This window comes from Bombina bombina, chromosome 5 (genome assembly GCF_027579735.1).
Source record: "Bombina bombina isolate aBomBom1 chromosome 5, aBomBom1.pri, whole genome shotgun sequence".
Lineage (NCBI taxonomy): Eukaryota > Metazoa > Chordata > Amphibia > Anura > Bombinatoridae > Bombina > Bombina bombina.
Window position 1 is genome coordinate 769,990,937 of NC_069503.1, and position 144,179 is coordinate 770,135,115.

The window sequence follows — 144,179 nt, forward strand, 5'->3', positions numbered from 1 at the left end:
ACCGATAGGGGGCCTCTGCATTAGTTTTTGTGGCTCTTAGGAAAATGCAGAACTAAGATTGTGTTCCATAGTTTTTGTGGCACTAGGAAATTTGTGCTTTGGGGAATTTTGCTGAGTGTGCAAACACTGTGCCATAGCAACTAAATATTTCTCTACAGGGGAGAAAAGTAGGTAGAGGGTACAGAGCAACCTTATTTAATTTGGTCCTGTGGCATTGGATATTTTTAGGAAATATATTATTAGCTGTGCATATAATAGCCATTGCTGATTACACATCAGAATTCAGCTCAGACCCCTCTCCCCACTCACAAGCTACAAAGAGTCTGTGTTCAATACCTTTGCTCAGATAAAAATCTATGACTTAAATAATTGCCCTAATAAAGGCCCAAATAGATAATGACCCATTGCAAGGACAACAGTCGCTCAGTCTAGAGCTAACCTTTTGAATCCCAAAGCTTTATGGAGAAGGTAAACATTACACTTAAATGTTGATTGTTCCTTGAATCTTCTCAATCAGCATATATCTTAGACAGGTTGGCAGCTTAGAACTTAATAGCAAAATGTGTACATAGAAAGTCATATAAATGGTTTGTCTGTAACTTTCATATAATTTAAAATACTCAGATTATATTAAAAACATATATATATATATATGAACCTAGATGATTGTCTATGCCTAAGAAGGGTAACATGGTAAGTTGAAAGCCTGAGAGTTAAGATTTTAAAATATCTTAACCTATGTATTTTTGGAAGCATAAGATTCTTGAAGATTTAAAGTTTAAACAAATTATCTATATAGTTCTTAGATAAATTAATGTGTACCACATACTGTCTAAATAATATATATAATGATCTAATAGATACATCACATGTTACATACTGTGTTGGATATAATGAATTAAAAATAAATAACTGCATCGGTATTTATAAATGTTTAACTTATTTCAAAATAACAACATCTGTTTCTTTATTTTTCAGACATGTAATAAACCAATAAGATGTCATATGAATATTGGTCATAAACATAAGTCCAGACACTGAATAATAAAATGATATCCACAAGTATACAATATTTATAATAACTGGAAAAGATGACAATATGCATCTTCTAAAATATTATAGGTGGAATACTTATTTTGGACTTATAATTACGTGCTCGGTCAGACTAATTGGGCCATGTAGGGAACATATAGTTTATTAAAACTAGGAGATTATAAGTGTATACAAATAGGCATTTGATAAAAATATATAAGAATATCTGTATTTTCTATAGCAGTATTGATAATGAATCTGTTTTTCTATGTCTGCTGCCCCCAAATAGAATAAAACTGGTATTGCAGCCAAGGTGTTTGGTTATTCAGATAGGCGTTTCCAAATAACCATTTAGAGACAAGCTTCGATTAAGAGTGTATCCAAATCTATTGAATGATTAAGAAATGGTGAGGAGTTTGATCTCAGACAAAAGCTCCTTGCACAAAGAGTATAGGCCTTGTTGCTGGAAATTTTCTTGGTGACTGTTGCAATCCTGCTTGCTGCCATTTTTGCTTACAGAGAGACAAGGGTATGTGAACACAGTTTTCTGAAAGACAAATCCATTGGGACACTCTTTGTGGATAAGAGATTATCAGGATTAATTATCTTCCAATCGTGCATAATTCCTCTAAAAATTATGACAATAGATATATTTGGATATTAAACGCTCACCTGGAGCTGGTAAAGTATACGCAATTTTTAAGTATACTTAACATTTAAATCAAAGGTATTCTATAACTTTAGTTAAATTGTAGCTGGGATTTAAAAGGGTATTTTGTACTTTAAATGTATGTCCCATTGACCTGTGTAGCTTAGAAATAATTATATTGGTGCTAAATAATTTTATTGCTAGGAAAAGGTTTTATATTTTTTTATATTTATAAGCCAATCTTATTTATTGTGAGTAAGGTTATTTTTTAGAGATATATTTTATGATCTCTTTTGTATAGAAAATTGCAACAGAATAAGCATGTATAATTGATTCATAATCTAGTTTTAATATAAATATAATTCAAGGTGTCTATAAAGATAACTAATCTGAACAAAGGATTAAATATTAATTATTAATATTCATAATTATAGGAAATACAACATTTATTGGTTGGCAACTGCTAAGATAAGTATACCAACATATTATTGGAGGCACAGCTGAACGATTATTATCTTTTTCACATTGATATAACATATTTTGTAGTAAATTAAAAAATTATTATCTAGAAAAAAAGAGAAAAAAATTGTAATATTTTAAAATTACAAAAAAAAATTCCTGTTGGTCCAAATTGTATTAGTGTTTTAAGTTAACCAAATAATAAGCCAAAATAATAATGTCTGTTACAAGAAGGGAATCAATTGAATCTATACATAGTATTGAAATATGTTCCCCAAAATCACCCATTAGTCAGGCAGAAACACTTAAAACAAAAGCCACACTCACCTTAAAAATAGATTAAGTATTAAGGGAGAATTAGATGCTTACATTAAGATGCTTAAGACTGAGGCCAAAAATATTGCAAATAATATATGGTGTTACGAATGTGAAATATTTCAAGGGCTGTTAAAATGTGGCCTACCTAAGAAACCAAAAAAGCGAGATGAAATAATTTTCAAAACTTGGGATCTGCTACTCTATGTGTACGATGAAATGTCCAATAAGATTGAAGGACAGAACTCACAATTGGAGCAACTGAAGGGTGAAAATTATTCCTTAAGACTAGGTGAAGAGGAGGTGGAGCAAGTCCAGGATAAAATTAATGCACTTGCCCAGAACATGGCTACCTTAAAGTATAACCAAAATTTAGTAGCCCAAATAGAACATTTGAATAAACAACTCACAGAGAGCCAGAAAGAGTTAAGTGAAGTAAAAAAGCAGTATAGAAATAATAAAAAACCCTCCATTAGTAGTGAACATAATGAAAATAATAATGCAGGTATTTTAAAAACCCTAAAATAATTTATGAGAAATGAATTGCAGAACATTAAGAAGAATTTATACAAAGGTGTCAGGGTGCCAGGAATCAGACTGAGATGAGAAGTGCAAAAATAATCACACCTTTATTAATAGCAAAAAAAATAATAAAAAGTCCACAAGTCAAATAACAAGCCAGTAGTCAAAACCAGAACTGGTAGTCAGACGAGCCGAGTCAGGAGCCAAAGCGAATAGTCAGACGAGTCGACTCAGGAGCCAAAGTGAGTAGTCAGACGAGCTGGAATCAGGAACAAGGAGAATAACAGAGTCAGGAACAAGCCAGGGATCAGGAACCAGGAGGGACGTCAGACAGCCAAGTAATACACAGGAACAGGAACTCTAACAAACAGGTCTGAGACAATGCAAGGGCAAAGCATACTGAACAGAATCACAATTATGAGACTGCAACCTGTCTCACATGGATGAAGTACACCAATCTGGCCATAAATGGCATGCAGGAAATGAGCAGCATCGCACACTATGCACCAGAGTCAGCAAGAGAGGTGAGTAAAATGGCTGCCAGCAGCACATGGCAAACAAAGCAGGGAAAAACCCTGACAGTACCCTCCCCTCAATGACCACTCCCCCACGGGAAGACAAAAGGCTTATTGGGGAAACAGGCATGGAAGGCACGGAGGAGGGCGGGAGCATGAACATAAGAGGAGGGAGCCCATGAACGCTTCTCCGGACCGTAACCCCTCCAGTGAACCAAATACTGTACATGGCCCCTGGACATACGAGAGTCAATAATGCTGCTGACCTCATATTCTTCATGGTTGTCAACAAAGGAGGCAACACAGTGGTAAACCAATTACAAACTGATGGTTTCAAGAGGGAGACATGAAAAACATTGGAGATGCGCATTGCAGGAGGAACATCAAGAGCGTAGGCCACAGGATTGACCCGTTGGATGAATATTCGAAAAGGACCAACATAACGGGGAGCCAGTTTATTGGAAGGCACACAAAGGTTCAAGTTGTGGGAGGACAGCCAAACCCTGTCATCAACCTGGTAGGAAGGCGTGGGCAGATGCCTACGATCAGCCTGGAACTTTTGGCGCTGCATAGAATGATGAAGGCAATCCTGAATCTGCACCCATGTGGAACGGAATTGGCGGAGATGCTCATCCAAAGCTGGAATACCCTGAAACATGAATGAATCGGGCAACAAGGATGGTTGAAACCCATAATTCGCCATGAACGGGGATAACTTGGAGGAAGCATTAATAGCACTATTACGAGCAAACTCTGCCCAAGGTAACAGTTCAGACCAATTATTGTGGTGATCTAAGACATAGCAATGGAGGAACTGTTCCAGAGCTTGATTAGACCGTTCCGCTGCCCCATTGGATTGAGGGTGATATGCCGAGGAGAAGGAAAGCTTGTTACCCATTTGAGCACAAAAGGAACGCCAAAATCTGGAGACAAACTGGCTACCCCGGTCCGACACTATCTCCTTGGGTAACCCATGTAAACAGAAGACCTCCCGGGAAAAAATTAAAGCAAGCTCCTGAGCGGTAGGCAGCTTCTTCAAGGGAATGCAATGTGACATTTTAGAAAAACGGTCAACCACCATAAGGATAACAGTATTGCCATTGGAAACAGGGAGCTCAACAATGAAGTCCATGGAAAGATGTGTCCAAGGATGCTCATCATTAGCAGTAGGTTGAAGAAGACCCACAGGAAGACGTTGAGGGGTCTTATTCTGTGCACAAACTGAGCAGGAGGCAACATATGCAGCAACATCAGAATGAAGACCTGGCCACCAGAATTGTCGAGAGACAGACCAATTCATTTGGTTCTTGCCTGGGTGACCTGCGGCTTTAGGATAGTGGTAAGTTTGCAAAAGTTTAGTTTGAAGATTCTCAGGAACAAAACTCTAGGTTTCTCAGGAGGTGCATTGGTTTGTGCAGCCAGGATCTCCTCCCCCAAGGGAGAAGTCAAATTAGTACGTATGGAAGCCAAAATATGGTCAGGAGGTATAACTGGAGTAGGTACAGACTCCTCCTTGGACAGAGGTGAAAATTGTTGAGAGAGGGCATCAGCCCTAACATTCTTACTACCAGGCAGGTAAGAGACCACATAATTAAACCGAGACAAAAATTGCACCCATCTGGCCTGTCTGGGCGACAAACGTTTTGCTTCAGATAGGTAAGTTAAATTCTTGTGATCAGTAAGAATGAGCACTGGTATGCTAGCACACTCGAGAAGATGTCTCCATTCCTTGAGTGCCAAAATTATGGCCAGTAATACCCTGTCGCCAATTTCATAATTGCACTCTGCTGGAGACAATTTCTTAGAGAAGAATACAAAGAACCGTCAGGCGTAGGACATTGAGGCAAGAGGGCACCTACTCCATTCTCAGACGCCTTGAACTCAAGAATGAAAGGCAGGGCAGGGTTAGGATGAGCCAGAACTGGAGCAGCAGCATAGGCAGTCTTAAGATTATCAAAGGCCTTAATGGAAGTAGGTGACCAGTGGAGTGGATCATTCTCTTTACGGGTCATGTCTGTTATAGGTTTGACGAAGGAAGAAAACTTTTTTAATATTTATTTTTTATTGAGGTTAAGATCACATTACAGCATGATTGTAATACATCAAAAAAGAGTAAGGAATGCATAAATACAGGAAAAAAGAAAAAAAAATATTCACAATATACAGCTCATGAAAAACATGTTAGTAAAAAAGAATAGTTTCAACCTCATTTTATTTTCTTTTTTTTCCCCTTTCTATTCTTTTCCCCTTTCCTCCTTTCCCCTAGCTTCAGGGTATTTATAATGAAAAGAAATAAAACCTAGCGACATAGTGCATGATCTTTTTTTTCACAACCTATTAATGTAAATTAAACTTTTAATTGCAGGGGACCTAAATAACCAACCAGTACTAAAAACAATTAACATCAAAACATACATTAACCGTTATCAATGAAAAAAAAAGAGAGAGAGAGAGAAAAAAAAAAAAAAAAAAAGGCGGGGGCCGAGAGATGAGCAAGGAAACTACCATAGTCCCAACAGTACCAGTTCTGAATTCCTAAATGGGTATATCATATATTCTCTTTCATTAAGTGGAAATATTTTAATGAAAGTTGTCCATTTTTTAAAGAAATTTTCAATATCCTTCTCTTCTTCTATGTTGGTGTCTCTTTGCTCTATCATATACTGCTTTTTTAAACAATTTTTAAGCTCATTTATACTGGGACTTGCCCTTCCTTTCCATTTTTTAAAAATTAAATATCTTGCCGCCAGAATAACCATATTAACTATTTTATTATGCTTCCGAAAATCTTTCGGTGCTTCCCATAGAAAGATTACGGAGCTTATGTCTAGCTTCAGAGGAGAGATTTTTAAAACTTGATTAATCCAGTATTCTATTTTAGCCCAGAAGTTTTTAATCCTAGGGCAGTCCCAGATCATATGAATGAGATCTGCCGAGGGTAATGAACATTTTGGACATGTACAGAAATTAGTATTTCCGCATCTTGTCCCTTTTTTTGGTGTATAGTAAGTCCTATACAGTAACTTAATGTGGGATTCTCTCCATGTGGCTGATAGAGTATTTTGTGATACTTTTGAAATAGAAGTCTGGATTTTATTTTGATTTATGGAATATTGAGATATCATAGAATCCCATGCATCTGCTAAGTTTCCTAGATTCATTTCCCCTTTGCTGGATATTAATAGTTGATAGCATGGTGAGATTGACATAAACCCATTTTTCGCCAATACAAGCCAATTCTTCAACTTCCCCCAGGACCAGTTCCAACCGGATTCATTTATCATCTTGGTTATAAAGTGTCGGATTTGTAAATATGCAAAGAATTCTTTATTGCTGAGGCTGAATTCTCTTTTTAAACTCTCAAATGTTTTTATACAACGGCCATTCCAGTCTATTACCTGAGAGATATTATTCAGGCCTAATATATGCCATTTTTGGAAGGGTGCTGATTGTAGTCCTGCCTGAAACTTGGGATTCCCTTTGATTGGCATATAGTTAGATACCTTTCCTTTGATGGATAATAACCTACATATCTTCCTCCACGCCTGTAATGGATATGTTACCGTTTTGAATATTTTGATTTCCTGGGGGACTACCTTAGGATCACAATGTATTAAGGCTGTGGGGAGGTACGGTAGACTTACATTTCTTTCGAGTTCGTTATTTGTTACATAATCTTTGTTTAGAATCCAATCTACAACAATTCGGGCCAGTGAGGCCAGGTTGTAGAATTGTATATCCGGCAGTGCAAGTCCACCGTACTTCCTAGGGAGTGAAAGTTTCATTAACGAAATTCTGGGTTTTTTGTTCTGCCATATAAAAATTCTCATCCTACTATTAATTTTTTCGATATCTTTCCTTTTAAGAATTATTGGAGTATTCTGCAAAATAAATAATAACTTTGGGAGCAAAATCATTTTAAATGCAGCGATTCGACCTGAGATCGAAAGTGGGAGATTTTGCCATAATTTCAAACTCACCTCAATCTCTCTCAGTACTGGTTTTATATTAAGATCATAACATTTATCTAAGTCAGAGGTGATCATTATCCCCAAATATCTAAATGATTCTGAGACTCTGAAAGGAATTTCTATCAAGGAGTCTGGATGTCTTCTGATCCATAGTAACTCAGATTTTAACACATTGATCCTGTAACCCGAGAAGGATCCGAATTGTTCTATAATTGAAAGAAGTATAGGTATATTGTTTCGCGTGTTAGAGATGTACAACAAAATATCATCCGCATATAGGGTGATTTTGAGCTCTGCTCTACCTATTTTAATTTCTTCCATTTGTGTTCTTATTGCTATTGCCAGAGGTTCGATTGAAATGTTGAAGAGAAGAGGAGAGAGGGGGCATCCCTGGAGCATTCCTCTTTCCAGTAATATCTCAGAGGAGAGTATATTATTGACAATTAGCCTCGTACATGACTTTTTATATAAGTTCTCCACAAATTTAGGAAAATGCCCACTGAAGCCAAACCTGTGGAGAGACGAGAGCAGGTGATCTTGATGGATTGAATCAAATGCTTTTTCTGCATCAATTGAGACAATTGCTAGATCTAGGGGATCCCCCTCTCTCCTCTGCCCCAACCACTCAGTAGACTTAAAATAGTCTATGGTGACTAGCACTTCCCTGATCTTTGCTGTTAAATTTCGTTTTTGCAAAAATCCTGCTTGATCTTTATGTATTATTTCAGGGAGTACCAGTTGCAGCCTCTTGGCTAAAATAGATGTCAGGATCTTATAATCGGAATTTAATAATGCTATGGGTCTATAAGATTCCTTTTTCGTCGGATCCTTCCCGGGTTTAAGAACCAAAGTTGTATGGGATGCACAAAATTGAGACAAGACTACCTTTTCATCAATGAACATATGGTTAAAAAGTTTGCTTAACGGTGAAGCAATGGATGGTGCAAGGATTTTTTAAAATTCATTTGGTAATGCATCCGGACCAGGTGCCTTGTTTGATGGGAGATCCTGAATACCCTTTAAGATTTCTTCCCGAGAAATTGGGGAGTTAATCATTAACATTTTTTTCACCGTCGAGTACAGGGTTTATAATCTTGCTCCAAAAGTCATCTGATTTAACTTTATCTGACGCCCTCAAGGAGTAGATCTCTTTAAAGTAATCTGAAAAAAGGTTAGAGATATCTTCTACATTTGTATATGTTTTTTCCTTGTGCAGGAGCTTATCTATTAAGGGGGATCTTTTTTCTCTTTTCATCAGATTGGCCAATAACTTTCCAGCCTTATTGACGTAGCGGTATAGTCTTGCCTGGAGTTTAAGCTCCTTTTGGGTCTCTTTAAATGTTATGAATGAATCTCTTGTATTTTTTGCTGCAATATATCTGATCCAATTTCTCGAAGAGTTATCAAGCAAGTAACGATTATATGAGTTAGTTACCGCTTTTATCACTTCAGTTTCTCTAATTCTTATTGTTTTATTTCGGTGGGCAATATATGAAATCATTTCCCCCCTGAGAACTGCCTTTGCAGCCTCCCAAAAAGTATCTGGACGGTCAACGTAAGTCTTATTGAATTCAGCATATTCTTCATATTTGCTTTTTAACCAATTTTTAAATTTTAAATCATTCGTTAGCCATGTGGGGAAGAAGAAGCGAGAAGATCCTAGTTTAATATCATTACACTGAATTTCTATTGTTATAGGGCTATGGTCTGATATGCAAATAGGAAGTATTTTGGCTGTTACTTTCATTTTACATAATCTTTCATCAATAAGAAATAGGTCTATTCTAGATAGAGTTTTGTGCACTCGGGATAAGCAGGTAAAGTCTCTTAGATCTGGATTCTGTAGTCTCCATATATCTCTAACTAACAAGTTTTGGGAGATTTTCTTAAACATTTTGGTTTCCAAGCTATCTCGCTTATTCCTCCCCACTGTAGGCTTCTGTCTGAGTCTATCCAAAGGTTGGTGTGGGACCATATTGTAATCCCCGCCTATAATTAAATATCCTATTGATTCGGAAATTATTTTTGATTGCAAAGTGTCCCAGAATATTGGATCAAACACATTAGGAGCATATAAATTGCAAAGGGTATACAGAATTCCTTCAATTTTTAATTTTAGAATTATGTATCTCCCTTCCGGATCTGAGACACTGTGCAGAGTTTCATATTTTATTCTTTTCCCTAGCAAAATTGCCACACCTCTCTTCCTTTTTGTGCCTGTGGAGGCATACACTTCCTTTACCCATGAGAACTTCAGTTTTAACACTTCCTGCAAGTTTAAGTGAGTTTCTTGTAGCATAGCTATATCAGTACCAATTTTTTGAAGGTGAGTCAACACTGATTTTCGTTTGATGGGGGAGGTGAGACCTCCAATATTCCAAGAGGTTATTTTATATTTATCTAACCTGCCCATTTCTCAGCCCCCCAGAAACCAAGCCATAAATGATAAAAAAAAAAAAAAAAACACAAAAGGAAAGAGGAAAATTCCTAAAGCTAAGTACCCCCCCAATGCAGGCATTCCCCCTGGGGCCCTGCATAACCCCCTAGTGAAGTTTACACCTTGCCTCATGTATTTAAGTATGATCGGTAAGCTCAAAGAGTATACAATTTTCTTTCATCTATTATCCTTCCTACCTAGTTCTTCTACGAATTTCTCTGCTTTTTCTGCAGATTCAAAAAAATGAACTTCATCGTTAACAGTGACCTTTAATCTAGCTGGATAAATTATAGTGGCACGGTAACCTGCTTTAATAAGTTTCGTGCAAGAGGGGGACAATTCCTTTCTTTTCCCCCGGAAGAAAACTTTTTAATAAACTTTCTATAGTAATTAGCAAACCCCAAAAAAAGTTGAATAGACCGAAGACCAACTGGGCGAGGCCACTGCAGCACTGCAGACAACTTGTTAGGATCCATGGAGAACCCTGCAACGGAGATAACATAACCTAGGAAGGTTACTTGAGTCTGATGGAACTCACATTTCTCGAGTTTACAAAACAGGCCGTTCTCAAGTAGTCTCTGAAGAACCCGTGTAACATCCGAACGATGAGCCTCAAGCATAGGTGAGTGTATGAGGATGTCGTCTAAATACACCACAACACACTGTTGCAACATATCTCGTAGGACATCATTAATAAATTTCTAGAAAACAGCAGGAGCATTACATAGGCCAAAGGGCATTATAAGATACTCATAATGCCCGCTCCTAGTGTTAAAGGCTGTTTTCCATTTGTGGCCCTCCTTGATCCTAACGATATTGTACGTTTCTCTCAAATCAAGTTTAGAAAAGATCGTAGCTCCCTTGAGGCGGTCAAAGAGTTCCGTAATGAGCGTAATAGGGTAAGCATTCTTAATGGTAAGACGATTAAAACCCCTATAATCGATGCATGATCTTAACTTGCCACCTTTTTTGCATCGGCAACATACTCCTCCATAGCGCAATTCTCTGCAACAGACAGAGGGTAAACCTGGCACCGAGGAGGAATGGCTCCGGGTTGCAGGTCTATGGCACAGTCGTAAGACTGGTGAGGAGTCAATGTACCGTCACGCACCTTGTCAAAAATGTCTAGGAACGCTCGGTACTCATCTTGCAATACCGAAGAAGTGCACAAGACTTTAACTGGTTTCCGAAGACAAGTGAAATACATTGCGGAGACCATGATAAAATTTTGGACCCGCGCCAGTCAAGACTGGGATTGTGCTTTTGGAGCCAGGGATAACCCAGAACAACTGAAAAATGCGGAGAATTTATCACCTGGAACTGGAGGGTTTCAAAATGGAGAGCCCCAGCAGTCATGGATAATGGAGCGGTCTCGTTAGTAACGAGTGTGGGCTGAAGGGGCCTGTCATCAATGGCCTCAATAGCAAGCGGAACAGACCGAGGCAAAATAGGAATGGAGTGCTTTGATGCAAAAGCACTGTCAATGAAATAGCTTGCAGCACCAGAGTCAACAAGAGCCTGGGTGACTATGGAGGAGTCCTCCCAGGAAAGGACAACCATGACAAAAAGTTTCTCCTTTAGTGGTTCCCGGGGATTAGGATAAACCACCGAAGGTCTGCCCCCGACAGGACCTTAGGTGTGAGCGTTTTTCTGGCCATGTAGGACAAGACTGCAAAAGGTGGCCCTGTAACCCACAATAGACGCAGAGCCCATCCCTCCTCCTAAAGGCCCTCTCCACCATGGAGAGACGCGTGAATCCCAACTGCATCGACTCAGCAGTACCTTTTGACTCGGGACCAGGAGGCATGGGAGGAGAGGGAGGAATGGGTAGGAACGAACACTTAGGAGACATCGGAACAGGAGGCTTCCGCAACCACTCCTTGAAAGAGGGCCTCTCTCTAAGTCTGATGTCAATTAGGATAAAAAAAGACACCAAAGCCTCGAGATCCTCTGGTAAATCTCTTCAGCTACTTCGTCTTTAATCACATCAGAGAGCCCATGAAAGAAGGCGGCAACAAGGGCTTCATTGTTCCAACCTACTTCTGCGGAAAGCGTACGGAACTCAATGGCATACTGAGCGACAGATCTCTTACCTTGCTGAATGGACATGAGTCGTTTAGCAGCAGAGGAGGAGAGAGCCAGAACATCAAATACCCTTCGAAAGGAGGACACAATTAAATTCAGGGTAATTTGAAATCACAGGTTTATTAGCCTCCCACAAGGGATTAGCCCAGGCAAGAGCTGTGTCAGAGAGTAACAAGATGAGAAATCCCACCTTAGCTCTGTCAGAGGGAAACGCTTGAGGTAACACCTCAAAGTAAATGTCCACCTAGTTCAAAAACCCTCTGCACTGAATAGGATCACCTCCATATCATTGAGGTAGAGGTGCAGAACCGGACATGCTCCTGGTAGGACTAGGTGCAGCAGCGGAAACAGGAGCAGTTATAACTTGTGGAATACTTTGGTCCAAATGTGCAGTGTGAGTCAGCAGGGTTTGCAGGGCTAGTGCAAATTGATCCAAGCGGTGATCCTGTTCATTCATCCTGGAAATGATGGTAGGTAAGGGTGGATTATTAGCACCATCAAGATTCATGGCCCTTGCGTAATGTCAGGGTACCAGGAATCAGACTGAGACAAGAAGTGCAAAAATAATAACACCTTTATTAATAGCAAAAAATAATAAAAAGTCAACAAGTCAAATAACAAGCCAGGAGTCAAAACCAGAGCTGGTATTCAGACGAGCCGAGTCAGGAGCCAAAGCAAATAGTCAGATAAGCTGAGTCAGGAGCCAAAGCGAGTAGTCAGACGAGCCGGAATCAGCTACAAGGAGAACAGCAGAGTCAGGAACAAGCCAGGGATCAGGAACCAGGAGGGACGTCAGACAGCCAGGTAATACACAGGAACAGGAACTCTCACAAACAGGTCTGAGACAATGCAAGGGCAAAGCATACTGAACAGAGGCCCTTTAAATAATAAGTGATGACATCACAATACTGAGGCTGCAACTGTCTCACATGGATGATGTACACCAGTCTGGCCATAAAGGGCATGCAGGAAATGAGCAGCATCACACACTATGCACCAGAGTCAGAAAGAGAGGTGAGTAAAATGGCTGCCAGCAGCACATGGCAAACAAAGCAAGGAAAAAACCCTGACAAAAGGACTCCGATTGAGTCAGAGGTAAAGTTCCCAAATAGACAGTCACCTCATATTTTAAATTCAGGGAACTGCTATACTTCAGAGGGGGAGGGCAGCTCTAGTAGTAAATCAGAGGGCGGAGTCAGCTATCCAGATAGCCCACATAATACTAATGTACGTAAGAGGTCTCCCCATAGTAAAAGTAGGGTAGATAGGGGGTGCTCCAGCCCCAAAAATAAAGTCCCTAGGAAGGCCCAAGATACATCTAATAAGGTATATTACACCCCTAAAATAATTACTTTCTTAAGTGGTGCAATACCTACATTTTCCAAAAAGGGGACCACTTCCATAATTGACAACTTAGAGGCCTATGAAAATGCTTTATCCATAATGAATGTTATTAGTGAGCAGTCAAAAATTTAATTTCTGCCCTGGGTATTTGAAGGTAAACATCACAAATTCTTTAATTCACTAAAGGATATGAATATTCTTTCCTGGAGTGAATCAAATGACAGTTCAAAAAGGAGTTTAATCTTTATTGCACGAAAACAGCTGCGAAAAAAACCCGTATATGGTTTGAAATGTAGCACCAATCAAAGCCCTATAGAATTCCTTTCTGCACTAAAAAGTGCGTACAGTATGGCCGAAGACTACCCAATATTTGAAAGCTCAGAATTTGTGAATTTATTTTATGAAGCACTGCCCGTGTACATCAAAATTAATTTGGCTAGAGATTTTTATGAGAACTGCTCACTGGATTAGCTGATCAAAGAGAGTACAAAGTTATATTCAGCAGTCCGGTGAACAGGGGGTTAAAAGGGAACCAATGCCCAGTCCTAAAATTGTGGCAGAAACTAGAGTGTCACCAAGCCCCCTCAATTTAGAGTCCAAAAAGAAAACTTATGTGGAAGTGGCCCGAGAAAACAGGCCTTCCCCACAAAGTTTTAACACTGCCCCTTCCCCACCAAGGACTGAGGTGCAGAGAGAATATACTCAAAATGGGAGGCATACCCAGACAAATAGTTATCCCCAAAGAGATGAACACCCACAAGGTAATCGGTATCCCCATAAAAATAAATACCAAAAGTGGTGAAAATACTCTCAGTTTAACCAGACACCCCAAATAAATAGTGCTCCCCAAGATATTAACGCTGAACAAGTTGAACCCCAAAGACAATCACATCAGAATAGAAACAATAGCTATGATTCTGAGGGATCCCAAGGATAGAGGAATCTGTACCCTGGGATATCAAAAAATCGGTCCATGTGTAAAAATAGCTTGTATAATCAAGTGGGCCAACTCAGTACGCAGTTAAATCAATTATCTATCTATTCAGTTTTTATAAAGCGCGGCTAATCACCCGTGTGGGTCTCGAGGCGCTGATTGGCACCTATAAGGTGCAAGTAGAAATGGAGTTCAGTCGAAGAGCCAGGCTTTGAGGTCCTTTCTGAACTTAGTTAGGTTGGTGACCTATCTGAGGTGAAGAGGGAGGGTGTTCCAGGTTTTGGCTGCTTGGTAAGAGAAGGACCTGCCTCCAGCAGTGGTCTTTCTTATGCGGGGGATGAGCGTGAGGGCTTGGTTGGCTGATAGCAGTTGCCTGGTGGGGGTGTAGAAGGTGACACAGTGGTTTAGGTATTCGGGGGCCGATGTTGTGGATGGACTTGAAAGCATGAGTGAGAAGCTTGAAGGTGATTCTTTTGTTGATAGGGAGCCAGTGTAGGTCTTGTAGGTGTTTTGTGATAGGTCATTGGCGACAGATGTTGAGGATAAGTCTGGCGGCGGCGTTCTGGACTTGTTGGAGTCTCTTTTGGAGCTTGATGGTGGATCCGGCGTAGAGTGCATTGCCATAGTCTAGTCTGCTGATGACGAGTGCGTGGGTTACAGTTTTTCTGGTGTCTGGTGGGATCCATCTGAAGATTTTTTGCAGTAGGTGGAGTGTGTGGAAACCTGCCGAGGAGACGGCGTTGACTTGTCGGTTCATGGATAGTGATGAGTCTAGGATGAAGCCTAGGTTTTGTGCATGGTCGGTGGGGGTTGGAGGGGGTCCGAGGGCTGTGGGCCACCAGGAGTTGTTCCAGGCTGAGTTTTCGGGTCCAAGGAGGAGTATTTCTGTTTTTTCTGCGTTCAGTTTGAGGCAGTTGTTATTCATCCAGGAGGCGATTCCTGTGAGCCCTTCGTGGACTGGACGTTTGTCGTCTGCATAGGAGATGATGTTGAGGTTGTGGTATTGGGCGATGGCTGCGAGGGGCACCATGTAGATGTTGAAGAGTGTGGGGCTTAGTGAGGAGCCTTGTGGAACCCCGCAGTTGATTCCTGTGGGCTTGGAGGCGAAAGGAGGGAGTAAGACTTTCTGGGTTCTACCGGTGAGGAAGGAGGTGATCCATTCCATGGCCTTATCTCGGATGCCGGCTTCATGGAGTCTTGAGCAGAGGGTGTGGTGGGAGACAGTGTCAAATGCAGCTGAGAGATCTAGGAGGATGAGGGTGGCAGTTTCTCCTCAGTCAAGCAGGGCGCGGATGTCGTCCGTGGCGGCGAGGAGGACGGTCTCGTTGCTGTGGTTGCTCCTGAAACCGGATTGGGAGGGGTCTAGTGTGTGGTTCGCCTCTATGTGCTCAATGAGTTGTGCGTTGATGGCTTTTTCGATGACTTTTGCTGGAAAGGGGAGCAGGGAGCTGTAGTTTTTAGGGTCCTTAGGGTCTGCTGTGGGTTTTTTCAGGAGGGGCCTCAGATTCGCATGCTTCCATTCTTCCGGGAAGGTGCCGGTCTCGAGGGAGCAGTTTATGGTGCGGCAGAGTACTGGGGTGATGATGTTGCCTGCTTTGTTGAATATGTGGTGGGGGCATGGGTCTGAGTGTGCTCCGGAGTGGATGGATTTCATGGTTCTGAGGATGTCTTCGGTGGTGAGAGGGTTCCAGAGGGTCCGAGGGGGATTGGAGGTGCATTTTGGTGGCTTGTCGATAGGGCTGGGTTGCCTGGAGATGTTGTGATGGGTCTGAGGGGTGAAGCTGTTGTAAATGTTGGTAATCTTGCAGTGGAAGTGTTTGGCGAGGTTGTCGCATAGGTCCTGGGAGGGCGGAATGTTGTTGTTGCTGTTGGGAATTGAGAATTCCTTGATGACTGTGAAAAGCTCCTTGCTGTTGTGGGCATTGGTGTTGATTCTGTCAAGGATAGCTGTCTTTTTTGTGGTTCTGATGAGGCAGTGGTGGGAGGTGATCGCTTATTTGTAGGCTGCTTTGTCTGTAGTGGATTTGCTGGATCTCCAGGTCCTTTCCAGTCGTCTGCAGTGGCGTTTTTGAGTCCTGGAGGGCCAGTGTGAACCAGCTGAACCTGTTGGTGGCTTGGCGGGGCTAGGGAGTTGGCGCAGTGTGTAATCCAGTGATGGAGGTTGAGGGCGGAGGCATTGGGATCGGTGGAGGGTGTTGGAGGGGACTTGTTTAGGGCGGCATGTGGTTGGGTTCGGTGATGTTGTTCCAGTTTCTGCGGGAGTGGGGGTGCTGTTGTAAACGTGTGGTGGGTATGTTGAAGGAGAAGTGGATGCAGTGTTGGTTGGTCCATTGGATTTCAGTGGTGAGTTTGATCAAGATGTGGTTGCCTGAGGAGAAAATTGGGTCAAGGGTGTTTCCGGCTACGTGGGTGGGGGAGTTTATGAGTTGCTTGAAACCGATGGTTTCAAGGTTTTCTAGTAGGTTGGAGGTGTTGTGGTCCTCGATGTTGTTGAGGTGGAAGTTGAGGTCACCCAGGAGGATGTAGTCTGTAGAGGCGATGGCGTGGGGTGTGATGAGGTCGTTAATGGAATCCCAGAAGGGCGGAGTGGGGTCCTGGCGGTCTGTAGATGAGGGTGCTGCAGAGGATGGTGTTGGGGTTGACCTGGATCTTGAAGTGTAGGTGTTCCAGGTCTGGTGAGTGATGGTCATAGCTGGTTGTGATGTGAAGGTGGTGTTTGTATATGATGGCGATGCCTCCACCTGGTCGGTTAGTGCGGTCCTTGTGGACGATCTTGTATCCATCGGGGATAGTGATGGCGATGTCCGGCGTGGATGAGGGGTTTAGCCAGGTTTCGTGAAGAACGCGACGTCTGGGGAGGTGGAGTCCAGTAGGTTCCAGATTTCTATGGCGTGCTTGTGGATGGAGCGGGTGTTAAGGAGGATGCAGTTGAGGTGGTTGCGGTTGTAGTTGGGTGTGTTGGTGATTGAGTTGCGGTTGTAGTTGGGTTTGTTGTTGGTTGGGGTGGTGGTCTGTAGGGAGGAGAAGTGGCAGTTGGGGCAGGTGAAGGGTCCGTTGGTGTTGGTGGGAGATGCAAGGTGACAGGCTGGTGATCTCTTGGTGTTGAGACCAAGCAGTCTGCTGTTGCAGTAGTAGAGGCGGGTGCGGGTGGCAGGGTTGTTAGCGCTGGGCGCGGATCGGGTACGGATGGGTCCAGAAGGGACTAGGGGATATATAGCACAGCGAGTGGCATTAAATGGTGCTGGGAGGGGGGTGGGTCAGAGCGGGAGGTAGGAGGAAGGCAGACAGTGTGGCGGTAGTAAGAGAGGAGAGGTATGCAGGAGAGAGATGCAGTCCTAGAAGGGACTAGGGGATCTGTAGCGCAGCAAGTGGCATTAAATGGAGCTGGGAGGGGGTGGGTCAGAGCGGGAGGTGGGAGGAAGGCAGAGAGGCAGAGTGTGGTGGTAGTAAGAGAGGAGAGGGATGCAGGAGAGAGATGCAGTTCCCTATTTACTAATATGAGTCAAGCTTAGACAGCTCAACACCCTAATAATCCTTTTTTAGGAGTACAGCCAGTGGCTAGCAGTGGACCACAGGCACATTCATAAATACTCAGGTATTACCTGAGAGAGAGGGGAGACATATACCAGAAGAAATGATCAGTCAATAATGGTACCAATCATGTTCTATCCCTACAGCCCAGAAACGAATGGCCTAGCTGTGATGACAGGCAGCCTCAACCTGGAAGCTCTAACAAATCTCTTCTTTTGCAGTTGTCCCCTAACCTTATTCCCATAGATTTAGTACACAGGAACCCTGTCAGCCCTATTATAGACAAAGTGACTGGTAAGAATGAAAATTCTTCTGCATCAGATAACGTGGCGGCTTCAGGTAACTCGTGGCGAAGCCCACAGATGTGTAATCATGCTAATTGCATGTGTGAAATGGTAGAAACTGCAGGAAGATATTGTGTATGTGCTGAGCTCCAGGATTCAGTTACTAACCCTATAATGGGATTAATTGATACTGGATCTCAGGCAACTATTTTATCCCACAGGTACTACACACAGCTAAATAAGCTAGCACCCCACAAACCTAAATTAAAGGAATTTGATGGTTCACTAATAGGTGTTGGGGGTGACTCTCTCAAAGTCTATGGTACTGCATGGTTACAGCTAAAGCTGGGGAACAAGGTAATAAGACACCCTGTCATTATAGTGGATCTGCCAACTGATTGTTTAATCATTGGTATCGACCTTCTTAAGCGATTGAGTACCGTAATCGATTGTATAAATAATATTATTTGGTCGCAAGTTAAAAGACCTATTAATTATGAGCGATCCAGCATACCTCACACCAGACATAACTGTCTCGTGGTGGAAGCGAAGTCAGATGCTGTGGAGATTCATTTCAGAAATAGCTCTGCACCTGAGATAACGGTCCTACAAATAAATGATCAGACTCTATTAAGTGGCTCTAATGGTAATACTTTTAAAAATTTTGCCTTGAAAAAATAGCCAATATTTCCGTGGATGGCGATGTATGAACCATATCTCTACACAAGGGGGACCCTAAGTCCCCTAAAGGGGGAGATCGCTCTCAATTCCTCGCAGAAGTTAAAGATGATCTATTTATCCCTATGCAAGTGCATGACCTTGGAAAAAACAAGTATACCAAATTGAACTTAAAACAGGGTGCTAGCTATATAAGCGAAGGCTTACTGGCGCAGATAGCTGAACCTAAGGTGATTAAATATATTTCTCCCCAAGATCTCTGGGTCCATGACCTGGATAACAAGTCAGAAAGCTATAACATCACAGCTAAATGTTTATTATCTATCTCTATAGGTAATAAATCAGCGAAGCATCTGTTTTTAGTTTTAAATACTCCCCATAATCAAATGTATATTGGCAATGATCTTTTAAATAGATATGCCATACAAATAGATTTGATTAACCTTTGCCTCTGGAGTAGGTTAAAGAGGGACCCTGAAATATTTCAGGACAAAAACGCAGCCCTGAAATCAAACCAGCAGATGCCATATGCTGTGAATATGCAGGTGTCTAGTGATATCAAAACAAGATCCGCTCCCGGATCAGGGGCAGACCTTTCATGCTGACTTTGAGTCACTAACTGGCTTCTTAGATTGCTTCCCCTTGTTCCAAGACTAATTGGAATCCAGGAAGACTAGACTGTTCCTGTTTGGAAGAGGGAGGGGAAGGCTTACCTTTTAAAGTTTTGAAAGTAACGAAAATTACTCTGACGTCCTTTCTGTTTATTCCTCTTATTCTGAGGGAGGAAGTGTGCCTTTCCTCCCGTAATATCTGAAATTATTTCGGCCAAGCCTGGCCCAAACAAGGTCTTACAGAAAAGCAAAAAGTCCAGCACACTGTGAAAATATTGGGTGCAAGCTATAGCAGGGCACTGCACAACCCTGTATCAATATCCAAAAGTTCAAAGAATAGCAACACCCCAACAGGTAATATTTACCAAATCTTTATTGCAGCCAGGAGCACAAAAAACAGCAGTAACGTTTCGGACTACATGCTATACATACATAATTTCCTCTTTCACCTTATATACCCTAAAGGACACACCCATCTTACATCAATTAACTCTCAATATACCAATATAAAAAATATAACAATAATAATAAAATAATAGCTCCCTCATCTTGAGGCAATCCCAGAGTGTGTGACCCTCAAAAATTAATATGGATCATATATGACTCTTCGCAGAAGCGCAGTGTAAAAACCCCTCACAATCTATCAGTCTGATCATACAGTGTCAATATCGATACTTCTTTATAGCATCACCACATCAGCACTTTTAAATAACTGATCGTTGCTCACTATGAGTCTATCATTTAAGTGAGTAGGATACATCAATATATGATGCATATAGAAATATCTAGCAACTATAAGCATATTCTCAACTATACATTCAAAATGTTATTATTATAGATGTATATTCACAAAAGTCTATTACCATTCTATCTAGACCAAAACATATAATACTCAAGGCAAACAGCTATATATATTGTCTCATTGCAGGGTACCCTCTATCTTTATATATAGCAGCCCAATATAGTGACTCTAATAGTAATCTCCATATCCCAAAATCTACAAACAGACACCTAGATTACGAGTTTTGCATTAGAAGCTGTGCAGTGCTAACGAGCAGTTTATGCTCACCGCTCACTTACAGACAGCGCTGGTATTACGGGTTTTTACAAACCTGGCGTTAACCGCAAAAAAAGTAAAAAGTGATCGTAGAGCAAAATTTTGTTCCACATCTAACCTCAATACCAGTGCTGCATATGTTAGCGGTGAGCTGGCTAAACGTAAAACCTAACACCTACAAAAAAGCAGTGTAAAACTCCTAACGTAGCCCTATTGATTCCTATGGGGAAAATACATTTATGTCTACACCTAACACCCTAACATGAACCCCCTGTCTAAACACCCCTAATCTTACACTTATTAACCCCTAATCTGCCGCCGCTGACATCGCAGACACCTATATTATATTATTAACACCTAATCTGCCGCTACGGACACCACCGCCACCTACATTATACTTATGAACCCCTAATCTGCTGCCCCCAACATCGCCGACACCTACATTATATTTATTAACCCCTAATCTGCCACCCCCAATGTTGCCGCAACCTAACTACATTTATTAACCCCTAATCTGCTGTTCCAACGTCGCCACCGCTATAATAAAGTTATTGACCCCTAAACCTAAGTCTAACCCTAACCCTAACCCCCCCTAACTTAAATATAATTTAAATAAATCTAAATAAAATTACTGCAATTAACTAAATAATTCCTATTTAAAACTAAATACTTACCTATAAAATAAACCCTAAGCTAGCTACAATATAACTAATAGTTACATTGTAGCTAGCTTAGGGTTTATTTTATTTTTATTTTACAGGCAACTTTGCATTTATTTTAACTAGGTACAATAGTTATTAAATAGTTATTAACTATTTAATAACTACCTAGTTAAAATAAAGACAAATTTACCTGTAAAATAAAACCTAACCTAAGTTACAATTACACCTAACACTACACTACAATTAAATTAATTACCTAAATTAAATACAATTAATTACAATTAAATAAAATTATCTAAAGTACAAAAAAAACCCCACTAAATTACAGAAAATAATAAAGAAATTACAAGATTTTTAAACTAATTACACGTAATCTAATCCCCCTAAAAAAATAAAAAAAGCCCCCCCAAAATAAAAAAGCCCTACCCTACACTAAATTACAAATAGCCCTTAAAAAGGCCTTTTGCGGGGCATTGCCCCATAGTAATCAGCTCTTTTACCCGAAAAAAAAAACAATCCCCCCCCAACATTAAAACCTACCACCCACACAACCAACCCTACTCTAAAACCCACCCAATCCCCCCTTAAAAGAACCTAACACTAACCCCCTGAAGATCACTTTACCGGGAGACTTCTTCACCCAACTGGGCCGAAGTCCTCAACAAAGCTGGGAGAAGTCTTTATTCAAGTCAGGCGAAATGGTCCTCCAGACGGGCAGAAGTCTTCATCCAGACGGCATCTTCTATCTTCATCCATCCGGCGCGGAGCGGGTCCATCTTCAAGACATCCGACGCAGAGCATCCTCTTCTTCCGACGGCTAAACACAGAATGAAGGTTCCTTTAGATGACATCATCCAAGATGGCGTCCCTTCAATTCCGATAGGCTGATAGAATTCTATCAGCCAATCGGAATTAAGGTAGAAAAAATCCTATTGGCTGATGCAATCAGCCAATAGGATTGAAGTTCAATCCTATTGGCTGAATGCCAGCTCAATCCTATTGGCTGATTGGAACTGAATGTAATTATTAGTTATATTGTAGCTAGCTTAGGGTTTATTTTATAGGTAAGTATTTAGTTTTAAATAGGAATAATTTAGTTAATTGTAGTAATTTTATTTAGATTTATTTAAATTATATTTAAGTTAGGGTTAGACTTTAGGGGTTAATAACTTTATTATAGTGGCGGCGACGTTGGGGGCGGCAGATTAGGGGTTAATAAATGTAGGTAGGTGGCGGCGATGTTAGGGCCAGCAGATTAGGGGTTAATAATATTTAAATAGTGTTTGCGATGTGGGAGTGCGGCGGTTTAGGGGTTAATATATTATAGTGGCGGTGATGTCCGGTTCGGGAGATTAGGGGTTAAAAAAATGTATTTTAGTGTTTGCGATGTGGGAGGGCCTCGGATTAGGGGTTAATAGGTAGTTTATGGGTGTTAGTGTACTTTTTAGCACTTTAGTTAAGAGTTTTATGCTACGGTGTTGTAGTGTAAAACTCTTAACTACTGACTTTTAAATGCGGTACCAGGCTTGACAGGAGAGGGTGTACCGCTCACTTTTGGTCAGACATGTAATACCGGCGCTATGCAAGTCCCATTGAAAATATAGGATACACAATTGACGTAAGTGGATTTGCTGTATTTCTGAGTCTGGCCAAAAAAGTGAGCGGTACACCTGTACCTTCAAGACTCGTAATAGCAGCGGGCGTTAAAAAGCAGCGTTGGGACCGGTCAACTCTGCTTTTTAAGCCTAACGCAAGACTCGTAATCTAGCCGAGAGTGTTTCCTAAACTGTATAACCAACTAGGTGTATATCTATTGTATATATGTGTCCCCAATCTAAAATAAAATATATATTGCCAACCACTAGTTATTAAATGCTGCCATATCAATATTTTTGTTTAACCCAAAAGGGTTCAAAGTTTTCATTTTCCAAATCCAGTACGTCTCCCATTTTGGATTAACTTGTTCTAATGGAAAAATACTAAAGATATCTGTCTCTCCCATATGGCACTTATTCCCATGTCTGGGTATACTGTGATTTTTGACCCTATTCTTAAGGTTCCTCATATGTTCCCCCCATCTTTTTTTGAGGGGTCTAGAGGTCCTTCAAATATATCGGATCCCACATTTACATTCAGGTAAGTACACAATAAAAGAAGAATCACAGGTAAAATATGTTTCAATCTCAAACCTCTCTTTTGTAGCAAAAGAGGTCACTATTACTTTCCTAATGTGTAATCACAGAGACCACATTGGGATCTCTTGCATTTATAGAACCCAGGTTTACCCAGAATCTTATTAGTTGTACTCATATCTTTATTGCCTGATGAGCGTTTCTTCATCAGGATCTTACTAGGCGCCAATCTATTTTTAATTGTTGGCGCTCTTTTGAAGGTACAAATAGGCTTTTCATCTATACAATCTTTCAAAAGTGAGTCTCCCTGGAATATAAACCAATGTCTATTTTGTATTATTTTATTTTATTTATAATTATTATTGTATTGAGTAATAAATCTCAAACCATTTTTGTTTTTCTTCTTATCTAAAGGAACAACTTTCTGTTTATAATCCTCTTTAGTGGATAAACTCATTATGTCCTTCTCCATACCACTATGTCTCACTGTCTTACTTAGGAATTCACTCCTATCTTTATTACAGGCTCTTGTATAACTCTCTTCAGTTAGTTCAACTGGATATTGTTTCTCCATAAATCTTCCCTTCAAAGTTTCTCCGAATCCTACAAAACTGATTATACGGAATATTGGTCTTCCAGGGTTTATAGTGGTTACTATTATAGTTCAGATAACTATTCGTATCAACTGTTTTTAAATAATTTTTTTATTAATATTGCCACTAATGTCCCATTATAGAAGGAGATCTAGAAATTCAATCTGTTTCTCCCCTATTTTATATGTGAACTCAATTCCCATATTGTAATTTGTTAATAATTAGTGAGTTAGCAAATTCTGGTAGATAAATGTCTCTTTTTAAAAAAGAGTTAGCAGATTCTATACCTATTGTATGTGATATATTAGAATACAGTGATTATACATCATCCATATTAGTTCTCTATTAGATTTATTAATATTCAATATCTTAGAGATCAAATCTGCGGTGTCTTTAATATAAGATGGCAATATAAAGACTGATTTCTTAATGAATCTATCTACATACTCCGATAGATAACATGTCAGGTTTCCAATCCCTGAGATGATTGGCCTCCCACGGGGGTTCTATGATGGACTTGTGAATTTTAGGGAGGTGGTAATAGTATGCTAGATTGGGAGAAAGGGGTATCAGATAGTCCCTCTCTTTTTTGTTTAATATTCCTTCAAGCCAGCCATTGTCTATCAATTTAATTAGACTGGCAAGAAATTTATTAGTCAGATTGAAAGTCAATTTTTATAATATTCAGTGTCTAATAATATCCTTATAGCTTCTTTAAGATAATCATTAAAATCCTGCAAAACTATACCACCTCCCTTATCTGCCTGCCTAATCACCAGATCTCTGTTGTTTGCCAATCTAGATAATGCCTTATACTCATAGATGTTCAAATTGACTCTCCTGATATTCCCTGTTTTCAATTTTCCAAAGTCTTCTAAAACCAGGTTCTGAAATAACTGTATACTGTGGACCTTCGTGGGTGGATTAACGTTAGATTTGTTAACTAAGTTTGTATGTATATATCCATCAAACAGCTCCTCACACAAAGTGTCTGATTCATAGTAGATAATCTCTGATACAGGTCTATCAGTCATATTGTCAGTAACAATAGATCAGTATTCTGTAACTTTTAATCACAGAAATACATCTGAATCGACAGTTTGCATATGAACCTACTGAGGTATACAAATAATTCAAACATTTGATAATCATTTGAGGGACAAAAGGCCAAACCCCTATTTAAGACACAGATCTCTTTTTTTAGAATATAGCTTGAAAGATTGAAAATACTTTTTTTCATTCATTCAAGTTTCTTCTTTTTGACTGATTTAGCCCTCCCTCGGCTGCCACGTTTGTGTAAGATATTTTCTTCTTGTTGCCAATATTGTATGGTGGCATTGTGTCCCTGTTCTCTGTATATTCCCTTTCTAGTTGTTTCAAACATATCGGTACTTGTCTCTGCTGATAAAATTTTGGTTTTGGTTTCGGGTTGGTGTGAAAATCCTGTGGATGCTGTCCATCATAGTCCCCAAAATGTGTTCTACTCTCATGTGATCTATAAGCATGGTTGTGCTCAAAACCCTTGTGTATATCCTTATGATAGTGAGTCCCCTGATTTGAGGTCTCTCCTTGCCCATTATATACTCTATCTCTGTTATAGGTAGGATATTCTCTCTTATTCTTTGATCTAAAAGATTTACCATACTGATGATAGTCAGGTCTCTGATCAGGTTTAATACTGTAGGGAGAGGAATCCTGTAATCTAGGTGTATATCTATTATATATTCTGGGGGAGAATGGTTGCGGTTTATGGATCACATTTTTCTTCTTATCTTTAGGTTTCTTATAATTAACTTTGGTCCAGGGTTCTACTGAAGGTCCATCTAATTTGCCCTGATCATTCTCTAATTCTTCCTATATGAACTAAAATATATATATTATAACTAAAATATTGCTGTAAATTGGAGGCTGGTACTCCATAGCCGAGGTTGATTGGACATATTTGGACAAATCAGGAGTGGTAAATATCATAACACTGATTAAGCATGGGAAACCTTCACTCAGGCGCAGTGAAACCTTAAGGATTCCAAGGAGTGTATTTAAATCCGTGGAATTTTAACTATGTACTACACCTAATGAAACGGTCAGTACAGATCGTGAAACGTTTTTGTTTTATAGTTTTTACATAAAGTCTTTTAATAATACTAGACTATCCACAGAGTTCATTTATCTTATATCAATATAATATATAGATTGTATTTGTGACCACTATATGTGAGCACTTGATGGAATATATCTATAAAAGTATATTTCCCTACTCGAGACCAGTTTGTGGGAACAGGCCATAATAACAGAGTGGAAGTCGGTCCAAGCACTAAGGAGTCTGGAGAGTGCGGGGAATAGTTTGCTGGGTGACTATAATAGCTCAGAAGTCCTTTGTAGCACTTATCAAGTGCCTTATAACTTTGGAGTGTGGGCTGATATTGATAACACTGATTGTGCACTATGGTGGCGCCTTCTTTTATCTCCTTTTGATACTGCAGAATTTGGACACCAACAGATTTTTGATGAAGCAGCTGGCCACAACTTTATTCCCTTTGAGACCTGTGGGACATTATATAACGTGTCTGGGAAAGCCATCGTCTTGATTTGGGATAAGTGATTTTCTATATGTGATCATCACATGAACTTATTATTTACTTGTACTTTGTATACACTTGTAACCTGTATAATAATATTGTACACGTTGTAGCACTATATTTTATATCATTGAAAATACACTTTGGGATTACTATACAACAATTGTAGCTTTGTATACAACAATTGTTGCGTTGGATAATAATAATTGCACATATGTGGATTGACATTTAATACTATCGCCACCTTTAGGCGCATCCAATTGTTTTCGATAACTAGAAAACTCTCCAGGCCAGTGGGATGGATTATACTGCCCTTCTGGGTACTATAGTAATAACTGGAATGAGATGTCACACGTAATTGTAAGAGTCACTCAGAAAGGGGGTAAATAAGTGATAACTGAAGTCAAAGGCATTTACATTATATGGTGTCAAGGGATATTATCAGACCGTTTATTATCAGGAAATATGTATATCCTTTGAAAAGTATAATTCCAGCACATGAGTGTATTTAATACACTATGATATCATACAGCATAGTTAGAATGGTTGGGAAATACTGATTTAGTTGGGAATACTGTATTGCCTGAATTGTGGCTAATACAATATGTCGTTTACCTAGAAATTTGTGTTATAATAACAATAATATTGTGTTACCATCCTACTAGGCTCTTATATTAACTTTGTATTAGAATAAATTAATGCTCTGGTGCGCTTTAACTGCGGCAGCAATACAATGTGACTCAAAGTTGAACTTTGTATCTGAGATCAAAAAGTATACACCAAGGTAACTAGTGATCTCTGCAGTATAATTACTTTATCATATAATGGCATAATGCATATACGGTAAGATAACTAGTAAAGTGAAGTTATCAATATCATCTGAGTTACTATTGTGTTGCCTAGTTGCAAGGTACAGGTCTAGTTTATTTTACTAAATTGCGTGGAAAATCAACAGCGTTAAACTACGCTGATGTTATAGCAAAGATAACAAGCTACATTAAATTAAATTTAGTGCTTCAAATTAAAAGAAACACCTACTGAAAGTTAGAGATTCGTAGCTTCAAACCTTCTCAGTATAGTAATATTGGTGCCAAATTGGCATAAAGCTAAAATAAGCCACAGAGTGTAATAGCTTAGGTATAGTAACAAAACGATATTACAAACAATTATAGATTGTGTCTCAAATGAAAGTTATTTCGGTAACAAAACTTGTGTTGTACGTTGTGTTGAAATCACTGGCGCTCAATTGCGCTTAAAGGGACACTGAACCCACATTTTTTCTTTCATGATTCAGAGCATGAAATTTTAAGCAACTTTCTACTTTACTCCAATTATAAAATTTGCTTCATTCTCTTGGTATCTTTATTTGAAATGCAAGATTGTAAGTTTAGATGCCGGACAATATTTGCTGAACAACCTGGGTTGTTCTTGCTGATTGGTGGATAAATTCATCCACCAATAAAAAAGTGCTGTCCAGAGTTCTGAACTCAAAAAAAAGCTTAGATGCATTCTTTTTCAAATAAAGATAACAAGAGAACAAAGAAAATATGGTAACAGGAGTAAATTAGAAAGTTGCTTAAAATTGCCTGCTCTATCTGAATCATAAAAGAAAACATTTGGGTTCAGTGTCCCTTTAAGTTATAGTAAAATAATAATATACTTTCAAATCAAACTTGGTCCAACATGTGAAACAGACACCCTGCTAATGTCTGGGGTTTAAACTTCTAACATTCATAATAAAGTGGTATTTGTGCTACTGAGCATTGGGTTGAAGTATTTCAGAGGGGGAGATGTCTATGATATAATATAATATCAAAACTTTATTACCAAAAATTGATAACTATATCTCAGATGAAGTTAATTTAATTAGTTTTAAGTAACTATGGAATGGAATCCAACCTTATTTTTTTGGTATGATATTGTCAGTATATGGCCAGGTTATAATACAATTTATTTAATAATTATTCTTTAAAGCAAACCCCCAATAAAATGCATATACGAAACAATTAAAATCAATCTTTTATTCCTAAATTCTTTATATTAGTTAAAGTTATAAACACATTGAATTATATTTATAGAAACCAGATTATAAATCAAATGATCCACACTTATGCTGTTATAATATTCTATACAAAGATCATAAAAATATACCTTTACAAATTACCTTATTCACAATAATCTTCCAAATCAGAGTTGCATTAAAATATCACAATGAGATACCAAGGTATGGATTGTTAAATTCCAGAAAAATATAATAAAGCTACTAAGCCCACAAATGATTCTATATAACTCTAATTAAAACATCAGAAGTTATATATATTATTAATGCAAACAGCCAATTTATATGCCAATTTATCTGAGCTGGAATAAATTCTTATTTATCTACAATAAGGTAAATCCTAAAATATATCTATATAGCTGCAATCTGAGGTCTTAGAATACCTTTGTCTAAAATATTAAAAATATAGAACAGTCATACATCACCACATGAACCAAATTAAATGTTCCAGCGTTTTTAATTAGATTCAGGTCACCTCATATGAAGAAAGGTATTGCAATATGGATCAAGAAGTTAGTCACAGGTTTTGCTTATAGTGACTGCGTCCCCAAAAATGGCAGAAAAGTTTTCAGTCAAAAGTTAGCAGACAAAAATCCTTTTTTTTTTTTCTCCCCTTGCATGAGGTTATATAATGTGATATACCCCCCTTTTCTTATTCTAATCATTGGTGATACATTTGATAGGCCCTTAACGGAGCTGTCTTTCCATTGGCCCTCAGAGCTTGTCCCTCTCATTGGTTCATTTGGATTTGCATGTGTTCTAGCAGTCAATCCATTTGGCTGTCATACCATTTTTAATCCCCTAGGGGGCAGCAGACAACCACAATTGCAGTTTCACCATCAACACTTACAACTTAATTATCTAACCTTAAAAATGTTTATCAAATACATCTTTCTTCACAGAATCATAGCATTCAACATCCTGGTATTGTATTGCATATTAAAAAAATACAGCACATTTCACGTTTCTAATAATTTTTGAGTGCATAGATTCATGTTTATGTTCAATATTCATAGGACATCTTGTTGTCTGAAAAATAAAGAAACAGATGTTGACATGAGTCAAACATGTATACATACTTATGCAGTTATTCATTTAATTTTTTACAAATCTGCACATTTTCCAATTTGGATAAAAAGTAATCAGTATCCCTAATATAGGATTGGGAAGATATCACAAAGGGTCTCAAAATTTTATCGAGAAATATGGCAATTTTAGAGAAAATGGAACTGGTACTCGCCACAATTGTTCTCCCAGGAGGTCTCTTATCATCTTTGTGTACCTTCGGTAATGTATAAAAAATAGGTGTCATATAATTATCTACACAAAGGTACTCCAAAGTTTTTATATCAATGAGACCATTTCTCTCTGCTTTTTTAACCACATGTGATATTTCCTTCCTAATTTGAAATACAGGGTCTCTGTCTAATCGATCATATACTTCCCTATCCGCTAACTGTGTAAGAATCTCCTCAAGATGATATCCTTCCTGTTTTTTTAATGACTCAATAGCAGCATAATCAGATCTGGAGAGATTACTATTATACCTCTTACTGTCATGCCTGTTAGAATCACGTAGTACCTCAATATCATGAAGCACTAACTTAGAAAAAGTTTCAATACTATGATTCTGATTCCCTGGGATAAAAGTACTCTTATTCTTAAGCCCCAACATCTTAATATTTAACACATCTTGTATTGAATTTTCAGTATTCACATCGTTACCTGCAAAAAATACTTTTAATTTCAAAGTGCAAAACAAATGATAAAGATCTTGATATAACAAAAAATAGTCACATTCTTTGTCAGGAACAAAAGAGAGTCCTTTTTCAAGTATGGACTTTTCGACCAGGTCAAGCATCACAGGCGAGGTATTAACAATTAATGATGATAGTTCTTTACCTTCGACCTAGTTTGGCATATGGGACGTACCGTTGTTTTTCCTTTTCCATCTCCGGTGGTGCTTGATGCAGCCACGGCGTTGTCGCTGTCTGAGTCCCCCGTAGGCATATCCGATGACCCTGATGAGGAGGATCCGCTCTCTTTAGCATTACCCCTGCGTGCTCTCTGATGCCAGGAGCCCCTTCCTTCCGGTCTCTCGCTGCCGGATCACGTGTCCAACAATACACGTGACCCGTCTGGTAATCCTCCGCATCTCTAAGGAACTTACTATGTTTAAGCTGCTCCAGCTGCTTACGCAGCTCATCGACTGTATCCTTCGTGTCTGTTAACACCTTAGTTGCCTTATCAGCCGGTAACATATTATGTAGTTTTTTTCTCCATCTCTTTAAGATCCCTCTGTTGTTCCTCCATTTCTTTTTGAAGACACTCCACTGTCAGGGTAATGATGTCAAGGGAACATTTATTGAGTATGCACTCAAATTTTTCACAGTACTCTCTGTTAGCCAACATTAAAGTCGGGCGCGCTGTCATCCTCAAACCCCGGGGTATTCTCTTCACCCTATGATACTCAGCTAGGGTTGTGGAATGTAATTCATAAGCTAGATGTCTCTTAGATACATTTTCAAACTCTTTACCAGAGATTTTAGCCGGGGGGGGTTAAAAAGTCTCTGGAACCCCTCACCAAAGTCATAATTCTGGCTGCTTCCATTTCCATTTCTATGAGATATGGTGTGATGATTTACCATAGGCTGCTTTCTATATTTGTAAATGTGATTTTTAAGAGTTTAATACACTTTGTTCTTTTTAGTATCCTTAGTTGAAAAATCAAGGATGTAATTTGACAGAATCACCACTAGAGGGTGGTATGAGTATGAAATTGTATTTGTTAATTGGTAATTGTTTGCTAATTACACCTGTGTGTATATAAGGCAGAGATTTAGTGTTACTCTGTATCCACATGCCTAAGGGGTGAACCCCCGAAACGTTGTGGGCTTTTTGTGCCAATAAACATTGTGAAAATTCATGCTGCTGCCTCCTTTGGTGTTTTCTACTTTGTGGGATTGCAGAATCCTGGGCAGCATGCAGGTTGGTGTTTGAGTGCTGGACTTTTGGCATGCACATAATTTGAGTCAGTAATGATCACAAATTCATGAATATCGTGTTCAATAGCCATCTCAATGTTTTTTAGAACAGCAGTTAGTTCTGCAACTTGACTGGATCTTGGTCCAATGTTGAAACCTACAGAAATATCTGGGAATCCATTTGCCCAAGTTATACCAATGCCGGCGACTAATCTGCACTTATTATCAATGGTGGCATGGTAAGAGCAACCATCAACATATACCCAAGGTAATGTTTGACAATGGTCCTCATTATATATTTTATATGGGGAAAGCAATTGTTCCTCCAGGAAATCATCTTCTAATAAGAATTATTAGAAGATGATATCCTTCCTGTTTTTTAATGACTCAATAGCAGCATAATCAGATCTGGAGAGATTACTATTATACCTCTTACTGTCATGCCTGTTAGAATCACGTAGTACCTCAATATCATGAAGCACTAACTTAGAAAAAGTTTCAATACTATGATTCTGATTCCCTGGGATAAAAGTACTCTTATTCTTAAGCCCCAACATCTTAATATTTAACACATCTTGTATTGAATTTTCAGTATTCACATCGTTACCTGCAAAAAATACTTTTAATTTCAAAGTGCAAAACAAATGATAAAGATCTTGATATAACAAAAAATAGTCACATTCTTTGTCAGGAACAAAAGAGAGTCCTTTTTCAAGTATGGACTTTTCGACCAGGTCAAGCATCACAGGCGAGGTATTAACAATTAATGATGATAGTTCTTTACCTTCGACCTGGTTTGGCGTATGGGACGTACCGTTGTTTTTCCTTTTCCATCTCCGGTGGTGCTTGATGCAGCCACGGCGTTGTCGCTGTCTGAGTCCCCCGTAGGCATATCCGATGACCCGGATGAGGAGGATCCGCTCTCTTTAGCATTACCCCTGCGTGCTCTCTGATGCCAGGAGCCCCTTCCGGTCTCTCGCTGCCGGATCACGTGTCCAACAATACACGTGACCCGTCTGGTAATCCTCCGCATCTCTAAGGAACTTACTACGCTGCTCCAGCTGCTTACGCAGCTCATCGACTGTCTCCTTCGTGTCTGTTAACACCTTAGTTGCCTTATCAGCCGGTAACATATTATGTAGTTTTTTTCTCCATCTCTTTAAGATCCCTCTGTTGTTCCTCCATTTCTTTTTGAAGACACTCCACTGTCAGGGTAATGATGTCAAGGGAACATTTATTGAGTATGCACTCAAATTTTTCACAGTACTCTCTGTTAGCCAACATTAAAGTCGGGCGCGCTGTCATCCTCAAACCCTGGGGTATTCTCTTCACCCTATGATACTCAGCTATTGTTGTGGAATGTAATTCATAAGCTAGATGTCTCTTAGATACATTTTCAAACTCTTTACCAGAGATTTTAGCCGGGGGGGGGGGGTTTAAAAAGTCTCTGGAACCCCTCATCAAAGTCATAATTCTGGCTGCTTCCATTTCACTATAGCCAGACATTGGTATCTTTATCAGGAATATCTTCCTCCATGGTAGTAAGGTGCAAAGGACTGTGCAGAAAACACAAGCCAAAAACAGAAAAGTCCAGCACTCAAATACCAATCTGCACGCTGCCCAGGATACTGCAATCCCACAAAGTAGAAAACACCAAAGGAGGCAGCAGCATGAATTTTCACAATGTTTATTGGCACAAAAAGCCCACAACGTTTTGGGAATTCACCCCTTAGTCATGTGGATACAGAGTAACACTAAATCTCTGCCTTATATACACACAGGTGTAATTGGCAAACAATTATCAATTAACAAATACAATTTCATACTCATACCACCCTCTAGTGGTGATTCTGTCAAATTACATCCTTGATTTTTCAACTAAGGATACTAAAAAGAACAAAGTGTATTTAACTCTTAAAAAATCACATTTACAAATATAGAAAGCAGCCTATGGTAAATCATCACACCATATCTCATAGAAAAATAGACCAATCAAGGGCGACATTGGAACCTTAATTTTGTTGATGACCTTAATAGCTGCTCCAGACATATAGAGTTTAAATTGACATGGAGTGAAGAATGCATAGAGTTTCTTGACACCTCTATCTATAGGGAACAGAATTCTTTGAAGGCAGATATTTTTAGGAAACCTATTGATCATAACAATCTTTTGCGTTATGAGAGGGCTCATCCACCTGCGCTATTGAATTCTCTTCCCTATAGTCAATTCTTAAGAGTTAAGAAAATTGTATCTGATCCGGTCCTATCCAACCAGAGACTCACAGAAATGGGTGAATTGTTTAGTGAATGGGGTTATCCTGAGGATGTTATTGAATGTAATTTAAAAAAAGTTGAAGGGCGGTCCAGAAAGGACTTGATCTATAACAGAAAGGCAAAAAAGAATGAGGGGTTAGGAGGAAGAATAACTTTTACTACAGAATTTAATAGAAAAAGTAAAAAAGTGCTGAGTATTTTGAAGAAACCCTGGCAGATTCTGTATGAATGTAACCCTGAGGTTAAGGCCTTTAAAGATGTTTTCATGCCTGCATTCAGGCGTGCTCCATCCCTGAGGGATAAACTGATGAAAAATGATGTTGGCACAGATAAGGTTGGTGGCACTAGGTATATCACGGTTGCCAATAAGGGCTGTTACCCATGTTTGGGTTGCTTTAGCTGTGGAAACATGATTAAAGGTGATGCCTTCTTTCACCCACATACAGGTAGAACATTTGACATAAAGGGCTATTGCAAATGTAATAGTGAATATGTTATTTATATTATCAAATGCCCATGTGGGCTGCTTTATGTGGGTGAGACGACACGTAAGGCACGCGAGAGAGAGAATGAATGAACACAAATCTAGCATTAGGAGGGGGAATTTAGACGCCCCTGTGGCTCATCATTTTATTAAAGCTAAACATCAAATTTCACAGCTTAGGTTCCAAATTATTGAGCAGGTGCATAGACCGAGAAGGGGTAGCAATAGGGAGATTCTACTAAAGAGGAGGTCGGCTTTTTGTATTTTTAAATTGGGGACTTTACAACCCAAGGGTATGAATAGGGACCTTGATTGGTCTGTTTTTCTATGAGATATGGTGTGATGATTTACCATAGGCTGCTTTCTATATTTGTAAATGTGATTTTTAAGAGTTTAATACACTTTGTTCTTTTTAGTATCCTTAGTTGAAAAATCAAGGATGTAATTTGACAGAATCACCACTAGAGGGTGGTATGAGTATGAAATTGTATTTGTTAATTGATAATTGTTTGCTAATTACACCTGTGTGTATATAAGGCAGAGATTTAGTGTTACTCTGGATCACATTTTTCTTCTTATCTTTAGGTTTCTTATAATTAACTTTGGTCCAGGGTTCTACTGAAGGTCCATCTAATTTGCCCTGATCATTCTCTAATTCTTCCTATATGAACTAAAATATATATATTATAACTAAAATATTGCTGTAAATTGGAGGCTGGTACTCCATAGACGAGGTTGATTGGACATATTTGGACAAATCAGGAGTGGTAAATATCATAACACTGATTAAGCATGGGAAACCTTCACTCAGGCGCAGTGAAACCTTAAGGATTCCAAGGAGTGTATTTAAATCTGTGGAATTTTAACTATGTACTACACCTAATGAAACGGTCAGTACAGATCGTGAAACGTTTTTGTTTTATAGTTTTTACATAAAGTCTTTTAATAATACTAGACTATCCACAGAGTTCATTTATCTTATATCAATATAATATATAGATTGTATTTGTGACCACTATATGTGAGCACTTGATGGAATATATCTATAAAAGTATATTTCCCTACTCGAGACCAGTTTGTGGGAACAGGCCATAATAACAGAGTCGAAGTCGGTCCAAGCACTAAGGAGTCTGGAGAGTGCGGGGAATAGTTTGCTGGGTGACTATAATAGCTCAGAAGTCCTTTGTAGCACTTATCAAGTGCCTTATAACTTTGGAGTGTGGGCTGATATTGATAACACTGATTGTGCACTATGGTGGCGCCTTCTTTTATCTCCTTTTGATACTGCAGAATTTGGACACCAACAGATTTTTGATGAAGCAGCTGGCCACAACTTTATTCCCTTTGAGACCTGTGGGACATTATATAACGTGTCTGGGAAAGGCATCGTCTTGATTTGGGATAAGTGATTTTCTATATGTGATCATCACATGAACTTATTATTTACTTGTACTTTGTATACACTTGTAACCTGTATAATAATATTGTACACGTTGTAGCACTATATTTTATATCATTGAAAATACACTTTGGGATTACTATACAACAATTGTAGCTTTGTATACAACAATTGTTGCGTTGGATAATAATAATTGCACATATGTGGATTGACATTTAATACTATCGCCACCTTTAGGCGCATCCAATTGTTTTCGATAACTAGAAAACTCTCCAGGCCAGTGGGATGGATTATACTGCCCTTCTGGGTACTATAGTAATAACTGGAATGAGATGTCACACGTAATTGTAAGAGTCACTCAGAAAGGGGGTAAATAAGTGATAACTGAAGTCAAAGGCATTTACATTATATGGTGTCAAGGGATATTATCAGACCGTTTATTATCAGGAAATATGTATATCCTTTGAAAAGTATAATTCCAGCACATGAGTGTATTTAATACACTATGATATCATACAGCATAGTTAGAATGGTTGGGAAACACTGATTTAGTTGGGAATACTGTATTGCCTGAATTGTGGCTAATACAATGTGTCGTTTACCTAGAAATTTGTGTTATAATAACAATAATATTGTGTTACCATCCTACTAGGCTCTTATATTAACTTTGTATTAGAATAAATTAATGCTCTGGTGCGCTTTAACTGCGGCAGCAATACAATGTGACTCAAAGTTGAACTTTGTATCTGAGATCAAAAAGTATACACCAAGGTAACTAGTGATCTCTGCAGTATAATTACTTTATCATATAATGGCATAATGCATATACGGTAAGATAACTAGTAAAGTGAAGTTATCAATATCATATGAGTTACTATTGTGTTGCCTAGTTGCAAGGTACAGGTCTAGTTTATTTGACTAAATTGCGTGGAAAATCAACAGCGTTAAACTGCGCTGATGTTATAGCAAAGATAACAAGCTACATTAAATTAAATTTAGTGCTTCAAATTAAAAGAAACACCTACTGAAAGTTAGAGATTCGTAGCTTCAAACCTTCTCAGTATAGTAATATTGGTGCCAAATTGGCATAAAGCTAAAATAAGCCACAGAGTGTAATAGCTTAGGTATAGTAACAAAACGATATTACAAACAATTATAGATTGTGTCTCAAATTAAAGTTATTTCGGTAACAAAACTTGTGTTGTACGTTGTGTTGAAATCACTGGCGCTCAATTGCGCTTAAAGGGACACTGAACCCACATTTTTTCTTTCATGATTCAGAGCATGAAATTTTAAGCAACTTTCTACTTTACTCCAATTATAAAATTTGCTTTATTCTCTTGGTATCTTTATTTGAAATGCAAGATTGTAAGTTTAGATGCCGGACAATTTTTGCTGAACAACCTGGGCTGTTCTTGCTGATTGGTGGATAAATTCATCCACCAATAAAAAAGTGCTGTCCAGAGTTCTGAACTAAAAAAAAGCTTAGATGCATTCTTTTTCAAATAAAGATAACAAGAGAACAAAGAAAATATGGTAACAGGAGTAAATTAGAAAGTTGCTTAAAATTGCCTGCTCTATCTGAATCATAAAAGAAAACATTTGGGTTCAGTGTCCCTTTAAGTTATAGTAAAATAATAATATACTTTCAAATCAAACTTGGTCCAACATGTGAAACAGACACCCTGCTAATGTCTGGGGTTTAAACTTCTAACATTCATAATAAAGTGGTATTTGTGCTACTGAGCATTGGGTTGAAGTATTTCAGAGGGGGAGATGTCTATGATATAATATAATATCAAAACTTTATTACCAAAAATTGTTAACTATATCTCAGATGAAGTTAATTTAATTAGTTTTAAGTAACTATGGAATGGAATCCAACCTTATTTTTTTGGTATGATATTGTCAGTATATGGCCAGGTTATAATACAATTTATTTAATAATTATTCTTTAAAGCAAACCCCCAATAAAATGCATATACGAAACAATTAAAATCAATCTTTTATTCCTAAATTCTTTATATTAGTTAAAGTTATAAACACATTGAAATATATTTATAGAAACCAGATTATAAATCAAATGATCCACACTTATGCTGTTATAATATTCTATACAAAGATCATAAAAATATACCTTTACAAATTACCTTATTCACAATAATCTTCCAAATCAGAGTTGCATTAAAATATCACAATGAGATACCAAGGTATGGATTGTTAAATTCCAGAAAAATATAATAAAGCTACTAAGCCCACAAATGATTCTATATAACTCTAATTAAAACATCAGAAGTTATATATATTATTAATGCAAACAGCCAATTTATATGCCAATTTATCTGAGCTGGAATAAATTCTTATTTATCTACAATAAGGTAAATCCTAAAATATATCTATATAGCTGCAATCTGACTATAGTCTTAGAATACCTTTGTCTAAAATATTAAAAATATAGAACAGTCATACATCACCACATGAACCAAATTAAATGTTCCAGCGTTTTTAATTAGATTCAGGTCACCTCATATGAAGAAAGGTATTGCAATATGGATCAAGAAGTTAGTCACAGGTTTTGCTTATAGTGACTGCGTCCCCAAAAATGGCAGAAAAGTTTTCAGTCAAAAGTTAGCAGACAAAAATCCTTTTTTTTTTTCTCCCCTTGCATGAAGTTATATAATGTGATATACCCCCCTTTTCTTATTCTAATCATTGGTGATACATTTGATAGGCCCTTAACGGAGCTGTCTTTCCATTGGCCCTCAGAGCTTGTCCCTCTCATTGGTTCATTTGGATTTGCATGTGTTCTAGCAGTCAATCCATTTGGCTGTCATACCATTTTTAATCCCCTAGGGGGCAGCAGACAACCACAATTGCAGTTTCACCATCAACACTTACAGCTTAATTATCTAACCTTAAAAATGTTTATCAAATACATCTTTCTTCACAGAATCATAGCATTCAACATCCTGGTATTGTATTGCATATTAAAAAAATACAGCACATTTCACGTTTCTAATAATTTTTGAGTGCATAGATTCATGTTTATGTTCAATATTCATAGGACATCTTGTTGTCTGAAAAATAAAGAAACAGATGTTGACATGAGTCAAACATGTATACATACTTATGCAGTTATTCATTTAATTTTTTACAAATCTGCACATTTTCCAATTTGGATAAAAAGTAATCAGTATCCCTAATATAGGATTGGGAAGATATCACAAAGGGTCTCAAAATTTTATCGAGAAATATGGCAATTTTAGAGAAAATGGAACTGGTACTCGCCACAATTGGTCTCCCAGGAGGTCTCTTATCATCTTTGTGTACCTTCGGTAATGTATAAAAAATAGGTGTCATATAATTATCTACACAAAGGTACTCCAAAGTTTTTATATCAATGAGACCATTTCTCTCTGCTTTTTTAACCACATGTGATATTTCCTTCCTAATTTGAAATACAGGGTCTCTGTCTAATCGATCATATACTTCCCTATCCGCTAACTGTGTAAGAATCTCCTCAAGATGATATCCTTCCTGTTTTTTAATGACTCAATAGCAGCATAATCAGATCTGGAGAGATTACTATTATACCTCTTACTGTCATGCCTGTTAGAATCACGTAGTACCTCAATATCATGAAGCACTAACTTAGAAAAAGTTTCAATACTATGATTCTGATTCCCTGGGATAAAAGTACTCTTATTCTTAAGCCCCAACATCTTAATATTTAACACATCTTGTATTGAATTTTCAGTATTCACATCGTTACCTGCAAAAAATACTTTTAATTTCAAAGTGCAAAACAAATGATAAAGATCTTGATATAACAAAAAATAGTCACATTCTTTGTCAAGAACAAAAGAGAGTCCTTTTTCAAGTATGGACTTTTCGACCAGGTCAAGCATCACAGGCGAGGTATTAACAATTAATGATGATAGTTCTTTACCTTCGACCTAGTTTGGCATATGGGACGTACCGTTGTTTTTCCTTTTCCATCTCCGGTGGTGCTTGATGCAGCCACGGCGTTGTCGCTGTCTGAGTCCCCCGTAGGCATATCCGATGACCCTGATGAGGAGGATCCGCTCTCTTTAGCATTACCCCTGCGTGCTCTCTGATGCCAGGAGCCCCTTCCTTCCGGTCTCTCGCTGCCGGATCACGTGTCCAACAATACACGTGACCCGTCTGGTAATCCTCCGCATCTCTAAGGAACTTACTATGTTTAAGCTGCTCCAGCTGCTTACGCAGCTCATCGACTGTATCCTTCGTGTCTGTTAACACCTTAGTTGCCTTATCAGCCGGTAACATATTATGTAGTTTTTTTCTCCATCTCTTTAAGATCCCTCTGTTGTTCCTCCATTTCTTTTTGAAGACACTCCACTGTCAGGGTAATGATGTCAAGGGAACATTTATTGAGTATGCACTCAAATTTTTCACAGTACTCTCTGTTAGCCAACATTAAAGTCGGGCGCGCTGTCATCCTCAAACCCCGGGGTATTCTCTTCACCCTATGATACTCAGCTAGGGTTGTGGAATGTAATTCATAAGCTAGATGTCTCTTAGATACATTTTCAAACTCTTTACCAGAGATTTTAGCCGGGGGGGGTTAAAAAGTCTCTGGAACCCCTCACCAAAGTCATAATTCTGGCTGCTTCCATTTCACTATAGCCAGACATTGGTATCTTTATCAGGAATATCTTCCTCCATGGTAGTAAGGTGCAAAGGACTATGCAGAAAACACAAGAAAAAAACAGAAAAGTCCAGCACTCAAATACCAATCTGCACGCTGCCCAGGATACTGCAATCCCACAAAGTAGAAAACACCAAAGGAGGCAGCAGCATGAATTTTCACAATGTTTATTGGCACAAAAAGCCCACAACGTTTTGGGAATTCACCCCTTAGTCATGTGGATACAGAGTAACACTAAATCTCTGCCTTATATACACACAGGTGTAATTGGCAAACAATTATCAATTAACAAATACAATTTCATACTCATACCACCCTCTAGTGGTGATTCTGTCAAATTACATCCTTGATTTTTCAACTAAGGATACTAAAAAGAACAAAGTGTATTTAACTCTTAAAAATCACATTTACAAATATAGAAAGCAGCCTATGGTAAATCATCACACCATATCTCATAGAAAAATAGACCAATCAAGGGCGACATTGGAACCTTAATTTTGTTGATGACCTTAATAGCTGCTCCAGACATATAGAGTTTAAATTGACATGGAGTGAAGAACGCATAGAGTTTCTTGACACCTCTATCTATAGGGAACAGAATTCTTTGAAGGCAGATATTTTTAGGAAACCTATTGATCATAACAATCTTTTGCGTTATGAGAGGGCTCATCCACCTGGGCTATTGAATTCTCTTCCCTATAGTCAATTCTTAAGAGTTAAGAAAATTGTATCTGATCCGGTCCTATCCAACCAGAGACTCACAGAAATGGGTGAATTGTTTAGTGAATGGGGTTATCCTGAGGATGTTATTGAATGTAATTTGAAAAAAGTTGAAGGGCGGTCCAGAAAGGACTTGATCTATAACAGAAAGGCAAAAAAGAATGAGGCGTTAGGAGGAAGAATAACTTTTACTACAGAATTTAATAGAAAAAGTAAAAAAGTGCTGAGTATTTTGAAGAAACCCTGGCAGATTCTGTATGAATGTAACCCTGAGGTTAAGGCCTTTAAATATGTTTTCATGCCTGCATTCAGGCGTGCTCCATCCCTGAGGGATAAACTGATGAAAAATGATGTTGGCACAGATAAGGTTGGTGGCACTAGGTATATCACGGTTGCCAATAAGGGCTGTTACACATGTTTGGGTTGCTTTAGCTGTGGAAACATGATTAAAGGTGATGCCTTCTTTCACCCACATACAGGTAGAACATTTGACATAAAGGGCTATTGCAAATGTAATAGTGAATATGTTATTTATATTATCAAATGCCCATGTGGGCTGCTTTATGTGGGTGAGACGACACGTAAGGCACGTGAGAGAGAGAATGAATGAACACAAATCTAGCATTAGGAGGGGGAATTTAGACGCCCCTGTGGCTCATCATTTTATTAAAGCTAAACATCAAATTTCACAGCTTAGGTTCCAAATTATTGAGCAGGTGCATAGACCGAGAAGGGGTAGCAATAGGGAGATTCTACAAAAGAGGAGGTAGGCTTTTTGTATTTTTAAATTGGGGACTTTACAACCCAAGGGTATGAATAGGGACCTTGATTGGTCTATTTTTCTATGAGATATGGTGTGATGATTTACCATAGGCTGCTTTCTATATTTGTAAATGTGATTTTTAAGAGTTTAATACACTTTGTTCTTTTTAGTATCCTTAGTTGAAAAATCAAGGATGTAATTTGACAGAATCACCACTAGAGGGTGGTATGAGTATGAAATTGTATTTGTTAATTGGTAATTGTTTGCTAATTACACCTGTGTGTATATAAGGCAGAGATTTAGTGTTACTCTGTATCCACATGCCTAAGGGGTGAACCCCCGAAACGTTGTGGGCTTTTTGTGCCAATAAACATTGTGAAAATTCATGCTGCTGCCTCCTTTGGTGTTTTCTACTTTGTGGGATTGCAGAATCCTGGGCAGCATGCAGGTTGGTGTTTGAGTGCTGGACTTTTGGCATGCACATAATTTGAGTCAGTAATGATCACAAATTCATGAATATCGTGTTCAATAGCCATCTCAATGTTTTTTAGAACAGCAGTTAGTTCTGCAACTTGACTGGATCTTGGTCCAATGTTGAAACCTACAGAAATATCTGGGAATCCATTTGCCCAAGTTATACCAATGCCGGCGACTAATCTGCACTTATTATCAATGGTGGCATGGTAAGAGCAACCATCAACATATACCCAAGGTAATGTTTGACAATGGTCCTCATTATATATTTTATATGGGGAAAGCAATTGTTCCTCCAGGAAATCATCTTCTAATAAGAATTATTAGAAGATGATATCCTTCCTGTTTTTTAATGACTCAATAGCAGCATAATCAGATCTGGAGAGATTACTATTATACCTCTTACTGTCATGCCTGTTAGAATCACGTAGTACCTCAATATCATGAAGCACTAACTTAGAAAAAGTTTCAATACTATGATTCTGATTCCCTGGGATAAAAGTACTCTTATTCTTAAGCCCCAACATCTTAATATTTAACACATCTTGTATTGAATTTTCAGTATTCACATCGTTACCTGCAAAAAATACTTTTAATTTCAAAGTGCAAAACAAATGATAAAGATCTTGATATAACAAAAAATAGTCACATTCTTTGTCAGGAACAAAAGAGAGTCCTTTTTCAAGTATGGACTTTTCGACCAGGTCAAGCATCACAGGCGAGGTATTAACAATTAATGATGATAGTTCTTTACCTTCGACCTGGTTTGGCGTATGGGACGTACCGTTGCTTTTCCTTTTCCATCTCCGGTGGTGCTTGATGCAGCCACGGCGTTGTCGCTGTCTGAGTCCCCCGTAGGCATATCCGATGACCCGGATGAGGAGGATCCGCTCTCTTTAGCATTACCCCTGCGTGCTCTCTGATGCCAGGAGCCCCTTCCTTCCGGTCTCTCGCTGCCGGATCACGTGTCCAACAATACACGTGACCCGTCTGGTAATCCTCCGCATCTCTAAGGAACTTACTACGTTTACGCTGCTCCAGCTGCTTACGCAGCTCATCGACTGTCTCCTTCGTGTCTGTTAACACCTTAGTTGCCTTATCAGCCGGTAACATATTATGTAGTTTTTTTCTCCATCTCTTTAAGATCCCTCTGTTGTTCCTCCATTTCTTTTTGAAGACACTCCACTGTCAGGGTAATGATGTCAAGGGAACATTTATTGAGTATGCACTCAAATTTTTCACAGTACTCTCTGTTAGCCAACATTAAAGTCGGGCGCGCTGTCATCCTCAAACCCTGGGGTATTCTCTTCACCCTATGATACTCAGCTAGGGTTGTGGAATGTAATTCATAAGCTAGATGTCTCTTAGATACATTTTCAAACTCTTTACCAGAGATTTTAGCCAGGGGGGGGGGTTTAAAAAGTCTCTGGAACCCCTCATCAAAGTCATAATTCTGGCTGCTTCCATTTCACTATAGCCAGACATTGGTATCTTTATCAGGAATATCTTCCTCCATGGTAGTAAGGTGCAAAGGACTGTGCAGAAAACACAAGCCAAAAACAGAAAAGTCCAGCACTCAAATACCAATCTGCACGCTGCCCAGGATACTGCAATCCCACAAAGTAGAAAACACCAAAGGAGGCAGCAGCATGAATTTTCACAATGTTTATTGGCACAAAAAGCCCACAACGTTTTGGGAATTCACCCCTTAGTCATGTGGATACAGAGTAACACTAAATCTCTGCCTTATATACACACAGGTGTAATTGGCAAACAATTATCAATTAACAAATACAATTTCATACTCATACCACCCTCTAGTGGTGATTCTGTCAAATTACATCCTTGATTTTTCAACTAAGGATACTAAAAAGAACAAAGTGTATTTAACTCTTAAAAAATCACATTTACAAATATAGAAAGCAGCCTATGGTAAATCATCACACCATATCTCATAGAAAAATAGACCAATCAAGGGCGACATTGGAACCTTAATTTTGTTGATGACCTTAATAGCTGCTCCAGACATATAGAGTTTAAATTGACATGGAGTGAAGAACGCATAGAGTTTCTTGACACCTCTATCTATAGGGAACAGAATTCTTTGAAGGCAGATATTTTTAGGAAACCTATTGATCGTAACAATCTTTTGCGTTATGAGAGGGCTCATCCACCTGCGCTATTGAATTCTCTTCCCTATAGTCAATTCTTAAGAGTTAAGAAAATTGTATCTGATCCGGTCCTATCCAACCAGAGACTCACAGAAATGGGTGAATTGTTTAGTGAATGGGGTTATCCTGAGGATGTTATTGAATGTAATTTAAAAAAAGTTGAAGGGCGGTCCAGAAAGGACTTGATCTATAACAGAAAGGCAAAAAAGAATGAGGGGTTAGGAGGAAGAATAACTTTTACTACAGAATTTAATAGAAAAAGTAAAAAAGTGCTGAGTATTTTGAAGAAACCCTGGCAGATTCTGTATGAATGTAACCCTGAGGTTAAGGCCTTTAAAGATGTTTTCATGCCTGCATTCAGGCGTGCTCCATCCCTGAGGGATAAACTGATGAAAAATGATGTTGGCACAGATAAGGTTGGTGGCACTAGGTATATCACGGTTGCCAATAAGGGCTGTTACCCATGTTTGGGTTGCTTTAGCTGTGGAAACATGATTAAAGGTGATGCCTTCTTTCACCCACATACAGGTAGAACATTTGACATAAAGGGCTATTGCAAATGTAATAGTGAATATGTTATTTATATTATCAAATGCCCATGTGGGCTGCTTTATGTGGGTGAGATGACACGTAAGGCACGCGAGAGAGAGAATGAATGAACACAAATCTAGCATTAGGAGGGGGAATTTAGACGCCCCTGTGGCTCATCATTTTATTAAAGCTAAACATCAAATTTCACAGCTTAGGTTCCAAATTATTGAGCAGGTGCATAGACCGAGAAGGGGTAGCAATAGGGAGATTCTACTAAAGAGGAGGTAGGCTTTTTGTATTTTTAAATTGGGGACTTTACAACCCAAGGGTATGAATAGGGACCTTGATTGGTCTATTTTTCTATGAGATATGGTGTGATGATTTACCATAGGCTGCTTTCTATATTTGTAAATGTGATTTTTAAGAGTTTAATACACTTTGTTCTTTTTAGTATCCTTAGTTGAAAAATCAAGGATGTAATTTGACAGAATCACCACTAGAGGGTGGTATGAGTATGAAATTGTATTTGTTAATTGATAATTGTTTGCTAATTACACCTGTGTGTATATAAGGCAGAGATTTAGTGTTACTCTGTATCCACATGCCTAAGGGGTGAACCCCCGAAACGTTGTGGGCTTTTTGTGCCAATAAACATTGTGAAAATTCATGCTGCTGCCTCCTTTGGTTTTTTCTACTTTGTGGGATTGCAGAATCCTGGGCAGCATGCAGGTTGGTGTTTGAGTGCTGGACTTTTGGCATGCACATAATTTGAGTCAGTAATGATCACAAATTCATGAATATCGTGTTCAATAGCCATCTCAATGTTTTTTAGAACAGCAGTTAGTTCTGCAACTTGACTGGATCTTGGTCCAATGTTGAAACCTACAGAAATATCTGGGAATCCATTTGCCCAAGTTATACCAATGCCGGCGACTAATCTGCACTTATTATCAATGGTGGCATGGTAAGAGCAACCATCAACATATACCCAAGGTAATGTTTGACAATGGTCCTCATTATATATTTTATATGGGGAAAGCAATTGTTCCTCCAGGAAATCATCTTCTAATAACTCTTCCCCATGATCCTTAGCAGTACAGTCGTGGAGCTCAGCAAGCCTCTGTGTGACTGGATTCTTTTTGTTTTGCTTGTAGCGAGTTTCTAAAGGCCAACCTTGTAAGAAAGAGTCCAATCTGTTATGCGGCTATTAGACAAATTTCCATCTCTTATTGTCTCAGTTTGCAGTTATAGCAAAGGCTGGTGGGCCATTTCTACAATTATTTTCTCGCCTTGTATATAGCTGCGGAAATTTTGTAGATCCCATACAGTAGATAAGAGGGCTTTTTTGCAATCATTACATTTTATTTCTACTGGGGATAGAGTTTTGATCGCATAAGCAATGACTTTGCTTAATTTATCATGCTTTTGGTCTAAAACAGCACTCATGCTTATATCTGTGTAACCTGCCTCTAATTAGAAAGGTTTACCCCTTCAGGGTATGCTAAGCAAGTTGCTTGAGTGAGTTTTCTCTTCAGCTCTCTGATGGCTGTCTCTTGAGCCTCACTCCAGTGCCATTTCACATCCTTCTTTAGAAGAAGTAGCAGTGGTTTAGCTAATTCTGCATAATTATCAATAAATTTGCAAGAATAATATGTCATACCCAGGAATGATCTCAATTCCTTTAAGTTAGTTGGGTTCTTAGAATTGATTATAGCTTCCACCTTTTTCATCTGAGGATTTAGCCCTTCAGAAGTAATTTCATGTCCCAAGAAGTTTACACAAGTGCGGCACCATTGAGCTTTTTGTAGGGATAATTTGAAAGCTGTCCTTTTAAGTTGGCTGAGGACGTGTTTAAGTTCTGTGATGTGTTTTTCAAAGTCTGTGTTTTTTATTAAAACATCATCAACATAAGATAAGGTCCCCCTTTCCAGTGCATCAGGCATAGTCTTATGCATGAATACAGCAAATTCATGCCCTGAATTTATGTATCCAAATGGGAGTCTCTGGAACGCATACTGGACCTTTTGGAATGAGAACGCAAGCTTATACTGGTCCTCTTCATGTACCTTTATGGTCCAATATCCCTGTCCACACTCAATGGCAGTGAATATTTTGGATCCCTGCATCTGTGCTAGGCATTGGTCAATGTATGGTACAGGCCAGCCAGACATGTACACCCGTTTGTTTAGCTGTCTTAAGTCAGCACACAAACACCATTGTCCATTGGGCTTAAGAACACCTAGAATAGGATTGTTATAAGAGCTATACACCTGTCTGATAATACCTCTTTCTTTCAAGTTCCTTATGATTTCTGCAAGAGAATCATATAAGGCTAAAGGAAGTCTGTATTGTTTAATAAAGACAGGTGGTGCATTGGGATCTGTTTGGATTCTTGCAATGTGCAAGTCTGTAGTCCCACAGTTATAAGAATCCCTAGCAAAAATATCCTTGTACTCCATCAGGAGTTCTCGTAGCTGTCAGCGTTCATCATCACTGGAACAGCCATTAGCTAAGGAAATTTGTTCTTCGACTATTTTGTAAGGGTATACAACAGAGAGATGGGGTTAATGTATAGTGCACTATGAACAAAATCCAATAAGCAATATGATACCCCTCTCTCTTTTACGATAAATCCAAAGTCCCTGTTTGCAGTTATAGCAAAGGCTGGTGGGCCATTTCTACAATTATTTTCTCACCCTGTATATAGCTGCGGAAATTTTGTAGAGTCCATACAGTAGATAAGAGGGCTTTTTCGCAATCGTTACATTTTGTTTCTACTGGGGATAGAGTTTTGCTCGCATAAGCAATGACTTTGCTTAATTTATCATGCTTTTGGTATAAAACGGCACTCATGCTTATATCTGTGTAACCTGTCTCTAAGTAGAAAGGTTTATCACCTTCAGGGTATGCTAAGCAAGCTGCTTGAGTGAGTTTTCTCTTCAGCTCTCTGATGGCTGTCTCTTGAGCCTCACTCCAGTGCCATTTCACATCCTTCTTTAGAAGAAGTAGCAGTGGTTTAGCTAATTCTGCATAATTGTCAATACATTTGCAAGAATAATTCGTCATACCCAGGAATGATCTCAATTTCTTTAAGTTAGTTGGGTTCTTAGAATTGATTATAGCTTCCACCTTTTTCATCTGAGGATTTAGCCCTTCAGAAGTAACTTCATGTCCCAAGAAGTTTACACGAGTGCGGCACCATTGAGCTTTTTGTAGGGATAATTTGACAGCTGCCCTTTTAAGTTGGCTGAGGATGTGTTTAAGTTCTGTGATGTGTTTTTCAAAGTCTGTGTTTTTTATTAAAACATCATCAACATAAGATAAGGTCCCCCTTTCCAGTGCATCATGGATAGTCTTATGCATGAATACAGCAAATTCATGTCCTGAATTTATGTATCCAAATGGGAGTCTCTGGAATGCATACTGGACCTTTTGGAATGAGAATGCAAGTTTATACTGGTCCTCTTCATGTACCTTTATGGTCCAATATCCCTGTCCACAATCAATGGCAGTGAATATTTTGGATCCCTGCATCAGTGCTAGGCATTGATCAATGTATGGTACAGGCCAGCCAGACATGTACATTCGTTTGTTTTTATCCGTCTTAAGTCAGCACACAAACATCATTGTCCATTGGGCTTAAGAACACCTAGAATAGGATTGTTATACGAGCTATACACCTGTCTGATAATACCTCTATCTTTCAAGTTCCTTATGATTTCTGCGAGAGAATAATATGAGACTAAAAGAAGTCTGTATTGTTTAATAAAGACAGGTGGTGCATTGGGATCTGTTTGGATTCTTGCAATGTGCAAGTTTGTAGTCCCACAGTTATTAGAATCCCTAGCAAAAATATCCTTGTACTCCATTAGGAGTTCTCGTAGCTGTCAGCGTTCATCATCACTGGAACAGCCATTAGCTAAGGAAATTTGTTCTTCGACTATTTTGTCAGGGTATCAGTGAGTGTTATTAAATAATATATATATATATATATATATATATATATATATATACATATATACAACAGAGAGATGGGGATAATGTATAGTGCACTACGAACAAAATCCAATAAGCAATATGATACCCCTCTCTCTTTTACGATAAATCCAGATATAAGTCCCTGTAGGGAAGCATGCACTGTAATATCTACTGAAACATCTTATATACAGCTGCTGTCTTGGTATGCAATGGACTGAGTACACAGTGCTCAGTGTTTGTAAGTGTTGGACCCCCCCTGGGTTTTTACCAATTGGAACCTAATAAAGAAAGTTTTTATTTTTTCACATTGACCTCAGGATCAAGCTTCGTTTTTTGCACTTTGCATATTTGCCAGGAACCTGGGTCATTAAGAGCTCGGCAGCCCTTCTCTCTTCAAGTAGGAAGAGTCAATTCCCTGCAGCAACGGTGGCTCTCATTTGACACAAAGACAGCACCAGGATTCTCAAGAGGTGATTGGCTGCCAAACATCACATGCACATTACGAAGGATATGCTACATCATAGAACTTGTGTGGAGGCACACGCTACACTCTGAACACAGTGCTAAAACTTGAGACGTAGTCTGCATGGACAGGAGTGGCTATACAGAACCGGAGGGGCTACGCTACAGAGGCACGCAAACCGTGAGTGAGAGCAGCCACAGGCTGTCAGAGGCATAGTCCTCCCTGTTTTATGTACATATATTTACCACTCACATTTGCCTGTTATACCCAGTCCATTGCATACCAAGACAGCAGCTGTATATAAGACGTTTCTGTGGATATCACAGTGCATGTTTCCCTACAGGGACTTTGGATTTATCGTAAAAGAGAGAAGGGTATCATGTTGCTTATTGGATTTTGTTCATAGTACACTATAAATTAACCCCATCTCTCTGTTGTATTCAACTAGTAATGCTTTCTGGCAGCATTTATTGTAAAGTGCACTAATTAGAGTTCACCTTATTATGGAGGGGTCCACCATTAACTTTTATTCCTTATTACCAGTGGCAGAACGGGGTTATGGAGATCGAGATATGGATACTGTTTTTTCCACAGACATCACTACTTATTCCTTAAGTGAACTGTTTGATAAGATGGAGCAATTACTTGTGAAAGAACATAAGCTACAATTTGATGTGTGGACTTTTGAAAAATATGTGAAACTTATTATACCAAGGGGACTAAGAATCAACAAGTTCCCTACATTTGAAGTTAAGGATCTTGATTTTGTGGACACTTGGAACTCTGTATTAACAGAGTGTTCCTTAAGATTGATGAATTTACTCATTATGTATAAAAGTAAATTACTTGATAACGTCAAGTAACATCAAGTAACATCATAACATGTGTTTCAACATGAATTGAATGATAGAAAGTCAGAGATAGATTATCCTAAATTTGATGGTAGTCTGAGAACAGCACTTATTGAATCTAAGAATGTAATTATGAATCGTAAACACACAAAATATCTTAGGGATCAAACTGATTATGACAACCAGACAGTTTACACTTGGAATCATTCTAATAGAAACCAGGGTAGAAGGTCTAGCAATAGAAGAGGAAGATCACACAGTAGAAACAGAGGCAGAGGGGGCAATAAAGGCTCAAGTAATACTAACCCAGGACTAGGCAGAGCTTCAGACAGTGAAATAGAGTCAGGGGAAGAAATGGGTGCCTCAGGTGGTGAAGAATCAGAAGCCACACCTAAAGGGATTCTGAAGAACACACAGAAACAGGTTACAATTAAAGGCCCCACTTCTGCTTATAAACCAGAACAAGCAAAACCTAAGAAACAGAACACACAAAAAAAACTATTCCCCTTTGACTAACAACCATAATAGTAATTCTGACTCTAAATATGTCAGTAGCAGTAATCAGCCTACCATTAGTAACACCTCGAATACAGGGGAGGACCGTAGAGTATTTGAGCAGACCAAGGAGAAAACTGGCATAGGACAGGAAAAGCAAGACAGACATCCTTTAAGAGGGAATAAGGTGACAAAATACCAATTAATAATATGCATAATGTTATCAATCTCTCTACCATTACTCTGACACAAATACAACTTCAAAGTATTCAGCTACGGCCTGAGCTTTGCCCCCTCTTGTAAATGTGACCTTTTCAGGACTATGTTGGATGTAAACAGACTAATTAGAAATCTCACCCTGAGGAAACATTTTCAGGGTGAAAATGAAAATAGAGCTGAAGGCTCTGAAGTAACAGACTGGGTTCAACATGGTCCTGAAAATATACCATCCCTGGATTTTTCTGAAGCATGTGATGTGATCACATTACAAGTAGTGATGTCGCGAACCAAAAAATTTTGGTTCGCGAACGGCGGACTCGAACTTCCGCAACTGTTCGCGAACCGGCGAACCCGGGCGAACCGCCATTGACTTCAATAGGCAGGCGAACTTTAAAACCAACAGGGACTCTTTCTGGCCACAATAGTGATGGAAAAGTTGTTTCAAGGGGACTAACACCTGGACTGTCGCATGCCGGAGGGGGATCCATGGCAAAACTCCCACGGAAAATTACATAGTTGATGCAGAGTCTGGTTTTTAGCCATAAAGGGCATAAATCACCTAACATTCCTAAATTGTTTGGAATAACGTGCTTTAAAACATCAGGTATGATGTTGTATCGATCAGGTAGTGTAAGGGTTACGCTCGCTTCACAGTGACAGACCAAACTCCCCGTGTAACGCACCACAAACAACCGTAAACAGTCCATTTGCACAACCACAAGATAGATAGATTTGATAGATAGATACATAGATTACATAGATCAATAGATGCAACATACATTTGATAGATACGATTGATAGTTAGATAGATTTGATAGATAAATAGATAGATTTGATACATATATAATTTCCCAGACAGAGAATTACAAGACGTGCGGTTTGGGACCCATGGTAAGGTTCCCAGAGGCAGTTGTGGCGCCAGGGGAGGTGTATATGGCATGGATTTTAGGATCCGGGAGATGGAAAAAGATGCTTGGTCGGTCCTCCTACTTCAAATTTGGGGCACTGCGCGTGCAATCTACTGTGGCACCAGATATGAGTGGTGTGTTAAGTCGTACTATTCTGATCAGTTTAATACCTGTTACTCCCCCTATCGGGGGAGGTGTATATGTCATGGATTTTAGGAACCAGGAGATGGAAAAAGATGCTTGGTCGGTCCTCCTACTTCAAATTTGGGGCAGTGCGCGTGCAATCGTGGCCGGACTTTTAGCCGACGGACATTTGATATCAATATTGTATTAAATACACTCATGTGCTGGAATTATACTTTTCAAAGGATATACATATTTCCTGATAATAAATGGTCTGATAATATCCCTTGACACCATATAATGTAAATGCCTTTGATTTCAGTTATCACTTATTTAGCCCCTTTCTGAGTGACTAACTCTTACAATTACCTGTTATATCCCATTCCAGTTATTACTATAGTACCCAGAAGGGCAGTATAATCCATCCCACTGGCCTAGAGATTTTTCTACCTTTGAAACTCATCTTGTTTTCCACTTTGTTTTTAATGTGTGTTTTTCCATTTTAATTAAACTAATAAAGTTTTTATTTTTAACCCTTTATTGTTCCCCCACAAGGGGAATTACTTGTGTCCTATTTGTCGGTATTGATTCAGACACATTTTTTGACTTTTAGAATAAAGGCTATCTCAGATGAGCAGTGCTAATATGTACGCCCTTTTCCAGTAGGCTCATGCCTTCACCTCTGTTCATATTTACTTAGTGTACAGCACCCTACCCCTTTTTTTATTTGAAGTGTTACTATAAGACGAAGATAGGGTCATCTTTCTGTAGTGCCATTCTCCTCCCCATCTACTTTCCCTTTCCCTTTCTATAAGGTCTTACCCTTGTAGGGAATCGCCAAAAGCTTTGACTTAGATGACATATCTGCAGACCAGGCCTTCAACCATAAGGCTCTGCAGGCCAGAACAGCAAAGCCAGAAATCTTTGCTCCCAATTTAATGACTTGTAGGGAAGCATCCATGATAAAGGAATTGGCCAACTTAAGAGCCTTGATCCTGTCCTGGATCTCTTCAAGGGAAGTATCGGTCTGAATAGATTCAGACAACGCATCAAACCAGTAAGCTGCTGCGCTGGTGACAGTAGCAATACACACCGCAGGTTTCCATTGTAAATCCTGGTGTAAATACATCCTTTTAAATAACCCTTCCAACTTCTTATCCATAGGATCCTTTAAAGAACAGCTATCCTCTATGGGAATAGTGGTTCTCTTTGCCCCTTCCACCTTGGGATAGAGTCAGCTATTGGAAACATCTTCTTAAAAATTGGGGAAGGAGAAAAAAGGATACCAGGTCTCTCCCATTACCGTGCAATAATCTCTGAAGCCCGGTCAGGTACAGGAAAAACCTCCACCGCGGAAGGAACGTCAAAGTATTTGTTTAGCTTACTAGACTTCTTAGGATTGACTACAACAGTCGTGTCTGAGTCGTCCAAGGTGGCCAAAACCTCCTTAAGTAACAAACGGAGGCGTTCTAGCTTAAACCTGAAGGATACAACTTCAGCATCAGAAGAAGGAATTACACTGTCTGAGTCTGAGATTTCACCCTCAGATGCTACCGAAGTATCTTCCTCCTCAGACTTCTGGGAAGGAACATTCGGAATAGCCACGACTGTGTCAGAAACCTTACTCACAGATTATTTACATTTTCTCTTGCGCTTTCCCTGCAACATGGGAAAGGCAGACAGCGCATCAGTTACCACAGAGGATATGTGGGTAGCAATGTCTTGCAAGGTAACTCCAACCAGAGTGTGAGAGGAAACACAGGGCACTGCATGTGTAGATGATAAGGTTTGGGACACTTGAGGAAAAAGCTGCGGCATATCTTGAACAGGAGACCCCTGAACAGCATCTGCCATAGATAATGATGGCTAAGAATCAAAAAGTCTATCACTGTAATGCAATGTTCTCTCAATACATGAGGAACAAAAAGGGATTGGTGGTTCCACATTAGCATCAAAACACAAACTACAAGTAACATTTTGCAGGGCTTCTTGGTCCATCTTTACCCAATAAATAAACAAACAAAAAGTAAAATACTTTTATTTAACTTTGAAATTTATTGTCAAAAAAACATTACTGTCCTTTTAAATTTTAAAGTAACTTTTTTTTTTTTAACACCAGAGCAGCGGCTCTATAGAAACCCAGACAGCCTCTACACCTCAACAAGCTCTGCTGTTAATGATCCAGACTCAATCCAGAGCTGCTCCAACCGGCTATCAGGCGATCTCTCTCACAGTCTTCTGAGAATGCAGAGCCACAACGAAATTACTTTACCCTTCCGGCACTCAGGAAGTAATGTTGAGAAAGCGTGAAAAGTATTTTGCCGCTTCAGAAAAAGCCCGCCCATCGTGAATGTACCTAACTGAAACTTCCTGGCCTGCATTACCTTCCGCCAAGAGTAACACCAAGTAAAAAACACTACCAATGTCATCCACCCTGTCCGGAACACACTGGAGACAAAACACTAACTGAGCCTTATCAACAAATGATTCCTCTCGTCCCCAGTGCCTGCACAAACTGCCTCACATTATCCTATTAACCCATAATAGGATTAAATGTATTTAACGTCCCAAACAGAGCTAACTGTTAAAGTGCCAATATTTTCTCCTTTTTTTAGAAAAATTAAATTTGGCACTTACCTCAAAGTAAATCTGCCCGGCAGCAGGGCAGCTCACTAGGTTTGAGAGGCATCCTCCCTCACATGGACCTGTGGAAAAAGGAAAGACTACACCCCACAAGTTCCCAATTGCTTAAAAGCCACCACTGCTCTACTGAAGAGACTGGCGTGGACTACGGCTAGACCCCAGAAAAGATCAGGGCAAACCTGCTATGCTTTAAAATAATAAACTCTTGATTGAAGATATTTCTTTCAGACACCTAAGCTTTACCATCTCCTTGCAACGCAGGCAAAGGGAATGACTGGGGTTTGAGGGAAGGGAGATGATACTTAACAGCTTTGCTGTGGTCCTCTTTGCCTCCTCCTGCTGGCCAGGAGTGGTATTCCCAATAGTAATTACTGATGATCCGTGGACTCACCGTGTCATTATAAAGAAAAAACATTTTACATAGTCTTAAAGGGTTATTAAACCCAAATTTTTTCTTTCATGATTTAGAAAGAGCATGCGGTTTTAAACAACTTTCTAATTTACTTCTATTATCTAATTTGCTTCATTCTCTTGATATTATTTGCTGAAAAGCATATCTAGATAGGCTCAGTAGCTGCTGATTGGTTGCTGCACATAGATGCCTCATGTGATTTGCTCTCCCATGTGCATTGCTCTTTCTTCAACAAAGGATATCTAAAAAATTAAGCAAATTAGATAATAGAAGTAAATTGGAAAGTTGTTTAAAATTGTATTCTCTATCTGAATCATGAAAGCAAAAATGTGGGTTTAGTGTCCCTTTAAGATAAAAATAATGCACTTTGGTAAAATGAAAAAACAACTGCTATTTTTTTTCTATGGAATATTAATATCCTGTAACAAAAAAGTTTAAAATACACTATAAAAATAACTAAATTACTTTAAATACTTTCACCTAGATTACGAGTTTTGCGTTAGCCTTAAAAAGCAGCGTTGACAGGTCCCACTCCCAATGCTGCTTTTTAACGCCCGCTGGTAATACGAGTCTTGCAGGTACAGGTGTACCACTCACTTTTTTTCCACGACTCGAAAATACCGCAAATCCACTTACGTCAATTGCGTATCCCATATTTTAAATGGGATTTTCCTAACGCCGGTATTACGAGTCTTCCTAAAAGTGAGCGGTACAGCCTCTCCTGTCAAGCCTGGTACCGCATTTAAAAGTCAGTAGTTAAGAGTTTTATGGGCTAACGCCGTAACATAAAACTCTTAACTAAAGTGCTAAAAAGTACACTAACACCCATAAACTACCTATTAACCCCTAAACTGAGGCCCCCCCCCCACATCACAAACACTAAAATAAAAATTTTAACCCCTAATCTGCCGAACTGGAGATCGTCGCCACTATAATAAATATATTAACCCCTAAACCGCCGTACTCCTGCATCGCAAACACTAGTTAAATTTTATTAACCCCTAATCTGCCGTCCCTAACATCGCTGCCACCTACCTACATTTATTAACCCCTAATCTGCCGCCCCCAACGTCGCCGCTACTATATTAAATGTATTAACCCCTAAACCTAAGTCTAACCCTAACACCCCCTAACTTAAATATAATTTAAATACATCTAAATAAAATTACTACAATTAACTAAATTATTCCTATTTAAAACTAAACACTTACCTATAAAATAAACCCTAAGCTAGTTACAATATAACTAATAGTTACATTGTAGCTAGCTTACAGTTTATTTTTATTTTACAGGCAACTTTGTATTTATTTTAACTATGTACAATAGTGTCAGGGTTTTGTCCCTGTTGTGTTTGCCATGTGCTGCTGGCAGCCATTTTACTTACCTCTCTTCCTGACTATGGTGCATTGTGGGGGATGCTGCTCAATTCCTGCACTTCCTTTTATGGCAAGACTGGTGTGCATCATCCATGTGAGGCAGGATGCAGTCTCAGAATTGTGATGTCATCACTTATTATTTAAAGGGCCTCTGTTGAGTATGCTTTGCCTTCGTGTTGTCTCAGATCTGTCTGTGAGAGTTCCTGTGTATTACCTGGTTGCCTGACGTCCTTCCTGGTTCCTGATCCCTGGCTTGTTCCTGACTCTGCTGTTTTCCTTGTTCCTGATTCCGGCTCTTCTGACTATTCGCTTTGGCTCCTGACTCGGCTCGTCTGACTACCAGCTCTGGTTTTGATTCCTGGCTTGTTATTTGACTTGTGGACTTTTTATTATTTTTTGCTATTAATAAAGGTGTGATTATTTTTGCACTTCTCGTCTCAGTCTGATTCCTGGCACCCTGACAAATAGTTATTAAATAGTTATTAACTATTTAATAGCTACCTAGCTAAAATAAATACAAAAGTACCTGTAAAATAAAACCTAACCTAAGTTACAATTACACCTAACACTACACTATAATTAAATTAATTACAATAAAATAAAATAAACTAAAGTCCAAAAAAAACACTAAATTACAGAAAATAATAAAAATAATTACAAGTTTTTTAAACTAATTACACCTAATATAATCCCCCTAATAAAATAAAAAAGCCCCCCAAAATAATAAAAATCCCTACCCTATACTAAATTACAAATAGCCCTTAAAAGGGCATTTTGCAGGGCATTGCCCCAAAGTAATCAGCTCTTTTACCTGTAAAAAAAAAAATACAATACCCCCCCCAACATTAAAACCCACCACCCACACACCCAACCCTAACGTCGGGTTTAAAAAACCCGTAATACCAGCGTTGTCTGTAGGTGAGCGGTGAGCATAAACTGCTCCTTAGCACCGCACAGCCTTACCGACAAAACTCGTAATCTAGCCAATTGTATTTTACAGTAGAATACATATGCATAACAGTGTATGCACATGTAAAATATACCCACAATCCCCCAGCTTCTAAAGGTTTATTATCCATGTCCTAGTTTCACTATTGTATTGTAACTAAAGGGGTTGAGCTCAGAGCCAGATTGGACATAAAAAGCGGCCTTGGAAAAGCTTAAGACCAGCCCTATATTCCATTGAGTTTGTAGAATAAACACACCATATTTCTCGCAAGGGAATTAGTGGGATAGCCCTTCCCTTTTTTATTTCAAAATGTATGTAAACATTTTGAGGAATATGGTGGTTAACTTTATAAATAGATCTGAAAACACAAATCATGATTTCACAGCAGACCATGATGTACTGGGTTGGGAGCAACAAGAAGATTCCCAATACAGTATAAATAAAGTAAAGAAATATTCCTGATAAGCTAATCAGAAGCAGGCTGTGTATGCTCCTGTAGCTGGCTGTACTCTAATCTGGAGATAATGTCCAAACAATATAAACATCTATAGTCTCACTAGACTGCATGAGGAGATTACAGACAACCACGTTGGCACAACAGTAGGCAAATAGACATGTTCCCATCAAGACACAGTTATTCTCCAGAAGGATTGCTTTTCAACCCATTTAGAAGCTTTGTGTAGAAGGACATTACAATAACTTAAAGGGACAGCCTACTTTAAAAAATGTTATTGTTTAAAAAGATAAATAATCACTTTATTACCCATTCAGCAGTTATGCATAACCAACACTTTTATAATAATACACTTTTTACCTCTGTGATAACCTTGTATCTCAGTCTCTGCAGACTGCCCCCTTATCTCAGTTCTTTTGACAGACTTGCATTTTAGCCAATCAGTGCATGGGAGTGAGCACAATGTTATCTATATGCACTGAGATAAGAGGCAGCCTTCAATGGTTTAGAAACCCATTTCATCCTACTTAGGGTTAGCTTTAAAAAAAAAAATTCCAAGAGAACAAAGCAAATATTATAACAGTAAATTGGAAAGTTGTTTAAAATTGCATGCCCTGTCTGAGTCATTTGACTTGACTGTCCCTTTAATTGCATTTACAATCATTAAATTACTTTTGTGTAAACTGTTTTTAAATATGCCATGCTCAGAAAAAAAAAATTAGAAACCCAATTGAAAGTGGGAAACAGGGTGTAAAATGACACTTGGAATAGCCCCCAATTTCAGCACTGCACTTCATCTTGCAGGGGTGCACATCCATTTTGCCTCATATATTTCACATTAGGGCTGCTTAATTAATCACAGATGCATTTTTAAACCTCAATTAATCGCCACGGTTTTAAAACCGCGAGAGTACACGTTGTTTTTAAAAAAAAAATACTCTGTCATGAAAACAGGGTGGAGAGGGAGATCTATTTCATAGGTTTTCTGTTATCGGTCGTAGAGATTCATCTCCTATCTCCCTTATTCAGATCAGCGATATACTCTCATATACCATTACCTCTACTGATAACTGTTTCAGTACTGGTTTGGCTATCTGCTATATGTGAATGGGTGTCTTTTGGTAAGTATGTTTTTATTACTTAAGACACTCTCAGCTATGGTTTGGCACTTTATGTATTAATGTTCTAAATATATGTATTGTACTTATATTTGCCATGAGTCAGGTTTATGTATATTTCCTTTTGCAGACTGTTAGTTTCATATTTGGGAAAAGCATATTTTGGGAAAAAAAAAAATTTCTTACCTGGGGTATAGTCTTTTTTCAAATTAACTGTTTTTCATTAAATTTTGCGGGCAAAAATAGGCTCGTGAGGGCTCAAAATGCCAAAGTATATTGCATCATTCTTGGCACGAGATTTTTTTCCGCGAAGTTACGTTCGATGGCACAAAATTCATCATTTCTGGCGTCTTAGTTGACGCCAAGTTCCTTTCACAAGGTTGCATCTTCAATGACGCGACCGTGTCATTTCCGGATGTTGTTAACGCCAAAAAAATTCTGTTTGCGTTGTGCGTCATTCTTAGCGTTAAATATTTTCATTATTTAAAACCCCATTCTTATTTGCCTCTTGCCTTTTTCTCTATCAGAGGGCTATGCTGTTTGCATTTTTTCCCATTCCTGAAACTGCCATATAAGGAAATTGATCATTTTGCTTTATATGTTGTTTTTTCTCTTACATTTGCAAGATGTCTCGATCTGATCCAGTCTCAGAAACCACTGTTAGAACTGTGCTGCCTGATAACAGTTCTACCAAAGCTAAGTGCATTTGTTGCAAATTTGTGGAGAGTATATCTCCAGCTGTGGTATGTAATAGTTGTCATGATAAGCTTTTACATGCAAAGAATGTGTCCATCAGTAATAGTACATTGCTTGTTGTTCCTTCAACATCTAATGTACAAGATATACCTGTGAATTTAAAAGATTTTATTGCTGATGCAATTCAGAAGGCTTTGTCTGCCATCCCGCCCTCTAATAAACGTAAAAGGTCTTTTAAAACTTCTCATAAAGTTGATGAAATTTCAAATGACCGACAACATACTGAATTATCCTCCTCTGACGTGGATCTATCTGATTCAGAAGATCCTTCCTCAGATATTGACACTGACAAATCTACTTATTTATTTAAAATGGAGTATATTCATTCTTTGTTAAAAGTAGTGTTGATTACATTGGATATTGAGGAAACTAGTCCTCTTGATCTTAAAACTAGAAGAGGTTTAAATTCTGTTTATAAACCTCCTGTGGTTACTCCTGAGGTTTTTCCAGTTCCTGATGCTATTTCTGATATGATTTCTAAGGAATGGAATAGGCCTGGTACTTCTTTTATTCCTTCTTCAAGGTTTAAAAAATCGTATCCTTTGCCAGCAGTTAGATTGGAGTCTTGGGAAAAGATTCCCAAAGTTAATGGGGCTATTTCTACTCTTGCTAAACAAACTACTATTCCTATGGAAGATAGTACTTCCTTTAAAGATCCTTTAGATAGGAAACTTGAATCCTATCTAAGGAAAGCCTATTTATATTCTGGTCATCTGCTCAGGTCTGCAATTTCTTTGACTGATGTTGCAGCTGCATCAACTTTTTGGTTGGAAAGTTTAGCGCAACAGGAAATTGATACTGATTTGTCTAGCATTGTTCGCTTGCTTCAACATGCTAATCACTTTATTTGTGATGCCATTTTTGATATCATCAAAATTGATGTTAAATCTATGTCTTTAGCCATGTTAGCTAGGAGAGCTTTGTGGCTTAAATCTTGGAACGCTAGTCTAGATTACTATCTCTTTCTTTCCAAGGTAATAAGTTATTTGTTTCTCAGTTGGATTCAATTATTTCAACTGTTACAGGGGGGAAGGGAGTTTTTTGCCTCAGGATAAAAGACCTAAGGGTAAATCTAAAGCTTCTAACCGTTTTCAATCCTTTCAACAACATAAGGAACAGAAACCTAATCCTTCCCCCAAAGAATCTGATTCCAATTGGAAACCTTCTTCAAGTTGGAGTAAATCCAAACCATTTAAGATATTAAAGCCAGCCCCCAAGTCTGCATGAAGGTGTGGCCCTCATTCCAGCTCAGCTGGTAGGGGGCAGATTAAGATTCTTCCAAACAATTTGGGCAGATTCTGTCCAAAATCAATGGATTCAGAGTATTGTCTCTCAAGGGTACTGAATAGGATTCAGAGTAAGACCTCCTGTGAGAAGATTTTTTCTCTCACACATCACAGCAAATCCAGTAAAGGCTCAGGCTTTCCTGAAGTGTGTTTCAGACCTGGAGCTTTCAGGGATAATCATACCAGTTCCGTTTCAGGAAAAGGGTCTGGGGTTTTATTCAAATCTATTCATCTGAAAGAAAATTCATTCAGGCCACTTCTTGATCTGAAAATTTTGAATCGTTATGTAAGAGTACCAAGTTTCAAAATGGTGACTATAAAGAGTAATCTGCCTTTTGTTCAGCAAGGGCATTATATGTCCACAATAGACTTACAAGATGCACATCTTCATATTCAGATTCATCCAGAACATTATCAGTTTCTGAGATTCTCTTTCTAGACAACCATTACCAATTTGTCGCTCTTCCATTTGGCCTAGCGACAGCTCCAAGAATCTTTTCAAAAGTTCTCAGTGCCCTACTCACTGTAATCAGAGAACGGGGTATTGCGGTGTTTCCTTATTTGCACGATATCTTGGTACTAGCTCAGTCTTTACATTCGGCAGAATCTCACACAAATCAACTAGTGTTGTTTCTTTAAAGACATGGTTGGAGGATCAATTTACCAAAAAGTTATTTGATTCCTCAGACAAGGGTCACCTTTTTAGGTTTCTAGATAGATTCAGTGTCCATGACTCTGTCTCTAACAGACAAGAGAAGATTAAAATCGGTTTCAGCTTGTCTGAACCTTCAGTCTCAGTCATTCCCTTCAGTAGCTATGTGCATGGAAGTTTTAGGTCTCATGACTGCAGCATCGGACGTGATCCCCTTTGCTCGTTTTCATATGGGACCTCTCCAGCATTGTATGCTGAACCAGTGGTGCAGGGATTATACAAAGATATCACAACTATTATCCTTAAATCCCAATGTTCAATTATCTCTGACTTGGTGGTTAGATCACCATCGTATAGTTCTAGGGGGCCTCTTTTGTTTGTCCAACCTGGACTGTAATCACAACAGATGCAAGTCTTTCAGGTTGGGGAGCTGTCTGGGGATCTCTGACAGCACAAGGGGTTTGGAAATCTCAAGGGGCGAGATTACCAATCAATATTTTAGAACTTTGTGCAATTTTCAGGGCTCTTCAGGTTTGGTCTCTGTTGAAGAGACAACTGTTCATTTGTTTTCAGACAGACAATATCACAACTGTGGCATATGTCAATCATCAGGGTGGGACTCACAGTCCCCAAGTTATGATAGAAGTATCTCAGATACTTGCTTGTTTGGTGGAATCCAGCTCCCGTCTAATTTCTGCAGTTCATATCCCAGGTATAGACAATTGGGAAGCGGATTATCTCAGCCGTCAAACTTTACATCCAGGGGAGTGGTCCCTCCATCCGGATGTGTTTTCTCAGATTGTTCAGATGTGGGGTCTTCCAGAAATAGATCTGATTGCTTCTCATCTAAACAAGAGACTTCCCAGGTACCTGTCCAGGTCCAGGGATCCTCAGGTGGAATCAGTGGATGCATTGACTGTTCCTTGGTGTTACCAACCTGCTTATATTTTCCCGCCTCTAGTTCTTCTTCCAAGAGCGATCTCCAAAATCATCATGGAACAATCATTTGTGTTGCTGGTAGCTCCAGCATGGCCTCACAGGTTTTGGTATGCAGATCTTGTTCGAATGTCCAGTTGCCAACCTTGGCCACTTCCATTAAGGCTAGACCTTCTGTCTCAAGGTCCGTTTTTCCATCAGGATCTCAAATCATTAAATTTGAAGTTATGGAAATTGAACGTATAGTGCTTAGTCATAGAGGTTTCTCTGACCCAGTGATTAAAACTATGTTACAGGCTCGTAAATCTGTTTCTAGGAAGATTTATTATCAAGTTTGGAAGACTTATATTTCATGGTGTTCTTCTCATAAATTCTCTTGGCATTCTTTTAGAATTCCTAGAATTTTACAGTTTCATCAGGATGGTTTGAATAAGGGGTTGTCTGCAAATTCCTTGAAGGGACAAATCTCTGCTCTTTCTATTTTATTTCACAGAAATATTGCTAAGCTTCCTGATATTCACTGTTTTGTACAGGCTTTGGTCCGTATCAAGCCTGTCATTAAATCAATCTCTTCTCCTTGGAGTCCTAATTTGGTTTTGAAGGCTTTACAGGCTTAAATTACTTTCTTGGAAAGTGTTGTTCCTTTTAGCCATCTCTTCTGCTAGAAGAGTTTCTGAATTATCTGCTCTTTCTTGTGAATCTCCTTTTCGGATTTTTCATCGGGATAAGGCAGTTTTGCGGACTTCATTTCAATTCTTACCTAAGGTTGTGAATTCTAACAACATTAATAGAGAAATTGTTGCCCCTTCTTTGTATCCTAATCCTAAGAATTCTTTGGAGAGATCCTTACATTCTTTGTATGTGGTAAGAGCTTTGAAATATTATGTCGAAGCTACTAAAGATTTCAGGAAGACTTCTAGTCTATTTGTTATCTTTTCTGGTTCTAGGAAAGGTCAGAAGGCTTCTGCCGTTTCCTTGGCATCTGGGTTAAAGCTTTTGATTCATCAGGCTTATTTGGAGTCGGGTCAAGCCCCGCCTCAGAGAGTTATAGCTCATTCTACTAGATCAGTCTCTACTTCGTGGGCTTTTAAGAATGAAGCTTCAGTTGATCAGATTTGCAAAGCAGCAACTTGGTCTTCTTTGCATACATTTACTAAATTCTACCATTTTGATGTATTTGTTTCTTCAGAAGCAGTTTTTGGTAGAAAAGTTCTTCAGGCTGCTAATTCAGTTTGATTCTTCTGCTTATGTTTTAAGTTTTTTTCTTTAATTTATGAGAAAAAAATTATTTTTTTGGTTGTGGATTTAATGTTTTTAGTGGAAAATGGTTATTTTTATTTTATCCCTCCCTCTCTAGTGACTCTTGTGTGGAGTTCCACATCTTGGGTATTGCTATCCCATATGTCACTAGCTCATGGACTTTTGCCAATTACATGAAAGAAAACATAATTTATGTAAGAACTTACCTGATAAATTCATTTCCTTCATATTGGCAAGAGTCCATGAGGCCCACCCTTTTTATGGCGGTTATGATTTTTTTGTATAAAGCACAATTATTTCCAAATTCCTTTGTTGATGCTTTTTACTCCTTTCTTTATCACCCACACTACTTCATTAAACTGAATTGTGGGTGTGGTGAGAGGTGTATTTATAGGCATTTTGAGGTTTGGGAAACTTTGCCCCTCCTGGTAGGATTGTATATCCCATACGTCACCAGCTCATGGACTCTTGCCAATATGAAAGAAATTAATTTATCAGGTAAGTTCTTACATAAATTATGTTTTTCCATTTTCTTTTTTTCTTTTAAACACTAATATTTATTTTTCTAAAAATAATTAAGTTATAAAAGATAATAGCTTCAACTTTATAGTGTTACATTATTGCATAATCTTTAACTTTGCAAAGTTAAACAAATGTCGTTACGTAAATATTTTAAGTTGTGGCTACTGACTTTAATATCATAATTATATTTGGAAAAATAAATATTAATGTTTAAAATAAAAAAAGAACACAGACGAAAAACACAGAAAAAAAATCTATATAATACTTACAAACAAATGCACAGAATTTATACATTGTATATACAAATAATGTTCCTCTAAACTATTTAACCCCTTACCTCTTAAATCAGCTAATCGGAATTCAAGGGCAGCCCTATATAAGGTAGAACCTCGCATTCAAGCTTCAGTGTGCAGCAGTGACTGCATGAAGAGGATATCAGCTGGAATATGAGAAGAAAAGAAGCATCGGGTGGAAGATGGAAGAAGATGGGTCAAATGGAACAGGAAAGCATCAGCAGAGTGCCCTCATGGGTGAAGATTTCTTTTTTTTTTTTTTTTTTTTAGCAAAAGGGCTTAATTGCTGCTGCCCTTTTTAGGGCATCTTTTTTTTAGGATAGTTTTTTTTTTTTTTTTTAGCAAAAGAGCTAAATCACTGATACCATCTTTTTTTTAGGATAGTTTTTTTTTAGCAAAAGAGCTAAATCACTGATACCATCTTTTTTTTAGGATAGTTTTTTTTTTTTAAAGATAGGATTTTTTTGGGATTGGGGGTAGTGGGTTACTTTGGTTTTAGTATAGGGTATTTTGGATGCAAAATATATAATCACTTCAACCAGGGCACTGCCTTAAAAATGCCCTTTTAAGGGCAATTTTTAGAGTAGGTTTTAGTGTTAGCATAATGTTTTTTATTTTAGGGTGGGTTTATTTTTAAAAGCGGACTTTATTTTTGGGATAGGCTTACTTTTTTTTTTTTTTTGGTATTTTTTTTTTTTGGTAATGGTAGTGTTTTTTATTTTGTATAACTAGGGGGCTTAGGTTAGGGGTCTTGGGGGGTTAGGTGTTAGGAGGTTAAGTAGAGTAGGGGTAGTTTGCTGTGGGGTATTGGTGGTTAGGGGGTTAATAGGTTAGTGGTAGTGTGCAGTGGAAATATTGGCAGTTAGGTTAAGTAGTGTAGACATAGTTTGTAGTGGGGTCGTGGTGGTTAGAGGGGTAAGTAGTGTAGGAATAGTTTGTGGTGGGGTGGTTATGTCAGTTTGGTGGTTAATAGGTATGTTTAGGTTTGTGAAATATTTAAAAGGGATCCTTTATTTTACATCATCAATGTAGGTGGCAATGCATCAATATATTTTTCTAGCATCGCCACCCATTGCAATGTATAGTAAAACGCCTCTCAACAATGCTGCCTTTAAACAATGATGTCAGCAGCTTACAATATTTTGCTGGCTTTCTCGACATGGGGACAGATCCCTTTTGAATATCTTGCCGCCTTGTGGCACTTCCAATCATAGGGGCCTTACAGAGGCCATTAGACAAAAAATGGATGATTGATTTGTAATAAAATAATAAAACATTTGGGGCAAGATTACAAGTGAGACCCAACAGACTTTGAACTAGCTCAAAGGTAATTTCGCAATCCATTATTCTTCTGCTGATATTACAAGTCGGGAGAAATCGCCATTGCGCTAGCACAATAGTCTTTTCCACTTCAATCCACACCGCGATCTAAGAGCTCTGGTAAAGTATGTTCCATAATAAAGAAGTAGCAAAACACAACAAAAATACATTAGAAAGTACACTTACACCCATAAACTACACTATCAACTGCTAACCCGCCATCCCCCCACATTGCAAACACTAAATAAAAGTATTAACCCCTAAACCGTCATCCCCACTCATCGCAAACTATATAAATAAACTGTTCACCACTAAACCGCCATCCCCCCACAACGCAAACTATCTAAAAAAATTATTAACCCCTAGACCGACATCCACCCACAATGCAAACCATCTAAATAAATTATTAACCTTTAAACCACCATCCCCCCACAACACAAATTATCTAAATAAATTATTAACCCCTAAACTACCATCCCCCACAATGTAAACTATCTAAATAAATTATTAACCCCTAAACTGCCATCCCCACAATGCAAACAATTTAAATAAATGATTAACCCCTAAACTGCCATCCCCCACAACACAAATTATCTAAATAAATTATTAACCCCTAAACCACCATCTCCCCACAATGTTAACTTTTAAAAATAAATTATTAATCCCTAAACTGCCACCCCCACAACGCAAACTATCTAAATAAATTATTAGCCCCTAAACCGCCATCCCCCCACAACGCAAAGTAATAAACTAACAACTAAACCCCCTAAACTAACACCCCCTAACTTAACCCCAATAATTATACCCATAAATTAAATACAAACTATAGTAACTACCTTAAAAAAATAAAAACCTGTAAAATTTAATTAAACCCTAAGCTTACCCTAAAAAAAACTACCATTACTTACAAAAAAATACATTACAAAAATTATAAAACCTAGCATTACCAAAAAAACAACAAGCTACCTTTTACAACAAATAAAATAACCTAACATTTACACACACACACACACAAAAAACTACTATAACGAAGCAAATACAGTAGACTGCCCCTTTAAATAACTATCAGGGAGCAATGTGACTTTATATGTCTATTAACAATTAGCTAAGCATAACATATTTAAGTATCCAAGGCTTCATTGCTGATGGTATAATATGTGTCAGTTTAGTTTTATAAAGTCTAATAAGTATAAAGTGTGTTAATATCTTTGGGCCCCATGATCTAGACCTCACAATTTCAGACATGTTTTTTTTTTTTTTGCTGACCCTTTGCAATCGTTAAAGGGGGCAGTCCCTGTGAGAGGCGAGATATCTACTTTTGAAAGTAATAGAGCTTGCTCCAAGGGGACACTTTGCACCGTGGAATGAAGTAAGCAGTGAGCAGGGGGCGCACTTTAAAAAGTAAATCTTGCCGCCAATATAAATCACACTACGCTGCTTTCTGAGTATAACATCTTACAATCGTCTATATTTTCGTATGCATGTGTTTTTCCATTATTGTTATAAGTATTTTCAGTGTTTTGGGAAAAGCTCAACACCAATGAGATCTGTAATGCAAAAATCTTTACATAATTACGCCATGATTATAGGGACAATTTCATATATGCCCATGGAGCGCCCATGTTCAGCCAACTTTACGAAAAACAACATTTACGCTTTGTATTGTGTTCTTAAAAGTATGAAGTTCTAGGTGTTTTTTGCACATCCAGTGTACTCAAATTACAACTGATTTAATACATTTTATTCCTGAGTAAATTACATACAAATATTAATTTTTTTTTTAAAAAAAAACGATTTTTTGGGGGAAACTTTTTGCTACAATTTTTGATGCCCTAAAACAATATAATTTTTTTCTCCGTATTTTTTGTAAGAATGGTTTACTTATTTTTTATAGTAGATGTGATTGAAAAAAGACAGAAGTCCATCGAGTTTATCTACACTAAAAGCTCCAGTTGATCTTAAATGAATCCCATTAAAAAGGTAACCAATTTAACACAAGCAATCATATCCCTGAAATTTGTTTCTAGCCAGAAATGTATCTAAACCATTTTTGCATGATTGAGGACACTTGTCCGAAACGTTGCTGATTTTTTGGAATTTGGCTCAATAAAAGCACTTTATTCTGGTAACTTAGTGGTGCGACTATCATTTTTTTGTTACCTTTGCTGGGGGTATTGTGCAGTGCCCCTTAGTTTGCACACTGTGTGAATCCCAGGTGCTGGATCTTTGGAACTTTTTAAATATATCTATGGTATTAAATCTCCTTTCCTCCCACCTTAATTGTGACCTCTTGTCACAAACAATTTGGTTGGAATAAACAGAGTTCCACCATCTCTGTATATGGGACTTGAATATATTTATATATAGTAATCATGTCCCCTCTTAAGTGTCTTTCTCCTAAAGAAAACAGACCCAGTTTGGCTAACCCTCCTCAAAGTTTAAATCCTCCATTCCCCTTATTGGATTTGTGGCCCTTCTCTGAACTTTTTCTAAGTCTCCAATGTATTTTTTTAGTGATTGGTCCCTAGATTGCACTTCATACTCAAGGTGAGGCCTTATCAGCGATATATATATAGTGACAGAATAAAGCTTTTCTCTCTTGCATCAATGCCTATTTTAATAAATTCTAGTATCTTATTAGCCTAAGAAGCCCCTGCCCTGCATTGTGTGCCTATCTTTAGCTTGTTATCTATTTCTACTCCCAAATCCCTTCCCTCCTCTGTTTGACTGAGTCTAGTACCATTTAAATTATATATTGCCTGTTTATTTTTACTTTCAAAATATAGAACCTTGCATTTTCAAGTATTAAATTTCATTTTCCATTTACCTGCCCATACTTTTAGTTTTTGTAAATCCCCTTGTAAAGCAATTTCACCCTGCACTGACCTAATGACCTGACACAACTTAGTATCATCTGCAAAAAGAGAAATTTTGCTATTTAATCCTTGCTCTAAGTCATTAAAAAAAATATTAAAAATAACATGGCCCAATACTGATCCCTGGGGGGACTCCACTAATTAGCTTTGTCCAATCTGAGTATGATCAGTTTACAACTACTCATTGCTTCCTGTCGTTAATCCAGTTATTTATCCATGAGCTAACATTTTCAGCTATTCCCAGTCATGTGCAAAATCCAAATAAATCACTTCAACTGATTCTCCTATATATATTTGTTACTTACTTCCTTGTAGAATAGAATTAAATTAGTTTGACATTATATATTTCTCATAAAACCATGCTGATTTGAACTCCCAGTTTTGTTTACATGAATATACTCATCAATATAATCACTTATAATCCCTTCAAGTTAGTATCTTCCCCAATATCGATGCCCACCGCAACCTAACTCCACTACGCTATTATCCCCTAAAATGCCATTTGGCCAACCGTGACCTAACCCCACTACACTTTTAGCCCCTAAAGTACCATAACCCCCTCAAAAAATAACTCCACTAAACTATTAACCCCTAAAGCGCTAATACCCCAACCACAAAATAATCCCATTACAGTATTAACCCCTAAATCATAAGCCACAACAATAAACAACACCATGTCACACAAAAACATCAACCAAAACCCCACAACTGTAAATCACAAAGCAAATAATACACCAACCAAAACCCCACCAAAGTAACTAACAACAAAGCAAACAATACATAAACAAAAACTCAATAACAGTTAATAACAACAAAGTAGCCAATACATCAACAAAAAGACAAAAGTAAAAACAACAAAGCAAACAATACATAAACAAAAAACAATTAACAGTAAACAACAACAAAGCAAATAATAGATCGACCTAAACCCCACAACAATAAACAACAACAAAGCAAACAATATATAAACAAAATCAAAAAGTAAAAACCAACAAAGCAAGTAATACATTAATATAAAAGCCAACAACATTAAAAAACAACAATATAGACAATACATCAACAAAAGCCAACAACAGTAAAAAACAACAAAGCAAACAATACCTAAAAAAAACATTGAAAGTAAAAAATGACAAAGCAAATAAAAGATCAACCTAAACCCCACAACCATAAACAACAACAAAGCAAACAATACATAAACAAAAAGCCAACAACAGAAAAAAATGAATAACGCAAAAAATACATAAACAAAAAAGCCAACAGTAAAAAACAACAAAGCAAACAAGGCATTAACAAAAAAGCATCTAAGGTAAAAAATGACACAGCAAATAATAGATCAACCAAAACCTGACAATAGTAAAAAAAAACAACAAAAGAACAATACATAAACAAATAGCCCAACAACAAAGCAAAAAAATACATAAACAAAAAAGCCAACAGTAAACAAAAACAAAATAAACAATACATAAACAAAAATCTAACATCAGTAAACATCAATAACAAATATTTATTACTCACCATCCAAAACATTCTAAGTGTTCACTTATTTTCCTCACCAGCTGTAATCCTCAAGGACATTTTTTTTCCCCAGTAAATAAAAACATTTAAAAAAAAACCTTGGTGAGATGATTCACATGGCTGGACATTTAACTTAGAGGGTTTTACTTTATTTACGAGGGTCAGGAGTAATAATAGGGGTGGAGGAATTTGCATGTATATTAATCCTGACCTTAAACCTACAATAAGGGAAGATATTTATAATGAAACAGGTGATAATGTAGAGAGCTGTGGGTTGAAATAAGGAGTGTGGAAAAAAATCAATTTTTTTTTTACTAAAAACATGCTTCAAGCCCCCCCAACATTAGTGACATGGAGGAAACTCAACTACTAATGCAAATAGGAAAAGGCTGCTAATAATACCAGTGCAGTAGTTATGGGAGATTTTAACTACCCCGATATATACTGGGCCAATAAAAATAGTAATACAGCTTAGGGAGATAGATTTTTAAATGTTATCAGGGATAACTTCTTGTCACATTTAATAGAGGAGCCAACTAGGAATAAAGCTTTATTGGATTTAGTACTATTAAACAATACAGCTATGATATCAAACATAGACATAAAAGAACATTTGGGTAACAGCAATCATAACATTGTGACATTTTAAATCACTTTCTATAAGCGGTGTCTTAAAGGTTCAACTAAGACTTTAATTGTAAGAAAGCAAAAATTCAATGATTTAAGGAAATTGTTAAATAACATAAATTGGGACAAAGTATTCTCTAATAAAAATACAGAGGATAAATGGATAACATTTAAAATTTTGTTAACTAAATATACATATAAACACATACCACATGGTAATAAAAGTAAAATAAATAAATCCAAGCAAATGTGGCTAAATAGAAATGTTAAGAGAAATTAGGAAAAAACATAGTGCATTTAAATTATTCTAATAAAATTGTACAGACTCAACATACCAAATATATAAGAAATGTAACAAAGCATGCAAACAAAGTAATCAAACTAGCCAAATTGAAAATGAAAGTTTAATTGCAAAGGATTCTAAGTCAAGCCCTAAAAGGTTTTTTAAGTACATAAATGACACAAAAATCTAAGAAGGACAATATAGGTACATTAAAATGTGTGAAGGGTAGCATGATTAACAGTGACAGGGAGAAGGCTAAATGTACTAAACCAGTTATTTTCTTCAGTATACACAAGAGAGGAACCAATGGGAGATACTAAAAAAAAAAAAAAAACTAGAACATACAAGCCCATACCATTAACTGGTTTGTCTCTAGAGGATATCTGGAAAAAAATGGATAATATTAAGGTAAATACACCCAAGGGTTTTACAATAATTTAGCACTGTTATAGATAAACCTCTGCTCTTAATTTTTTAAGATTTATTATCCTCAGGCATAGTACCCCAGGACTGGCGTAAAGCTGAGGTTGGGCCACTCTTTAAAAGGGAAGCAGGGCTGATCCAGGAAACTATAAACCAGTTAGTCTGACATCAATAGTGGGGAAGATACTTGAAGGGATTATAAGGGATAATATTGATGAATATATTTGTGTAAACAATATTATGAGTTCAAATCAGCATGGTTTTATGAGAAATAGATCATGTCAAACTAATCTAATTAGGTTCTATGAGGAAGTAAGTAAAAATATAGATAAAGGGGAATCAGATGATGTGATATACCTGGTTTTGACAAAGGCGTTTCATACAGTGACACATGATTTATTATTATTATTATACTGTATTTATGAAGCGTAAACATATTCCGCAGCACTGTCCATGGATGCAATTAATTTAAATAAAACAATATAAGACTTGTAAGAGACAAGACAAAATTTCTAACACATACATGAGGGATTGAGGGCCCTATTCCCATGGGAACTTACAATCTAGAAGGGTAGGAAGTTGAGAAACAGGAGGTGAGGACTGCAAGATTGAGAAACATGTTAATACAGAGTTAGCTAAGGGAAATGTTAGGTAAATGAAATTAATTTATTACTGAGTTGGGTGGTAGGCTTAACTGAACAGAAAAGTCTTCAGGGAGCATTTAAAAATAGAAAGATTAGGGCAAAGCCTGACAGCACGAGGGAGAGTGTTCCACAGGGTAGGTGCTGCACGACAGAAGTCCTGCAGTCTAGCATGAGAGGAGGTGATAGTTGCAGATGCAAGGAGCAGATCATTATTGGATCTTAGTGGGCGGGCTGGAGTATACTTGTGTATCAGATAGGATAGGTAGAGGGGAGCGGTGTTGGTGAGAACTTTGTATGTAAGGGTGAGAATTTTGAATTTAATTCTGTTGTGAATGGGGAGCCAATGAAGGGACTCGCAGAGAGGTGCAGCAGATACAGAGTGACGGGAAATGTGGATCAGCCTGGCAGAGGCATTTAGGAGTAGGTTATTGCAGTAGTCAATTCGGAAAATAACAAGGGGATGGATTATTTGCTTTGTGGTGCCAGTGCTCAGAAAAGAGAAAATTTTGGAAATATTGCGTAGATGGTTGCTGCAGGATGTAGAAAGCAATTGGATATGGGGGGGCGAAGGATAGATTTGAGTCAAGTGTAACTCTGAGGCAGTGGACTTGGGGTGATGGGAAAAATGGTGATGCCGTCAACAGGGATAGAGAGGTCAGAAGTCGGCGTAAAGCTTGAGGGGGGATAAGAAGGGGCTCAGTCTTGGACATATTAATCTTTAGGTGGTGAGAGGCCATCCAGGAAGAAATACCAGATAAGCAGTCGCTGACATTAGAAAGGACAGAGGGAGAGAGCACGGGTGGAGAGGTAGATCTGGGTGTCATCAGCATAGAGGTGATATTTGAAGCCTTAACTGTTGATAAGTGTACCCAGCAAAGAAGTATAGATGAGGAAGAGTAGAGGACCCAGAACAGATCCTTGAGGTACTCCAACAGACAGAGGCATAGGAGAAGAGGAGTCGCCGGCAAATGACACAGAAAAAGACCTGTGAGAAAGATAGGAGTGAATCCAGGAAAGAGCAGTGTCACAGAGGCCAAAAGAGCTAAGAATCTGTAGGAGGAGTGGGTGGTCAACTGTGTCGAAGGCAGCTGAGAGGTCAAGTAAGATGAGTATAGAGTAGTGGCCAATATTTTTAGCAGAGAGATATTAACAGATACCCATCCCTAACATGTTTCGCCGATAGCGTTTCGGCTTTTTCAAAGGACCGTATATTATAAAGGCCAGTTATTGAGATAAAGCCCATTTAACAGCGGTAAACCTGCCTCTTAATTACTATATCTCTAACATCACAATATAAGAGATGACAGCCGCAACTTAAAGCAGTCCATTAATATCTGCAAACTGTGGGCGACCACAAATGCAACAATATTATTAAATCAGCGTGTAAGGCGACTAGATATAACAGTCGATAGAGAAAGCCTGATAACATTTGCCACCGATTATAAATCACTGGAGTTCAAAACCGGTGAAATATCAACACCACTACTGATTAAAGCACAAACTCTTAATTTGTAAGATAAGTTGTGTTAATGTACATCAAGCACCTCCACATGCCATACATTAATTAAATCCATCTATAATCCATGTTACAATAACAGTTTAATTATACAGTATATATTAATACATATATCTAGGCAAATTCAGCCATCTCTATATTCCATTGAATAATAAAATGGAATAGTGAATATATACTGTCACTATATTTACATGCAAATAGTATAATTTACTGCAACATGAGTGATAAGAAATAAATATTGAGTTCAATCCGTATTGTGAACCCATAACTATCTGGGACTTAGTATTCCAACTGAAGGAGTGAATAGCTCATATACAGAGAGATTCACCTACCTTGACAGTGCCAATAATAAATACAATTTAGTACAGTATTTACTAGTATTTCTTAGAGATACAAGTCCTTAACTTAATTTTCCAACTAATGTGGGATAGTTTCAATATTAAGAGAATAAGAACAAGGGACAGAAACAATCCCGCTATTTAATTATACGTACTCTATATACGGTTGCTCAATTTCATATGTTAACAATTGCATGAGGGAATCTTGAACTTTACATTGGTGTGCAACATTGATTGATACAAGTATACTATCTACTTGATAGATTCACAATACTTAATACGTGCATATTTAAATAATATTTCAGGTCCGAGGTAATTTACCCACCAGATATTCTGAGCCACTCTCATTATTAGTAGAGTTGCTATGTGTTTTTAAAGTGCACACATTCACACATCATATTTTAATTTAGTGTAGTGTTAATAAAAGTTATGTTTTAATTTCTCCATCATTCCTCTGGCTTACAGTGGTAGTTAAAGAAATTTTCATTCTAATCTTAACCTTTCTTCTGGGAACAGAAGGGCTACTTAAGTGCATACTTTTAGTCTCTATCTTCTTTGGGTATAGACTATATTTGTAACTAGTGTAGTTTTATGCACAAGCACTCAAGCTCACAAGGTATATATGTATATACCTATCAAAAATACCTGACTGAATAGAAATTAAACAAATATATATTGGTATCCAAATATATTTATATAGAAGGATACATTGACTTCAAATAATCTGAACATTTCTTGTATATATTCAGACACCAAACTGAGCGTTCCTTTCCCACCAGTGTAGTGCTCTTGCTATTTTGTGCTAAACTAAAAATCATTTAGGGTTTGAGGAAAGAGTAGATATGAGAGAAGAGAAGTAGGTTTGCTTGGCTAAGTGAAGGGCAGAAGTGTATGAATGAAGAATAAACTTATAGTGTAAGAAATCAGGTTCAGAGTGAGTTTTCCTCCAGACACGCTCAGCAGTACGGGAGCATTTTTGCAAATAGTGTGTTTGCTGAGCATAACAGGGCTGTAACTGATGGCGTGGTGTTTTGCGCAGCTGGGGATAGGCAAGTGTGTCTAATGCAGAGGAGAGAGTTTTGTTATAGTGGGCTGTAGCGAGATGAGGGCAGGTTATAGTGGAAGTGTGAGGGAGGAAATTTTGAATGATTTTTGAAAATTGGAGCAGATCCACAGCATGTGTATTTCTACAGGTGCGGGGGCGGGATGGAGAAGTGGATTTAGCTGTTGCATTATTATAGGTGACCAGGTGATGGTCTGAAATGGGAAAAGGGTGACAGGTGGTGTCAGATATAGGGAGAGGAAGGAAAATCCCAGGTCGATGGAGTGTCCATCACGGTGAGTCGGGAATAGGGTGGATTGTGAGAGACCAAAGGAGGATGTGAGTGAAAGAAGTTTAGAGGCAGCAGGGGCAGATGGGTTGTCAAGGGGAATGTTGAAGTCCCCAAGAATTAGGGTTGGTATATTTGAGGAGAGAAAGTGAGGAAGCCAGGTAGCGAAGTTGTCAAGGAAATGGGAGGTTGGTCCAGGAGGGCGATATATGACTGCCACTTTGAGGGAGAGGGGGGAGAACAGGCGAATACAGTGGACTTCAAAGGAGGAGAAGGTTAGAGATGGGATTGGAGGTAGGTATTGATAAGTGCAGGAGGGGGAGAGCAGGATCCCAACACCGCCGTTATGTTCCTCCCCCTGGTCTAGGGGTATGGCTAAAGTGAAGACCACCATGTGTGAGAGCAGCAATGGAAACGGTGTCAGAAGGAGATAGCCATGTTTTAGTAATTGCTAAAAGGGTGAAAGCATTTGATATAAACAGGTCATGAATGGCTGTAAGTTTGTTGCAGACAGAGCAAGAAAATGGCTGTAAGTTTGTTGCAGACAGAGCATAGTGCGCAGGTGAAAGGAGTGCGTGCGAATTGGATGCATTGGATGGAAATGAGGTTATGTGTGTTGTTTTTATTAAAGTTTCTATAGGGAGTGCGTGATTGGGTAATGGTGGGAATGAGGGTGAGCCCAGGAATTGGAGAGATGTCACCTGATGCTAATAGCAGCAAGATGGAAAGTAAGAGTAGGTGTGAATGAGATTTATAGCAGTGGGGGTATTTTTGTGAGGTGGTGCAGTTTATTGATATAGATTTTAAAATATAAAGTAGTTCATGAGAGCTAAGATATGGAGAAGAAAGGGAGAGAGGGGTCTATATAAACTGCATGTGGAAAAGGGTAAGGTATGAGCATGTGAGCATGCCTGTGGAATAGACATGAGACTGTTAAAAGGAAAGCAGTCCTGAGAGATTAATGTATAAAATTGAATGACTGAGAATAGCTGAAAATGTTAGCTAATGGATAAATAACTGGATAAAAGACAGGTAGCATCAAGTAGTAGGAAACAGATCATACTCAGATTGGACAAAGGTAATTCGGGAAGTCCCCCACAGATCAGTAATGGGTCCTGTTTTTTTTTATATTTTTATTATTTTTATTTATTTTGGAGATGATACAAAGCTGTGTAAGATCATTATGTCAGGGCAGAACTTGCTTTACAAGGGGATCTACAAAAATTAGAATTGGCAGGTAAATGGAAAATAAGATATAGGGGCCTATCCCGATATTGCGGATCATGTTCGCTGCACATTGATAAATGCTGACAGCATACGCTCTCTCATTGCACCAACAGTTCTGGTGAACTGATGGTGCAATACCACCCCCTGCAGATTTGTGGCCAATCGGTCTCTAGCCGGGGGTGTCAATCAACCCGATCGTATTGGATCGGGTTGATTTCCGGCGATGTCTGTCCGCCGCCTCAGAGCAGGTGGACAGGTTATGGAGCAGCGGTCTTTAGAAGGCTCACCAGAAACACAGGGCATCAAGCTACATATGGAGCTTGATAAATAGGCCCCTTAATGCTGGAAAATGCAAGGTTCTACATTTTGGAAGCAAAAATAAGCAGGCAATCTATTATTTAAATGGGACTAGGCTTAGCCAAACAGAGGAGGAAAGGGATTTGGGGGTAGTAATAGATAACAAGCTAATAATGGGTGAAGAATGCAGGGCAGCGGCTTCTAAGGCTAATAAGATACTAGAATGTATTAAAAAAGGCATTGATGGAAGGGAGGGAAGCATAATTATGTCACTGTATAAATCCCTGTTAAGACCTCACCTTGAATGTGCAGTGCAGTTCTGCAGACCGATCTCAAAGAAAGACATTACAGACTTAGAAAAAGTTCAGAGAGGGGCCACAAAGCAAATAAGGGGAATGGAGAATTTAAGCTATGAGGAGAGGTTAGCCAAACTGGGTCTGATTTCTCTATAAAAAGGGCACTTGAGAGGTGACATGATTACTTTATATAAATATATTCAAGGCCCATATACAGAGATGGCAGAAGCTCTGTTTATTCCAAGAAAATTGTTTGTGACAAGAGGACACAATTTAAGGCTGAAGGAAAGGAGATTTAATATCCTGCAATGTAAATGGTTTTTTTTTACTTTAAGATCAATAAAATTGTGGTACTCATAGCGTGAGGAGGTAGTAAATGCAAATACTATAGATATGTTTACAAATCGTTTAGATGCATTTCTGGCTAGAAATAGAATTTAAGGATATGATTGCTGGTACTAAATGGGTCACCTTTTTAAATGGGGTTGATTTAAGGTAAAGTGGAGCTTATTTAAGTATATAAAGATTTGTATTAGTTGAACTCGATGGACATTTCTGTAGTCTGTCTACAGAAAAACATTTTAGCCAAGTTTTAACATTTATAACACAAATTAACGTGATAATGTCCTTTCTACTGCAGTTATTTTCCAAAAATCAAACTCCACCTGCCATTGGCCTTATTCTGAGGAACCAAGCTTTAGTCCTCAGACAACAGAGCTAACCACCATCATAAAGTTAGTCTAAAGTGAATTGTTTTGAAGTTGTAATCAGGTAAAGCCAATTAGAGTGCTGATATATAGCAGGGTTAGCCTTGATAAATCAGCAGTATACATTCCAAGTTCTGAGATTTAGAAATTGCTCAATTTCCAAAACTAAATTATATGAAAAGAAGGTGAAATAAATAAGGAAAATATATTGCAAAGCTGTTTTATTATTCATAACTAAACATTTTATTAAAAAAACAAAAGGTGCCTATTTAAGGTGGATTATTGCAGCAATTTATAGCTTTGAATAGTGGGGTTTTTGAAATGCAGGGGTTATTTTTTTTTTGTAATATATTTCTTTGGGGGTCTTAATTTGGGAGGAGAGAAGCTTAGATTAGAGGGGGCCTTGCTGTGGGGGGTTATAGTATTTTTTTTTATTTATCTGTATTTTTGTTATTTTGGATGGTTCTTAGGGTAGTGGGGGGAAGCTTAGATGGGGGTGGTTACAGTCTGCTGTAGGGGTGTTAGTTGCAGTGTGAAGCCCTTTAGGTTATTTTCTGTTGGGGACTGGTGGTTAGGAGGTAATTATGGGAAATCATCAATTTGCATGTGTGAAATTAAACTTTCACTCCCAAAAGAGATGGGGCATTATGGATATACAGTGTGGGTGTATGAGGTGTAATGTATATGCATTAAAATGTAAAAATACTCCTTATACTTTTTTTTTAAGTTAGTTTATTGTAACAAACAAACTTTAGAAACAAGATTAACAGCACAGGATATTAATATTCTGAATAAAAACATGGTCACAATAGAGCTTTTTGAATAACTTCTCACACTGTAAATATCCTATAGATATAAAATTCTGTAGCTGGTGTAACAAGTCATTATAAAAACATCAACGGTAAACTAATCTTACAGTACACTGTCACGTTCAGTGCATCTAAACATGCCATTAGTTTGTTTATGCACAAAAGTAATGCTCTTGGTAAGAGGTTTTGGAATAGTGTGAAAATAAAACCTAAGAGGCCAGTTGTGTGGTTTATGAAGTCCTTTACGAGTAGTAACAATTACTTTACCAGAGCTCTTCTCTTTGGTTAAATTTCCAGTATTAATAGGATAAAGTGCAAGGATTAACCATAAACTTGTAATATGAGCATGAGTTTCCACTCTGCGTTCATCATTGAGAGTATAGGGAATGTTAGTTACTAAGAGCGAGATCACAATATGTTGTTAAACGAGCAACTACTAATATGGTTTCTAGCTGTAAAATATCACAACCTTGCGATCGCATTTGCACTTCTCACAGTGGTGATTGAGCCCCACTTTTAAACTATGCCTAGAAGTTAGCAATACAAAAGGAGAGGCTTCTTTATCTTAAAGGAACAGACAGGTTGGCCCTTAAAGGGACATGAAAGTCAATATATTTATTTACAGCATTATAATGGGCACTACTTGAGCCACATAAAAAGTAATTACCCTGCTTAAAACACCAGTTTTACCCTGTTTGAAAGCTTGCTCTGCTTTGCAATTCCTTGTGAACAAGCACTGTTAGTGAATTGCTGCAGCAGATTGATGCCTTCTGACAGTTCAAACACAGCAACTTTTTATTCTGCCCACATAATGCTGTTGTAATGCTTTCCAGTCATACAGGGACTTAACCACCCCTATAACCCTTTAACTGCTAAGTAATATTTTTTTTGGCTTCATACTAGCTGCATTTACTGTACAATTCAATTTGTAACTGCATTCTTGAGTATTGTCCACACAAAGCAGCTTCTTCAACAAAGCACTTTGAGCTGAATAGTTTTGCAGTCCTTGCTAGTTGTTAAGTTTAAAACAGGAATGTGATATAATCAACTGTTGTTGTACTATAAAATTGGCAACAGATGTGTCACATTTATAGATACAGTATAGAACAAATTTGCTGATATCCTAACTAGCAAATCCTCTTGGAGTTTGAATTCATGTTACATTTTGATGAGGTTCTGAATATTCTCAATTTTTGATTGTTCTGAGACATAAGCACACCAAATGGCAGGCTATTTTTTTAATATGAAATTCTCCAGCAATATTCTTATTTTCTTGTTCACTGTTGGATGACAAACTGATTATTCTGAAGGAAGGCTAAAATGACATTTGATTCACCCTGTTGTTAGATCTTAAAGTTCAATGTAAATTAGTCTGAAATAGATCTGTCTTCCATTTCCTCTTTACAAAATGTAATACAGTTAAGTGACAGAGATTAATTATTACAGTAATGACTGCCACAAAAATGAAAAGATAGTTGTGGTCTAAGACTTTCCTGATACTTTAACATAATGTAATTCAGACAATGAATATTGTGCATAGAAAACTACTTAACCAAAAAGGGCAAAATGTTAAGAAGTAAAGGTATCTTTTAATTAAATAATGTATTTATTTATTTTACACAAATACAATTACATACAACGTATCTAAGGGTTTATTGTCTACATATCAAAGTGATTATATAAACTAATGTATTTTGACATATGTAAAATACATTTTTACTTATAAACTGCAATTTTATTCAAAACATATTTTTTTTTTTTTTTTTTTTTTTTTTTACAAAGAGCTTTATTGTCATCCAAATAAAAGAAAAATATACAGGACATGGAAGAAAAAATGAATGTCATCAAATACATAAAATACATAAATATAATCTTTTACAATCTTCTCCAAATGTGTTGGCTTGGATGAAATTAACATATGGATGTGTAACTTTGTAACTGTAAACTTAACCATAAACTTTGGAACCACCATTCCTTCCAGGGGGGAGATCCCCAGAGATAAGTGTCAGTAAGAGAAGTAGGAGGAAACAGAGAGAGGGTTAGGTAGGTAGAGACAGGAGGTACTCTATGTTATGTTATTGACCCAAGTAAGGGAGTCTATCGTGTAGTTAATTCTTCCCAAAGAAATTTGATGTCTGCAAAGGTGCCTATCTGTTTCCTTTTGTAGTAGCCATATTCCTCAAGTGTTAGCATGTCCGTGACCTTATTAATCCATTCTGATAGTGTTGGCCTGTGCTGTGTTTTCCAATGATATGCTATTATGGATTTAGCGCTTGTAATGCCTATTTGTAATAGTCTAAGTCTCAATTTGCAAGGGAACGGGGGGAGGTAATTTAATAGCGCTATTCTGGGTGTCAGCACAAATTTCTCGGTCAGTATCTGCCTATAAAAAATTTCTATTTCGCACCAGAGTGGTCTAATTACATCACAATCCCACCACATATGTAAGTATTGGCCTCTAGTAGGGCAACCTCTCCAACAATTGCTGCCTGCCTCTGGGTAGATGGAGTGTATGCGTGAAGGGGTTAAGTACCATCTCATTAGCACTTTAAAATTAAGTTCTAGCATTTGGGGTGAGCATGACGACTTTTTTGTGTTTTGAAAGATCTTCTTCCATTCTTTCCCATTCGGATAACATCCTAATTCCTCGTGCCATTTGGTTGTGTATGAGGGGAGCGTGAGTGTGTGCTCTATTTGTAGAAGTTTGCGTGTCAAGGACAGCGAGTGCCGTAGCGGGGTTGTATTTGTGCATAGAGTTTCGAATGGGGTCAGTTCCCTCAGAAAGTCTTTCTGGTGTGGTGAGGTGTATATAAAATGGTGTAATTGAGAATATTTTAGCCAGTTAGAATATCGTCCCCCTGCTACTGTACTCAGATTTTCTCTCCCCACCAACTTCCCATGAAGCGTGAATTCTTTTAATGGCACTGTGTATCCCCATTCAGTTAGTCTCTGTTGTCCTTTATCTAACCCTCCTATCATCTCAGCATTCAGTGGTATGGGGAAAAGAGGAGAGCGAGCTCCAGTAAGATACGTCTGGTGAAGATTAATATTATCCCATGAGTCAAAAACATGCTTATGAATCGTTAAATCGTAACACTGTGGGGGCCGTAATGATTTTGGCACCCAGCAAAGAGCGCCCACTGAAGGAACTCTAAGGATGTTAGAGTCTAGGGATACCCAGGCTTTCGAGTCACCTGCTCTGTGCCAGTCTAGGATTCTTTGTAGGGTGACTGCGTTATAATATACTGTTATGTCTGGTAGCCCCAGTCCTCCATTTATTGTGGCTCTGTACATGTTGGACTTGTTAATCCTAGGTTTACTTTTTCCCCAGATAAAGGTGTTTATATGTCTTTGGAGTTGAGCTAAGTACCATTTGGGAAGAGCTATGGGTACCGCCTGAAGTAGGTACAATATCCTGGGTAAAGTGGTCATTTTAATGCATTGTGTGCGTCCCCACCAGGAAATTGGTTTTAAAGACCAAGTGAGAAGATCTTGTTGCGTTGTTAATAAAAGTTTGGTGTAATTTTCTTTAAATAGTTGTGTGTGGTTGGGGGAGATATGTATCCCTAAGTATTTTATGGATCTGTCCCGAGCAATCATTGGGCAAGTGTTTGAGATATTAAGGAAGTCAGCCTGGGTCATGGAGACATTTAGTATCTCTGATTTCTGCGGGTTTATCAAGAAACCCGAATACCGGCCAAAGGTGTCAATTTCCTGTAGGATCATAGGTACTGTGTGATGTGGGTCAGTGATTGTGAATAGTACGTCGTCCGCGTATAATGCAATTTTAAAATCGTGAGGGCCTATCTTTACACCGTGTATCTCATTGTTACTTCGAATATGGGCTGCAAAGACCTCCATTGTTAAGATAAACAGTATGGGTGACAAGGGGCAACCCTGACGTGTGCCGTTTCGAATTTGGAAGGGATCTGACAGCATTCCATTTGCCTTAACTTTAGCAATGGGACTAGTATATAAGCTAAGTATGCGAGAAATCATGTGTGGCCCAAATCCTATCGCCTTTAGTGTCTCTTCAAGGAATCTCCAATTTATGCGGTCAAGCGCCTTCTCGGCGTCCACTGCCAGGAGGGCTGATGGAATTTTGTTATGTTTTGCGTATGATATTAAAGTCAGAGCTCTTATTGTATTGTCCCTCGCCTCCCGTCCCGGGACAAATCCCACTTGGTCCGTATGTATTAGGGACTGCAGTACTACATTGATTCTTTTTGCCAGGATTTTGCCTAAAATTTTTATATCCGTGTTTAGGAGGGATATCGGCCTGTAACTACTGGGGTCTGTTGGATTTTTCTGGGGTTTAGGTATTACAGAAATATGTGCCGACAACATGTCTTGCGGGAAAGAGCCCTCAGTCTCTAATGTGTGGAATAAATTGAGTAGGTGTGGGGCTAGTATGTGTTTATAAGTCTTATAATATATATTTGTGAAACCGTCTGGTCCCGGGCTTTTACCTGTAGGTAAATCCTTTATTGCAGACAATACCTCTAACAGGCTTATTGGGTTTTCTAGTGTTTTGCGTTGCTCTGGAAGTAAAGAAGGGAGGTCTGCTTTGTTAATGTATGTCCGCATCTGCGCTAGGTGTTCGGGTGTGTCGTCTTTGCTAAGGTTATACAACTTAGTATAATATTCTTTAAAGTGGTTAGCTATACCTTCACTGTCTAGTATATCCCGCTTGTCAGGGGTTGTTAACTTATGTATCTGTGCTTTTAGTGTCTGGGTTTTTAGGGCTCTGGCTAGGAGCGAACCTGCTCTATTGCCCTCGAAAAAGTAGATTTTTTTAAGATTTAATGCTCGTCTCTGGGCCTCTTTCAGGAGTATTTTATTGAGTTCTTGTCTGGTATCTGTCACCCTTTTTAGTAATGTATTGTCTTTCGGAGAATTTTTGTGGGAGAGTTCCAAGCCGGCTAATTGTGTAGTCAGGGCATCTATTGTCTGGTTGTACTTCTTCTTCCTATAGGAAGTATGTTTAATGCAGTGGCCTCTGAGTACCGCTTTGTGAGCCTCCCATAACGTGTGTGGAGAAGTGTCTGGCGTAGCGTTAATACTAAAGTATTCCTTTAGTGAGGCTGCCAAAGCGTCAGTTGTGTCTGGTTGATGTAATAACGAGTCGTCCATTCTCCAAATATAGGGGGTCATTGGGTGATCGGGCCATTGTAGTTGGGCGCTAACTTGAGAATGGTCTGACCAAGGGGTTGGCTGGATGTCTGCGTCTTTAAGTAAGGAGAGATGGTTTCTATCTATGAAGATATAATCGATTCTGGTGTATACTGACCAGGGGAAAGAAAAAAAGGTGTAGTTGTGTTGTGACGGGTGTTTTAATCTCCATGTATCAAGTAAGCCTAGATGCGTTAAGAATTTGTATACTATATTAGGAGGTCGTGTTTGGGCTGTTGGTCTGTGAGAGGAGGCGTCTAGTGTAGGGTTTAGAGCGATGTTTAAGTCTCCTCCTAAAATAAGGGTACCGATTTTATTTTCTACTACTAGGTTCTGTAGTGTCTGGAAGAATTGGGCTTTCTTGCCATTGGGGGCATAAGCATTTACTAACGTCACGGGTTGGTGGAACAGTAAACCTGTTAGGATCAGTATTCTGCCTTCTGTATCAACTATCTGTTTGCTAAGTTGGAATTGTATGTTTTTATGTATTAAGGTGCATACCCCGTTTTTTTTAACTTTGTCTGAGCTGTAATAACTTGCTGTGAATTCTTTGGAGTGGAATTTAGGTTCTGACTCTCTTATGAAATGTGTCTCCTGTAAGAATATAATTGCATTTTTATGTTTGGCTAAGCTGCGTAGTGCAATCGCTCTCTTCGTAGGTGAGTTGAGGCCCTTCACATTCTGAGATATAATGTTTACTACTGGGTCAGCCATGTTGAAGTATGTGTATTAGTGCACATTGTGATCTTACCCTCAAGAGGATCATCTGTGGCTTGGGTTGTAATATTCTACTAGCACAGCATAGGTAAAAGTGAAGGAGAGTTGTAGGTGAGAGGGCTGTTTTCCGTTCTCCGAAAGTGACACAGAAAGAAGAGAAAGAGTGGATGGTGGTTCCAAAAGTGAAATAAATAAGCAAAACATGTAAGCAAAACAACAATGATAAAAGTATCGAACTACAATAACAATAACATTCCAGGTGTTGTAGAGTACTATGTGCTATCATCGTGGAATTAGGGGGGGGGGGGCACGATAATGGGGGGTTAGGGGAATGGATTTCCTTATTTCCATTGAGAGGGGATGGGAGAAAAGAGTAGTAGGGGGAGAAAGGCATCTATTATGCCTATCCGTTCTTGATATTATGTTAGGGTACTTGTTGTGATCATGGGGGCTAGCTTATAAATTGGAGGGGGGGTATAGGGCTGAGAAGGTGGAGAAGGGGGGGATCTCCCCAAGTCGCTAAGCAATCTATTGGGGCTTTGTGCTAAATACTAGAGTCTTTAGGCTTGGGTGGACATTCCCACAGCAGTCCTTGTTCAAAACACAAATGGGGAGTTATATCAAGTGAAAGTCACATATATAAGGAAATAAAGTACTCCCTTCATGTTGGTTCAGAGTCAGCTTCCGATTGGGCCTGTGAAGCTGTGGTGTTGTTTCTTCTTCTCTTCGGTACTGTTGACCAATCTGACTGTTGATTATTTTTCGGAGTTTTCTTTTGTGAAGGTTTATCCGTGATGAGATCTTTTATTGAAGGCAACTTGGGTTGCGGGATATCAAGCTGTTGGCAGAATGATTCTAGATCTTCAGGATCTTTATATGTGTAGGTTTTATTGTCCTTAATGACTTTTATGGCAAAGGGAAAACCCCATCTGTAGGGTATATTTAAGTCTGTTAAATGCAACGTAAGGTATCTCGCTTCCTTCCTCTTTGCTAATGTTAGTGGGCTCAAATCTGAGAAGATCTGTAGAGAGTCCTCCCCGAATCTAAGCGGGGAACTTTTCCTTGCCGCCAGCATGATTCTTTCCTTATCTGCAAACTTGTGGCAACATAATATTATATCTCTAGGGGGTGCCGATGGCGATGGTTTGGGTCTGAGGGCACGGTGTGCTCTGTCCAAAGATATCATGTCCTCTTTGCCTAGGCCTAGTAGAAATTTGAAAAGGTTTTGTAAGTATGATGGAATTTGTGGTGGTGTAATTTCCTCTGGCACTCCCCTAATTCTCAGGTTTTGGCATCTGCCTCTATTATCAAGATCTTCGACTTGGGATTGCAGTTGTAATATTGTTGTGTTCTGTTGTTGTAGTGCTATAGTCATGTCATCAGTGGTTCTGATGTATTCCTCTGCTTGCTCCTCCAAATGCAATACTCTGTGGCCCAGTGCATTAACATCTCTCTTTACTTCAGCTAATCCGTCTTTTATTGCCTTGCTGACATGAGTCATAAATGTGCTTAGGTCATCTTTGGTGGGTAATAGGGTAAGGTCTGCCCGTGTTATAGGTGTGTGGTCAGTGGCTTGATCCGTGAGATCTGACATGTCTAATTGTGCAGTTTCCGCGGAAAGTGCATTTACATTATCGAATGGCTTAAAGAATGCATTTAATTTCCCCCCACCAGGGGTTGTAGTTTTCAGTTGCTTGTCAGGCTTCTGTTTTCTGGTAGCCATATGGCAATATTAACATAAAGTGTTAACAATAATGTTGACCTTAGCGGGGGTCCTTACAATGTCTTTTCTTTTAAGTTCTCGGCCCTTTCCTCTATATATCCCTTAGAGTATAATATTGATGTGTCTCTGCAGAGATTATATCCTCAGGGCCTAGTTTCTTTTGCGTGTGACGACTACCTCCGTCTGTGTTGTGTAGTTTAGATTTATGCCCCTTTAACTAGTAGTGCGGTCAGTGTGCAGGGCCTCTCTCTTTGCATATGTAGCTAATAGACTAATATGGAGTTAGGATGTTCGACTTACTGAGTTTTTGGTGTCGCTGCTGCTCTCTCCTGTTTATTACAGAGCTGTTTCTGTACCTGCGTTACCATGCGGCTCGTTCCCTGTATCGGGTTCTGTGGCGTCGTGACAGCAATCCGGCTGGCGTCCGCAATCACTATCTTGAGAGCCGGTGTTTGAGGGTACCCTCGTAAGTGCACTGCTCTGTCCGTTCCAAGTTGTCGGTCTTTCTCTATCCCTGAGAGGTTGCTCGCCACGTGGGTACTTCCGAGAGGCCTCTGCTAGGGACCGTTGCAGTTTGGGTTTCTCCACCGATTATACGGCTGCTTTCAGTCTCCACACTGGTCCCCCTGTTGTAGAGGTTATGGCACGCTATTTCATGCCCATTTACTGTGCTTTAGCCCCCGGAGCTGTGCTTATATCAAGTGGATGTAGCCGGAGCTTCAGTTAGTTGTGGCCATGTTCTTTCCCGGCCGGCTCCGCCCCCCCAAAACATATTTTTAATGAATATTTTTATTTTTTATTTTTTTATATATATGAAAATATCTGCAAAAGTTGGTTAAACAACAAAAAAAACAATCAAGAAGCTGCTCAAACAAACAGCTGCAGTCAGGGAATGTTTTCTCTAAGATGTAAAAGATCACGGTATAGAAAGCTCGATATTTTGTACTATTTGGGTTTCTTGATCTAATATTACATTACAAATTTAGGGTTGTTAAAGGACATGGTACAGAAGTAAAGTAATTTCTGAACAAATTCAGAGACAGATAAATAATTACTAGAGATAGCAGGATATGTAGTAAGGAAAAATTGCATCCTCTGACACAGGCAACTTACCCTAGAGTAGACTTAGCTAAAACCAGAAGATAACCACAAATATAAACAAACACAGCAATTAGCTTGCACTTAAGGGATTAAAGGCACATTATACACTCATTTTTTCTTTGCATAAATGTTTTGTAGATGATCTATTTATATAGCTCATAAAGTTTTTTTTTTTTTTTTTAAATGTATAGTTTTGATTATTTTTAAATAACATTGCTCTGATTTTCAGACTCCTAACCAAGCCCCAAAGTTTTATGTGAATACCGTCAGCTACCTTCTCCAGCTTGCTCCTGTTTGTGTAAAGGGTCTTTTCCTATGCAAAAGAAGGGGGAGGGGGGGGAGTGTCTTATCTCCCACTTGCAGTGGGCTTTCCAGCTACCTTTTCAACAGAGCCAAACTGACAGCTTCTAAGTAAGTTTTTAAACAGTTTTATATTGGATTTTTATATCAGTATCTGTGCATCTTATTTTTTATAGTAGTGTCTATTACATGCAGTTATATAAAAATGAGTGTATACTGTCCCTTTAAAGGACCAATGTCGAGCTGGTGCAGCATAACAACTTACTTAACTCTAAAGACCGTGTAAGTCGTTTATTAAATAAGAGACACTCGACTAGTTTTATTATAAAACATCAAGGCCTTTCAATAACTTTTAACTATAACTCATTTACCTGGGTACAAGTGAACGCATATAAACTCTCATTAATTAACTATTAGGAGGCAATGTTTTTTATCTATGGAAACCCATATGAAGCAAGAAGCAGACCCCAGGCAAACGGAAACAAACGAAGACCGGCTACAACACGGTACCAGATAGAAGGATGAAACTCGAGCTGTTCGGCCCGCCGCAAGCCAGGAGGCATTTTCCCCAGGCACGCGCCTGAGTATGTCATGCCCCCTGCAATGGCCGTCACTCCTCCCTGCTTTCTATCTGCCACCTGGGATGCTACCGCCCGCCATTAGGGTGTAACACCGCTCAAACCTTATTGGACCCCCAGACCGGCCAGGCGAACATCAAGCTGGTACTGAGAAGAGCTTAAAATCATTACAACCCTGGACTGACCCAAAGACCATAGGTTGACTAACCCTGTCCGGAGCCAGGGGAAACTAACCTTAATATTCCAAATACTAGTTTGCCGCTCTAAAGGGTGGGTGAGTGGGTGAAAATCGGTGATATATCCTTTGTTTAAGAAATAGCAATAAACATGGGTGAGCCAATCACACAAGGCATCTATGTGCAGCCACCAATCAGCAGCTACTGAACCTATCTAGATATGCCTTTTAGCAAAGGATATCAATAAAATGAAGCAAATTAGAAGTAAATTAAAAAGTTGTTTAACATTACATGCTCTTTCTAAATCATGAAAGAAAAAATTTGGGTTTCATGTTACTTTAAAATCAAAGCAACAAGGACTACACACAATTAAACGCATAACTCAAATACAGTATATGCTGAGAAAAGTATTATAGAGAAAGTCTCTTAATTGGATATTACAAGTTGATGGTTAAAATGTGTAACCAAAGGGTTTTTAATGCACCTGATACCTATATAGCACACAAATAACGTTCAATGGGAAGTGGTATTAATGTGCTCATTGTATTCTAAGCTGTCAATTATGCTTTGCTCTTGTAAGCAATCTGAAATAACGCTTTTACATTTAACACTTCTAAAAACCTAGTATTAAGAGATTATAAATGACCAATTATAGCACAGGTGCGATAAGTAATATCACTGGACTGCTCTAACATTAGCATTCAATTTTGATATTACAAGACTATGGTAAAGCGTATTAACCAAAGAAGGGTTAGCACGCCAAACCGCACGCCAAACCGTTGAGTGCAGCCTACAATGTGTATCGCAACCACACTAAATTTTGCTGGTATTACAAGTAGAAAGTTAGAGTTTGTGCTTGAGCGAAAGCCGAAACTGTGCTAGAATATTTAGCACAACCACAGATATGAAGTAAACTGTAAGTGTTGAAAATAAGTTGCACAAAACACATTAAAACATGTATTACAGACACATTTACACTTTTTGATGAAACTATATCATATTATTGTTAATTAAAATGTTTTAAAAGGGTTAAAAGGGATATGGTATATGGCAAAGTGTTTGACTGGGAATATATATATATATATATATATATATATATATATATGTGTGTGTGTGTGTGTATATACAGGGAGTGCAGAATTATTAGGCAAATGAGTATTTTGACCACATCATCCTCTTTATGCATGTTGTCTTACTCCAAGCTGTATAGGCTCGAAAGCCTACTACCAATTAAGCATATTAGGTGATGTGCATCTCTGTAATGAGAAGGGGTGTGGTCTAATGACATCAACACCCTATATCAGGTGTGCATAATTATTAGGCAACTTCCTTTCCTTTGGCAAAATGGGTCAAAAGAAGGACTTGACAGGCTCAGAAAAGTCAAAAATAGTGAGATATCTTGCAGAGGGATGCAGCACTCTAAAAATTGCAAAGCTTCTGAAGCGTGATCATCGAACAATCAAGCATTTCATTCAAAATAGTCAACAGGGTCGCAAGAAGCGTGTGGAAAAACCAAGGCGCAAAATAACTGCCCATGAACTGAGAAAAGTCAAGCGTGCAGCTGCCAAGATGCCACTTGCCACCAGTTTGGCCATATTTCAGAGCTGCAACATTACTGGAGTGCCCAAAAGCACAAGGTGTGCAATACTCAGAGACATGGCCAAGGTAAGAAAGGCTGAAAGACGACCACCACTGAACAAGACACACAAGCTGAAACGTCAAGACTGGGCCAAGAAATATCTCAAGACTGATTTTTCTAAGGTTTTATGGACTGATGAAATGAGAGTGAGTCTTGATGGGCCAGATGGATGGGCCCGTGGCTGGATTGGTAAAGGGCAGAGAGCTCCAGTCCAACTCAGACGCCAGCAAGGTGGAGGTGGAGTACTGGTTTGGGCTGGTATCATCAAAGATGAGCTTGTGGGGCCTTTTCGGGTTGAGGATGGAGTCAAGCTCAACTCCCAGTCCTACTGCCAGTTTCTGGAAGACACCTTCTTCAAGCAGTGTTACAGGAAGAAGTCTGCATCCTTCAAGAAAAACATGATTTTCATGCAGGACAATGCTCCATCACACGCGTCCAAGTACTCCACATCGTGGCTGGCAAGAAAGGGTATAAAAGAAGAAAATCTAATGACGTGGCCTCCTTGTTCACCTGATCTGAACCCCATTGAGAACCTGTGGTCCATCATCAAATGTGAGATTTACAAGGAGGGAAAACAGTACACCTCTCTGAACAGTGTCTGGGAGGCTGTGGTTGCTGCTGCACGCAATGTTGATGGTGAACAGATCAAAACACTGACAAAATCCATGGATGGCAGGCTTTTGAGTATCCTTGCAAAGAAAGGTGGCTATATTGGTCACTGATTTGTTTTTGTTTTGTTTTTGAATGTCAGAAATGTATATTTGTGAATGTTGAGATGTTATATTGGTTTCACTGGTAAAAATAAATAATTGAAATGGGTATATATTTGTTTTTTGTTAAGTTGCCTAATAATTATGCACAGTAATAGTCACCTGCACACACAGATATCCCCCTAAAATAGCTATAACTAAAAACAAACTAAAAACTACTTCCAAAACTATTCAGCTTTGATATTAATGAGTTTTTTGGGTTCATTGAGAACATGGTTGTTGTTCAATAATAAAATTAATCCTCAAAAATACAACTTGCCTAATAATTCTGCACTCCCTGTATATTCATATAGATATTTCTAGTTTTGAATTCTATTTTATAACCCTGAGATACTAATTCTAATACTAAATCTGGGACATCTCGTCTCCATGCTTGACAAAACAGGGAAAGTCTACCCCCCACTTGATCCGATCCCAAACCGGGGGCCGACCCTTCATGCGGACTTAGACTCAGCTGAGGGTTTCTTTAAATGCTTCCCCTTATTCCAAGACTGATTGGGCTTCCAAGAAGACTTAGACTGCTCCTGTTTGGAAGAGGGAGAGGAAGACTTGTGTTTGAAGTTACAAAAGGAATGACAATTACTTTTACGACCTTTGAGTCTGTTCTTCTTGTCTTGTAGAAAGGACCCTTTTGCATCCGTAATATCAGAAATTATTTCTGCCAGACCAGGTCCGAACAAGGTCTTACCCTTGTAAGGAAGGCCAGAAGCTTGGACTTAGAGGAAACATCAGCTGACCAAGATTTCAGCCACAATGCCCTGCGGGCTAGGACAGTAAAGTCAGACATCTTGGCTCCCAGTCTAATAACTTGCATGTTAGCATCATTAATAAAGGAATTGACTAGTTTGAGAGCCTTAATCCTATCTTGTATCTCCTCCAACAGAGTCTCTACTAAAATTGATTCAGACAAGGCGTTACACCAATAAGATGCCGCACTTGCTACTGTGGCAATACAAACTGCAGGTTGCCATTGAAAACCTTGATGAACATACATCTTCTTCAAATAAGCTTCCAGCTTTTTGTCCATGGGATCCTTAAGGGAGCAGCTATCCTCTATAGGGATCATAGTTCTCTTAGCCAGAGTAGAAATGGATCCTACTTTAGGCACCGTGTGCCATGAATCTTTAATGGAGTCAGCAACAGGAAACATCTTCTTAAAGACAGGGAGAAAGTAATTATTACGTTTACTAGACTTCTTAGGGTTGACAACGACAGAAGTATCTGAGTCGTCCAAAGTAGCCAATACCTCCTTTAACAGTACACGAAGATGTTCAAGCTTAAATCTGAAGTTTACCTCTCCAGTATCAGATAAAGGAATTATACTGTCCGAATCTGAGATTTCACCCTCAGAGGCTACAGACGTATCCTTACTTATAAGGGAGGGGAACCTGCGTAGCAGTAGATGGAACAGAAACCTTACTATCTGGATGTCTAATTTTCCTCTTGCATTTTCCCAGCATAGGAAAAGCAGGTAATGCCACAGATACCGCAGAAGATACCTGTGCAGCAAAATCTGCAGGCAAATAAACTCCTCCAGGAGGCTGAAAGGAATTGCAGGGCACTATATGTGTAACCATTGAGAATAACAAGTCCTTGTAGAATGGCACACACAATCAGGTCTCTGATAAAGCTCATGTACGCATGCACAAAATGCGTCAGCCAAAGGGAGCACCTTAATGTACCTTAAGGCCCGGATCCAATAAACATATTTTTTCCTCATCTCATGCACACAATCATATACTGCAACCTGGTGCCCTGCTAAAAAACATACAACATCTCTGAATGTATCCAGGTTCGGCAGGTTCCATAAGGATACAAAAGCAGGCAAACACAGGTGAGAAATCTTCAAAATGCCTTTAATGAAATTGTAAACGAATTTGGCCCAAAGCCATAGCTTTGGACCAAATTCATTTACCATTTCATTAAAGGCGTTTTGAAGCTTTCTTGCCTGTGTTTGCCTGCTACTGGATTCTTTATGGGACCTGCCGAACCTGGATTCATTCAGAGATGTGATATATAGTTATAGATATATATGTTACAGAAAAATAATATATATATATATATATATATATATATATATTAAAATAAAATAAAAAATCTTCTATGTGAAGAAAATAGGAGTGTAAAGTATTCCTAATTCACTTTGGGTTTAGTGCAGTTGATCTAACGCGGTGTCGGGTTAGTGTAAGAGTGACAGGGGCAGACTGATACAAATCAGGGTCCCTGGGCAAAAATTAGGGAAGGGCCCCCACTGTCTAACACTGACCCAACTTTATGCAAATGAACATTGTAGCCTCCCTGTCCTGCCCCCACCAGGCCCTCCAACCTCCAGGGTCAGTAACCCCAGCATCAAGGGCCAGAGACAGGGTCCCCAACCTCCAGGGCCAGACCCCACACTCCATGGCCCTCACAGCAATAGACCTCCGACAGGACCCCCTGTCAACCCCAGCTTAAGCAGCACACCAGGAGCCCCATTTGTGGGCCCTCCTACATGCTGGGCCCTCGGTTCAGGTCCTATTTGCCCAGCTGGTCAGTCCGCCCCTGAAGAGTGATAATTCTTAAGAAGATGAGAAGTTAGCCACAATAAACTATTACTAGTAATAAGTAATAAGCGTGTGAGCGAAAAATAAATTCAGCGCAACACTTGTAATCTGGCGCTTAATCTGCTCTTGTGCATTCAAATAAAACGCTATTGAAATAAATGAATGGAGATAAACCAAGGCTTAATAAATGTGAAACAAAGGGTTAAAGAGAAAAGGCATTTAAAAAAAGGACATCAGTGGGAAGGAGTTAAAGGGATACTAAACCCATATTTTTTTCTTTCATGATACAGATAGAGCATGCAATTTACTCCTATTATCATTTTTTATTTGTTGTCTTGCTATCTTTATTTGAAAAGCAGGAATGTAAAGCTTAGGAGCCAGCCCAGTTTAAGTTCAGCACCCTGGGTAGTGCTTGCTTATTGGTGGCTACATTTAGATTTTTTTATATTTTTTTTTACTGTGCACAAGTAAACAATTGATGGAAAATTAAGATTAGAGTCTTATGTTTTATTAAGACCAGTTCAACTGCAGCAATTTATAGTTGGTTCACTCAAAATTTAGCTCCATTCCTGGGAGTATTATAATACAATTTTACTGGACGATTAAAGGGGCAGTGAAGTAAAAATTAAGCTTTCATGATTCAGATAGGGTGTGCAATTTTAAACAACTTTTCAATTTACTTTTATAATCAAATTTGCTTTGTTCTCTTGGTATTCTTTGTTGAAAGTTAAACCTATGTAGGCTTGTATGCTAATGTCTAAGCCCTTGAAGTCTGCCTCTTATCTCAGTGCATTTTGACAGTTTTTCACAGTTAGACACTGCTAGTTCATGTGTGTCACAGATAATGTCAGCACTGATTGGCTAAAATGCAAGTATGTCAAAAGAACTGAGATAAGGGGGCAGGCTACAGAGGTTTAGATACAAGGTAATCACAGAGGTAAAAAGTATATTAATATAACAGTCTTGATTATGCAAAACTGGGGAATGGGTAATAAAGGGACTATCTTTATTTTTAAACAATAACAATTTTCAAGTAAACTGTCTCATTAATGTAATTGCTCAAAAAATACAGATTACAAGTGGATCTAAAACATTAGCACAATCAATATGCTTCTATTTTAGCACTCATATTACAAGTCCAAAGTTATTTTTTTATAGCCCAAGAGATTGCCCAGTGCATGCTAACATCTGCATGTTGGATAGCACGAGTGAGTTAAATCCCTCATATAATGGACTTTTAAAGAGCCATCATGACTGGATATTGGGTTTGCAAAGTGATCTAAAGGTCTCTGGGCTGGCAAGATTATTAAATAACTAGTTGGTAAGCCTGCCCAGAGGGCAGTCTATGTGTTGTTAATAAAAAATAAAAAAATTAACTACAGAAAAAAATAAACAAATTATCAAAAATTAAAAATTTAAACCTAATCCCTATGAAAATTAAAAAGCTCCCCCCCCAAAATAAAAACACCCCCTAATCTAATGCTGAACTACCAATAGCCCTTAAAAGGTCTTTTTGTAGGGCATTGCCCTAAGTTAAACAGCTCTTTTGAGGTTACAAAAAATTCCCCCAAACAGTAAAACTCACCACCCACCAAACCACCTAAAATAAATAAAACTAACACTACAAAACCTAAGCTATCCTTGTCCCTAAAAATGGCATTTGTATAGGCATTGCCCTTAAAAGGGCATTCAGCTCTTTTGCTGCCCATCCCTAATCTACAAAAAAATAAAAAAAAACTAAGTCTAATCCCCAAAAATTAAAAAATTAAACCTAAGTTTAAATTAAGCTAAAGTTACAGAAAATAAAAAAATCTATTACTGAAAATAAAAAAAACAAAATTACCAAAGTTTAAAAAATTAAACCTAATTCCTGTGAAAATAAAAAGGCCCCCCCACCCAAAATAAAAACACCCCCTAATCTAATGCTAAACTACCATTAGCCGTTAAAAGGGCTTTTTGTAGGGCATTGTCCTAAAGAAATTAGCTCTTTAACATTAAAAATAAACAAAGTCCCCCCTAACAGTAAAACCCCCCAAAATAAAAGAACCTAACACTAAAAAACCTAAACTACCCATTGCCCTGAAAAGGGCATTTGTTTGGGCATTGCCCTTAAAAGGGCATTTAGCTCTTTTACAAAGTGCCTACTCTAATCTAAATGAAAAAAAAAAACGAAAAAAAAAAAACCTAAGTCTAACCCCAAGGTTGATATTCACCATTTCTGAAGTCCAGCGGAGAAGGTCCTGTCCCATGCGGTGAAGTCTTCTTCCAAGCGGCGGCTTCGTCTTTCTTCTTCCAGGAACAATCCAGCATGGAGCGAAGGGCAGAGCTGAAGACCAATGACCGCGGAGCTGAAGACCGGCGACCCTGGAACTGAATACCAACGATCCTGGAACTGAAGACTGGTGACCCTGGAACTGAAGACCGGTGACCGCGAAGCCATGGAGCGTGGAGGATCCTCTTCGTGGCTCTTGGCTGATTTGAATAGCCAAAAGAATTTCAGTAGCTCTCATCCTATTGGCTGATTTGAATTTAAAGAATCAAATCAGCAATAGGAATTCAAGGGACACCATTTTTAATCGCGTCCCTTGAATTCACTATCCAGTGTACGACGGTGATCGTACGAAGAAATTCCAGGGTCGCCGGTCTTCAGTTCCAGGGTTGCCGGTCTTCAGCTCTGTGGTCATTGGTCTTCAGCTCCGCCCTCTGCTCTGCGCCAGTATTGTTCCTGGAAGAAGAAATAAGAGATTGAAGCTTGGAAGAAGACTTCACCGCATGGGATAGGACCTTCTCCGCCGGAATTCAGGAACGGTGAGTATCAACCTGGTGAAATGCTTGTGGGATACTCCCCTCTCAGACTGAACTCTGACAGTAGTCTTGTTATCCCGGCGTCAAGCCGGAATGATAGGGAATATCCCAGAGCAGAGAAAGTTAGTAAGATGAGGAGAGCGGCACTCACCACAGACAGGACGGTCCCCAGTGGCAACAACAGAGCAGTGCAAGGACACACCACTAGAATGGTCAGACAGGCATAACCCCAAGGTTGATACTCACCATTCCTGAAGTCCGGCGGAGAAGGTCCTGTCCCATGCGGTGAAGTCTTCTTCCAAGTGACGACTTCGTCTTTCTTCTTCCAGGAACAATCCGGCATGGAGCGGAGGGCTGAAGACCAATGACCGCAGAGCTGAAGACCGGCGACCCTGGAACTGAATACCAATGACCCTGGAACTGAAGACCGGCGACCGCGGAGCCATGGTGCATGGAGGATCCTCTTCGTGGCTCTTGGCTGATTTGAATAGCCAAAATAATTTCAGTAGCTCTCATCCTATTGGCTGATTTGACTTTAAAGAATCAAATCAGCAATAGGAATTGAAGGGACACCATTTTTAATTGCGTCCCTTGAATTCACTATCCAGTGTACAGCTGTGATCACACAAAGAAGTTCCAGGGTCGTCGGTCTTCAGTTCCAGGGTTGCCGGTCTTCAGCTCTGTGGTCATTGGTCTTCAGCTCCGCCCTCTGCTCTGCACCAGGATTGTTCCTGGAAGAAGAAAGAAGAGATTGCAGCTTGGAAGAAGACTTCACCGCATGGGATAGGACCTTTCTCCGCCGGAATTCAGGAACTGTGTGTATCAACCTGGTGTAATGCTTGTGGGATACTCCTCTATCAGACTGAACTCGGCCAGTAGTCTTGTTATCCCGGCGTCAAGCCAGAATGATAGGGAATATCCCAGAGCAGAGAAAGTTAGTAAGATGAGGAGAGCGGCACTCACCACAGACGGGACGGTCCCCAGTGGCAACGGCAGAGCAGTGCAAGGACACACCACTAGAATGGTCAGACAGGCAGGGTTCGACAACAGTAAAGCAGTCCAAGAGTATACCACTAGAATGGTCCGGCAGGCAGGGTTCAGCAACAGTAAAGCAGTCCAAGGGCACACCACTAGAATGGTCAAGGCAGGCAGGGTTTGGCAACAATATATCAGTCCAGTAATTTAGGGGTTAAACAGGCTGAGTAGTCAGACAGGCAGAGTTCAGCAGCAGTAAATCAACCCAGTATTTCAGGGGTCAAACAGGCAGAGTAGTCAGCAACAGGCAGGTTTAGCAACAAAGATCAGTCCAGCAGTTTAAGGGTTAAGGCAGATAGAGTAGTCAGTAAACAGGCAGGTTCAGCAACAATGGTATAGAACAATCTGTCACACCCAGAAGCATACAGAGTAACACCTATACTTGGGCAGTGACAGATCACTAGTGCAGGGTTTCAATAGGCGCAGGATTCATGCCAGAGAGCTCCCACCAGCATGAGGAGCGTGCGGCGATGATGTCAGTGCCGCACACATCCTGAGCCGACACTGCCCCTGGCAATGAGCAGGAAGGAGCTGCCAGATCCGACACTGCCCCTGTCAATGAGCAGGAAGGAGATGCCGTGCCCCTAGCAACAGCTAGAGCGGCGCAGCGTGACATAGCCCTTTCCACAAGGGTTCTCTCTGGGAAACAGAGTCAGCCTCAAAGGATGAGCAGCATTGAATTTGGAGACTAGAGATGGGGCATGCACATCACGGGCAGGAACCCAGGAACAATCTGCCATGGAGTAACACTTCCAATGTACCAGGTATTGCAATTGTCTGCGTCTGTATCTGTATCTGGAGTCCAGGATCTTAGCTACCTCATATTCAGGGTCCCCATGGACCAGGAGTGGAGGAAGAGGAGCTCGGAGCTGGGTATATCTATTCTTGATGTACGGTTTAAGCAGTGAGATGTGGAAGACTGGATGTATGCGTAGGGTTTTTGGCAAGGCCCCTTTGTAGGCAACAGGAGACTTTTAAGGACTTTGTAAGGGACGATAAATCTGGGCCCCAATTTGTGACAGGGTTGACGTAGACGCATGTGTCGAGTAGATATCCAAACATGTTCACCCACTGGAATGGCACGTACAGAAGTCCTATGATGATCAGCAAACTTCTTATATCTAGAGACAGCTGAACGAATCTGAGAGCGAATACGTTGCCAATGAGTAGTGAGTCCAGTGACGTGTCGGTCTACGGCAGGGAGCCCAGTGGACTGAGTTAAAAGAGGGAACACACAAGGTTGAAATCCTGCTGTGGCTTGAAATGGAGAGCATTTAAGGGAAGAGTGCCAATGAGTGTTTCTTGCCAACTCAGCTAGGGGTAGCAACTCAGATCAGTTGGTATGGCTAGCATTGACAAAGGCTCTAAGGTAGGTTTGCTCTCTCAGTTAGTCCATTGGTCTGTGGATGGTAGCCAGAAGACAAGGAAACCGTGGTTCCAATCGATTTACAAAAGGCCCTCCAAAAGGCAGAGATAAACTGTGAACCTCTGTCGGAAACAATGTTCACAGGAATGCCATGAAGTCGTACCACATGCAAGAGAAAAAGGGACGATAATTCTTGAGCAGAAGGTAGTTTGGTTAGTGGTACGAAGTGAGCCAGTCTGGAAAAGTGGTCTACCACAACCCAGATAACTGTACGGTGGTCAGAAGAAGGAAGCCAGGAGCCAGGAGCAAAGATCGGGGAGTCTTGTTGGCAGCACAAGTTGTGCAGGCTTTGACATAATCCTGTGCATCAGACTTCATAGTAGCCACCAAACATGTTGGAAAAGACGCTTGTAAGTCCTAGTCAAACTAGAGTTTGCTATTATGAGCCCAGGCTAACACAGGGATACTTAGATTCCGGGGTACAAAGAGGATATCAGAGGACATGGGGGCTCCAGGAGGTTTACTAGACTGAGCATGTTGCAGTCTCTACAGAAGGGTGGTATTGAGTTGAGCAACCACACAGGAGGGGGGGTATGATATGTTTAGTAGGAGCTTCTTAGGAATAACTTGAATGAGGGAACTGACGGGAAAGGGCGTCAGCCTTCTTGTTCTTGGTCCCAGGAAGATGAGACCACAAAGTTAAAACGAGAAAAGAACAAGGCCCACCTGGCCTGTCGAGGATTGAGTCAGTGAGCAGTCTCTAGGTAAGTCAGATTCTAATGGTCAGTGAGAATCTGAATAGGATCGGCGGTGCCCTCTAACCAATGACGCCATTCAGTTAAGGCCATCTTAATTGCTAGGAGTTCACGATTACCTACATCATAGTTCCACTCAGCAGGGGTAAAGCGTTTAGAGAAAAAGGCTACAGGGTGTGACTTGGAAGTCAAAGGGACTCTTTGGGTGAAAACTGCTCCAGCCCCTTTCTCGGAGGCATCAACCACTAAAGTAAACTGTACGTCAGGATCAGGATGGCAGTGCACAGGAGCTGTACTGAAAGCCTTTGTCAGGCACAAGAAGGCATTAACCGCCTCAGGAGGCCAATGTTTACAGTCCTTGTTCCATTTTGTCAATTTAGTGAGAGGAGCTACTGTTTGAGAAAACTGTTTGTTCTTTATAAACTTGTGGTAATAATTGGAGAAACCCAAAAACCTCTGCAATTCCTTAAAAAGAGGTAGGTTGAGGCCATTCTAGTATGCGGTGAGTTTAGCAGGATCCATGGCAAAACCCTCCTTCGAGATGACATAACTCGCACTTTTCTAGCTTGGCTACCAAGGAATTATCCCTGGGGAGAAGAAGCACCTGTCTCACGTGCCTATGATTCTCCTCTAAAGTGGGAGAGAAAACAAGGATATCATCCAGATAAACGATGACAGTGCGGTTGAGGAGATTAGGGAATACATCATTGACAAATGCCTGGAAGACTTCAGGGGTGTTACACAGCCCAAAGGGCATTGCAAGGTATTCGTAATGCCCATATCTTGTGTTAAAGTCTGTCTTCCATTAGTGGCCTTGAGAAATGTGAATCAGTTTATATGCCCTGCGTAAGTCCAGTTTCATAAAAAAGCGGGCATCCTGGAGCGAGTCATACAGTTTGGTGATCAATGGTATGGGATAGCGATTCTTGATGATTATGTTGTTCAAGGCCCTGTAGTCAATGTAGTGTCTGAGCCCACCATCCTTCTTACTGAAAAAAAAGAAGCTGGCCCCAGCAGGAGAAGAGGAAGGACGAATGAAACCTTTAGCTAGGTTCTCTTGTATGTACTCCTCCATGGATTTCGTTTCAGCCTTGGAGAGTGGATAAGTTCTCCCTTTGGGAAGTGGGGCTCCAGGAAAGATGTCAATCTTGCAATCATAAGGTGGGGTGGCAGCACGTTGGCTGCTTTTTTCTCAAACACATCAGTGAAGTCTGCATATACTGAGGGAAGGTTTGGAGGAGTCTGTATAGTGGCTATGGGAATATGGATCAGAGGAATGACTTTAGCAAGGCAGGAGTGGAAACAGGAGGTGCCCCAGGAGGCCAGTTGTCCCTCAGTCCAATCGAACTGTGGATTGTGTTACCAAAGCCAATGAAGACCAAGGATGACAGGCTGTGCTGGGAAATGAATAACCTCAAACTGCAGCTGTTCAGTGTGGAGGACTCCCACAGTCAGGGACTCGAAATGAATTTCGCCCGAACCAAGGGGGGTGCCATCCAGGGTAGTTATTTTGAGACAATGTCTTTTCTGTAGAAGAGGCAAACCAGCTTGAATCATGAAACGGTGATCAAGGAAGTTTCCAGCTGCCCCTGAATCAATGAAGGCTTGAGTGTGGACTGTATTCTGAAGGAAGGTAAGGGTAAAAGGTACCAGGATCCGAGAAGAGTGAGGGGATTTAGTTGAGAGCATGCTTAGAGGTACCCCAGTGTTATCCTCTAAGCATTGGCTTTTACCGGTCGAACATCACAGTCCTTTAGTTGGTGGGTGTTAGATCCACAATAAAAACATAGTCTCAGTCTCCTTCTTCTCTGCCTTTCAGACTCTGAGGGTTTGAAGGAGGAGAGATCCATGGGTTCCTCTACCGAGGTAACTGGAGCTGCTGAAGGGGTAGTGGATGCAGCCAAAACTGGGTGAATAGGAGGACGGGAGGGAAGGACCCTCCTTGTTCTGTCTCTCTCGGCTTGCCTTTCCTGAAAGCGAGAGTCCATATTGATACAAAGTGCTATAAAGTCATCCAAAGAAGAAGGCATATCATGATAAGTGAGTTCATCTTTGATGTGATCATGGAGACCCCTCCTAAAAGCTTCTATGAGAGCACTGCCATCCCAGGTGGTTTCAAGTGCCAAGGTGCGGAACTCAAAGGCAAATTGTGCCACAGTTTTATTACCCTGGCGGAGATCCAGGAGAGAACATTCTGCAGCAGAGGTATGGCCAGAAGTCCCAAACACAGAAGACAAATCAGATATGAACTCATCAGCATCATGCAGGAGTGTAGCGTTCTGTTCCAAAAGAGGAAATACCCAGGCTAGGGCTTTGTCCTTTAGCAAAGAAATAATAAATGTCACCCTTGACTGATGAGACTGAACGGTGTGAGGATCATTGCGGAAGTGCAGCCTGCATTGGTTTAGAAAGCCCCTGCAATCAGTAGTACCTTCATACTTGTCAAGCAAGGGTATCCGGGGTATGCTTCCAGTAGCAGAGGAAGGAGTCATAGTACTGGGAGTAGGGGCTGGTGGTGTAGCAACAGGAGAGCTGAGCGGTAATAGCTTCTAGCTTGGAATCCATATTCTGCAAGTGTGTGGTATGGGTTCCCAACATCTGTCCCTGGAGATAAACAGCTTGTGCCACCTCATCTGGCTGCATGGCCCAAGTATAATGTAATGCTTGTGGGATACTCCTCTATCAGACCGAACTCGGCCAGTAGTCTTGTTATCCCGGCGTCGAGTCGGAATGATAGGGAATATCCCAGAGCAGAGAAAGTTAGTAAGATGAGGAGAGCGGCACTTACCACAGGCAGGACGGTCCCCGGCTGCAAACGGCAGAGCAGTCCAAGGACACACCACTAGAATGGTCAGACAGGCAGGGTTCGGCAACAGTAAAGCAGTCCAAGAGTTCAGCAACAAAGATCAGTCCAGCAGTTTAAGGGTTAAGGCAGGTAGAGTAGTCAGCAACAGGCAGGATTCGCGCCACAGAGCTCCCAGCACCATCAGGAGTGTGCGGTGATGATGTCAGCGCCGCATGTATCCTGAGCCGACACTGCCCCTGGCAACGAGCAGGAAGGAGATGCCGGATCCGACACTGCCCCTGGCAACGAGCAGGAAGGAGACGCCGCGCTCCTAGCAACGGCTAGAGTGGCGCGGCGTGACACCTGGGGGTTAGACTTATGTTGTTTTTTTTTAGTTTTTTTTATTTAGATTAGGGTGGGCAATTTCTAAAAAAAGCTAAATGCCATTTTAAGGGCAATGCCCAAACAAATGCCCTTTTCAGGGCAATGGGTAGTTTAGGTTTTTTTAGTGTTAGGTTCTTTAATTTTGGGGGGTTTGGTGGGTGGGGGTTTACTTAAAGGGGGGACTTAGACTTTTTTCTTCCGCAAAAGAGATGTTTATCTTGGGGCAATGCACTGCAAAAAGCCCTTTTTTAGGGCTACTGGCAGTTTATTCTCAGATTAGGCGGTATTTTTATTTTGGGGAGGCTTTTTTATATTCATAGGGATTAGGTTTAATTTTGTAAACTTTGGTAATTTGGTTTTTTATGTTCTGTAATATTAGCCTTTTTTATTTTTTGTAATCTTAGGTTTTTTATTTTTTGTAACTTTAGTATTTTTTAGTTTAGGTAATTTGTGTTAATTTAGGGAGTGTTAGGTTAGTGGGCTTAGTAATTTAGTTATTTGCATTGTGGGTTTTGGCTTCTTAAGGGGTTAATAGATTAATTAGGTTTATTGCGACGTGGGGGTTTTGCAGTTTAGGGGTTAATAGGGTAAATAGGTTTATTGCGATATGTGGGGGGGCTGCAGTTTAGGGGTTAATAGGTTAATTATGTTTATTGCGATGTGGGGGTTTGGCAGTTTAGGGGTTAATAGGCTAATAAGGTTTATTGTGATGTGGGGGTTTTGTGGTTTAGGGGTTAATAGAGTAATTAGGTTTATTGCGATGTGGGTGGTTGACAGTTAAGGAATTAAGGGCTTAATTAATTTATTTTTTGCGATGTGTGGGTTTTGCAGTGTATGCGTTAATACTTTGTGTGGGAGGTTCGGGATTTTTTGTTATACTTCGTGCGGGCGGTGTTTTTTTTTTTTTTGTAATGCTCAGTTTGCCTTCACTGCATCCAGGTGAATTCTTTTGGCTGTGCGTGCAGCCAACACTCTGTTGGCTGCCTGTTTCTGCCAACATTCCATTGTGGATGCGCGCGCAACTGCCGACGGCAACGGACATTACAAACGCAATTATAGTATAGATGTTTGCCAGTGGAATGATCATACAAAACTAATAATTCAACCATTCACACAAAAATAAGCAGAGGAAATTTGTATTGTTAAGGTGCATCAAAAATAAAAAAAAAAAAGTAAAAAATCTAAAATTTGTAGGTAAATTACAAAGGAATAAGTCATATTGCACAGTAAATCATAATTTAAGTACACTGGATGTGCAAAAAAAAAATAAAGCAAGAAATTCAATTCATAATTAAAAGTACAAAATACGGTTTAAGCAGTGAGATGTGGAAGACTGGATGTATGCCTAGGGTTTTTGGCAAGGCCACTTTGTAGGCAACAGGAGACTTTTAAGGACTTTGTAAGGGACGATAAATCTGGGCCCCAATTTGTGACAGGGTTGACGTAGACGCATGTGTCGAGTAGATATCCAAACATGTTCACCCACTGGAATGGCACGTACAGAAGTCCTATGACGATCAGCAAACTTCTTATATCTAGAGACAGCTGAACGTAGTTGAGAGCGAATTTGTTGCCAATGAGTAGTGAGTCCAGTGACGTGTCGGTCTACGGCAGGGAGCCCAGTGGACTGAGTTAAAAGAGGGAACACACAAGGTTGAAATCCTGCTGCGGCTTGAAATGGAGAGCATTTAAGGGAAGAGTGCCAATGAGTATTTCTTGCCAACTCAGCTAGGGGTAGCAACTCAGATCATTTGGTATGGCTAGCATTGACAAAGGCTCTAAGGTAGGTTTGCTCTCTCAGTTAGTCCATTGGTCTGTGGATGGTAGCCAGAAGACAAGGAAACCGTGGTTCCAATCGATTTACAAAAGGCCCTCCAAAAGGCAGAGATAAACTGTGAACCTCTGTCGGAAACAATGTTCACAGGAATGCCATGAAGTCGTACCACATGCAAGAGAAAAAGGGACGATAATTCTTGAGCAGAAGGTAGTTTGGTTAGTGGTACGAAGTGAGCCAGTCTGGAAAAGTGGTCTACCACAACCCAGATAACTGTATGGTGGTCAGAAGAAGGAAGATCCACAATGAAGCCCATTGTTATATGTGATCACGGTTGTTTGGGAATGGACAATGGTGGGTGCAAGCCAGGAGCAAAGATTGGGGAGTCTTGTTGGCAGCACAAGTTGTGCAGGCTTTGACATAATCCTGTGCATCAGACTTCATAGTAGCCACCAACATGTTGGAAAAGACGCTTGTAAGTCCTAGTCAAACTGGGATGTCTGGAGAGTTTGCTATCATGAGCCCAGGCTAACACAGGGATACTTAGATTCCGGGGTACAAAGAGGATATCGGAGGACATGGGGGCTCCAGGAGGTTTACTAGACTGAGCATGTTGCAGTCTCTGCAGAAGATGAGACCACAAAGCTAAAACGAGAAAAGAACAAGGCCCACCTGGCCTGTCGAGGATTGAGTCAGTGAGCAGTCTCTAGGTAAGTCAGATTCTAATGGTCGGTGAGAATCTGAATAGGATCGGCGGTGCCCTCTAACCAATGACGCCATTCAGTTAAGGCCATCTTAATTGCTAGGAGTTCACGATTACCTACATCATAGTTCCTCTCAGCAGGGGTAAAGCGTTTAGAGAAAAAGGCTACAGGGTGTGACTTGGAAGTCAAAGGGACTCTTTGGGTGAAAACTGCTCCAGCCCCTTTCTCGGAGGCATCAACCACTAAAGTAAACTGTACGTCAGGATCAGGATGGCAGTGCACAGGAGCTGTACTGAAAGCCTTTTTCAGGCAAAAGAAGGCATTAACCGCCTCAGGAGGCCAATGTTTACAGTCCTTGTTCCGTTTTGTCAATTTAGTGAGAGGAGCTACTGTTTGAGAAAACTGTTTGTTCTTTATAAACTTGTGGTAATAATTGGAGAAACCCAAAAACCTCTGCAATTCCTTTAAAGAGGTAGGTTGAGGCCATTCTAGTACCGTGGTGAGTTTAGCAGGATCCATGGCAAAACCCTCCTTCGAGATGACATAACTCGCACTTTTCTAGCTTGGCTACCAAGGAATTATCCCTGGGGCGAAGAAGCACCTGTCTCAAGTGCCTATGATTCTCCTCTAAAGTGGGAGAGAAAACAAGGATATCATCCAGATAAACGATGACAGTGCGGTTGAGGAGATTAGGGAATACATCATTGACAAATGCCTGGAAGACTTCAGGGGTGTTACACAGCCCAAAGGGCATTACAAGGTATTCGTAATGCCCATATCTTGTGTTAAAGTCTGTCTTCCATTAGTGGCCTTGAGAGATGTGAATCAGATTATATGCTCCGCGAAAGTCCAGTTTCGTAAAAAAGCGGGCATCCTGGAGCGAGTCATACAGTTTGGTGATCAATGGTATGGGATAGCGATTCTTGATGATTATGTTGTTCAAGGCCCTGTAGTCAATGTAGCGTCTGAGCTCACCATCCTTCTTACTGAAAAAAAAAAAGCTGGCCCCAGCAGGAGAGGAGGAAGGACTAATGAAACCTTTAGCTAGGTTCTCTTGTATGTACTCCTCCATGGATTTGGTTTCAGCCTTGGAGAGTGGATAAGTCCTCCCTTTGGGAAGTGGGGCTCCAGGAAAGATGTCAATCTTGCAATCATAAGGTGGGGTGGCAGCACGTTGGCTGCTTTTTTCTCAAACACATCAGTGAAGTCTGCATATACTGAGGGAAGGTTTGGAGGAGTCTGTATAGTGGCTATGGGAATATGGATCAGAGGAATGACTTTAGCAAGGCAATCGAACTGTGTATTGTGTTACCGAAGCCAAGGAATACCAAGGATGACAGGCTGTGCTGGGAAATGAATAACCTCAAACTGCAGCTGTTCAGTGTGGAGGACTCCCACAGTCAGGGTCAGGGGTGCTGACTCGAAATTAATCATGCCCGAACCAAGGGGGGTGCCATCCAGGGTAGTTATTTTGAGACAATGTATTTTCTGTAAAAGAGGCAAACCAGCTTGAATCATGAAATGGTGATCAAGGAAGTTTCCAGCTGCCCCTGAATCAATGAAGGCTTGAGTGTGCACTGTATTCTGAAGGAAGGTAAGGGTAACCGGTACCAGTATCTGAGAAGAGTGAGGGGATTTAGTTGAGACCATGCTTAGAGGTACCCCAGTGTTATCCTCTAAGCATTGGCTTTTCCCGGTCGAACATCACAGTCCTTTAGTTGGTGGGTGTTAGATCCACAATAAAAACATAGTCTCAGTCTCCTTCTTCTCTACCTTTCAGACTCTGAGGGTTTGAAGGAGGAGAGATCCATGGGTTCCTCTACTGAGGTAACTGGAGCTGCTGAAGGGGTAGCGGATGCTGCCAAAACTGGGCGAATAGGAGGACGGGAGGGAAGGACCCTCCTTGTTCTGTCTCTCTCAGCTTGCCTTTCCTGAAAGCGAGAGTCCAGATTGATACAAAGTGCTATAAAGTCATCCAAAGAAGAAGGCATATCACGATAAGTGAGTTCATCTTTGATGCGATCATGGAGACCCCTCCTAAAAGCTTCTTTGAGAGCACTGCCATCCCAGGTGGTTTCAAGTGCCAAGGTGCGGAACTCAAAGGCAAATTGTGCCACAGTTTTATTACCCTGGCGGAGATCCAGGAGAGAACATTCTGCAGCAGAGGTATGGCCAGAAGTCCCAAACACAGAAGACAAATCAGATATGAACTCATCAGCATCATGCAGGAGTCTAGCGTTCTGTTCCAAAAGAGGAAATACCCAGGCTAGGGCTTTGTCCTTTAGCAAAGAAATAATAAATGTCACCCTTGACTGAGGAGACTGAACGGTGTGAGGATCATTGCGGAAGTGCAGCCTGCATTGGTTTAGAAAGCCCCTGCAATCAGTAGTACCTTCATACTTGTCAAGCAAGGGTATCCGGGGTATGCTTCCAGAAGCAGAGGAAGGAGTCATAGTACTGGGAGTAGGGGCTGGTGGTGTAGCAACAGGAGAGCTGAGCGGTAATAGCTTCTAGCTTGGAATCCATATTCTGCAAGTGTGTGGTATGGGTTCCCAACATCTGTCCCTGGATATAAACAGCTTGTGCCACCTCATCTGGCTGCATGGCCCAAGTATAATGTAATGCTTGTGGGATACTCCTCTATCAGACCGAACTCGGCCAGTAGTCTTGTAATCCCAGCGTCGAGCCAGAATGATAGGGAATATCCCAGAGCAGAGAAAGTTAGTAAGATGAGGAGAGCGGCACTTACCACAGGCAGGACGGTCCCCGGCGGCAAACGGCAGAGCAATCCAAGGACACACCACTAAAATGGTCAGACAGGCAGGGTTCGGCAACAGTAAAGCAGTCCAAGAGTTCAGCAACAAAGATCAGTCCAGCAGTTTAAGGGTTAAGGCAGGTAGAGTAGTCAGCAACAGGCAGGATTCGCGCCAGAAAGCTCCCAGCACCATCAGGAGTGTGCGGCGATGATGTCAGCGCCGCATGTATCCTGAGCCGACACTGCCCCTGGCAACGAGCAGGAAGGAAATGCCAGATCCGACACTGCCCCTGGCAACGAGCAGGAAGGAGACGCCGCGCCCCTAGCAACGGCTAGAGCGGCGCGGCGTGACACCTGGGGGTTAGACTTAGGTTGTTTTTTTGTTTTTTTTTTTATTTAGATTAGGGTGGGCAATTTCTAAAAGAGCTAAATGCCATTTTAAGGGCAATGTCCAAACAAATGCCCTTTTCAGGGCAATGGGTAGTTTAGGTTTTTTTAGTGTTAAGTTCTTTTATTTTGGGGGGTTTGGTGGGTGGGGGGTTTACTTAAAGGGGGGACTTAGACTTTTTTCTTCCGCAAAAGAGATGTTTATCTTGGGGCAATGCAATGCAAAAAGCCCTTTTAAGGGCTACTGGCAGTTTATTCTCAGATTAGGCAGTATTTTTATTTTGGTGAGGCTTTTTTATATTCATAGGGATTAGGTTTAATTTTGTAAACTTTGGTAATTTGGTTTTTTATGTTCTGTAATGTTAGCCTTTTTTATTTTTTGTAATCTTAGGTTTTTTATTTTTTGTAACTTTAGTATTTTTTAGTTTAGGTAATTTGTGTTAATTTAGGGAGTGTTAGGTTAGGGGGCTTAGTAATTTAGTTATTTGCATTGTGGGTTTTGGCTTCTTAAGGGGTTAATAGATTAATTAGGTTTATTGCGACGTGGGGGTTTTGCAGTTTAAGGGTTAATAGGGTAAATAGGTTTATTGCGATGTGGGGGGCTGCAGTTTAGGGGTTAATAGGTTAATTATGTTTATTGCGATGTGGGGGTTTGGCAGTTTAGGGGTTAATAGGGTAATTAGGTTTATTATGATGTGGGGGTTTTGCGGTTTAAGGGTTAATAGAGTAATTAGGTTTATTGCGATGTGGGTGGTTGACAGTTAAGGAATTAAGGGCTTAATTAATTTATTTTTTGCGATGTGTGGGTTTTGCGGTGTATGCGTTAATACTTTGTGTGGGAGGTTCAGGATTTTTTGTTATACTTCGTGCGGGCGGTGTTTTTTTTTGTTTTTTTGTAATGCTCAGTTTGCCTTTGCTGCATCCAGGTGAATTCTTTTGGCTGTGCGCGCAGCCAACATTCTGTTGGCTGCCTGTTTCTGCCAACATTCCATTGTGGATGTGCGCGCAACTGCCGACGGCAACGGACATTACAAACGCAATTATAGTATAGATGTTTGCCAGTGGAATGATCATACAAAACTAATAATTCAACCATTCACACAAAAATAAGCAGAGATAATTTGTATTGTTAAGGTGCAACAAAAATAAAAAAAAAAGTAAAAAATCTAAAATTTGTAGGTAAATTACAAAGGAATAAGCCATATTGCACAGTAAATCATAATTTAAGTACACTGGATGTGCAAAAAAAAATAAAGCAAGAAATTCAATTCATAATTAAAAGTACAAAATACAAAGTGTAATTGTTGTTTTCTCGTAAAATGGACTGAACATAGGCATTCCATGGGCATATAAGAAATTTTCTCGCTAATCCCTCCATTATTTTGTAAGGATTTCGCACTGCAGATCCCACTAAAAGGTTGCAAGCTTTTCTCAAAACACTGAAAATACTTTTAACCCAGATAGAAAAACACAATGTAGGTGATTGCAAGATGCTATACGCAGAAAACGCACCTGCTCACTGCTAAATTCACTCCATGGTGGGAAGTGTCCATTCCAGCAAGCTCTATTACTTTCTAAAGGAGACATCTCGCCACTCGATGAACCCTTTTTCTTGATAATTCCACCATGGCAGCCCCTGCAAGGGTCGTCAAGAGAGACCACATCTAAAATTTTGAGGTTTAGATCATCGGGCCCTCAGTGATGTGAGCTAAGCAGATGGTTTACTATGCTGATGGTGCACAAGTAGTGGAGTGTAGTTTTTCATAAAGATCTGGGTTATATATACTATTGCCAATAATGGTTTGCTTCAAGTCTTAAAAAGTCCTACATTTTACAAAGGTATTTTGGATTGTGCCGAAGCACAGCACTTAAAGGGACATTGTACACTAAATTTTTCTTTGCATAAAAGTTTTGTAGATGATCATTTATACAGCCCATCTGGGATTGTTTTGTAACAATGTATAGTTTTGCTTTTTTTTTTTTATAACGTGCTTATTTTCAGCCTCCTAACCAAGCCCCAAAATATTAGCTGTTGACTGAAGTGCTTGCTGCTGTTTGTGTAATGGGTCTTTTCATATGCAGGAGAGGCTGCTCTTTCTGCTTTTTCAGCCCCTTTCAGTGGGTGCCCTAATCTCACCAACAGTGCTAAACTGGGAGCTTCTAGGTAAGTTGTTAAAAGGTTTTATACTGGATTTGTAGATCTGTATCTGCACATATTCTTCTTTATAATAGCCTAATTACATGCAGTTATATGAAAATTGTTGTACACTATCCCTTAACCTCACCACTTTGTAGGTAATATGCAATGAATGATCCAATAGTGCTCACTGCATTATCCATTAAAAAAACAGGGTGCACTAAAAAAAGTTTGGACAGTGTTAGTATGTTTTTATAAAAACACTTAACCATCGACTAGTAACACCAGATTGTGCATTATTCTTTGTTGAAGGTCGTGCAAAAGACGCCTCCTGCACTATCTATTGCACTCCTCTTGTAATCTAGCCCTTAATATAAATCAACCCTGCACTGTTAGTGCAGCCTAAAACAAGATAAAATAGAAGATAAACTATATGTTATACTACAATTTTCATCTAAGCAATATTTCCAAACAGATTAATTGCTGACATGAACAGACTCTGAACAAAATAGCTTTATGGGTATAGTTTTCACTGGTGTCAATTAGAGAGTGACAATAAAGAAATACAATAAATACAGCTACAGAGGAAAAGACAGATAGAACGAAGCTTTAGGCTCTGGTGCTCCTTCCAGGTGTCTTCGTCTGCATGATTTCATCTCTGAACCATAATCAGCTTCCTTAATGAAATACTTAATTAACATATTATAATTGTGGTAAAGATGATTTTGACAGAAATCATTTTCCATATCTAATACTATGCTAATTTAATCTGTTCCTCGTTCCTCGACATGACCTTTAGTGATTAAGTTTCATGGCAAAATTGTTTTCTTTTGATGGATTGATTTATCCACTGCAGTCAACGAGAATTATTTGCTGTCATTTTCTTTCTTTCTTTCTTTCTTTCTTTCTTTCTTTCTTTCTTTCTTTCTTTCTTTCTTTCTTTCTTTCTTTCTTTCTTTCTTTCTTTCTTTCTTTCTTTCTTTCTTTCTTTTTTACATTTTTCTTCTTTTTTGTTAATAATAGAAAACTGTATAATTTAAAAGAAAACTAGTTCATTATTTTTCTCAACACCTTCTTTATTGTTCTGCATTTTTGGAAAAGTTAAAGTACTATTTCAAGGTATGACTTTCCATGTCTCCACCAGAAATGAAATCATTTTTATTATTGTTAGAGCTCTTTAGGTGATGATTCTACATTAATGTGTGTAATTCCCCCAGTTATATTTTAGAGTTCGATTACTTTATGACTTTGGTCAGTGAATGTTAATTGAAGCCAGTGTGCTATTTCTAATAATAGGAAATTTAGGGGCCTATCTATCAAGCTCCGTATGGAGCTTGAATCCCCGTGTTTTTGGCGAGCCTTCAGGCTCGCCAGAAACACCAGTTATGAAGCAGCGGTCTAAAGACCCCTACTCCATAACCTGTCCGCCTGCTCTGAGAAGGACAGACATCACCGCAATTCAACCCGATCGAATACGATCGGGTTGATTGACACCCCCCTGCTAGGGGCCAATTGGCCACGAATCTGCAGAGGGCGGCGTTGCACCAGCAGTTCACAAGAGCTGCAGGTGCAATGCTGAATGCAGAGAGCGTATTGCTCTCCGCATTCAGCGAGGTCTGTCGGACATGATCTGCAATGTCGGATCATGTCCAACAGGCCTTTTATAAATAGGCCCCCAGGTCTTTACACTTTTTATAGTCTGAGAAAGGAAGGACATTTTGTTCAAAGCCAATAAAACAAAATGATGGCATTTAGCGGTGCCAATATTAAAATTGTTGCTCATATCCCATAATAATATGGATGTGTCAAAACTGTTCCACTATATACTTCACAGAGTCCATATCAGTTTACATTGAATCTAAGGAGGGGTGAGGGGTATAGAAATGTTAGTACCCCTGAGGGATTATACTAATCTGTGTTCCGTTAGTTCATTTTCATGACAATAAGATATTACCATTAAAAACTTGAATTGAACACAAATGTGGAAAAAGAAAATGCTCTATTGTATTTTATTTTATTACTGCAATAATGTTTGCATATAACTATGGCCTTAATCGCAGTCTATCAGCTAAGGTCTTTTTGGATATTTTCCTGGCAGAGAAGGCAACTTTTTGATTCAACACAATCACAAAAGGATGTTTTCAGTTCTTTCCTGCACCTGTGAATAAAAAAATTAAAGATCTTGGCGATCTCAATACATTTTCGAGTGACTTCTCAACACCTTTTTCAGGCCAATTTTAACATTTTAAATTCAACACCTCAAGGCACTGGATAAAGCTTTAAAATGTAATTTTGGATATACTTTTAGCTATTACAAGACTATCGGTGAACAGTCTATTATATTGCACATGTGCAAAACACTCTGAAATGGCCACAGGAGTCATTGTAGTGGTATATTAACATACATGGTATCGATTCAACTCCATTCATCACTATTGTATAGACTTTATTCAGTGGACAGAGCACACATTTACGTATGTATATGTATATTTAACTAGATATATGTGTTGAGTATGGGATATCCTGTACAGCTAAGGGGATCTGCAGGAAAAGCCACAGCAGGACCCCAACAATCTTCAAATAGTGTGTAGTAATCTCTTAAAGCACTTTCTTTGTGATTGTTGCTAACTGTACAGGCATTTTTATAACCGGAGTTTAAAATGGGATCATGCAATTATGAGTTGCAAAGATACCTATTGCAATTCATTTCCATCTGCACCATTGCTAAACCATCTGAACGCTAATTGTATGTTGGCATGATGGGCATACCGGGCATCAATTTCTAATTGCTCTATGGTCACTTTTATACTTTCACATGTATTATTTTTTTGTACAATATTTATATTTAATGTTTTTTAAAGGACCATATACATTTCTATTATTAATAAACAAGATGGTGACTGTGGGTTTCTATTGAAAGGACTTATCTTCTTATACTGCATTTTAAAAGTACTGAAATAGTAAAGCGTGAACCCTCTCCATTGTAACATTGTATCTGCCAAAGTGTTTAAACTCTTCAAAAGGGGAAAAACTCATAGTTTAAGTCAGCTGTAGAGGAGCAATGCACTACTGGGACCTAGCTGAACATATTTGTTGAGACAGTGGGGCATATTTATCAAGCTCTGTATGGAGCTTGATGCTCTGTGTTTCCGGTGAGTCTAAAGACCGCTGCTCCATAACCTGTCCGCCTGCTCTGAGGTTGTGGACAGAAATGAACCCGATCAAATACGATCGGATTGATTGACACCCCCTGCTAGTGGCCGATTGACAGTGAATCTGCAGTGGGCGGCATTGCACCAGCAGTTCTCAAGAACTGCTGGTGCAATGATAAATGCTGACAGTGTATGCTGTCGGCATTTATCGTTGTGCAGTGGACATGATCCACTAAATCGGATCATGTCTACTCGCACCATCATAAATATGCCCCAATAAGTATATGTTTGAAGCCACTAATCATTAACTAGCTCCTAGTAGTACATTGCTGCTCCTGAGCCTGCCTCAGGTATGTTTTTTAATACAGGACAACAAGAGAACAAAGTATAGGGTCAATTACAATCTTATCTAATGATTTTTCTCTCCAAAGACAGAGGGTATCTTTACTCACTGGTATTTTATTTTGGTATAGTTGTCATTTTGTAATGAGGAATAGATTAGGCATTTCTTCCATTCTGTATTTAAACAAATAATTCCAGAACAAGGGGTCATGATCTCAAGATGATGGTTGTACGTTCAGGGGTAATTGCGTCACCTATCATGAATCACGCCACCTGTGGTGTATCGCGTCACCTGTGGCATATCACGTCCCCTGTGGCACATCACATGACCTTTGGAGCACTTTTTCATATAAATGCCATTCAGTTTCTCTACTTCATTGCCCTTGTATTGAGTTTATATGTTTTGTGCTATATATTTGAATATCGAATTTTGGCTTGTGACCTGGACTATTCTTCTGCCTGCTGATTTTACCTTGTTTGTTGTCCAATTGGTTCTGACCTTGGATTCCCCTGACTACTCTTTTGGATTCTGATTCTGCTTCCTGTGACTGTTTGGTTTGACCCCTGGCTTGTCGACTCCGCTTTGACCTTCCCGATCTCTTCCTGGTATTCAACTCCTTATTAAACTCCTATACAATAGTCAACTTCCTCCTGGGTCCTATCGCTAATATCCTAATAGATTTTTCGTTATCACTCCACTTGATGCCGGGATAACAAGACTACTGGCCAGTATTGGTTTGATATCGAAATATCTGAAAGGATCCTAACAACTTGCTGGGCCTATAGTTCTAAAGGCCATTTTTTCAGTTCTAAGAATACAGAAATATAGCCATTATAAGGCTTTTGTTTTACAGTCTAGTTATTTTGTTATGGTCAGTACTATTCACCTGCTGGGATAGCAGCATATAAAATGTAGACTAGATTTTGCATTACTTCTGTAAATTGTCATAAACAGTTCTATATCTCTTTTTATATGTAAAATGGTACACAATAGGTTCCTCATATCTGTCATGTTCTAGTCATCAACATTGTAGATATAAAATATTTATTTACACATGTTATACTATAGATTTTCATTTTACACTGGGGAAACTATTATTTAGCTATTTATTTAAAAAGACTAGAAGGGTGAGATTACATATGCAGCGTAAGTTTCAGCGCAACTGCTGAAACCCATGTCGCCCGTAAATTCACCTTGCACATTGGGTGAATCATAAAGATTCCGAAATGTGCGCAAATATACATTTCAAAACCCCTCCGATCCACCATCCCCCACATCGCAATTACTAATAAAAGTTATTACCCCTTATTCGCCATCCCCTCACAACGCAAACTACTATATCAACCTATTATCCTCTAATCCGCCATCCCCCCACTACACAATCTACCTAATAAACATATTAACACCTAAACTGACAACCCCCAAGAATGCAAACTACCTAATTAACCTATTAACACTTAAACTGCCAACCCCAAACAACACAAAATATCTAATTACACTATTAACCGCTAAACTGCCATACCCCCACAATGCAATCTACCTATTAAAACTATTAACCCCTAAACCGCCAACCCCCCACAACACAAAGTATTAACCTAATAACTAAGCACCCTAACCTAACACACCTAAGTTAACCCAAATTAAAATACACTTACATAAAATAACACAATACTATCTACATTAAAAATGTATTAAAAATTCAAAAAAATATAAAACATAAATTACTTTAAAAAAAACTAACATTACCCAAAATAAAAAACCTAACATTACATTAAAATAAAAGATTCCAAAAAATAAAAAAGCTAAGATTACAAAAAATAAAAACAACTAATATCACAGAAAATAACAAAGGAAATTATCCAAAATTAAAGAAGTTATTCCTAATCTAATACCCTCTTAAAAACAAAATAACCACCTAAAAAAAAAACAACTAATCTAACAATAAACTGCCAATAGCCCTTGAAAGGGTCCTTTGTAGGGCATTGCTTTAAGTTTAACAGCTCTTTTTCCGTGAAAAAAATACAAAATACCCCCTATCATTACAACCAACCGCCCAAAATAAAAAACCTAAGTCTAAAAAAAACCTTATCTACCCATTGCCCCTAAAAGGGCATTTGTATGGGCATTGCCCTTAAAATGGCATTCAGCTCTTTTACAGCTTATAAAAATAAAAAAGCCCTAATGTAAAAAAAACACCCCCCCCAAAAAAAATTAACACTAATCCCAAAATAGGTACTTACCATTGAGGAAGTCTGGAGATCTATCTTCTTCCCGGCGGCAAAAAGTCTTCATCCAGGCAGATCAATCTTCATCTGCCGCAGGCCCATCATCCTTCTTTCTGGAGGCGCAGAGCGGTGGTCAAATGCGCGGAGCGGTTTTCGGCAGTGGCAGTCATCTTTGACGTGGAGGTTCTTTTGATGGGATCGTCTGCCGCACACTGAAAATTGAATGCAAGGTACCCCTCTTATATTGGGGTACCCTTGCATTCTTATTGGCTGAAAATTTCAAATCAGCCAATAGGATGAGAGCTGCTTACATTCTATTGGCTAATCAAATCACTTTTGTTCAGTGAGATGTTACTTTCACTGATAATGTGGGTAGTGTTTCTCTTTTTACAGAGGAAGAGGTTTCAAGTGTTTTATCAAAAATAAAAGTAAACAAGTATGTGGGTTCAGATCATATTCTTCTAAGGGTTCTAAGAGAACTTTGATCTGTGATAGCTATTCCATTAGCTGATTTATTTAATCAGTCACTTTTAACAGGAGTTGTTCCAAAAGACTGGATAATTCCTAATGTAGTCCCTCTTGATAAAAAAGGGTAGTAGGGAAGATTCTGCTTACTATATGCCAGTCAGTTTAACTTCAATGGCAGGGAAATTAATGTCTTGTGACTTACCTTCAGACAAATAACTTAGAAGACAAATATCACCATTGTTTCACTGCTGGAAGATTATGTCAGTCTAATCTAATGGATTTCTTTCACCATAAATTAATAGACCAGGGAGGAACCGTAAATTTGGCTTATCTAGACTTTAGCAATGTCCCACAAAACAAACTTACTCACAAAATGTCATGCCTTGGAGTAGATGCTAAGATTGTTAAGTAGGTAGAATGCTGGCTTAAGGATAGAAGGCAGATGGTTTCAATTAATGGAGTACACTTAAATGAGGGGTCAGTTACTAGTGGTGTTCACCAAGGTTCAGTTCTCGGCTGTGTTTTGATTAACATGTTCATTATTGGTATTGGAAGTGGGCTCCAGGGGAAAGTGTGCTTGTTTGCTGATGATACAAACATTTGTGGATGTTCCAGGAGGAGTGGATCAATTGAGCAGTGATATTAAAAAACTAGAGGACTGGGAAAATAAGTAAGATTTAAAATGTAATATTATTAAGAGCAAAATTATGCATAAATGATCAAAAAATATAAAGGCTAATTATAGTCTCAATGGTACATTACTGACTGTAACTAAAGAGGAACATCATTTGGGAATTATTATTTCAGATTATTTAAAATTCTAAAGACAATGCAGCAGTGTAGCTGGTAAGGGCATTCAAATATTTTGTTGTATTGGGAGAGGTATTAGTAGCAGAAATAACAAGGTTCTTATGCCACTATACAGATCACTAGTTAGGCCTCATCTGGAATATTGTATATAGTTCTGGAGACCATATCTCCAGAAGTATATAAATAAACTAGAAAATGTCCAAAGAAAAGCTACTAAAATGGTACATGGTCTAAAATATAAAGCATAAAACAAAGAAAGATTCTATAATCTAAATATGTATAGATTAGAGGAGAGAAGGGATAGAGGTGACATGATAGAAACCTTCAAATATATGAAAGATCTTAATAAAGTGGAAACTGAAACTATTTTCCACAATAAATGCAATACCAAAACAAGGGGTCACATTCTTAAGATACAGGGTAGCAGATTCAGGAGAAATATGAGGAAGCATTGTTTTTTTTACAGAAAGTTTGGTGGATTCATGGAATAAACTTCTAATAGAGGTAGTAAAAACAGAGACTGTAAAATAATTCAAAATGCCTGGGACATGCATAAGGATATCCTAAGAAAACAGTAACATGTAATATGGGTAGATTTGATAGGCCGTTTGGTTTGTATCTACCTTCAAATTCAATGTTTTTGTGTTCTACCATAAATGCTTGGTTATTGACAACCACATATCTGATTTTTATAATATTTCCAATAGTCTGCGAATAAAAATGTTACAATCATGAGATTTTTTTCTGGGGATGTATTACATCATATCAGGTAAGGGAGAGTCAGATGTGTCCTTCAGAAACAAATGGTGGACATCATGAGGAAGAGGCAAGGGACAATACCTTAGTAAGTTATTTTTTCTTTATAAAACTGACCCCCCTTAAACATTAAAAAGTAAACAGTGATTTTAGTAGAATACGCAATAAGCAAAAGCTCCTTCAGGATAATTAAGATGGTAATCACATGTTTTCAAATACAAATGTGTGTTATAGTAGAAAATACACTATAATTCTTTGGCCTGATGAAATAGGATTTATAGGCATAACATTAAAAAAAGAAACTTTTGATCAGATACTTATTAATGTTATCAACAGTATGACATTTAGATAGTTAACAACAAATATATATTTCCTGGAACTAAAGTATTCAAGTAAAGATCTATACAGAAAACTCATAATTGCAAAACTGCAAGCACACAGCTATTTTAAAAGCAAATTGAAAAGTTGGCCAAACGATAATAGGCCCATGACCACATCAAGGTCTACTCATCCGCTGGTCCCAAATCAATACAATGCATACCTTCAACCTAACAGATTAAAAACATGGGCAACAAATACCTTTTGTAGTTTACATTGGCACATTCAAAACATGGAAAAAATGGACTATACTCTCAAACTGGACAGGGTACACATCCAATGTCACTGCAAAACTCACACACCTGGATACTCACCAGCAATCAGAGACAGCTGCACAGCTTTTAGTGACAAAAGCAATTAACTCTAGATATGCTTGGGTGAAAATAACAAAACCAAAATATTAGCATCACACAGAGAAAGTCTTGCACTATCTTGCAAACACATAGATAGATTAGATTAAAGCAAAATAAAAGAGTTAGATACAGCATTTGGGCAAATGGTGATAGACCCATGGACCATGTCAAGCTCTCTTCCTCCCTGGGTCCCTAACCAAAAGTCACGTAATGCATGCCTTCAGCCAATCAAACTGAAATATATCCAAAGCTGACACATAATTTACCTTAACACACATACGCAATACAGAAATGGACTGCATTCTAAAACCGGACCATGCATGCATCCTATGTCACTGGAAAACTCACAGGCCTGGGTACTCACCAGCACTCGCAGACAGCTGCACAACTTTAAGTCACTCAGGCAGTTATCCCTAGACAAGCTTGGGTGCAAATCCCATAGGGAAAATTACAAAACAATAATATTAGCACAGCATACAGAAAGCCTGACACTCTCTTGCAAGCACACAGCTAGATTAAAAGCAAAATGGGAAAGTTAATTACAGCATTTTGGCCAAATGGGGATAGGCCCAGTATATTATATCAATTTAAAGCTACATGAAAAACTAAATTTTTCTTTCATGATTCAGAAAGAGCATACACTTTTTTTATTATTATTATTTTGCTTCTATTAGCAAATTTACGGCTAGATTTAGAGTTTTGTAGGTAACGACCCGCGTAGCTAACGCTGGCTTTTTTCTGGCCGCATCTTTAAAATAACTCTGGTATTGAGAGTCCACCGAATGGCTGCGTTAGGCTCCAAAAAAGGAGCGTAGAGCATATTTAACGCAACTTCAACTCTCGATACCAGAGTTGCTTACGAACGCGGCCAGCCTCAAAAACGTGCTTGTGCACGATTCCCCCATAGGAAACAATGGGGCTGTTTGAGCTGAAAAAAAACCTAACACCTGCAAAAAAGCCGCGTTCAGCTCCTAACGCAGCCCCATTGTTGTCTATGGGGAAACACTTCCTACGTCTGCACCTAACATGTACCCCGAGTCTAAACACCCACCTTACACTTATTAACCCCTATTCTGCCGCCCCCGCTATCACTGACCCCTGCATATTATTTTTAACCCCTAATCTGCCGCTCCGTAAACCGCCGCTACTTACATTATCCCTATGTACCCCTAATCTGCTGCCCCTAACACCGCCGACCCCTATATTATATTTATTAACCCCTAATCTGCCCCCCACAACGTTGCCTCCACCTGCCTACACTTATTAACCCCTAATCTGCCGACCGGACCACACCGCTATTATAATAAAGTTATTAACCCCTAATCCGCCTCACTAACCCTATAATAAATAGTATTAACCCCTAATCTGCCCTCCCTAACATCGCCGACACCTAACTTCAAACATTAACCCCTAATCTGCCGACTGGAGCTCACCGCTATTCTAATAAATGTATTAACCCCTAAAGCTAAGTCTTACCCTAACACTAACACCCCCCTAACTTAAATATAATTTTAATCTAACGAAATTAATTAACTCTTATTAAATAAATTATTCCTATTTAAAGCTAAATACTTACCTGTAAAATAAATCCTAATATAGCTACAATATAAATTATAATTATATTATAGCTATTTTAGGATTAATATTTATTTTACAGGTAACTTTGTATTTATTTTAACCAGGTACAATAGCTATTAAATAGTTAAGAACTATTTAATAGCTAAAATAGTTAAAATAATTACAAAATTACCTGTAAAATAAATCCTAACCTAAGTTACAATTAAACCTAACACTACACTATCAATAAATTAATTAAATAAAATACCTACAATTATCTACAATTAAACCTAACACTACACTATCAATAAATTAATTAAATACAATACCTACAAATAACTACAATGAAATAAACTAACTAAAGTACCAAAAATAAAAAAGAACTAAGTTACAAAAAATAAAAAAATATTTACAAACATAAGAAAAATATTACAATTTTAAACTAATTACACCTACTCTAAGCCCCCTAATAAAATAACAAAGCCCCCCAAAATAAAAAAATGCCCTACCCTATTCTAAATTACTAAAGTTCAAAGCTCTTTTACCTTACCAGCCCTGAACAGGGCCCTTTGCGGGGCATGCCCCAAGAAATTCAGCTCTTTTTCCTGTAAAAAAAAACATACAATACCCCCCCCAACATTACAACCCACCACCCACATACCCATAATCTAACCCAAACTCCCCTTAAATAAACCTAACACTAAGCCCCTGAAGATCTTCCTACCTTATCTTCACCATACCAGGTATCACCGATCCGTCCTGGCTCCGATATCTTCATCTAAGCCCAAGCAGGGGCTAGACATCCATCATCCGACGGCTGTAGAAGTCCAGAAGAGGCTCCAAAGTCTTCATCCTATCCGGGAAGAAGAGTAGATCCGGACCAGCAACCATCTTCTTCCAAGCGGCATCTTCTATCTTCATCCGATAAGGACCGGCTCCATCTTGAAGACCTCCACCGCGGACCCATCTTCTTCCGACAACGACTTCCCGACGAATGACGGTTCCTTTAAGGGACGTCATCCAAGATGGCGTCCCTCGAATTCCGATTGGCTGATAGGATTCTATCAGCCAATCGGAATTAAGGTAGGAAAATTCTGATTGGCTGATGGAATCAGCCAATCAGAATCAAGTTCAATCCGATTGGCTGATCCGATCAGCCAATCAGATTGAGCTCGCATTCTATTGGCTGATCGGAACAGCCAATAGAATGCAAGCTCAATCTGATTGGCTGATTGAATCAGCCAATCGGATTGAACTTGATTCTGATTGGCTGATTCCATCAGCCAATCAGAATTTTCCCACCTTAATTCCGATTGGCTGATAGAATCCTATCAGCCAATCGGAATTCGAGGGACGGCATCTTGGATGACGTCCCTTAAAGGAACCGTCGTCGTCGGAAGAAGATGGGTCCGCGGTGGAGGTTTTCAAGATGGAGCCGGTAGGAAGATCTTCAGGGGCTTAGTGTTAGGTTTATTTAAGGGGGGTTTGGGTTAGATTAGGGGTATGTGGGTGGTGGGTTGTAATGTTGGGGGGGGGTATTGTATGTTTTTTTTACAGGCAAAAGAGCTGAATTTCTTGGGGCATGCCCCGCAAAGGGCCTTGTTCAGGGCTGGTAAGGTAAAAGAGCTTTGAACTTTAGTAATTTAGAATAGGGTAGGGCATTTTTTTATTTTGGGGGTCTTTGTTATTTTATTAGGGGGCTTAGAGTAGGTTTAATTAGTTTAAAATTGTTGTAATATTTTTCTTATGTTTGTAAATATTTTTTTATTTTTTGTAACTTAGTTCTTTTTTATTTTTTGTACTTTAGTTAGTTTATTTCATTGTAGTTATTTGTAGGTATTGTATTTAATTAATTTATTGATAGTGTAGTGTTAGTTTTAATTGTAGATAATTGTAGGTATTTTATTTAATTTATTTATTGATAGTTTAGTGTTAGGTTTAATTGTAACTTAGGTTAGGATTTATTTTACAGGTAATTTTGTAATTATTTTAACTATTTTAGCTATTAAATAGTTCTTAACTATTTAATAGCTATTGTACCTGGTTAAAATAAATACAAAGTTACCTGTAAAATAAATATAAATCCTAAAATAGCTATAATATAATTATAATTTATATTGTAGCTATATTAGGATTTATTTTACAGGTAAGTATTTAGCTTTAAATAGGAATAATTTATTTAATAAGAGTTAATTAATTTCGTTAGATTAAAATTATATTTAAGTTAGGGGGGTGTTAGTGTTAGGGTTAGACTTAGCTTTAGGGGTTAATACATTTATTAGAATAGCGGCGAGATTCAGTCAGCAGATTAGGGGTTAATAATTGAAGTTAGGTGTCGGCGATGTTAGGGAGGGCAGATTAGGGGTTAATAAATATAATATAGGGGTCGGCGGTGTTAGGGGCAGCAGATTAGGGGTACATAGCTATAATGTAGCTGGCGGCGGCGTGCGGACGGCAGATTAGGAGTTAATAAGTGTAGGTAGCTGGCTGCGACGTTGTGGGGGTCAGGTTAGGGGTTAATAAATATAATATAGGGGTCGGCGGTGTTAGGGGCAGCAGATTAGGGGTACATAAGTATAACGTAGGTGGCGGTCGGCAGATTAGGGGTTAAAAAAATTTAATCGAGTGTCGGCGATGTGGGGGGGCCTCGGTTTAGGGGTACATAGGTAGTTTATGGGTGTTAGTGTACTTTAGAGCACAGTAGTTAAGAGCTTTATAAACCGGCGTTAGCCCAGAAAGCTCTTAACTACTGACTTTTTTCTGCGGCTGGAGTTTTGTCGTTAGAATTCTAACGCTCACTTCAGACACGACTCTAAATACCGGAGTTAGAAAGATCCCATTGAAAAGATAAGATACGCAATTTACGTAAGGGGATCTGCGGTATGGAAAAGTCGCGGCTGAAAAGTGAGCGTTAGACCCTTTTTTGACTGACTCCAAATACCGGCGGTAGCCTAAAACCAGCGTTAGGAGCCTCTAACGCTGGTTTTCACGGCTACAGCCAAACTCTAAATCTAGGCCTTACTTTGTTATCTCGGTATCAGCTCAGGAACACTATATGACAGCAATTTATTTACAAGAACATTTTTAATAATGTTATACAATTGCAAGTGCATTATATGGCAGAAGTCTTTCCTGTCTTGTAAGGCTGCAGACACATGCGCGCTACCTACCTAGGTATGCTTTTCAACTAAAAATTAAGCAGATCTGATAATAGAAGTAAATTTGAAACTTTTGTTTTTTAATCTAAGCTCTATAACCTTGCTATAACCCACTATAACAATACTCTCTCCGCTGCACTTGACACTCTCGCTCCACTTCAACTTCGCAAAGCCCCACGTCGTCAGCTCCAGCCCTGGCACTTCCAACAAACACGCTACCTACAAAAATGCTCACGCACTGCTGAACGTGTCTGGAGGAAATCCCGCTCTGAACCTGATTTCCTGCACTATAAGTTCACTCTTTACTCTTACACCTCTGCCCTTCGCTTAGCTAAGGAAACATACTTCTCTTCTCTTATATCCACTCACTCTTCAAACCCTAAAAGACTCTTCTCCATCTTCAACTCTCTCCTCTACCCACCTGCACCACCCCCCTCATCTGCATTCAGTGCTCAAGGCCTTGCTGACTATTTTTTCAATAAAGCACTTGCCATCCGAAAGAAACATCCCAACACAAACCTGCAATCTCCCAACTTCACTCCCAGTCACCCCCTCTGCCACTCTCTGCACCCTCCTCCCAACCACTGAGAGCGAAGTGGCTTCCCTTTTGTCTTCCTCTCACCTCACTACCTGCCCACTTGACCCTATTCCTTCACATCTAATTCCCCCTCTGTCTCCCACCCTCACTCCGGCTCTTACTCACATGTTCAACCTATCCCTTTCTACCGGCTCATTCCCTGACTCCTTCAAACATGCAAAGGTCACCCCATCCTCAAAAAACCCTCCCTTGACCCTAACTCCCCTGCAAACTATCGCCCCATATCACTGCTCCTGCTAGCTTCAAAATTACTTGAAAAACTAGTTTTCAATCGTCTAACCCAATTCCTGTCCTCCAACTCATTGCTCGACCCCCTGCAATCTGGCTTCCGTCCCCAACACTCAACTGAGACTGCCCTCACCAAGGTTACTAACAATCTCCTTTCTGTTAAATCAAAGGCTACTACTCTATACTCATCTTACTGGAACTATTTGCTGCTTTTGACACTATTGACCATCCCCTTCTCCTACAGACTCTCAGCTCTCTTGGAGTCTGTGACACTGCCCTCTCCTGGATTCACTCTTATCTCTTTAACAGATCCTTCTCCGTCTCTTCTGCTGGTGACTCCTCCTCTCTTTTGCCTCTCATCTGACGTCATCTTCTCAATTTTTACTACCGGAAATTGAACGAAATATTTAAGTGTAATCCGTTTTTAGTTTACTCATATCTACTCTTATGATCCAGGTACAAAAACTTCTTCAAAACATCACATAATTTGCGTTCTTCTTCTATGTGCTATTACCAGATGATTTAGGTACAAATCATGTCATATTGTCCATCTCAGCAATCCATATATTACCAGTTTAAATATCACATTACACAATACATATATTACTGGTTTATATATCACACTTAGGCCTAGATTTGGAGTTTGGCGGTAAAAGGGCTGTTAACGCTCCGCGGGCTTTTTTCTGGCCGCACCATAAAATTAACTCTGGTATCGAGAGTTCAAACAAATGCTGCGTTAGGCTCCAAAAAAGGAGCGTAGAGCATTTTTACCGCAAATGCAACTCTCGATACCAGAGTTGCTTACGGACGCGGCCGGCCTCAAAAACGTGCTCGTGCACGATTCTCCCATAGGAAACAATGGGGCTGTTTGAGCTGAAAAAAAACCTAACACCTGCAAAAAAGCAGCGTTCAGCTCCTAACGCAGCCCCATTGTTTCCTATGGGGAAACACTTCCTACGTCTGCACCTAACACCCTAACATGAACCCAGAGTCTAAACACCCCTAACCTTACACTTATTAACCCCTAATCTGCCGCCCCCGCTATCGCTGACCCCTGCATATTTTTTTTAACCCCTAATCTGCCGCTCCGTAAACCGCCGCAACCTACGTTATCCCTATGTACCCCTAATCTGCTGCCCTAACATCGCCGACCCCTATATTATATTTATTAACCCCTAATCTGCCCCCCTCAACGTCGCCGACACCTGCCTAAACTTATTAACCCCTAATCTGCCGAGCGGACCTGAGCGCTACTATAATAAAGTTATTAACCCCTAATCCGCCTCACTAACCCTATCATAAATAGTATTAACCCCTAATCTGCCCTCCCTAACATCTCCGACACCTACCTTCAATTATTAACCCCTAATCTGCCGAGCGGAGCTCACCGCTATTCTAATAAATGTATTAACCCCTAAAGCTAAGTCTAACCCTAACACTAACACCCCCCTAAGTTAAATATAATTTAAATCTAACGAAATTAATTAACTCTTATTAAATAAATTATTCCTATTTAAAGCTAAATACTTACCTGTAAAATAAATCCTAATATAGCTACAATATAAATTATAATTATATTATAGCTATTTTAGGATTAATATTTATTTTACAGGCAACTTGGTATTTATTTTAACTAGGTACAATAGCTATTAAATAGTTAAGAACTATTTAATAGTTACCTAGTTAAAATAATAACAAATTTACCTGTAAAATAAATCCTAACCTAAGATATAATTAAACTTAACACTACCCTATCAATAAAATAATTAAATAAACTACCTACAATTACCTACAATTAACCTAACACTACACTATCAATAAATTAATTAAACACAATTGCTACAAATAAATACAATTAAATAAACTATCTAAAGTACAAAAAATAAAAAAGAACTAAGTTACAAAAAATAAAAAAATATTTACAAACATAAGAAAAATATTACAACAATTTTAAACTAATTACACCTACTCTAAGCCCCCTAATAAAATAACAAAGCCCCCCAAAATAAAAAATTCCCTACCCTATTGTAAATTAAAAAAGTTACAAGCTCTTTTACCTTACCAGCCCTGAACAGGGCCCTTTGCGGGGCATGCCCCAAGAATTTCAGCTCTTTTGCCTGTAAAAGAATAAATACAATACCCCCCCCAACATTACAACCCACCACCTACATACTCCTAATCTAACCCAAACCCCCCTTAAATAAACCTAACACTAAGCCCCTGAAGATCTTCCTACCTTGTCTTCACCATCCAGGTATCACCGATCCGTCCTGGCTCCAACATCTTCATCCAACCCAAGCGGGGGTTGGCGATCCATAATCCGGTGCTGAAGAGGTCCAGAAGAGGCTCCAAAGTCTTCCTCCTATCCGGCAAGAAGAGGACATCCGGACCGGCAAACATCTTCTCCAAGCGGCATCTTCGATCTTCTTCCATCCGGAGCGAAGCGGCAGGATCCTGAAGACCTCCAGCGCGGAACATCCATCCGGACCGACGACTGAACGACGAATGACTGTTCCTTTAAGGGACGTCATCCAAGATGGCGTCCCTCGAATTCCGATTGGCTGATAGGATTCTATCAGCCAATCGGAATTAAGGTAGGAATTTTCTGATTGGCTGATGGAATCAGCCAATCAGAATCAAGTTCAATCCGATTGGCTGATCCAATCAGCCAATCAGATTGAGCTCGCATTCTATTGGCTGTTCCGATCAGCCAATAGAATGCGAGCTCAATCTGATTGGCTGATTGGATCGGCCAATCGGATTGAACTAGATTCTGATTGGCTGATTCCATCAGCCAATCAGAAAATTCCTACCTTAATTCCGATTGGCTGATAGAATCCTATCAGCCAATCGGAATTCGAGGGACGCCATCTTGGATGACGTCCCTTAAAGGAACAGTCATTCGTCGTTCAGTCGTCGGTCCGGATGGATGTTCCGCGCTGGAGGTCTTCAGGATCCTGCCGCTTCGCTCCGGATGGAAGAAGATCGAAGATGCCGCTTGGAGAAGATGTTTGCCGGTCCGGATGTCCTCTTCTTGCCGGATAGGAGGAAGACTTTGGAGCCTCTTCTGGACCTCTTCAGCACTGGATTATGGATCGCCAACCCCCGCTTGGGTTGGATGAAGATCTTGGAGCCAGGACGGATCAGTGATACCTGGATGGTGAAGACAAGGTAGGAAGATCTTCAGGGGCTTAGTGTTAGGTTTATTTAAGGGGGGTTTGGGTTAGATTAGGGGTATGTGGGTGGTGGGTTGTAATGTTGGGGGGGGGGTATTGTATTTATTCTTTTACAGGCAAAAGAGCTGAAATTCTTGGGGCATGCCCCGCAAAGGGCCCTGTTCAGGGCTGGTAAGGTAAAAGAGCTTGTAACTTTTTTAATTTAGAATAGGGTAGGGAATTTTTTATTTTGGGGGGCTTTGTTATTTTATTAGGGGGCTTAGAGTAGGTGTAATTAGTTTAAAATTATTGTAATATTTTTCTTATGTTTGTAAATATTTTTTTATTTTTTGTAACTTAGTTCTTTTTTATTTTTTGTACTTTAGATAGTTTATTTAATTGTATTTATTTGTAGCAATTGTGTTTAATTAATTTATTGATAGTGTAGTGTTAGGTTAATTGTAGGTAATTGTAGGTAGTTTATTTAATTATTTTATTGATAGGGTAGTGTTAAGTTTAATTATATCTTAGGTTAGGATTTATTTTACAGGTAAATTTGTTATTATTTTAACTAGGTAACTATTAAATAGTTCTTAACTATTTAATAGCTATTGTACATGGTTAAAATAATTACAAAGTTGCCTGTAAAATAAATATTAATCCTAAAATAGCTATAATATAATTATAATTTATATTGTAGCTATATTAGGATTTATTTTACAGGTAAGTATTTAGCTTTAAATAGGAATAATTTATTTAATAAGAGTTAATTTATTTCGTTAGATGTAAATTATATTTAAGTTAGGGGGGTGTTAGTGTTAGGGTTAGACTTAGCTTTAGGGGTTAATACATTTATTAGAATAGCGGTGAGCTCCGGTTGTCAGATTAGGGGTTAATAATTGAAGTTAGGTGTCGGCGATGTTAGGGAGGGCAGATTAGGGGTTAATACTATTTATGATAGGGGTTAATAACTTTATTATAGTAGCGCTCAGGTCCGCTCGGCAGATTAGGGGTTAATAAGTGTAGGCAGGTGTCGGCGACGTTGAGGGGGGCAGATTAGGGGTTAATAAATATAATATAGGGGTCGGCGGAGTTAGGGGTAGCAGATTAGGGGTACATAGGGATAACGTAGGTGGCGGCGCTTTGCGGTCGGAAGATTAGGGGTTAATTATTTTAAGTAGCTGGCGGCGATGTTGTGGGGGGCAGGTTAGGGGTTAATAAATAAAATACAGGGGTCGGCGGGGTTAGGGGCAGCAGATTAGGGGTACATAAGTATAACGTAGGTGGCGGTCGGCAGATTAGGGGTTAAAAATTTTAATCGAGTGGCGGCGATGTGGGGGGACCTCGGTTTAGGGGTACATAGGTAGTTTATGGGTGTTAGTGTACTTTAGGGTACAGTAGTTAAGAGCTTTATGAACCGGCGTTAGCCAGAAAGCTCTTAACTCCTGCTATTTTCAGGCGGCTGGAATTTTGTCGTTAGAGCTCTAACGCTCACTTCAGAAACGACTCTAAATACCAGCGTTAGAAAGATCCCATTGAAAAGATAGGCTACGCAAATGGCGTAGGGGGATCTGCGGTATGGAAAAGTCGCGGCTGAAAAGTGAGCGTTAGACCCTTTAATCACTGACTCCAAATACCAGCGGGCGGCCAAAACCAGCGTTAGGAGCCTCTAACGCTGGTTTTGACGGCTACCGCCGAACTCCAAATCTAGGCCTTATTGTTTTATTGTCCCCTCATTTTATCACCAGTCCTACAAGAAAATATCTCTTGATAATAGATATATTTTTTTACATATAGAGTGTACTTAGATTGTATATATTTATATGTTTTCAAATTGTTTTTCATTATAGTATATTTTTTGCCAATGAGAGAAATGTATACCATAGACAAAGGGTTAAGTTCTGAAAGCTTGCCCCTGGGAGGCACATGCTCAGGTGTTTGTCATTTTCTTAATTACTTGATTGATAGTGCTGGTGTATATATAAGAGCTATTAACTGTATGTTTTATATGCCTGATGAAACAGCGTTGGTGCTGAGAAACGTGTTGCATGTTATACCTAAGAGGGGGATACTATATGCCCTACCTCTTGGTTCCTGTTTTTATTAATTTTTATTGTTTTAATAAATCATAATTTTTATTGGAACCTCCTCTGATCATTATTCACCATCTTCTACCAATCATTTGCATTGGAACTGGCTCCGCAATTTGTGGAGGTCCCTATGTGTGTTTTTTTGCATGCTGGTTGCTGTGTCCTGCTGAAAGGGACCTATTTTGGTGGTTCCACCTCCAGCTCTAAAGGACTTGAGCCAAAGGCATTACTGTACATCTGCTGGAGAGCATAGCAAGCTGTTTTAATAAATCATAATTTTTATTGGAACCTCCTCTGATCATTATTCACCATCTTCTACCAATCATTTGCATTGGAACTGGCTCCGCAATTTGTGGAGGTCCCTATGTGTGTTTTTTGCATGCTGGTTGCTGTGTCCTGCTGAAAGGGACCTATTTTGGTGGTTCCACCTCCAGCTCTAAAGGACTAGAGCCAAAGGCATTCCTGTACATCTGCTGGAGAGCACAGCAAGCTGGGTTGCTGTTGATTACCCAGTTTGCACCTAATAGCACTGTTTGAGTGCTTCACCAAAATGTGAGTACCCTGTGTGGGCGAATATAAGTCTTTTAATCTGCTTCTAATGGTACACACAAGCGCCTCTCTTTTTTCTCCCTTTCTCTTTTGCCTCTGTCTGTTGGAGTACCTCAAGGCTCTCCTGGGTCCTCTACTCTTCTCCATTTACACTTCTTCACTGGGTAAACTTATCAACAGCTATGGCTTCAGCTATCATCTCTATGCTGACGATACCCAGATCTACCTTTCCAGCCCTGCAATCTCTCCTTCTGTCAATTCTCACATCAGCGACTGCTTATCTGGCATTTCCTCCTGGATGGCCTCTCACCACCTGAGTATAAACATGTCCAATACCAAACTACTTCTAATTCCCCCCTCTAACTCTACTCCAGTTTCTAATTTTTCCATCACTGTTGGCGGCACCACTATCTCCCCATCACCCCAAGTCCGCTGCCTTGGAGTCACGCTTGAATCAAATCTGTCCTTCATTTCCCACATCCAATTGCTCTCTTCATTCTGCCACAACCACCTACACAATATCTCCAAAATTCATCCGTTTCTAAGTGCTGAAACTACTAAACAGCTAATCCACTTCCTGGTAATTTCCCGACTTGACTACTGTAACAACCAGGGCCGGCTTAATGATGGGACAAAGTGGGTCCAACGGACCCAGGTGGCACCTAAGAGGGGGCGGCAGTTCAGTGACTGAGTCTATCACTGTCAGATATGGTGAGATCGCAACTGCTGTCCTGTGTTAGCTCTGTCTCTCCTCCTGCCCTGCAGTTGCAGCAACAGGCTGCGTTATCAGCATGATTGCATGGGGAGGGAGGGGGAGCGTAACTAACGGTAACTGAGAGTCATACTTAGTCCCAGTCCACCCCTTTCTTACAATTTCAGTCTCAGCCGCCCCTTCCCCTAAACAGGCAGCTCCAGTAAGTATTTGTATAAGGCCAACTATGCAAAGGCGTAAGGGCAGTGGCAACCCGGGGGGGGGCGCAAACTTAGAGAAGCCGATGACCGTGTTGCAGCAGTAACACAGTAATTTTATTTTATTTCTAATTACTGGGCATCAGTGTCTTAAAAATTGGCCAATAATGTGTGCTAGCAGCATGAGTGATTCATTCACTACTCAACCCTAACCATCAATTACTTGCAGTCTCCTCCCCTCTAGCCTCCCTCTTTCCCACACGTGTTTCCTTCTGTGAAGAAGAAGAAGGGGCTAGCTTGGAAAGTTGGCAGGGTGGAGAAGAAGGCTGCATCTTTGTAGAAAAAAAAAATCAGGTAATCGTTTAGTGGTCCACTGGTGTCATTTATACAAGGGCTGACAGGGGCATGGAGTTTAAATCAGGTCCGGTATTAGTGTTTATTCACACCTCCTTAGAAGTGTTACTTTTTTGACCATTCAGAGCACTGTATACATAGAGCAGGGAAGCTATACAGAGAGATGTTATTCTTTCATCTGTGCTCAGTCTCTTATTTCACACAGAGAGCCTGACAGTGCTACAGCCCTGCGAGTGTAAGCTATTCATGTTGGAGGGAGGGGGTGTTAGTGTGACTTCCTAAAGGAGAGCTACATCATGTAGGGTTAAGCTGCTGCTACTTAGCAATAATAATAATAAAAAACCCAAACCCCTCTTCTGCTACAACTACATACCCACCACATTCCTAAGTGATCATGTGGCATTTCTGGAAGTGGTAGCCTGCCTCTTGTTCTGTGAGTCAGTTTACATCCTATAATGTTTCTGACAGAGCACAGACCTTACATTGACAGTGTCAGGACAGGGGTCAGACCTAGGGTCATAGATGGACTAGATTACTTCTTATATTATATTTTTGTCCTCTGAAATTTTATCTGACATTTTATATAACTGGCTTAACCATTATTATATGCATGTAACTCCCAACATTTAAATTATTGTACACCTTAAAGTGCTTAATCTATACTATTATTACAATCAGTAAAAACTTTAAAAGGTGTCCAATATTCAGACCTCTTCTGAGAGGTCTTCTGAGAGGTTTTTTTTTTTTTTAAACTGTGTGATCCCATCTGAGCTGCTTTGTGTTAGGGCAATATTCTCTAATCAGAAATAAAGGGTAAAATGAGGCGTTATATTGTGATCAGTTGTTTCTTTGCCTTATGTTTAAGGATTTAAGAAATTACTTCATTAATTTAGACTGATTTATTGTTTTAAAACATGTTCTGCTTTTGTCCCATGCAACACATCTTTTATTTTTGCCAGAATTAATAATATTGTTTGATTTTATTAAAAGGACATGCCAGTCTAATAGTAAAATAAATATATATATATATATATATATATATATATATATACATACATACAATTTACTTCTTTTGTCTAATTTACTTAATTTACTTGGTATCCTTTGTTGAAGAAGTAGCAATGCACTGCTGGGAGCTAGCTGAACACCAGGTGAGCCAATATTATGGGGCATATATGTGCAACTACAAATCAGCAGCTCTTTGGCCTACCTAGGTATCCTTTTGATCAAAGGATACCAAGAGAACAAAACAATTAGATAAAAGAAGTATAATGGAGAGTTGATTAAAATCACACCTGAATCATGAAAGAAAAAAAAAAGGGTTTCATATACATATAAGTGGTGGGGGGAGGGGGGGTATAATTTAATTATCGGACCCAGCCAGCACAATGTCTTGAGCCGGCCCTGGTAACAACTTACTAACTGGACTCCCTCTCTCCCGCCTCTCTCCCGTCCAATCCATCCTCAATGCATCTGCCAGACTAATCCACCTCTTTCAACGCTCTGTTTCTGCAGCACCTCTCTGTGAGTCCCTTCACTCGCTCCCCATTCACAACAGAGTTAAATTCAAAATTCTCACCCTGACCTACAAAGCCCTCACCAATGCTGCCCCACCCTACCTGTCCTCACTTATCAACAAATATACTCCTGCCCGCCCCCTAAGATCCAACAATGACCTGCTTCTTGCACTCTGGAATGCACTTCCTCGTGCTATCAGACTTTCCCCTAATCTCTCCTCCTTTAAACGTTCCCTAAAGACCTTTCTGTTCACGGAAGCTTATCACCCAACTTATCTACAAACTAACTTCAATTAGCTAACAGTTGCCCTCTATCTCCTTACTAATATTATTCTCACCTTTGCAGTCCCCACCTCCTGTTTCCCATCCTCCTACCCATCTAGATTGTAAGTTCCCACGGGAATAGGACCCTCAATTCCCCCTGTATTTTGTCTGTAAAATGTTGTCTTTTATCGTATTGTTTCTCCATTGTACTGTTATCCTTGTACTCTTGGGCAGCGCTGCGGAATCTGTTAGCGCTTTATAAATAAAGAATAATAATAATAATATTTGAATCATGAAAGAAAAATAAATATAAAGTTTTTGTCTTTATAAAGTATTGGGCATCATCTTGTTCTAACCTGTTTCCCTAGTTTTAAAAGCATATTCTCCTTAAAGGGACAGTCAAGTCCAAAATAAACTTTCATAATTCAGATAGGGCATGCAATTTTTTTTTTTTTTTTTAAGTTTCAATATTTATTGATGATAAACGGTTTACAATAAGAAATAGATGTTGTAACAGGGAACAAATCCCGAACAGAAGCATTTGTAAGCATTGTAGTATTACATAATACCAAAAATGGGTATTCTGTTTCTCTAACAATTACCATTTCAATTATATATTTAACAAATGAAACAATAGAAACATCGCTTGTGTGCTACCGTGGTAGCAGTATAACTAAATCAAACAATTAAACAATCAATTAAACAATTAAACAGGTTACTTCAAACTTAACTTCTTAGGTGCGTATTCAATTGTAGAAAGAAAAATTAAACGAGAAAGTGTGTCTACCAAGAACTATGTTAAAGGCTGCTGTAATTAGTTTCTGTCTCGTCTGTTGCTCCAGCCGCCAGGCCTGTGGGTTATATATTTTGTAGTGTTCGCCTAGGATGGGTGTTGTGTAATGAGTCCTCCCATATAAACAGTAAATCGTGAGCAACGGTCAGCCTTTGTTGTTTAAGGAGGCCAAATTCTTCTAGGGATAGTAATTCACTCACTTTTTCTATCCATGATTGAACTGTTATTGACTCTTGAGTCTTCCATTTCAGCGCTATCAATGACTTAGCTCAATTTAAAGCTATCTGTAATAAATGACGTCTGAGTTTACAGGGGAAGTCGAGTGGTTTATTTAATAGTGCTATACTGGGTGTGAGTACGAAGTCGTTAGTAAGAATATTTCGGAAGTGATTCTCTATATTGTCCCACATATATCTTAGTTTCTGACATTCCCACCACATATGTAGGTAACTCCCTCTGACTCTACAGTCTCTCCAACAATATGTACTAGCTGTAGGGTATATGGAGTGGATGCTTGTGGGGGTCAAGTACCATATTAAAATGATTTTGAAATTGAGCTCTAATATCTTGGGAGAGGTTGATGACCTTTGTGTGCTGCGAAATATTTGTTCCCAACCGTCTTCTGATAACTCAGTATTTAATTCTTTCTGCCATTTTGTAGTGTAAGGTGGAAGGGATTTATACTGTGATAGGTGAACCATGGCGCGCATTTTTGATAATGAGTGTGGAAGTGTATCACCGTGTAAACAAGTCTTTTCAAAGGGTGTAAGTGCTCTGAGAAAGTTGGCTTTGTGTGGAGATGTGGATATTAAGTGAGATAGTTGCACGTGCTTGAGCCATGATGAGTAAGTACCCAACGCTATGTCTTTCAATTGATCACTATTTTGGAGTTTGCCATCTTTAATAAAGCGGGCAAGTGGGGTGGTGTATGTCTGGAAGTTATCATCCAATCCTCCTATTAATTCTGCGTTATGTGGTATTGGGAAAAGGGGGGATCTGCTTCCCGTAATGAGCTTGTTGTGTGATACTATTCTGTCCCAAGACTCAAAGAAGTGTTTGTGTATTGGAAGAATTTTACATTGGGGTGGACGTAAGGCTTTAGGTACCCAGCATAGGGCCCCTACCGACGGTACCTTTAGTATTTGGGAGTCTATGGCAATCCAAGCTTTGTGATTGCCTGCACTATGCCAATCTAGTATTCTTTGGAAAATCAAAGCCTCCAGATATGTCGCGATGCAAGGGAGGCCTAATCCTCCTCGTGGTCCTGGTCTATATAGGGTGTTCTTTTGTATTCTCGGTTTACTTTTCCCCCAGATGAAGGAGTTTGTGTGTTTCTGTAGTTGTTTAATATACCAGTTTGGTAGCGTTATGGGGAGAGCCTGTAGTATGTATAGGATTCTTGGCAATGTTTTCATCTTTATGCATTGAGTACGTCCCCACCATGAGATAGGTTTATTTGACCATGTGTCTAAGTCTCTTTTGACTGAGTGTAGGAGAGCTGTGTAGTTGTCTTTGAATAATGCTTTCATGTCCGGGGTTATCTGTACACCTAAATATTTAATAGATCTCTCTTGTAATTTAAGTGGGCTTATTTTTTATAGTGATATAAACTCTTCCGTGGGCATTGAGTTATTTAAAATTTCTGATTTTGTGTTGTTTATTAGGAAATTAGAAAATTTTCCGAATCTTTCTAATTCAACCTTGATTTCCCTTATTGAATGTCGTGGGTTACTAACTGTGAAGAGGACGTCATCTGCGTAAAGTGCTATTTTGAAACTGTTTTGTCCTAGTTCTATCCCTCTGATGCTTTGATTGTTCCTTACATGTGATGCTAACACTTCCATTGTGAGCACGAAAAGTAGGGGGGACAAGGGGCACCCTTGTCTTGTGCCGTTACTTATTCTAAAGGGGTTGGACAATATCCCATTTACTTTCGCTTGCGCTGTAGGGTGTGTATACAAACTGAAAATCCTATCTAGCATTCTCGGGCCTATACCGACCGCTAACAATGTTGTCTTTAGGAACTGCCAATTGATGCGGTCGAAGGCCTTTTCTGCATCTGTTGCTATAAAGACCGCGGATACTTTATTATATTTAATATAATTCATCAATGTGAGTGCTCTGATGGTATTGTCCCTTGCTTCCCTTCTTGGGACAAAACCCACTTGGTCTAAGTGAATTATTTCTGGGAGTATCTTGTTCAATCTTTTCGCTATAATTTTGCCTAAGAGTTTCAAATCTGTATTTAGGAGGGAGATGGGTTGGTAACTTTTAGGGTCTGAAGGTTCCTTATTGGGCTTTAATATCACTGAAACATGAGCTAATTGAGTTTCTGGTAAGAAATCTTGACCCTCATCTACAGACTGGTATAACTTAAGAAGGCAAGGTGCTAATATAGACTTATATTTTTTATAGTATGCGTTTGAGAACCCATCTGGTCCTGGGCTTTTCCCAGAGGGCAGAGATTTAATTGCTGAAAGAATTTCCTGTAAGGTTATCGGGGCCTCTAGTTCTGAGCTAAGAGCGGGGGATATAACAGGTAAATCTGCTTTGTTTACATATTCTGACATATCCAGGTGTAAGTCGCTATGCTGTGTTGGTAAATTGTAGAGTTCTCTATAATATGTACCAAAGTGATTTGCTATCTCTTTGCTGTCAATCAGTGTTTTGTTATCTGGGGTCAACAGTCTATTTATCTGTGATTTAACTGTGCGCGCCTTCAGTGCTCTTGCTAGCCTTGGACCTATTCTGTTGCCTTCATAGAAAAAAGTTTTCCGTAGTGTTAAGGCTTTCCTTTGAGCTTCTTTAATAAGCAGCTTGTTTAGGTCGTTTCTGATCTTTGTAACTTCTAATAATAAGTTTCGGTTCGTGGGGGTTTGTTTGTGAAGTAATTCGGCTTGATTAAGCGAGGTAGATAGCCTAGTGACGGCCTGTTTGTATATCTTGTTTCTATGTGCTTTGAGTTTCATACATTCGCCTCTGATAACTGCTTTGTGTGCCTCCCAGATGTATTTATAGTGTGTTTCTGTATGACAATTAAATTGGAAGTATTCTGTCAAAGATATACAGATAGTTTCTTGTGTGTCTGGGTAATGTAGTAAGGATTCATCCAATTTCCAGATGTACGGTGTAACTGGTTTGTCTGGCCACTGGAGATATAGGCTAACTGCCGAGTGGTCTGACCAGGAGGTTGCATGGATGGTTGAGTCTGCTAGGACAGATAAATGATTCCTATCTATGAATAGATAGTCAATTCTTGTATATGTCAACCAAGGATGGGAGTAAAAGGTGTAGTTAAGTTGCTTGGGATGTTGTACTCTCCATCCATCTATAAGTCCTAATTGTTCTAAGCAGTGGTATAGCTTATGCGGGGCTCTACTTCCGGGCTTAAGTGTCTTGGCAGAGGTGTTTAGCGTGGGGTCCAGTGTGGTGTTCAAGTCTCCCCCTAATATTAAGATACCTTTTTGGTGTGTAGCTATCAGTGTATGTAGTTGTTGGAAAAATTTGTGTTTAGAATTATGTGGGGCGTATACATTAACTAAAGTTACCGGTACATTTTGTAAGAGGCCAGTCAGGACCAAGATCCTGCCCTCTTGGTCAGTGGCCTTGTTATGGAGTTGGAAGTGTAGGTTTCTGTGAAAAAGTATACTAACTCCGTGTTTCTTAACTGAGTAGGCGTTATGGTATCCCTCTGGGAAGTCCCTTGATCTAAAACTAGGCTCTGCTCCTGCAACAAAATGGGTTTCTTGCAAAAAAATTATTGAGTTTGTGTGATTAGCTAGGTTTCGTAGCGCCACCGATCTCTTAGTCGGAGAGTTAAGGCCCTTAGCGTTTTGCGTGAGTATTTGTATTTTAAAGGGTGTCATGATAAGGTCTCTATGGTGTCACTAGCTCTGTAAAGTCTCGTTCTTACCTGGCGGTTGGAGTTCGTGATGCGTGTTACTTTTGTACTGTTTATCAGCAGTGTAGAATTGAGGTGGGTCAGATCATTATCTAGTCGTGAAATATGACTTGTAACAATGCTGCGAAAGGTAGACACATTAGTATATCTCATCAAGACGTTTGGTAACCATACATTTAAACATTGGGTGATTAATAAAAAAACATAAACAATGTGAACTCTATAGAAAAACAAGCTAAGAAAACTTATTCTTCCTCTACTTAAAAAAGGGTTTCTCATTCTACTAACTAGATAGCGAGAATGTAGAGATTAGGGGGAAAGAAAATAAAGGCGTTTGGTATGCCTTATTACCCAATTTGGGCTTCTGTAACTAATAATTATCAAAGTCCATTAAACAGTTTACTTAGCTTTGTGACAGTTCCATCATAGATCCTATTTTGTTTGTATGGCTTCTTCCAGATGGGAAGTATCTCTGTTGGATGTTAAACGGGGGAGGCGATGGATTGACTCTCTATTTGAGCAGTTGCGATACAGACAGGCATTTTCGGTCACTTGGATTAGTCTCTAATCATGTCTGATCTCCTGTAGCTGTCGTTGAAGATGAGTGTCCTTTTGTGAAAGTTTTTCTTTTCTTCGTCACTGTGGACCATTCCGGTCTTTGTGGCTTGGATGCTGCATTTTTCTGTTTTCTGATTTCCTCATTTTCGCTATTTAGCTTTGGTAGGGTGGGTTGTGCTATGCTTAATTGTTTGCAAAAGTGTTCCAAATCTTCAGGGCCTCGATATTGGATAATTTTATCTCCTTTCATTACTCTAATTGAAAAGGGAAAGCCCCATCTGTATTGTATTCCTAGATCCTGTAAATGTAAAGTTAAGTACCTTGCTTCTCTCCTTTTAGATAAGGTTATGGGGCTCAAGTCTGTATAGATTTGCAAATGGTCTTCTCCAAAGTGTACTGGCGATTTTTGTCTGGCCGCTTGCAAGATTTTGTCTTTTTCTGTAAATTTATGACAACATAGGATCACATCTCTTGGGGGTGATGTTTCTTGTGGTTTTGGTCGCAGCGCTCTATGGGCTCTTTCGATATGTATGTTTTCTCCATCCTTTTCAAGTAGATATTTAAACAGGTTTTGTAAATAAGAAAGTAGTTGTGTAGACAAGATTTTTTCAGGTATGCCGCGTATTCTTAAATTATGGCGGTGTCCCCTGTTGTCTAAGTCTTCCATTTGATTTTGCAGGTGTTTCAAATCTGTATATTGGTGTTCCATGGCTGTAGCAGCAGTATCTGCAGACTTTTGTACTTCTTCCATCTGATCTTCTAATTCTAGGACTCTGTTCCCTAGTTCCCCTAGCTCCATCTTTACTCCTGCCAGGCCATCTTTTACTGCTTTGCTGACTTGTTGTACTAGGGCACTTAGGTCCGCTTTTGTAGGGAGCAATTTTAAATCTGCTCTCGTAAGTGGCCTCTTGTCGTGTAGGCCATTATTTTCTTGCTGCGTCACTAGCTCACTTTCAGAGGCCTCTGATTGGGCATCAGTCTCTTTATCAATCTGCGTTTCTAAGTGTCTGAAAAAGTTCAGCTTTCCAGTCTGAGTTATGGTGGCTTTAGGGGTTTTATCAGACCTATTTTTGCTTTTAGACGTCATGTTTGCCCTTTATCCGGTGTTCTTGGATGGCCAGTTGTGAGTTGCTTTTTCTATCCCTCTCTCTACGTACTGAGGGTTTGAGGGTTTTGCCTGTGTGTGATTAGAGTTGTTCTGGCGTGCTATTGGTGTGCTTGTGGCCCTCCTGTCTCAAGTTTGCTGTGTTTGCTTATGTATGTCAACCAAGGGATGTGCCGTTTTAGACAGAGGCCTCAAGGTCCGAGAGATGCGTGTCCCAAATTAGTGCCGTTTTACTTAAGTCTCTTGTGTGTGATAATAAAATAAAGTGGATCCACAGTACCTTTATCAGTGTGTCTGGTTCAAGCTGGTGCTTCTTCGGTATCGTTCTGATAAATACACTGTTGTTTTTCCAGAGTCCCAGGACAGCACTTGTTGCGTGGTGTGCCTCGTTGGAGTAGGTATGCAGGGCCTGTTTCTGACCCCGGGAGTGGTATTAAGGATGAGCTGTTCAGATTTTCAGCGGAAAAGAAATCCCCATCTGGTGACTGGTTAGGAACTGTATTAGTGTCTCATTTTTGTGGCACTTTGAGCTGTAGAATCATGCCCGAATGAGCTCTTTGTTGCAGAGCTCTACTCTTGTGCGGCCATTAGGTTCAATGGCCGGCTCCGCCCCCTAGGGCATGCAATTTTTAACAACTTTCCAATTTACTTTTATCACCAATTTTTCTTTGTTCTCTTGATATTCTTAGTTGAAAGCTAAACATAGGTAGGCTCATATCTTAATTTCTTAGACGTTGAAGGCCGCCTCTAATCTGAATGCATTTTTACCACTAGAGGACGTTAGATCTTGTGTGTCATATAGACAACATTGAGCTCATGCTCATGAAGTTATCTAGGAGTCAGCACTGATTGGCTTAAATGCAAGTCTGTCAAAAGAACTGAAATAATGGGGTAGTTTGCAGAGGCATAGATACAAGGTAATTACAGAGGTAAAATGTGTATAATTATAGCTGAGTTGATTAGGCAAAACTGGGGAATGGTACTTAATAAAGGGATTAACTATCGGCTAGATCATGAGTTTTGTTGGTAAGGCTGTGCGGTGCTAACGCTCCTTTTATTCTTACCGCTCCCTTTAAACAACAATGGTATTACAAGTTTTCTGCAAGCCGGCGTTAGCCTCAGACAAGTGAGCGTTGAGCAAAATTTAGCTCCACATCTCACCTCGATACCAGCGTTGTTGTAGCGGTAAGCTGGAAACAATGGGACTGAGCTGGGTGAAAAAAATCCTAACACCTGCAAAAAAGCAGCGTTCAGCTCCTAACGCAGCCCCATTGTTTCCTATTGGGAAAGAAAATGTACGTCTCCACCTAACACCCTAACATGAACCCCGAGTCTAAACACCCTTAATCTTACACTTATTAACCCCTAATCGCTGACAACAAATCCTATCAGCCAATCGGAATTAAGGTAGGAAAAATCCTATTGGCTGATTATAAGAGCCAATAGAATGCGAGGTCAATCCTATTGGCTGATTGGATCAGCCAATCGGATTGAACTTCAATCCGATTGGCTGATTACATCAGCCAATAGGATTTTTCATACCTTAATTCCGATTGGCTGATAGGATTCTATCAGCCAATCGGAATTCAAGGGACGCCATCTTGGATGACGTCATTTAATGGAATGTTCATTCTTCATTAGGACTTTGTTTGAAGAGGATACTCCGCGTCGGCTGGTTTGAAGATGGACCCGCTCTGCTCCGGAAGGATGAAGATAGAAGATGCCGCATGGATGAAGCCTTCTGCCGTCTGGAGGACCTCTTCTGCCACGATCAGATGAAGACTTTGGACCCTCTGGAGGACCACTTGTGCCCGGCTGGGTGAAGACGGCTCAAGGTAGGGTGATCTTCAGGGGGTTAGTATTAGGTTTTTTAAGGGGGGATTGGGTGGGTTTTAGAGTAGGGCTATGTGGGTGGTGGGTTGTAATGTTGGGGGGTATTGTATTTTTTTTTACAGGTAAAAGAGCTGATTACTTTGGGGCAATGCCCCACAAAAGGCCCTTAAGGGCTATTTGTAATTTAGTATAGGGTAGGGAATTTTATTTTTATTTTGGGGGGCTTTTTTATTTTATTAGGAAGATTAGATTAGGTGTAATTAGTTTAAAATTCTTGAAATTCTTTTTTTATTTTCTGTAATTTAGTTGAGTTTTTTTCGTAATTTAGTTTATTTAATTTAATTGTAATTAATTGTAGGTAGTTTAGGTAATTAGTTTAATGATAGTGTAGTGTTAGGTGTAATTGTAACTTAGGTTAGGATTTATTTTACAGGTAATTTTGTACTTATTTTAGCTAGGCAGTTATTAAATAGTTACTAACTATTTAATAACTATTGTACCTTGTTAAAATAAATACAAACTTATCTGTAAAATAAATATGAACCCTAAGCTAGCTACAATGTAACTATTAGTTATATTGTAGCTATCTTAGGGTTTATTTTACAGGTAAGTATTTAGTTTTAAATAGGATTAATTTATTTAATAATGTTAAATTTATTTCTTTAATTTAAATTATATTTAAGTTAGGGGGGTTAGGGTTAGACTTCGGCTTAGGGGTTATAAATTTATTATAGTAGCGGCGACTTTGGGGTCGGAAGATTAGGGGTTAATAAATGTAGGTAGGTGTCAGCGACATTGGGGGGGCAGATTAGGGGTTAATAAAATGTAACTAGTGTTTGTGAGGCGGGGATGTGCGGCGGTTTAGGGGTTAATACATTTATTAAAGAGGCGGCGATGTCCGGTCAGCAGATTAGGGGTTAATAATTGTAGGTAGGTGGCAGCGATGTTGGGGGCAGCAGATTAGGGGTTAATAAATATAATCCATCCTCCACGAAACTGGGATAAGTCCTCAGCGAAACGGCAAGAAGTCCTCAACGAAGCCGGGAGAATTCTTCATCCAAGCCGGCAGAAGTGGTCCTCCAGACGGGCAGAAGTCTTCATCCAGACGGCATCTTCTATCTTCATCCATCCGGCGTGGAGCGGGTCCATCTTCAAGAAGGTTCCTTTAAATGACATCATCCAAGATGGTGTCCCTTGAATTCCGATTGGCTGATAGAATTATACCAGCCAATCAGAATTAAAGGTAAAAAATTCTATTGGCTGATCCAATCAGCCAATAGGATTGAGCTTCAATCCTATTGGCTGATCCAATCAGCCAATAGGATTGAGCTCACTTTATTGCAGGTGTTAGGATTTTTTTTATTCAGCTTTCCCCATTGATGTCTTTGGAGCACAATTTTTCTCTACGTTCACTTCTTGCCTGTTAACGCCGGGTTTCTGAAAACCTGTAATAGCAACGCTGTAGGTAAGTGAGCGGTGACAATAACGTGCAAGTTAGCACCGCACCCCTCATAACGCAAAACTCGTAATCTAGCAATATATATTATATATATATATATATATATATATATATATATATATATATATATATATATATATAAAGAAAGAAAGAAAACAAAGATTTGTCCCTGGAGTTTCTGGTCAGCAGATTAAACTTAAAGGGACATAAAAGCCAACATTTTTCATTCATGATTGAGATAAAGGCCCCAAGTTATCAAGGTCTGTCGGACCTCTTCTGACAGTGCGGATCAGGTCCGATAGTGCGGATCAGGTCCGACAGACCTCGCTGAATACGGCGAGGGGTATCAAGCTCCATTCGGAGCTTGATAAATATGCCCCATAGCATACAATTTTAAACATCTCGCCAATGTACTTCTAATCAAATCAAATCAAATTTAATTTGTTTTCTTGTAATTCTTTATTGAAAAGCAGGAAGATAAGTTCAGAGGTGTGCACATGTCTGCAGCACTTAATGGCAGTATTTTTGCCAGAACGTTATACATTAGAAAGATCACTAGATGGCAACACTATTTCCTGTCATGTAGTGAACTAGAGATGTGCACACTACCTATCAAGATATTACTTCAACAAAAAATAACATGAAAATGAAGCAATCTGATTTTTTTTTAAAATAGTATTCTCTCTCATTAAATATTTTTTTTTTTGTGTTTTCATATAAGATTTATATTATATTACAAGTTGAAAAACAAACGCGACCGGGTTATCTCGACTAAAGTCCTCAAGTAAAGGTTTATGGCTAAATTAAAAGTTGCACCAAACACAACTGGATTACAATAAAATAAAGTGTTACACTCATATATACACTATCTAATAAAAATTATTCTCAAAAAATATTTTTGTAAAAAGTTATAAGGGTTCAAAGGTATATGGTATATGACAAGGTATTTGCCTGGAAAGGACTATAATGTATATATACATACATATACATGTATACATATGTGTATGTATGTGTATATGGCATAGTTCCTGAGGAATCGTAACCCATTTCTCATGAGCAATGGCTTCCAGTTCAGTAATATTTTTGGGTTTACATGTTGCATCCGCCTTCTTCAAATCTCACCAGAGGTTTTCTATGGCATTCAAGTCGGGTGACTGTGATGGCCACTGTAGAATCTTCCAGAACTTCTTGTGCAACCAGGCCTTGGTAAAATTTGAA